At 36.5% G+C, this 144,179-nt stretch overlaps 4 protein-coding genes and 3 long non-coding RNA genes across 11 annotated transcripts; 3 read left to right on the top strand and 4 right to left on the bottom strand.

Annotated features, from left to right (window-relative positions):
• Positions 1 to 20,891: 20,891 nt before the first annotated feature.
• Positions 20,892 to 47,087, bottom strand: LOC126808913 (alpha-1,6-mannosyl-glycoprotein 2-beta-N-acetylglucosaminyltransferase). Of its 2 annotated transcripts, XM_050533978.2 has the most exons (3): positions 46,548 to 47,087; positions 30,165 to 31,391; positions 20,892 to 22,641 (listed from the first exon to the last, which is right to left on the bottom strand). In XM_050533978.2, exon 3 carries the CDS (start codon positions 22,637 to 22,639, stop codon positions 21,320 to 21,322), a length of 1,320 nt encoding a protein of 439 aa, XP_050389935.1. In that variant the 5' UTR covers positions 22,640 to 22,641; positions 30,165 to 31,391; positions 46,548 to 47,087; the 3' UTR covers positions 20,892 to 21,319. The 2 variants fall into 2 exon arrangements, with proteins under 2 accessions (XP_050389935.1, XP_050389936.1); XM_050533979.2 differs by lacking the exons at positions 30,165 to 31,391; positions 46,548 to 47,087 and adding an exon at positions 24,205 to 24,402.
• LOC126808897 (golgin subfamily A member 6-like protein 1) lies at positions 42,185 to 59,853 on the top strand. The gene is made up of 5 exons (XM_050533950.2): positions 42,185 to 42,392; positions 56,306 to 56,337; positions 56,992 to 57,256; positions 57,481 to 57,509; positions 58,006 to 59,853. The coding sequence occupies exons 2-5, from the start codon at positions 56,310 to 56,312 to the stop codon at positions 59,529 to 59,531; spliced, it is 1,848 nt and encodes a 615-aa protein (XP_050389907.1). The 5' UTR covers positions 42,185 to 42,392; positions 56,306 to 56,309; the 3' UTR covers positions 59,532 to 59,853.
• A 12,033-nt stretch (positions 59,854 to 71,886) lies between these two features.
• LOC126808900 (GTPase IMAP family member 4) lies at positions 71,887 to 85,845 on the bottom strand. 2 transcript variants are annotated; one of them, XM_050533959.1, is made up of 6 exons: positions 85,776 to 85,845; positions 82,782 to 82,937; positions 78,065 to 78,096; positions 77,111 to 77,354; positions 76,324 to 76,352; positions 71,887 to 73,401 (listed from the first exon to the last, which is right to left on the bottom strand). In XM_050533959.1, exons 3-6 carry the CDS (start codon positions 78,090 to 78,092, stop codon positions 72,065 to 72,067), a joined length of 1,638 nt encoding a protein of 545 aa, XP_050389916.1. In that variant the 5' UTR covers positions 78,093 to 78,096; positions 82,782 to 82,937; positions 85,776 to 85,845; the 3' UTR covers positions 71,887 to 72,064. The 2 variants fall into 2 exon arrangements, with proteins under 2 accessions (XP_050389916.1, XP_055956723.1); XM_056100748.1 differs by lacking the exon at positions 85,776 to 85,845 and adding an exon at positions 85,453 to 85,571.
• Positions 82,383 to 129,128, top strand: LOC126808898 (GTPase IMAP family member 7). Of its 3 annotated transcripts, none has more exons than XM_050533953.2 (5): positions 82,383 to 82,510; positions 85,586 to 85,643; positions 123,942 to 124,209; positions 125,165 to 125,193; positions 125,867 to 129,128. In XM_050533953.2, exons 2-5 carry the CDS (start codon positions 85,625 to 85,627, stop codon positions 127,129 to 127,131), a joined length of 1,581 nt encoding a protein of 526 aa, XP_050389910.1. In that variant the 5' UTR covers positions 82,383 to 82,510; positions 85,586 to 85,624; the 3' UTR covers positions 127,132 to 129,128. The 3 variants fall into 3 exon arrangements, with proteins under 3 accessions (XP_050389910.1, XP_050389908.2, XP_055956722.1); XM_050533951.2 differs by lacking the exon at positions 82,383 to 82,510 and adding an exon at positions 85,057 to 85,153; XM_056100747.1 differs by lacking the exons at positions 82,383 to 82,510; positions 85,586 to 85,643 and adding an exon at positions 122,980 to 123,104.
• On the bottom strand, positions 91,567 to 95,609 carry LOC126808923 (uncharacterized). Its single transcript, XR_007674823.2, has 4 exons — positions 95,497 to 95,609; positions 94,916 to 95,007; positions 92,848 to 92,935; positions 91,567 to 92,010 (listed from the first exon to the last, which is right to left on the bottom strand). It is a non-coding gene; the product is annotated as an uncharacterized LOC126808923 (long non-coding RNA).
• Positions 117,227 to 119,144, top strand: LOC126825002 (uncharacterized). The gene is made up of 3 exons (XR_007681739.2): positions 117,227 to 117,353; positions 117,744 to 117,800; positions 118,872 to 119,144. It is a non-coding gene; the product is annotated as an uncharacterized LOC126825002 (long non-coding RNA).
• Positions 121,044 to 122,935, bottom strand: LOC126808930 (uncharacterized). Its single transcript, XR_007674831.2, has 3 exons — positions 122,801 to 122,935; positions 122,136 to 122,257; positions 121,044 to 121,496 (listed from the first exon to the last, which is right to left on the bottom strand). It is a non-coding gene; the product is annotated as an uncharacterized LOC126808930 (long non-coding RNA).
• Positions 129,129 to 144,179: the final 15,051 nt, after the last annotated feature.

Genomic DNA, 144,179 nt, shown 5'->3' with positions numbered 1-144,179 from the left:
TGTTTTTAAAAGCCTGAATCACGCACTATTGGGTGAACATAAATTGCAGGGGGTGCAGGAGTCTGGTAATAATGAGTAACAATACTCATGCGACACACTGACTTCTGCGCCACTTTTGCTAACATGTTGGCGTCAAATAAAAAAATAATACACTTTTTATTGTTGTGGGGTGTACGCGTAAATGTGGAAAATGTTATTTACGTGTTTGGACACTTGTGTACATGTCAAATGCAAGTCCAAGATATAAGCTATTTTTGCCCAGGAATAGAGCTGTATTTTTGCGCCACAATTTCTCGGTCGTACACACCCGATAATTTAAACAAAGGTCTGATTACTTACATGTAAAGGACTATTGTGGAATGGCGTCAAAACGGCGGCAGTGCTTTTTATGTTAGTTTGTTCAACGTTATTTCAAGTAATATAGGAGAAGGAAAATATGCTGTGCGGAAGGGGAGGGGTCAGTCTCAGCGCCCCCACCCCTTCTCTCTCGACACGCGCCTGTTAAACGTATGACGTAAATCAAGTAATTCAATTTGTATGAATTGGGTTTTGTGACGGTAACAATAAGTATACTAATGTCTAAACACAACAACCACAATATACATATAGACTCGAGTAGAAAAAGGGGGGGGGGGAATAGTTTATTGTGAGAAATAGTATAAATTAGATGTAGAAAACAAAATTCCAAGATTGAGAGAGACAGAGAGAGAAATGGGTTTTAACGTCCATGTCATTTCCGGACTAACCCATGGTTCAGTTTTACTTCAATAATTATTTTGCGCGTAGCGGTCTTTAGCAGTAGCGTGAAAATGGAGGACACGGAGGAAACCCACGACGTTTGACAGCGAAGATTGTGAGATTGTGAATTATCGGTGGATCAAAAATGATTATTATTATTTATAAGCGGGATGAAATAGAATAAAATAGGATTTAATCGCCTTCGTTTGCGCACCATGAATACGGTCGTTTGCGTTGCCGTATGCTATTAGGTACATCATTACATCAACAGCACCGTTTAGGTGAACGCCGGGTATTTGCCAGATCGTCCGCCCTGCACCAATGACAAGGTCAAACCACGCTGCAAAATCCCGACCAACACCGGGATCAAACTTCAGGTCATCACGATAAGATTACTGTTTATTACCAAGTGTTGTTTAGACTAAGATTCTCTAATGTTTGTCAAACTTTATTTATTTTCTTAATTAAGACCAGTCGAAAGGTCACTGAGCAATAAACAACCAACACACGTCTGAGTCCTTACATTGCGGGTACTATTACTAAATGGTAGACTGAGCTACCGCATTTCGTGGTTTCTCTCCTAAATTTGTACGTGAGAAGGAAACGGGGCGGGGTCGCCTGCCTAACCTTGTGGGGTCTATCCGGTTTCTTCCCACTGCTAAAGACCCTACCATGTAAATTCTCTAAGATATTGCTGTAAACTCTATAATGGACTTTATGCATAAATGGATTGTCGGGTGATAATTCCGTTAAAGATGCATAATGTAAGAGCTAAATCTACTTTGTGCCGATCTTTCTTCTGACTTCAAATGTTACATACATTATTAATTGACATTTATTCACATGACAAGGTCAAAATCAAGTCTCTAGATCATCGGATGGCTGAGATTTTGATTATATTTATACAATATCTGCTATATAAACGTTAAAATGGACAATCGAGACTACAAACATTTCATAACTTCGCTCAGAATAAAGTAATTTGTCTAAATGTTGGATATGGTCATGGGGTTTAACGTCCATTCGACACAAACTATGTCATTTCGGGACTAACATATGGTTCAATTTTACTTCAATAATTCGCTTGCGCGTAGGGGTCTTTAGCTGTGGAAGAAAATCTGCGAACCCGGAGAAAACCCACAAGGTTTGACAGATGACCCACTTCCTTGTCACGTTCAAGCAAGGAATCGAATCCACACCACTGAATAACAGAATTTATGATCTAACCATTCGACCACCCAACCCACCAAATCACTTTTTAAGCATACTCTTCAAAAAAAGTAGGGGATATTGAAATGCAAATACCTATGCAGGTTCCGATATGATACATGCTTTGAGAGTATGTTCACAGATGAAGAACTTGTCTGCCCAACAGAACCACTGAGCTGCACATGCGACACGCAATAGCGCCATACACGTGGGAGGGGTTCATTGTCAAATTTGACACTTCAAGGAGGAGTTGATGAAAACTGCCGCGTGCTGGTTTTTCTATCCATGTTTGCTTTCCTATCGGTTCTTGCATAAAATTTAGCGCATCTTTGCTTTAGTGTGTTACGTTTAATTTGATGGGGAGACGTGTTCGTCAACGTCAACGGACAACACTGCAAGAATTGACCGTGGCCCTGCAAGAGGAGTGGGTCAGATTGCCCCAAATCGTGATTGGACGGTTGATTAGTAGCATGCCACGACGAATTGCTGAATGTCTGAGGATTGGTGGAGCAACTACTCATTTTAAGACAAAAATCAAAAACATCCATTTTCACTTTTGACGGTGTATCTCTTTGCGAGTGAAATGGGGCCGTCAGATAAGTCGCCCATATGAACTGTTTATGTTCATGTGTAGGCAATTGGCATGTTATTAACATACACTGGCTACCTCTATTAAAAACAGCAGTGCATTCCCGCAGTTTTGTATTGTTTCTGAATATCCCCTACTTTTTTTGAAGAGTATTTAATCTTTATATATAATCTTCATATAATTTTCGAATGCGGAAGTATCGTTTCGTTTGAAGCATCACTACCAAGAAGCCGAACATCAAATAATCGGACGGTTTTTCGTTAAAATATTTTTTTCAATATATTTGCGAGTTTGACAATATCTCGAATATGGAAGAATTTGCCTATAAATCCCAATTTACTAAACTCGAGCATTGCCCAATCGTGTGTTTTATGTTCATTAACAAAATCTTGTCAAGGTATCCTGCTTTGGTAAGCACGCCATCTTCAAATTGTAAATAATACTGAGACGGATTTGCGGAATACGTCATCAAATTATATATGAATATATACCCTACTACAATACCGCCACAGCGTATTTAAAATTTTGTATAAATTATATATGATAATATACACTATTACAATATTCTATAATGAATACCCGGTGCACACTTTAAACACGGTCAGACGCTGGGCACGCAGCGCGACAATTAAGTTTCAGTGGGTCCTCAGATACCCGTGGGCCCTATGCCTATTGATATATCCGGCCAGGAGTGCTGGTGGTAAAATAGCTTCTCAGCAAAACGTTTTATTTCGACTATGTTAGCCCTCAGCTTAAATTTAAGTTGTGTTAATCATGATCTTAATTTGCCTTTGGTAGATACCAGAAATCATGGCATTGGAGATCTCATGCTGCTTAATTCTTGACCGCTATGGTTAGTTGCACAGACGAGAGGTCAGGTGAATCGATCTTATTTTGTCCCGTACGTGAACAATATAAGCCGAAATGGCAATCGGTGATAAACTGGGTTAGGGTTAAGACAGATCTTAGAACATGGGCGTGACCATTGGATTTTTGCATTAACGACTCGGGTGTTGAGGGGCCATTAACAGTCCTCTTTGTATTATTGGACTACCAACAGTCCACAATCCTGAAATCATAACTCTGTTAGTTTCGATTTCTTCTTTTTACAGTTCTGGTTTGCTACAGTATGATACTGATTAGTGTAGTCCGGCGGGTTTTACAATTGGTAACGGAATCTCATTCAAGGGACGTAACTTCTGTTCACATCGATTTACTTTTTCAACGGAAGTAACCCCTGTTCATACAACTTTACTTATATAAGATTTGTTTTGTAACTGCATTTGTAAAATGAAATGAAATGGGGTTTAACGTCCTACTGTTCTGCTCCTAGCCTGGGCTAATGAAGACGGACATATGCCATACAGTGTGCTATGAGGGAAATTTTGCCCGGGCAGCGGCGCTACGGCCTACTCTTACATCGAATTCCAACTGCCAAGGGATCTTTTACGTGCACGCCAATGTGTACACGGGACCTCGGGTTTTCGTCCCATCCGAACGACTAGACAGCTGTCCTTGTCAGGCCCTCCGTCCAATCTGAACGACAGACTCACTCTACCTGCAGAGAAGTGACTCTGACACAGTGAATAGCCGTATTCTCGGGGTGAAAATCTTGTCACCTTCGCTCCCGCTAAACCGGTCTACAAATCGGACTATCAATAATTGTGCAATCGATATGTCAACAAAGTTCTCAAAAAAATCTGCCAATTTAATAGTTCAAGCTCGAAATAGGCTATAAATCGATGACTTATTTCTTTATAGTGCGGAGCCATATTTGCGTAGATGTGAGTTGGATCCTGCGCATCTATTTAAAATTTGGCCAATCAGCGGTCTCGCTTGCGGGGTTGCGGTCAAAAATTCTGGGGTCAATTGCCAGGTCATAACATTTGTAAACAAAGCCATGCGAACGATTTACCTTGCAAATCGCTCGCGGTTGGGACGAACAGAGATCAAATGAACCCCAAAAACGTCCCATACGTGTAGAGAAGTGGTGTATGAGAGCCACAAAAGGTATTTTGATCACACTGACATAAAATGTGGCAGTCAGTCAGGTTTTTTCGACACTGATTAAGGATATTGGACCGGTCTATTTCACTAGAAAAATGCCTTAATATCAAGGGAGATTACAGAGAATGCCACAAGGTCACTGCCTCTATAAGTGTAATTCTAATAAAATCATTCATTTTACATAACAAAATACTTAAAACCTGTCTAGCCTGCTGTCTTGATAATGACCATGGATAGGCTAGTGTATATAGCTAAGATTAAGAATGAAAAAACATATTTTGAAATAAAGGTTGAAAACTTAAAAAGTTGCAGAAATATTAAGAAGAAATGCTTAAATAATTTGAACTAGCTCAGAATTTTCAGGGAAAAGCCCATATGGAGAAAATAGAATTTTACGTCTACAATGTATAAGCTTACAATAGATATATGAATTCAAAATGGGGTTTGTCTGCAATTGCGAATGAACCAGATGCCCCCCCCCCCATCAATATGGGGCTCACCTAGGACATAGTTTACATGTAATCATCGATAAAAGTGCCAAACACACTTTCAATGTTGGAATCTTGCTTCTGATCATAAATATTCTGATTTTTTTAAAACAATTATAACAGATACTGTACATGTAGTCGATCAAATCCAAAACTAATTACCTTTGATTTGAAAAATATTTTTGATCACCTAAAATATATAAAATAGACACAGTTTTAGTTTTTAAATTTGTTGAAGTACTAGGCCTAGTAGTAGGGGTTATGGACATAAAGGCCCTAAACCAAAATGGCTCAAGTATTTGGTCATAACGGTCAAACATTTTGGTCAAAACTACATAACAGTCAAAACTACATAACGGTCAAAACATTAGGGACATAATGGCCAAAAAGAACATTTGAATTTTGATATATTATGTATCAAATGATATTTATTAATATAAATACCAATATTTCTTAATAGATAATATTTTCATAAACATTTCTTTAATACATAAATTTAAATACACTGTATAACTATAACATACATAATTTACAAAGACATCTATTTAATATGGAGGGTGGGTGGCATATGGTTTAACATGTACACATGAAATCATAAGGTCTGTCATTGCGTCAATGACTTAATTTCAATTCTCTGCTTGTACGTGACAAGGGCTAGGGTCACTTGTTCAACCTTGTGAGTTTTCTCCGAGTCCCCCAGTTTCCTTCCTCTGCTACAGACCCTTACATGCAAGCAAATTATTTAAATAAAAAGGAACCGTGTCGACTGGACATTAATGTTCAGCTCATGTTACTTTATCAGTGGGGTGTGAAAGACTTAATTAGGGATTATCAAAAACTTTGATAAATTAGTATTCCCCTCTTTCCTTTGAATCACAGCAATGCAATGTTCTGGGTTGACTTGGATGGTTATATTCAATTCGTTCATTCACAAATTTTTCTGGACTTATGGTCTAGCCTATATATGATGCACCTTTATTTATTACATTTATTTGTTACTTCTACTAGTTGGGATAGAAGTGGTCATATCTTGTTGAAGGTTTGGTGAAACCGTGTTTAAAATATTATGTTATGAGTGAATTGCTATTTTTGTCGAATGATTAATATACTAATAGTAAGTTGTTAAATAATGTTTGGTAAAATATATTATGACCACATCACAGTAATACTAATACTAATAGTCTGTATGTATGTCGTGACAGTTTAGTTTCGGTTGGACTGAATGTAGACGCTGCCTTATCACTGAGTCACTCTCTTTCTTTCTCGCATCATTTAACTGTTTTGTTCTTAAAACATCTATAAAACGTTGGATGAAATCCAAAACCACTGCCGACTGTATCTTCAATATAATATCCTTCGTAATAAAATATCCATTTGTATCGAAAAATGCTGCAATGGATTGGTCATTTCCATCCAATTGAAACCAGTCTATAGCTACCTCACGACATTTATCTCACCTTGTGTTTGTAAAGGGTTCTGCACTTCCATTATTAACACTGTCTAAGTGAACAATACAAGTTAATTGAGCCTTTGTCGCCATTTCGTGTAGCTTCTACATGTACAACTGCAATGTGCTCCTCGTGAATCATGCCATTTTGTGTTTACCAACAACACACGCGAATGTAGACAATAACGTGATTGGTCGATTGTGGAAAAAACGATCACGTGACGCGGCGAACAACGCTGAATTCTGTCCAGTGACCTCGCGCACTATGAATTTTACTATCAATAAATAGTCCGGATTTCAACGAAGAATATCACCGAATATCAGCAAACGAATATCTCTATATGAACTATACACTGACAAAATTTCTTCTAGACCGGATTTGTAGGAACGAAAATATTTTTGCAACGACAATTTGTGCCCATGGAATGCGGCCTAATATGACGTTAACTAAACCTCACAGGTCATGAGGTCACATCAACAAACAAATGTAAACACCATCATTATGATCATTATCAACATTACAAGACACAATGTTACATTGTAAACAATAGCCTTCTTGCAGCCCTTAGGACTGTATAATCCGTACAGAACGTCTTATCGCTTCTTCCAATGATTTTTCACAAAAATAACATCATCTACAACTCTAGATTTGACGTCGGCATATTGACACTATTTTGTGCTTCGGTCGTGTCTATTTCAGATATACACAATTCTGTTAATGTTTTTAGCGTGGGGATTGACTAAAAGTTAATTTATTTCAGTTCTAAACAAAAATTTAAAACTTTAACGCAATTTTTAAAAAATAGCAAAATTCTAGCTGGGATTACTGAGCAAAATGGCCATTCACTGTATACGTGCGAAAAAAAAAGCCAGCTACCTTTTAATTTTCGAACGTTAGTTATGTACAGCATTTGTTTTTTGTTTCAATTAAGAATCAATGGCAATGTGATGGGTCCATGTGACTATTTCTGAAAGATAAATTAACATCTAAGCATCTTTTTATGGCGACTAGTTTTGCTCAACATTTAAATTTTAAGTTTAATTATAGTTACGATACGCCATTGGCACTTGTCGCTTAAACATAAAATTTAAAATATCCAGGCTAATATGTACTGGGGTTGATTGTTCAACATTTAATTAAGAAAATGAAAATGAAAATACCAACGCTAAATAATGTCTCAACTTGGAATCAATCGGATTTAAAGCGTGTCTATCATATAGTTTGAAGGAATGAATGTGTTACACAACTGTTTATCATCTGCAAAACCATGATAGCTAATACCATGTTTATGAATACTTTTACCAAGTGGAAGTACTGTAATAATATTGATAGAATTTTTGCTCTTGAAATAAGATGCCTTTATATTTCATTAATTAATATCTTTGGCAAGTTAGTAATTTCAAACATATTCACATATATAGTGTGCACTAAATCAACTTAGTCTGTAATTGACAGTTGACACATAAAAAAGAGTTATTTATCGAAAACATATGTCACTCATTTACCACCAGAATTACACGTGAGTGGAATTATTCCAATTGCATCATTTAGCTTAAAGTAACCAATCATTTTGTTAATTACACAAGTTCAGGGCCATGATCACGCGTTATTGTGCATGATATTCATTTACCTTTAAAAGAAACCGGGGAACCCTGTAAGTCAGACTTGCATTAGATTCCAGAGATCGAGGGTACATCTGAGTTCCTAGACAGCCGAGAGGCTGGATAGGGTGGAGAAGTGGTTTTAGCTATATAGTATTGTAATTTGTGCTATTCTTGTATACCTGTATTCAGTTATATGCTATATAAAATGTAGAAGCGAACTATGCATTATTATTCCTGGTAAGACAAACGTCTTAAGAAACTGGAAGAAGTAAATACACAACGTGAAGCAGAAGTAAAGACAGCTAGAGACAAATTCTAGACGATCACAAGGCTACAGAAATATGTAGTAAGAAAAGATGCATGGGTCGTACGTAGGATGTGGCGACCGGTTTCCCATAGACGCTCTCCACGTCAGACAAAGGACCCATGGTGCTACATATTCTATTTGGTTGCCGTGACAGTTTCGACCTTTAGGGTAAGCAGAAAATTTGGAAGAAGATTACAAGAAAAGAGAGTAAGCATCACATATTTTCCACATCTAACCAGTGACCGCATAGCACTGCATAGTCTTACATATTCGATTTGATGCCGTAACACAGTTTCGACCTTTGGGGTAAGAAGTCACTTTAGAAGAAGAATACATATTTGAAGACGTTAAGAAGAAGATTCTGGTGGAAAAAATCTGGTGAAGATATTCGAAAAATTGGGTAAATACATTTTGTTTGGTAGATTAAATGTGTTAAATTTGTTTAAAGACCAAATAATATTAATTTAAAGTTAAAATCTGATAAGAAACTAAATATTTAAAATTTAACTGTATAGAGAATAAATAAGAGTCATTCATAAGTTTAGATTGATAGGTTTATTAAACAATATAATATCACTGGTTAGGTGTGTATATTGCCAGGTTAACATGATCTGTAGTAAAATTAAAGTTAAAGAGAACTGCCGTAACGCAGTGTCGACCTTTGGGGTAAGAAGTCACTTTAGAAGAAGAATACATATTTGAAGACGTTAAGAAGAAGATTCTGGTGGAAAAAATCTGGTGAAGATATTCGAAAAATTGGGTAAATACATTTTGTTTGGTAGATTAAATGTGTTAAATTTGTTTAAAGACCAAATAATATTAATTTAAAGTTAAAATCTGATAAGGAACTAAATATTTAAAATTTAACTGTATAGAGAATAAATTAGAGTCATTCATAAGTTTAGATTGATAGGTTTATTAAACAATATAATATCACTGGTTAGGTGTGTATATTGCCAGGTTAACATGACCTGTAGTAAAATTAAAGTTAAAGAGAAAGTTTAGGGAGTAGGTTTTTAAAAAAAATGTTTTGATATAACTAAGGAATAATAAGGAAACGGAATAGGGAATAAAGTAAGGAACTAATGTTGTCTCCGGATCGCAGTGAGAAAGACGGCAGAGCTAAGGATGAAGTTTGTGAGTGATTAACTCTAGTTTCCTAGTTGGCCGTGGTTTCTACTGTGATTCGTTAATTTGTGTTTTTGTGTTGTTTCGTATATGTGTGTTCAGCTATATAATTTTGAGGTCGTTAGTCCAGGCCATAGAGTTGTTGTAATTTAACTTTTGATTAAAAAGTTAGGTTACGAAAGAAAAAATCCCATATGGTTAAAATCTAGGGATGTTGGTAATAGTTTTTCTGGGGAGAAAAAACTAAAATTATTGGCTCGTTGAATTGTGAGATTATCGCAAAGTCATTAATACGAGTTTTATAGGAGGTTAAAGATAAGAATACGACACCTTTTTAGAAAAGTGGAGGTATACGGTAGATTTTGTCCATATATAATTTTATGTAAATAAATTTTTGATTTACAAACGCAATGATTAAGAATGTGTAATTTGACATTAGGTTAGATTATTATAAACAATAGGTTCTAAAAGTCACGTTATGCATATATAGGATATAGTAAACTGTATGTGTATAGACTAATGTTCCTGTGGATGAAAGTGCACTCATTCACTTGGGACATGGTTATAAATTAAATGAAATGGGGTTTTGCATGTAGGATGGAATGGAGTGTCATTCATATACTGATCATATTTGATTGACAGTTCTATTCTAGGTAAAATTATTTGGCGTTTTTGTGAGTCGATTAGATTAGGTTTTGATTTGCTAGTACGATTTGGTATGATTTCGATTTGATTAGCTATGGTCCACAAATGTGAAATTTGATAATTACGATTAGGTACGGACACCGATCAGAAAAAAAAATGTCTCTGCTAATTATTGATGACTTGTTAAAGACAAATGAAGGTTATCTACGCAAAAAAGGAAAAATGGTTGCCGTTAGAAACAATCTCCTATGTCCAACAAGTTCAAGTATTTTTTTGAAAACTGAAGTGACAAAACATGTAAAAAGTTTACTGAGAAAACCTAGGATCGAGGAATATATTGAAAAAAATGTAAATGAATAAAATTGCTTAGAGGTGATCTAACATTCTTGTGGACTATAAAGTTAACATTAAACACGTCAAATGCGTTTTAAAAAAACATTTTTTATGGAGAAAAACAACAATAAGCATTAAAAATTACTTACGACGTCGAACATTCCGCCATTTTGAAAATGTCAAATCTAATCGCTTAAACACCTCCTGGGACGATTAGGTCGATTTGCCTAATCAGTTGAGTTAAATCGTCTCACAAATGTAACGATTAGCATAATCAACTTGGTTCACAAATGCGTATAATAGCTAATCGGTCTAATCTAATCGGTTCACAAAAGCGCCTATAGTCTGGTATTGTCAGCTTGTGTCAGTGTCAGTCTGATAGGAAATGTTTGTGTAATAATGGTTAGTGTTTATAAAAAACGAAATACTAAATTCTAAATGATTAGGTCAAAAAGGTCACATTACTGACGGTGAAATATAAAATAACAATGTAGGAATTCTAAAACAGAAACGGAAATTATAAAATTGTATATCGAGATAAGGTCAAGAGGTCAAAGTTAGTTTAAAGATTCATAATTAAAGGGACACATCAAAGTTTGTTAATACTAAAATAAAGTTTAATTTTAATTAAGAGTAAGATTTACAAATAATTTTTCAAAATAATAATGTTAGACTAATATCAAAATAAAGTTTTAATAATTTAGGAATAGTTAGTTCTTGGTCTGATGGCAATGACATGTTTGATTGACTGATAAAATTGTACAACCTAATCATACTTAGAATAAAAAAAGAAAGTTTCAATTTGATACTATGGTAGCTGAAACAGACCAATACAAATCCAAGAAGAAGAAATGGTTTACCAGTTTACCAAATTGAGATTTCCTGAGACAGAATTTAAAGTGAAACCTGAACTTTATAAATGTTACGTGATGTGTTATAGTGTTTTGAAATTAGGACACTTGAAGATTTAAAAAAGACAATTTGTGTTTTCTGTGTTTGGGATTAGTAAATTTTCGTAGGACCTTGAAGTACATATGAACTTTTTGGAGAACTTTTGCATGCAACTTTTGACTTTTGATTTTTGATTATTTGTGTTTTTATTTCATAGTTTTGTTATATAGTATAGTATCATTGATATTTGCCTGTTGCATGAATAATTATAGGGTTTAGCACATAGAAGTTTTTAAGAGTCACCTACCTGTTCATTTAGCATAAATCTTGCAAGTGGGGGAGGTGATATATGTTGATTTTCTAGATTTCTGCTACATTTATGAATAGTTATATAATTCTACAGATGTTGGTATGGTTATTGTAAAGGATTCAAGGGATCTTTTACCCAATACCGAGCAAAAAGTCTTAAAGGAAGGGACGAATGTAATAATATTGCTAGAATTTTTGCTCTTGAAATAAGATGCCTTTATATTTCATTAATTAATATCTTTGGCAAGTTAGTAATTTCAAACATATTCACATATATAGTGTGCACTAAATCAACTTAGTCTGTAATTGACAGTTGACACATAAAAAAGAGTTATTTATCGAAAACATATGTCACTCATTTACCACCAGAATTACACGTGAGTGGAAATATTCTAATTGCATCATTTAGCTTAAAGTAACCAATCATTTTGTTAATTACACAAGTTCAGGGCCATGATCATGCGTTATTGTGCATGATATTCATTTACCTTTAAAAGAAACCGGGGAACCATGTAAGTCAGACTTGCATTAGATTCCAGAGATCGAGGGTACATCTGAGTTCCTAGACAGCCGAGAGGCTGGATATGGTGGAGAAGTGGTTTTAGCTATATAGTATTGTAATTTGTGCTATTCTTGTATACCTGTATTCAGTTATATGCTATATAAAATGTAGAAGCGAACTATGCATTATTATTCCTGGTAAGACAAACGTCTTAAGAAACTGGAAGAAGTAAATACACAACGTGAAGCAGAAGTAAAGACAGCTAGATACAAATTCTAGACGATCACAAGGCTACAGAAATATGTAGTAAGAAAAGATGCATGGGTCGTACGTAGGATGTGGCGACCGGTTTCCCATAGACGCTCTCCACGTCAGACAAAGGACCCATGGTGCTACAGTACATACATGTAAGAAAAGGTGATAATCAGTGGTCATTCGAAAACAATCGACAGTGAACAAACACACCTTTCGAATAATGGCATACTTAACATTTCTATATAATATCCGGAAACATCATACGAATATGTTAAAGATAGTTTTGTTTTAAGTAATAATTATCATTCAAAATCTTGTATCAATGGAAAGATGATAAAAACGTGTTTGTAGCACAAGTAAATACTGTCAGAAACATTGGTATACTGTTTGATAAGCTTAGAGGCTCATGTGAATAAAATGTGTTAAGTATGTTATTACCATTTACGTAATATTAAAATTCAAGATAAAAAGCACGGCATCCATACCAGATTTTGCGAAGGGTGTAGAATTTATATATTCCCGGGATTAATTCTGGGAGTTATGAAACCAATAACAAGATGTTCCCTACTTATTGCAAGTGGGGTGATCCTTTATTATAAATTATCCAGAAACTATACCTGCGTGCTATATTTCCTAAGATGTATCCATTCGAATGTAGCGGGGTATAATTTGCTACTTTTCAGTTTGTCCGTTTGGTTGTTTGGTCTTTTATTTAATTAATGAGATTTCGAGTTTTATTTTTCATAGTTAAAAAAGTAAAAAAATAGATGTTATGGGTTGTGGTGTATATACGTTTCTATTGTAGTTATACTTTTGAAGTTTTGGTCTTGGTTTTGTGAGAACTAGGATTTGATTCTTATCTTTGGTGGAATTTGTTCTTTGTGTCCTTAGTTTAAAATATTGAGGAGTTACTTTTGTTCTAGATGGTTTTGTTGTACATTTCACCTGGAGGTTGTTTATCAGGTGATATGATTTGTTGTATTCTGATTGGTTATTTGGGTGGCGCATTTTATTAAAAGATATGAATCAGTATTTTCTCTCACTGTTCTTTTTTTTCTTGGATGACTGGTTCGTTCCTGATTCGATTGAATTTCAGGTCTCCGAGCATGTAACTTTGGAAAATATGAAGCAAATATACCATTCAGCACTACGCAGCTACAGGGTAAACAACTCAACATGGGAAATCACAAAGTCTCACAGAGATACCTGAATATATACACCACAACCATCAAGACTTCAAATTTTGAAAACTGTCCATATAATTAAACTTTTATTTTTCAAATATCCGCCATTTTTTTCAAGGGACTACTTTCAGACTTTTTGTATGGAGTACCACCATAAACATCATTTGGATTAAATGTTTCGGGTCTGTATGGAATATTGTATATACAATTTCCTTGAAACTGCTTTTGTTTTTCAGCAATTTTTATAATGAATACACATTGTTATCATTTGTATTACTTCTTAATTCACCCCTTTAAACTTTGTGCCAGGGAGCATAAAGATGCACTGACAATTAAAGATTGAACATTGTTACCAAGTTTTATAGTAAAATAATTTGTTATAAATTTTATTCACACCCAACACATTGTTTAACCTTCAGGTTTTACACCAATAGTCCACTATTGAATGTGGAAAGGTCCAGCTGAATGATTGATTGGAAAATATGTGTTTCAAATGGTACTCCATAGAAATGAATTTGCCCCACAAAAATTATATCTAGGTAACAAATTCTATATCAGACCCTCAAAATGATTATTATTCTAACATAAATTAATAATCTATCCAAAATTAGAAACAAACCTTTTTGCTAACATTTACCAACACTTGACAACGGCAGCCATGATAGCTTAGATTTTGACAGTTCTGTTTTCATCAATTTACAGAACGGTCCATATGAATAATGTTGATATTAAAAGATGTGACAGTTCTTGCAAATGAAGCGCAATAGTCTATAATATTACAATTTACCACCTGATGTTATGATAATTGTGATAGTATTAGTCAAAAAGTATTTACTGCATTTTTATTTACCTTTGTGTCGAATTACCGCTCAAAGGAAGTGTTGCTCGCATCAATGAGTTCATGCATGACTTATTTTTTTAAATATTATCAAATCCCGTAAATGACACCTCATTTGTATTTTGATACGAGTTAATCGTATTCCGCAGTTGTTTAAATTAAAAAATTAAAAATGTGTATTTAAAATTAACACTTTGCTCATTGATATTAGAATAAGGTCAAGGACATACCAGATATTCGGACACGAAAGCTACCTACGAAACATTGTTTACATTTATACAACGGCGAAATGTGTTATTACTAAAGGGAATACGACATAATTGTATGTATGGTGATGTAAACGAAACCTTTGCATATCTATACAATGTTCCGCTAAGCGTCGACTACTGTACTACATAGATCAGAGTATAAATAGAGAGATAATAGCTGTCCCAAAGTTTTATCGTTTTGTCTGTAGGTGTAACCGCGATTGTGCAAAAAAGTGACGAAACTGAAATTTTCGTTTACGTGATAACACGCGAATGTACGAATTAAAGGGGTATTGACGGTGAAATAGTGTATTGTGAGTAATAGTTTATTTTGGACGTTTGTATCCAAGGGTCACTATTAAGTGTTGGGAAATAATATCTTCATCTTTGTTGGTGTTGAGACTACTAAGCAACAAGATGGTGTCACTTTACCTTGCCCTTAATGTGCCTTTCTAAATTTAAATTTGATGTCCCATTTGTGAAATAAAGTTCGGAAGTATGTTTATTGAAGAAAAGTTTCATGGAATAATTAGAGTAGTAAGTAAATAATGACAGACTATTTTAATCAATCCGAATGATTAAATGCAATAGCTGATTAAGTTATGTACAGATTTGAGATGTACATTAACATTTTGAATTTGGGTTTGAATAAGTGAACACAAACCTGAAGATACATAATTAAGAACAAATTCGGGATCACGTTCCTTCTTGTATGATAACATTTACACATAACTTTTATATAGGGACTGATAGCGATCGATAACATTAAGAACCAGCGGCTGCCAGGCAGGATACGCCCACAGTTTCGAGAGATGGATATAATAGAGAACAAGCTAAAAAGAAAGTGATTTTTCCTACAGTCAAGGGTCATAATTCAGGAAATTACAATTCGATATGCGCAAATATCGACAGGAGCCGTTATCGTTGTGTTATAAACTTACATTTCAAGTTTCAACAAAATCGGATAAAAATTGTGACCACAATAGGGTCCACAACCTTGATATACCATATTTTTACGCTATTTGAGAACGAACGGTGGCCATTTTGTCTGTCAATTCTGGGCCGATTTTCACGAATTCGAACTCAGCCGTCCTTAGGGTGTAACGGTGATATAATAATACGTTTTTCTTTAAATCGGATAAAAATGATGACCTCTATAGGGTCCACAAGCTAAAAACGCGATTTTTCGTACACTCAGGGGCCATAATTCAGGAAGTTACGGTCCGATATGCGCGAATATCGAAAGGAACCGAGATCTTTGGGTTACCTACATTTCAAGTTTCAACAAAATCGGATAAAAATTGTGACCTCTATAGTGTCAACAAGCTAAAACATGATTTATCGTACAAACAGGGGCCCTAATCCATGAAGTTTCGATCCGATACATGCCAATATCGAAAGAATCCGAGATCTTTGGGAGATAAACCTATGTTTCATGTTTTGTCAAAATCGGATAAGAATTGTGACCCGTAGAGTGTCCACAAACAAATTGTGGACGTCCGGACGGACAGGGGCGACAACAATATACGTCCACATGAAAATGTGGGCGTATAAAAACACAGCTCATCGTGACCAACGCCCTCTGAATCATCATGTCTGTATATCTTCTTTCGTAACATATGTCGTCTATTGTAACACCCTTAAATCATATACATTTATATGTACGGTATAATATCTGTCTTGGCAGATATATTTATCATGTTAGCTATTATACGACAGACATACAGGTTTTCCTAAAGATAAATAGGTTAAATATTAAGGTATTCAGCGCAGGTGTACTCACTTTATCCAACAAAGCATATAACCCAAATCTATTGATAATAAATAATACATAATACATGTTCAGTAGCGCTTTACAATAATTGCAACAAGTCGAATAAAATATAAAATGACAATATGAAGTATAAAGTGACTGCCAAATAAAATATAAAGTGACTGCCAAATAAAATATAAAGTTACAAACAAATAGAATGACAAATAAAATAATAAAAAATGAACATGTAAATATTATATCAGCTAGCTAATTAAAAGCTCTTTTAAAAAGATGGGTCTTAAGCAGACGTTTAAAATGGGGTAGGGACTGACAACTGCACATAGTGTGTGAGAGTTTATTCCAGAGTTTGGAAGAGGCGACTGAAAAGGCTTTCTCACCGTAAGATTCCAAATTAGCTTTTTTCTCAACAAGTAGATATTCATCAGAAGCAGAACGTAAACAACGACTAGGTTTAAAAAATTGTAAAATATCTGAAAAATAGGAAGGGCCAATATTATTTAAACATTTAAAAGTTAAAAGTAAAATCTTATATTCTATTCTATATACAACCGGTAACCAATGTAATTTGAAGAGGACAGGTTGTGGCAGTATTGGTTCTTTAATCAAGTTCTGGATGACAAGACTAGTTTAACATATAATATTACTTTTATTCTCTGCTTCTTCTAACATTATGTACAAATCTTAAGACTCCGTAATTAACTTGTATTGAGGGAGCCATGGCCCTAGCTCGGCTAGGCACGAGTGTGCCAACTCCCAACTAACTTACATTACATGGCCGTTGTCCGGTCTTAACACCAGACCTGCGTGGCCTGTCCTGGCCGGACCTGTCTGTCTATTTGTTTCTTAATCTAGGTTTATAAACCCTTCCAAACAAAGGATCTTATTAGGCATCTGGCTAATGTATCATATCAAGTTTAACATTCGATACATGCTAATCAGACAAAGAAAGTTTAAATAAAACATGTCAGCAAGTTAACGTTTACATAATCGTTACATAATCAGATAGATCAAGAACCCCAGGCATGTCGATAACGAACAGGTGTCAAGTTGGCAGGAAGCGTCTTTAACATCAGATAATCTGATTATGTAACAAGGTGTAATGACGTGGTCACGATAGGAAGTGAATGATATTAGTCTAGCAGCAGAGTTTTTGAAGCTTATCAAGATGTTTAGCTGGAGTACCATAGAGAAACGAGTTAAAACAATCAATACGATATGTAACAAGAGAATTAACTAAGGTTTTGGTAGCATCAGGAGACATATATTTCTTAATTTTACATATATTACATAGATTTAAATAACCAGTTTTACAGATATTATTCATTTGAGATTTCATGGATAATTGACAATGAAAAATAACACCAATATTTCTATCAGATTTAGATGGATTAATGTTAGAATTACCAACTTGAACAGACACGTCATTTAATTTGTTTATGTTAACATTTGATCCAAGCAACAAGTATTCTGTTTTATCGTCATTAAGCTTTAAAAAGTTTTTACTCATCCAGGTTTTAATATCCAATATACAAGATTCAATATTCTGTTTAGATTGATCGAAATGGCTTTCTGTTGGCTTAAAAGAAATATGCAATTGCGTGTCGTCGGCATAGAGATGAAAACAAAGCCCATAATGCCTAACAATGTCACTAAGTGGTTTGGTATAAAGGCTAAAAAGAATGGGACCAAGGGCTGAGTCTTGGGGTACTCCAGATGATAGTCTGTACTCTGTAGCGACGAATACACTCCATTTACATTCACTGTCTGTGATCTGTCGGTGATGTAGGATTTCAGGAGTGCTAAAGCGTCATCAGAGATTCCAAATATAAATTCTAAATGGTTTAAATGGATATTATGGTCAACAGTGTCAAATGCTGCGGATAAATCCAACAAAATTAGCAAGGCACATTCGCGGTTGTCCAGACACAGTTGAATATCGTTGTGCACTCGAACCAAAACAGTCACTGTACTGTGGAACTTTCTGTAGGCACTCTGAAATTGTTCCATGGTGTTATTATCGCAGATATGATTTGTGAGTTGAGTGGCAATTACTCTCTCCAAGGTTTTGGACAGGAAACTTAGATTGGATACTGGACGATAGTTTTTTTCAAGGTTGGGATCTAAATTTGATTTTTTAAGAAGGGGAAATACAATTGCAGATTTAAATGTGTTTGGGACTGTTTTTTCCTCAATGGCACTGTTAATTATGTTTATCATAGCTGGTAGAATCGTTTTTAAGCATTTCTTCAGAAAAGTGGCTGGAATTGGATTCAAACTGCATGATTTAGAAGTTGATTGGTTCACAATCTGTGATAGTTCTGATTCAGAAACAAGCGAAAATTTGGTTAAAATTGCTGGTGTTGACAAAACAAGATGATCATAATTTAAACAAGTGTTTGGATTATCGCTTTCAGCTAACAATCCATTTCTAATCTTAACAATTTTCTGTGAGAAAAGACCTGGAAGCTGCCCAGGAGATGAAGTGGCTGGGAACTTATTTTGGTCATGGTCAGGATTTAACAATATTTTGGTAATTTGAAATAATTCCTTTTGTTTATTTTGACTTTCTTCTATTTTATTTGAATAGTATGTTTTTTTGGCTTTAGAGATGATTTTATTCACTGTAGTTTTGTTGGATTGATATATTTGTTTGTGCACTGTTAGTTTTGATTTTCTCCAGATACGTTCAGATGTGTTTCTTATTGGCGTGGCTTCCAGGATCTCATTATTAAACCAATTAGTTTAAATGAAATGAAATGGGGTTTAACGTCCTACTGTTCTGCTCCTATACTGGGCTAATGAAGACGGGCATACGCCATACAGTGTGCTATGAGGGAAATTTTGCCCGGGCAGCGGCACTATCGCCTACTCTTATGTCGAATTCCAACTGCCAGGGGATCTTTTACGTGCATTCCAATTTATATATATATATACACGGGACTTCGTTTTTTCGTATCATCCGAAGTACTAGACAGCTGTCGTTGTCAGGCCCTCCGTCCTGCATCACTGACAAGGGGGAACCACGCCGAAAAATCTGGATGAACTTTCTCGGCCAATGCAGGGATCGAACACCCGACCTCCAGGCTAGCGAGCCAGCGTCTTACCCACTTAGCCACGTGATCCCCGATCTTAGTTTAAACACCTTGGTCGTGTTTAAAATGGAAAAATATTGCTCAGCTTTCAAATTAACATTATTTAAGTAATTAATATCAGAAAATCCGTTTCGTTCTAATTCCTGACATGAACCGTCTTCTTGTAAATTGTTCAATTTTCGATATGTTACAGGTTTTGTTGCACATTTTGGTTTTGGAATAGTGAACAGGAAAATGATCAGATATTAAATAATCTTCAACTTTGATATTATCCAATTGTATTGAACTATCTTCTCTTGTGATAACCAAATCCAATATGTGGCCTTTTCTATGGGTTGATGCAGTAATATGCTGTAAAAGGGAATGACTGTTTAATAAGTCTGTAAATTGACGTGTCGATGCGTTGGAGTGCTGATCAATGTGACAATTAAAGTCACCGAGTATCACTAGCTCGCTATTGGCTATTGATAACTGGCTTAAAAAATTAGAAAATTCTTCACAGAAATTTGGGATGGACTTAGTTGGAGAGCGATAAAGGGCTACATCTAGTAATTGGAAACTGTCAAACTTCGCACTTTTAGGATTTAATATTTTAATAGTGGATTTACAGATTATAGCCACACACCCGCCTCTCCTTTTCCTCGTCACATGGTTGATTGTATAGCCTTGTGGAACAAGTTCACCTATAGTTCCAGATCTCTGGAATCTAATGCAAGTCTGACTTACAGGGTTCCCCGGTTTCTCTTATAACCATATGAATATCACGCACAATCAAGTGTGATCATGGCCCTGAACTTGTGTAATTAACGATATGATTGGTTACTTTAAGCTAAATGATGCAATTAGAATAATTCCACTCACGTGTAATCCTGGTGGTAAATGAGTGACATATGTTTTCGATAAATAACTCTTTTTTATGTGTCAACTGTCAATTACAGACTAAGTTGATTTAGTGCACACTATATATGTGAATATGTTTGAAATTACTAACTTGCCAAAGATATTAATTAATGAAATATAAAGGCATCTTATTTCAAGAGCAAAAATTCTAGCAATATTATTACAAACAGTAATTTAAATATCTTTATAGAAATACAATATAATACATTTATACAATTTAATATATACATATACAAAAAAATAGGTTAAAGTTGACTGCTCTTGGGTAATAAATAGACAAAAAAAATAATAATAAAATATGGACTACAGAACTACATTTGTATATATTTGTAAGTACTTTCGGTAATGCTTTTCAGACAAATAATATATACAATGGAAAGTACTTACAAATATATACAAATAATAATAATAATCGTTTTCTATAGCGCTGAACATTCAGTCAGTCTTTAGTCCATATTTTATTTAATTATTTTTTTGTATATATATATATACACACATGTAATTTATGCTCTTATAGCTTTCATATCAGCGATTACAAAAAGCAACACGCCGGATCACATTTTTTATGTAGATGACATGACGATGAGTTGGTGGTAATGAATACATATGTGACTCTCCGCGGCACATTCAAGATGGTGGAGGGCCTGGTGGTTCCATTGCACGTAAAAGAACCCATGAAACATTGGAATCCCAAAATAAGAGTAGGCCGGGAAACAATACTTAAGGCACGGTGCATGTCAGTCTTCAAAAGCCCTGGTGGAGCACAAATGTAGAACGCGAAAACCTATTTTATTTCATTTATTGCATTTTGTTCTTCAGAAGTTTACAATTTAACTGTTGTTAAACAATGTCAAACATAAATTGTGATCTCTTGGATCAGCCCAGCCCCCATTCCCCACCTGATGGTACATCCTTCGCGGAAATGGGTTATCATTAATGAAGATCATTTTTGGGGGAAACATGTACAGGTGATGTCGTTTTAAATAATTCGTGATATTCGATAAAATATCATCAGAAGAGCAAAGATTTTGTCTGTGGAACCCGTTACATTTACCGACGTGAAACACACGACTTCCGATTGGCCTTAAAACAAATAATCCATTCAAACAAGTGTCTATCAATTTCTGAAGACTCCAATCCCAGTTATAATCGTCAAATGTGCAGAATATTTTTCTACAATTGGATATCTTTTGCCACAGATCTTTATTAAAGGTCATACCCCTCCCTATTCCAGTGTGCCAATAATCGGACGTAAACCTGTCTCCGCCACGGAAATATTCATTGTCATTATAATCTTCATAATTTCCCATTATCAATATTTTATTTATGTTTAAGCCGCCACTGACTTTTTCATGTTGGTTCATCATTCGTATGACAGCCAATATATCTGGACCTAGATAATAATCATCTTCAATTCTAAGCACTAAACCCTTGAAATCCTTTAACCTGTGTATCTTGTTAAATACAAAGTTAAGTTTCCAAACCCAGTGATGTTTTGTTTGTGTAAACTTTGCTTCTCTATAATGCCCGTACTGGTCTGGATGATCGGCATTGGTACATCCCATTTTTTTCGCCTTTTCAATTCCTATGTCGCGTGGACAGTCACTCGCTGAATCTGCTGGAAATTTATTTTTCATTATTTGTTCAGCATATGGAAAAAAAATTTGCATAACGGAACAAAAATCAATGCTTTCAATAACGTTATTGATCTTAGGCAAAAAGAGATCATGGCTGAAAACGACCAAACATTTTTCTATGTCCTTGACATTTTTCAAAGAATCTACTAACATTTTCAATTCTTTTTCCCGGTCATGAACTTGCACTAAAATAACAATTCCAGAATCCGATAAATCCAAGTTATAGTTTGAGTTTCTTATTTTCTGATCCTTGTTGAAATCATCGAAGAGTTTTTGTAAATCGTGTGTGTCATTTAAATCATATTTCCTGCTACTGCGTTCTGGACTTCTGTGTTGACTACTAGCCGTATCGCGTTTCGTCAATTCGTTGTCTACACTTACTTCGAACTGATTATAAAAGTATCTAAAGGTAAACATAATGCCGATTGCTGACACAAACATAAGGAAACGCCTTTTAGAAAACCGCAACATTTTCGGAAGATGATTCCAACAAATGCCACACACTAGAACCATTTCTGAAATAACAAAAATAATATTTTAAAATAATAATGGCAACGCCCATTTACCTATTCTTATTAATAGTTGGCACCCTCGTACTTTCGATAAACTCATTGTGTTATGATAAACCAAATGTTTAAATATTGTTAACATGGGAAGGTCATTATATTGACCTCTACTCCAAATCTTCCAAAATCTGTAGATACGCAGGCGCTGCGATAATAATTATATGTACATTTATATCGCTTAAGATTTTAGAAGCACTGGCGTTATAGCTAAAATGTTCCTGGGTAGGGACCCATGATTCGGGTTGCAGAATATGTAACAGTCGTCTGGAGATATCAGGCTATGACTATTGCAATAGTCTAGTCTTGACAAAACCGGATAGAGAAGTTATAAACGTATATTCGTCTCTTGTATAGTAACCGCATGTACTTCAGCATGGGTTTGAAAATGCCAGAAACGGTACCATTTGTTTACTATTGTAGTCACAACCGGTGGAGGAAATAATATAACAACTATTCATCTCATCAGATGGTCGCCCATTTTTTTTATGATCCTTCGGTATCGTACTACTCACTGCTGTGAAAAGTTTCATGCTTTACTCAAGAAGTGAGCGATTCCATTGGGAATCAATTCTTCGCCGGTCTACTATTACTTTTAAAGCCAATGAAATAGAAATAGGTGGTAAATCTACTTTTGTTATGTTAACAATTTATATGGTCTTGAAAAGCACACAATGCATAGAAAATGACACATTACGTAATTTGACGTAAGGTTCATCATTGTCGATTACACGAAATTGTTGAAGGCATAGAAAATATTTTGACTTAATGTGGAACAATACGAATTTATTATTCTTTGCAGACTGTTATTCAAACCATGCCTTGATTAAACATCTGGGGCAGCAAAACAATCAGACAGCGCTGTTCGCAATCTGATTAAAACACAGATCCTATTTCGTTTCGTTTTTATAGTTCAAAATTTCGGTTTACTTGTCTTTACTACACTAGGATCTGGACTGGAAGAGTTGTTATCATTGGCGTGTTCTGAATGGTGTGAGAGATTAGCCAATGAAACGGTCTTTTACACCGAGATTTAGGCGTGTTTTGCAAGGAACTGTGGGTAATCCACTAGTAACATCAATCAAATGTCTGGCCTCATAGGGTCAAAAGCCTCTCGTGTGACCTCTGACGTGACCTATCGCAACAACCGGTCAGTGAAGGCCATCGAAAGAATAAAAAAACGAAACGAAATATAGATTTGTATTTTAATCAGATTGGCGCTGTTCGAAATAAAGTATTGCTAGCAGGGGTTAGACAAAGCGAAGCACAGTATCAGGTGTTCCAGAGCGAGCCAAAACTGGACCATGTTGAATATTAATTTATCGTTGAGTGTTAATCTCTGTAAGATAGTTTCTTGATGATGGAAATTATATTCACTGGAAAACAGGACAGGACACACTTTGAGTATAATAGGTCGATCATCGGGAAATGTATACAAAATTCTGTACCATACATGATCATACTGGTACGTTGCAGGCTATGGTAAGATGTAAACTACATAGGTAGATGTCTCACCTTCGTTGACGAATCCATCCTGCCTGCTTCGCTCTCTCCGTCTATGAATTGAGATTTCATATCTTACGAACTATTCTATATTGTCAACTCCATAGATGTATAGGTGTATGATATGAAATATGTTATGAACAAGTACCATATCCTACGGACGAATTCATTTTATGCACAGTTTAGTTCAGGTTACTAAATACATGTTGGGTAAGGTATATCATAAAATGTTTCCGTGTGGTTGTTAAGCCGTATATCTGTATTGTGCAATATTTTACATTTGCCAATAGTGTTAATCAATCACAGCTATTCTTGCCTGTCACTGCACATTTGGGAATTCTCACCATTATGGGTAATGCGCATTGTATGGTGTCCCCTTGTCAGAGTTGCAGAATGTAAGGTCTGGCAAGGGCAGCGTCTAGTTGATCGGACCGGATGAAAAATCGTTGTCGTGCACGTAAAAGACCCCTTGTCCGGGCAACATTCCACGCATAGCACACACTATGGTGTATGTCCATATTCATTAGACCAAAGGCTGACCGTTACCCCATTTCATTTCATTTACGACGTCTTTTCATAATCTGCACACATTAAATATGAGTATGTTCGGGAGTCTGTTGATATTTACACTTGTCATTTAAACAAACAGGGTCACCCGTTATCGCGAAAGACATTCATAATAGCTTTGTATGGCGAGCGTGTTGTTGCTGCAGGCTTTCATATTCTAAATTTAAAATCGTGAATATTTCTTTTGAAATAAATTAATCATTAGGCGAATATTGTGCCTCGTGGCATGTTAACATGGGTATTTTAACTAGTTGTCTGGCATTGATTATTGATTTATCCAGGATCGATACAGAAAAAAAAACGTGTTTGAATGGTATTATGTAATTGAACTGGAAATGAAATGGGGTAACGTCCTACTGTTCTGCTACGACTGGGTTAATGAAGACGGGTATACGCCATGCAGTGTGCTATGAGGGAAGTTTTTCCCGGGTAGTGGCACTATAATGGCCTTCATTTATATCGAATTCCAATTGCCAAGGGATCCTTTACGTGCACGCCAATATATACACGGGGCCTCGGCTTTTTCATACCACCCGAACGACTAGACAGTCTTCCTTACCAAGGCCTTCGCCCTGCACCACTGACAAGGGGAAACCACGTCCGAAAATCCCGATGAACTTTCTTGGCCAATGCAGGGATCGAACCCTCGACCTCCAGGATAGCGAGCGTCATACCCACTTAGCCACCGTGGCTCCTCGTAATATGAAAGCGCGTACCTTAAATAGGATGTCATAATAATAATAAAAGTAATGCATTCTTCGTTACGAAGTTCAGTTAGTTGAATATATACAACTGGCGGTAGTTTTTACTTTGATGTCCATAGCAGTTATATCTCATAACAACCTGTCATGACATCATCATAGGTTGATACATTCGTTCATATCAACCGCTGATGACGTCATGACAGGTTGATATTTCATATCAACCGCTAATGACGTCATCTCAGGTCAATATATTCGGCTCATATCAACCGCTGATGACGTAGATGATCGAAATAATACAAAAAAAAACCCACAGAAATAATTTTTTATTCTTTTGACAATTAAATTTTTTATGGTACAGTTTCTAACATTCAGGACCGAAATAGACTGCGTACTTATCGACATACATGTATTTAGTTCGGTTATCCATGTCTAAGACATCTTTCAGAATTTTCTTTTCGTCCACATTGCGATTATTTCTCCACACACTACAAGACTTGAAAGTATTTATCGCCCAAGAGTTCCTTTATAAAGTATTTTTGGGTACAGCCCACTTAAAACAGTCGGTCAAATCCTTCTCTGAACATACCGAAAACCTTCAATCATGGTTCACTGTCAGAATTCTTGGAAAAGAGTGCCTTTTGGTCCAAATTTTCTGCAAGCTTTGGATAGATCCTCGTCGATATTTGCATTCACATCTATTCCATCGTCAATATGTTGGCTAAAAAGGATTGATTATTCGTCTGACTTCATATATACTATCCTTTTTGTTTTTGCTTTCAATTCAATAGTCCAAAATGGCGACGTATAAACAAAAACATGCACGTAATTACTTCGGTAATTTTCGCTATTTGGCGGAAACTATCGAGCAATTATCCAATCGTTGTTGCCTTTTAATGGAAGAGCCCATTAAATTTAAGGGTGAAATGGCGTTATATATGTCGGATATAAACCTACTCTCCCTCGGATTGATATGGTAGAGAACGCTTGGGCTTCGCCCGCGCGTTCTCTACCATATCAACCTCGGGTAGGTTAATATCCTATACATATATATGACCTACTGTAAGTTCAAGGGATTATCTTCAAGTATTCATACTGTAGATCAATATCATGTAAGATAAAAAAGGGTCATATAATAATACAAGGCAAACACATAATATCTGTACGCATAATGTAGATATTTAGTGAAAAGAATGTAAGATAACTAATAATAATACTACAGGACGAATAATGTAGACTGTAACATAGTAAGTTCATAATACTACACTTCTACTAACAGGGATACGCATCCGGTATAACAGGTTTATTATCAGGAACATAATTTCCCGACTGGAATTACTAAAATTAATCTGTGTATCCACTGAAACATTTAAGGCCCATAACTACCCGGTCTGCCACTGACAATTTCAATACGTGGCTAAAATTGTTGCAACTTGCGAACACACATCAGAGAAAATTGATACCAGTCACAAGCCAAAAAGTAAGAAGGGTTGACCGAAGATACATCTACGTACATTGAAGGCGCTTGGTTTGTAGTATCACTGGATCTGATTGGAACAAGAGAAGGGCGGCAGGAGAAAGGGGGGCCACAACGTTGTCATTGGGGCAATGGGAATACGGTGACATTGACGCGAGAATTTCTATGAGTATTTGAGGAAACCCTTCCGAAATTCCAGGACACTTTTTTCAGAAGAGAGGGCGCTTTTGCGGAAGGGAGGGCACATAGCCTCACATATCCCTATACCCTGGTAGGAAATGTCATTGGATTCGCGGGTTATCAACCATTTCCATTTTCCTTTGTTTCTGCATTCATGGGCGTAGGGTACGCGTTTGCCTACCCGTTCAACACCTATCTGGCCTATCCCTGTCCGTCTCCTGTTTTGCTATGATTCTAAGGGTCTTACATACATAAATCAAATCGTATAAAAAAATCCGTATCCCTTTTTTAGTCAAAGATCCTATAGATACCTGTCCGGTATTGCATATCAAAACGTGTAGTCCTGGCGGTTAAACTATAATCTCTATTATGTAATATTTTCATTTGATAGAATTAACCATTAAACATTAAATTATTTATATAGCGCCTAAATACCAAATGAATAGTTCCGAAGTGTAATTAGAACAAATACCTTTTGAGTCTGTTTGAATATGTCAATTGATTCAGAGTTCTCCAGGTTGCTATTAGATGAGATTAAATTCCATAATTTAGGTGCAGAGAATTGGAAGGATCGTCTATTCATTTGAAGGTTGGATTTTGGGATGACGAGGTTTTTATATATTCTGGGGCCAAACCATGTAATGCTTTGTAAGTCAATAGAATAATTTTATATTTAATTCGGGAACTGATTGACAGCCAGTGGAGTTCACACAAAACGGGAGTGATGTGTCTCGTTTCTTGGTGCCAGTGATGAACCTTGTGGCAGCGTTTGGGCCATGTGGGAGCCTATGGATTTGATGGTCAGGAATTCCGTATAATACTGCAGTATGATAGTCAAGTTTAGATATTACAAGAGACTGGACAAGAAGTTTGAGATTATCCAAAGAGAGATATTGTTTGTTTTTACTCAGTTGGTGTATTTTATAAAATGTTCTTTACTTTAACAGATGGCCCAATCGGGCCACCACCAACTGTTATGTTGCGCTCTCTGATTTGTTGGAGCTTCTGTCTTGTACCTGCGAACATCACTTCTGTTTTATCAGGATTAAGCATAAGGAAATGGAATGTCATCCAGTTGTGGATTTCCTTTAAACAGCGCTCGATTGTTGTCATATATGCCTGATTAGTGGTGTTAATGTGGCCTGTTTAAGTTCATCTGAGGATATACCAGTTTGAAAGGAGGAGTTAATGATTGCTAACAGAGAAATGAAATGAAATGAAATGGGGTTTAACGTCCTACTGTTCTGCTCCTATACTGGGCTAATGAAGACGGGCATACGCCATACAGTGTGCTATGAGGGAAATTTTGCCCGGCACTATCGCCTACTATTATATCGAATTCCAACTGCCAAGAGATCTTTTACGAGCATTCCAATGTATACACGGGACCTCGGTTTTTCGTCTCATCCGAAAGACTAGACAGCTGTCCTTGTCAGGCCCTCCGTTCTGCATCACTGACAAGGGGAAACCACGTCGGAAAATCCAGATGAACTTTCTCGGCCAATGCAGGGATCGAACACCCGACCTCCAGGCTAGTAAGCCAACGTCTTAACCACCTAGCCACCGTGGCTCCCTTGCTAACAGAGGATGAATAAACACATTGATAAGGTTCTTTAGTAACCATGTAGGCAATGGATCTGGGTTACAAGATTTGTTTTTTGTTTTCTTGATGATGTTACGGGGTTTAGGTTCTGAATGGTAGGTGAAGGTGCAGAAAGTGGCAGACGAAACGTCTTTGTGAGGTGAGGATGGTGTTGTTTATGATGTTCGAGTTGTTATTATATCTTATCGTATTTTCGATATTTTGTCATGAAAATATTGTTCAAAGATCTCGGCAAATGGCGCCGGTGAGTCATGTTCAAGTAGGATTTTTTTCGAGTTTGCAAATTAAAATATAGAGGAAAGGAGCAGAGTATTATGCAGCTTGCACTTTCAGTCCAATTGAATCAAATGTTACTCCCGACATTACTCCCTCTCTCTCTTTCTTATTTCACACATCGACAGTGCTCACCATTAAGAAGTTATACAGTCATATTACTTGCTATCAAGTTTTACGATTTTCTAAAATGACCGTTACCGTTACTACCACCCGGTTTTTCACCAACCTTCCATATATCTGTCCTTTTATTATATAACTTTTATATATACACTTCACCATCCGGTTTTTCACCAACCTTGTAATACAATTTCATTTGGGATCTAAATTTCAATATTGTATTCTGAATTCATATTTTATTTGTAACTCATTTTGGTCATATATTAATTGACAGATTAATTGTAAGATTCAATCTATATCAGGTGTGGGGTGTTGATATAGTATTATGTAAGATGTAATGGATTGGACAAACATGTATACTCGGAGTGTCTATATGATATAAGATTTAGGCTTAACACGTATTGACACCTTTTGTCTTGAGCTAAGATGTGTGAATCTTAATAATTACTTTTCATTGTTCTGATTACTAATGCTATTAACTATGGCGTGCCTAGCTGACGCAACAGATATTGCTCCACGATATAAAAAGCCTAGTTGAGAATTAGGAAGAGAGGCAGACCTGGAGAGAGACCCGTAGAGACTTAGAGGTCTTCCGGACCTCGGGAGAGGGTCTGCCCTCGACCCCAGAGAAGTTAGGTTTTCTGGGACCTAGTAGGAGCAGCTATAGATAGACGTTACTATACCCAACCAAATGACGTTCATATGTAGAATTGTACCTGTAAATATGTTATCCAGTATTAAAATATCTTTTTAATAAATAAGAGTTATGTATTCTATCACATACTCATTAAGTGGTGCCGTGATCCACGAACCTATGGTTATATTACAGCCTTCCATATATCTGTCCTTTTATATAACTTTTATATACACTTCACCACACAATGACTGACCCATATAAAATAGACTTTGATTTAAAATATTATTAATAGTTTTTGAGTCCATTATCGTCTATTATGTTATATATGCGAAGCTTATATTTATGTTCATTTATATACATAGTTGAATTAAATAAATCTGATATTTACTATAATAATTCATCTTATATACGTACCGGTGCCTGGTTCTTATATATTCCCTATATATCTACCGTTATAGGTATGCACATATTAAACAATCAGTAGGCAGGTGTACTTGTTGTTAACTGTGTAAACTAAGTTGTACCGGGTCATATTCATTCCTTTCTTGTCATCTCAGGTATATTATTATACGCCCACATTTCAGTGTGTGTGTGTGTGTGTGTAATATGCTGTCTCTCTCGGTCGAGTCTATCGTTTTTAACTGAATTGCTTTTTTAAAGATTGGGTGTGAAGCATTGGGGTCCTAAGAAGATTGATGCTATCGATATTCAGTGTCATGTGTCCAATCAGTTATGCCCCTTTTTCTGAAAACTTTGTTAAAGCAATATTGGCTACAGTTTTATTATAGCTTTTTCAAGTTTGGTGTGAAGGAAACCCTACCGATTTACAGCATTCGTCGATTTTTTGTTTAAATTTGGAAATGCAATAAAATGAAGTTGAACGTCATTCCTTTCTACACCAACTGGTGTGAAGCATGGGAAAACCCTGTGACCTTCCATGTGGGATCGCAGAGGAAAGGGTAAACCCTGATGATATTCAGCATCCCAGAATTATAATGCACTTGTGAACCCTATTGATTCTCATCGTTCTGTGACCTTCTGTGTGGACCCGTAGCGGAGAGACTGAATCCTGTTGACTTATAATAAGTCGAATTCCAACTTCTAAGGGATCTTTACGTGCACGCTAATGTGTACACTAATCTGTTTTCGTCCCATCCGAACGACTAGACAGCTGTGCATGTCATGTTCTCAGTCCTGCACCACTGACAAGATGAACCATGTCGGAAAATCCCGATGACCCAGAAAATTCATCGGGGGGTCTTCATTGTCAGTGATGCAGGACGGATCGCGTTACAATGAGCGACCTATAGTCGGTCGGATGGGACAAAACACTGAGGTAACGTGTACACATAGGCGTGCACGTAAAATAACACTTAATAGTTGGAATTCGAAATAAGAGTATAGTGCTGCTGCCCGGGCAAAATCATATCACACTGCATGACGTATGCCTGCCTTGATTTCAAATCACAATATCGTCTAATTTATATTGATCGCTTTTAAGCCCAAACACACAATCTAATATTTTCTATGCCTTTCCACGCTCTCTTCATAGTACCCTGCATGACACATGTCCGTCTTCATTATTCCAGAACAAGCAGAACAGCAGGACGTTAAACCTCATTTCATTTTTGGAATAACAGGCTGTAAAATAAATAAATCAATCAATCAATAAAAAAAATATTGATCCCTGTTTAGACCATACATTTGTTTTATTATATATAACAAAGAAAGGTTTACAATATGAAATAAACAACATCGGTTTCCATTTTATTTGTTTTAAAAGTTATAGTAGAGGAGCGACTAAGAAGTAATTCCCAACAGAATCACTCACGCTTTGAGTAAAGCATGAAATTGTGCATAGCAGTAAGTAGTACGATACATGTACCGAAGTATCATAAAAACTTTGGGCGACCATCGTATTAGATGAATTCTTGGGGTGGAGGGATATGCTCTTTGCCTCTGAGTTCTGCAGAACGTGTAGGCACAGTGTTTGTCGTGTTGATAGGATAACGTCTCTCCAAATCCAGCGCCGCGCATCAATCATGAGTTATTGCTACTAACCAAGTCGAATCCTTATAAACCCCTCTACACGGCTCGAGTAATTTCCAATTCGGTTTTTCATAACACAATGACTTTATCGAAAGTACGAGGGTGTTAACTGTACATGATTTATTGAGCATTTTATTGTCCTCCGCCTTTCGCAGAAAGCTGGGCACTATTAAATGGGTATGTTCGTCCATATGTCTGACACAATAACTTTCCTTGTAATTGGGGTAGAACGTCCAAACTTTGTGTAGTTGTTTATCAGGGGACTGTCATGACTGGGTGCAATGATTAATATATTCCGCGAAAGCTAAGCAGAGCTAAGCAATTCATTGGTCGATACTTTCGGAAAAGATAACTTTGATTATAACTGGTTGAAATAATTATTCGATAATGGTTAAATGATCATTATTAATATTATCATAAAATATTCACTTGTTTGAAATTTATTGTTTTTATTTTTTTTCAGAAGTGATTCTAGTGTGTGACATTTTTTGAAATAATTATCCAAAAACGCTGCGGGGTTCTCAAAGGCGTTTACTTTTTTGTGTCAACAATACGGATTATTTGTACCTGTGGACTCTTTTATGAACAGTTCAAAATAAGTGTAGAAAATGAATTAATAAAACTCGATACGGCTAGTAATCTACCCAAACGTCCGAAGAGGGTATGGGCCTGCCGCTACAAGGGTCCTCCCTACTAAACAAACTATACATTTTTGGAAAGCTTATAACACCAGGAACATGAATCGTTTGCAATAACTCGATTTAGGACCAGATGAAAATTGATAATTGTCAAATGTCTGCAATTGATAACAGTATTTCAGGTACGGGGTGACTGCTGGTGCTGTATGATGCACAAGACCATGCGTGAGCAGACAAGCCCAATATTTATTTGTTAATGGGGTCCAAGGACCTGCAAGGGTTGGTAAGCGGGGGATTACCCAGACATTATGCGCGGAGCGCCTAGTCTGATGAACAAAGACTATGCGTGAGCACACACGCCCAATTTTATATTGTTAGTGGGGTCCCAGGGGCCTTCGAGGGTTGGTGAGTGGTTGTTTACCCAGAAATTATGGGCGGGGCGCCTAGTCTGATGAGCAAACAGATATGTTTGACATTGGTTGAGCAACGTGGTTATGAAGTGATGGGGACCAGAATCTGTCCGTAGTTTTGTAAATTGCATTGCAGTAATTTTTTACTAAAATATAAACCCACACCCAAATACCCTTTCAATTAGACCCCACATTATTTTTACTACAGGTAGCTGTAAAACTCTAGTTCAGATATTTAAGGCCAAATTACAAACATTTAAACTGAAACCGTATCTATAATTGTGTAATTTGCTAACAAATATAGATATAAGACAAAACTAATTATTTATTCGTCGTTATCATCACCGCTGTCAATACATGTACAAACATGTGGTACGGGATGGAAGGACAATGTCCAGTCGTTCAGATGGGGGGGGGGGGGGGTGAAACAAAAGTTTAAACAATATCTGATTCAGCAAACTGAATCGGTTTGAACAACAAGTAAGGGGCTAGAGCGGTGGGGGTGGGCCTATTTGCCTGAAAATTTTCTTTTGTCACTCGAATTTTCTGAATGAATCAATCATTAACTAAAATCAATTTTCTACAAAGCTATGATGGTTGTTTATTTTTAATTAGTTACGCAATTCTATTTCCATCATATATATGGTCGTATTCTCCATTCTCTGGTGTTTGTGCCCAAATTTGTGTTGGGGGGGGGGGGCATATAAGTTCTCCCAAAACAGTATTTCTACTAATATATCTGTAAACCTTTACTTCAGATTAGATTTGAGGCTAAATTCCTAACAAATATCTGAATTGAAACATAGCATCTATAAATATGTAATTTTCTCATTAAAATAGATATATGGCAAAACCTAAATAATATTGTAAGGGAGTGGCCCGGACCAGGATGAAAGCCCCTTAAGTGAGCCAGCGCCTTACTGAGTCACCGCGGCTCTCTTGCACACTGATGACACTTGCATGGAAAGCAGGAATACTAGCTGTGCACGTACAATACGTTCAATGTATGCTTATCGTCTTTAAACTCCATTTGAATTATTTTCTCTTCATTACAATGTTGTCACTCTCATTAAGTATTATTTAGTTTTGGCCATATCTATTTTAAGTGAGAAAACTAAATATCTGTAGATGCTATATGTTCAGTTAAATATCTGTTAGAACTTTAGCCTCAAATCCTATCTGAAAAAAGGTTGAACTTATATAAGGCGTCGATCAAGTGGCCAAGTGGGTAAGACGCTGGCTCGCTAGCCTGGAGGTTGAAGTGTTCGATCCCTGCATTGGCCGAGAAAGTTCATACAGATTTTCCGGCGTGGTTCCCCCTTGTCAGTGATGCAGGACGGAGACAGCTGTCTAGTCCTTCGGATGAGACGAAAAACCGAGGTCCCGTGTATACATTGGAATGCTCGTAAAAGATCTCTTGGCAGTTGGAATTCGATATAAGAGTAGGCGATAGCGCCGCTGCCCGAGCAAAATTTCTCTCATAGCACAGTGTATGGCGTATGCCCGTCTTCATTAGCCCAGCATAGGAGCATAACAGTAGGGCGTTAAACCCCAATTCATTTCATTTCATTTATATAAGGCCTTGTCTGTAGTTAAATCCTATTCAGTTTATCGAAAAAAAATCTTTAAACAAAATACTGTTATTGATATTTTCCATAAAGGGAGATAACTCCTTTTACCGTAAATGGAGACACGCCACCATTAAATTTCGCCATCGTCTATTTATAGCAATTCTCTCTGTCTCTTTTCTCTCCTTTTGCATGCCCATTTTTGTTGATTTTTTGGTCTAGAATGGATGAAGAGGGCTTGAATTAACATTTTCTGCCAGGTTTTGGTAATATTCATGATTTTGAGGCGGAAGGATAACGGGATTATCAGGTTGTCTACGGTGATATGTACGGCAACTAGTTACATGTTTTTAGTATGCTTCTTCAAGTTTGTGTATCTCAAAATTTTGGTGGTCAACCTCATACAAATTTTAGTGCAAATACATGACCATTTGTTCCTCTGTCTGTAGTGAAAAGCATTCAGTCGAACGAAAATTTTGGGAAAAGTTGGAGGTGGGCAAAGAGGCCAGAATTAACATTGAAGTCAATGGGGAAATTAATGGTGGTCTGCCTCCAAATGGATTTGCAATAGCAGATTCCTTGCATAGGATAAAGGTATCTGGTGTTTTCGTCAATATTTAATTTTACGTCAACTTCACAATTGTTAGTATAAATATAACATATACTTGACAATTATCACAATTTTCATCTGGCCATAAGTCCAGTTATTGCAAACATTTTGCTTGGAATTCTCTGGGTTTGTGTTCCTGGTGTTAAAAGCTTTCCACAAATGTAAAACTTGTTTAGTAGGGAGGACCTTTTGGCTGCAGGCCTAGTACCAAGAAGTATGATTTAAATGTAAAGGATTTAGAATATACGAAAACTATAACTCGGATGTATCCGATACTGGTTATTTTAGTGCAAGTTCATGACCGAGAAAAAGAACTGAAAATTTTAGTAGATTCTTTGAAAAATATCAAGACCATAGAAGAATGTTTGGTTGTTCTTCAGCCATGATCTCTTTTTGCCTAAGATTAATAACGTTATTGAAAGCATAGATTTTTGTTCCGTTATGCAAATTGTTTTTCCATATGCTCAACAAAAATAATAGAGTATGAAACGTTATCCATTAAGAATTGCGGCCTGTAGACGACACACAAAGAAAATGGGGACTGGGCATGCACCAAAATCCTTAGGGTATAAGGAATATTTATGCAAAGTCTCAAGATGATCCGTTAAGAAAGGCGAACTGTACATGAAAAACGGGTGTGCCTCTGCCCCTGGGGAGGGAGGGGGGCATACTTCAAAACCAACAGGGGCCAGCATTTGGATATAAGGTATAAGTATGCAAAGTTTCAAAACAATCCATTAAGAATTGCGCCCTGCAGGCGACCCACACAGACAGGTGCGATTGCAATAGACGTCCACATTATGAATGTAGACGTATAAAGACAGTGAGGCTTACGTCCCCCGCTGAAATCCCAAAAATAAATAGATGACACATATTAATTAATAGCACATTTATTTTTTTCAAAAGTATAAAGCAATCAAACTGGTTGTCAACTATACACTGAGTTTCCCCACTCTCTATCCGATAGAATCCAAGTTATCTTGTCACAAAGCATCGACCAATGAAATTGCTTAGCTCTGCTTAGCTTTAGCTCAAAATGTTAATCATTGAACTCAGTCAAGACATTCATCTAATGAACATCTACAGCAAGTTTAAACATTCTACCTCAGTTAAAAGCAGAGTTGTTATATGTTCTAAAGTCTTGAAAAATCAAATTGCTTATCACTCCTTAGCCGAAGCAGAAAATTCTCATCATCGAACTTAATCAAAGTAATTATATAATTAATCTATACTCGGGGTTTCATCCCTCTCACTTAATTAAAATCAAAGTTGTCGTGCCCCAAAGCATCAACCAATCAGATTGCTTATCTCTGCTTACCGTTAGCAGACAGTGTTTATCATTGAACGCCTACATCAGGTTTTAACATTTTACCTCAATTAGAAGGAGAGTTATTGTAATCCAAAGTCTCGACTGGTCAAATTGCTTATTACTCTGCTTACCCTGAGCAGAAAATGGTATTGATGTGATAAAACTATACATCAAGTGTCCTCGGTCTCACTTAATTAGAACTAAAGTGATCGTGTCCCAAAGCATCTACAAGCAAGCGTACTACTTGGGGTGTCACTTTAGCATCCACATATGATTAGCCACATGAGCAAGTTGATCGGTTGTAATGTTCTCAATTTAGTGTCCTTAACCCAGCAATATAGTTCCGAATCAAATTCCGGCGGATTGCGATCTTCCAGTGAACGCCACACAATAACATGGCGGTGACATTTTTTTACGTTCCCTGCAAATTAAAACCGCTAGCTAGACACTATCCTAACCCTCGGATTCTTAAAACACAATCCAGATTGTTAAGGAAGCAGCGAATAATTATAATTAAACAGGTCGTTAATCGAGATTCAAAACTGAATGTTTTTCAAGTATCTTTAATGCAGATATTTTACGATTTAATTGCGAACTAGGGAATTTAGAAGTTGCAGGAAACCGGAGAACCCCGTGAAAACGCAAAAGGTTGGACGGGTGATCCTACACTGTCACGTACAAGCGCACTGGATCTCAACACAAGGACTTCTGTAAAATTTATTCTACATGCAAACTTGTGTTGTTTTGCATAATTGCATGAACACAAACTTGAGTAGATTTATAAAAACTTGTGTTTTTTCCCATATAATTAACACAAGTAATGTGTATTGCCAATAAATATTTTGTGTTTTTAATACATAATGACGGACAAGGAAAAAATAAAAGCGTTCCGGTAATTCAGCAATCGAATGAACCCGTCTAATGTTTTTGAAATCGTGCTTAATTACCATTAGTTGTTCGGCTCTACGCCGTTGTTCAAATACTATAATTACTAGGAAACCCATTGACTCGGGCCAGCAGGTAACTACTACTACCTTGGTGCTTGAACGTCTGCTTCCACTAAAGTGGAGGGGGGGGGGGGGGGTGGATGGCTGAATGGTTAGCGTGCGCGCGCTGTATCATAAAGTCTGTCATTGAGTCAACTGGCGTGGTTTCGATTCTCCGGTTGTACGTGACAAGGAGTAGGGTCGCCTGTCCAACCTCGTGGGTTTTCTCCGGGTCCTCCGGTTTCCTCCCACTGCTAAAGACCCCTACGCGCAAGCGAATTATTGAAATAAATTGAACCATATGTTAGTCCCGAAATGACCTAGTTTGTGTCGAGTGGACGTTAAATCCCATTTCTCTCTCTCTCTCCACTAAAGTGATATGGCAGGCAAGCCAAACAGCAAGAATCTGTCTAGAATTTATACGCAGGATAGATGGAAGTCATCCTTTTTTCATAGACATTATTGCAAAAATATATATCAACCCAGACATGGACTAGATAATAACTTCTTCACCTAAATTCTGGTTGTTTTTAAAAAATAACAAACAAAAACAAATAAGCAGATATTTTCCCCACAAAATCTAATATTATTTCACGGATTCAGCCACAGCTAATACAATTTTATTAATGATAGTACTAGGATCTGTTTGTGGAAGTTTCTCTATAGTTTTGTTATTTTTATTTTCAATGATGTGATGTGAATCTTCCCACTTCAAAAGATTTAAGCAATTATTGAGAATTTACCAAATACTCCACAAAGAAAAACTGCCCATATTGTCCGTCAGTTTTGGTCCAATTTTTAGGAAATTCATACTCCACCGTCATTAGGGTGTAACGGTGATATATACAAAAGCTTTTTTTTTTTTTTTTTAAAAATCGGATACAAATTGGGAACTCTAGAGGCACCACAAGGCAAAAACGCAATTTCTCGTACCATCAGCGGCCATAATTCAGGAAGTTACGTACCGATATGCGCGAATATCGAAAAGATCCAAGATCTTTGGGTTATAAACTTACATTTCAAGTTTCAACAAAATCGGATAAAAATTGTGACCTCTATAGGGTCCACAACCTTGATATATCATATTACACTATTTGCGTACGAGGGGCGTTCATTTTGTCCGGCAGTTTTTGTCCGACTTTCAAGAACTTTGAACTCAACCATCCTTAGGGTGCAACGGTGATATATTCAAACGTTTATTTTCAAATCGGATAAAAGTTGTGACCTCTAGAGGGACAACAAGCTAAAGCAGCGGCTGCCAGGCAGGATACGCCCACATTTTCGAGGGATGAATAGAGAATAAGCTAAAAAGAAAGTGATTTTTCGTACAACCAGGGGCCATAATTCAGGAAGTTACTGTCCGATATGCGTGAATATTGACAGGAACTGAGATCTTTGGGTTATAAACTTACATTTCAAGATTCAACAAAATCGGATAGAAATTGTGACCTCTATAGGGTCCACAACCTTGATATACCATATTTTTACGTCATTTGAGAACGAGGGGCGGCCATTTTGTCTGTCAGTTTTGGGCCGATTTTCACGAAATTCGAACTCAGCCGTCCTTAGGGTGTAACGGTGATATAATAATACGTTTTATTAAATCGGATAAAAATTATGACCTCTATAGAGTCCACAAGCTAAAAACGCAATTTTTCGTACAATCAGGGGCCATAATTCAGGAAGTTACAGTCCGATATGCGCAAATATTGCAAGGAAAAACGATCTTTGGGTTATAAACTTACATTTTAAGTTTCAACAAAATCGGATAAAAATTGTGACCTCTATAGTGTCCACAACCTTGATATACCATAGTTTTACGCTATTTGAGAACGAACGGCGGCCATTTTGTCTGTCAGTTTGGGGCCGATTTTCACAAAATTCGAACTCAGCCGTCCTTAGGGTTTAACGGTGATATAATAATACGGTTTTCTTTTAAATCGGATAAAAATTATGACCACCATAGGGTCCACAAGCTAAAAACGCGATTTTTCGTACAATCAGGGGCCATAATTCAGGAAGTTACGTTCCGATATACGCGAATATCGAAAGGAACCAAGATCTTTGGGTTATAATCAAACATGTCAAGTTTAAACTAAATCGGATACAAATTGTGACCTCTACAGTGTTCACAAGCTAAAAACATGATTTTTCGTACAATCAGGGGCCATAATCCATGAAATTACAGTCCGATACATGCCAATATCGAAAGGAACCGAGATCTTAGGGTGATAAACCTATATTTCAAGTTTCGTTGAAATCGGATAAAAATTGTGACCTGTAGACTGTTCACAAACAATTGTGGACGGACGTCCGGACGGACGGACGGACGGACAGGGGTGACGACAATATACGTCCACATGAAAATGTGGGCGTATAAAAAGCGATTTTTCGAACAATAAGGGCCATCCACGAAGTTCCGATCCGATATGCGCGAATGTCGAAAGGAACCACGATCTTTGGGTTAAAAACAAGCATTTCCAGTTTCATCAAAATCGGATGACAACTGTGACCTCTAGAGTGTCCGCAAGCTTCAAACCTGATTTCTCGCACAATCAGGGGTCATAATCCATGACGTTATGGCACGATACATGCCAATATCGAAAGGAACCGAGATCTTTGGGGATAGACCTATATCTCAAGTTACGTCAAAATCGGATAAAACTTGTGACCGGTAGAGTGTCCGCAAATCAATTATGGACGGAATTCGCACAGGGGCGACGACAATATACGTTCACATGTGGGTGTATAAAAAAAGAACAAAATGGAAGAAGAGTGGGCTGAAAAAGTGATGTTTAGAGCAGCTTGTAGATTTCTGAGAGCAAGTGATTGTTGCTATGGTGTTTTGGAATCTAAAATTCAGTTTAGTATAGTAAAACTCTACACGTATGTGCACAGACAATCTTAGTTATGGCTAGATAGATATGACTATCTCATCTGTGACAAAGCAGACCAACACATCAGACATACAATGTAATTAAACATACATTATGCAAAAGCTAAATCTGCCTATTGCAGGTCTTTCTTTAGGCCCGAAATGTTATCTAAATTTTAATTAGACATTAATTAGCTTATGCAGATAATAATCAACTCTTGGTGTTAACGCTAGTCTGTGACATTTATTGGATTATGATCCGATTCGCTGCTTAACCTTCATTCATGATTTAATCATGGAAATGGATAATCGAAACTATGTTTTTATCGTACCGACCTATAGTAATGATGATCCACACTAGGCCAAAATTTCAATCGCTTAATTCTCGGTTCATAATGGATCAATTTGACTGAAATTGTCAGCAAATTACCTTCACGTTATTTAGTTTTTAACTATTATAGTTAGAACTGGCAGCTCTTTATCTAATCTCCCATAATTTATCTTTATGTAAATGAAAACTGTCCTGTCAATATAAGTCAACGAATACATAGTCTATTTTTGTTTCAGTTACCCACCTCCAAAGATCAAGACAGTCGGATATGGCTATTGATATTGCCTAAACATTTTCTCATAGACCTTGCCAATCGTGCAAAGGCGATGCAAGTACCATTCGTGTTTGTTTTTTGGACCAGGACCTGGCTCTATACACTTGAAAATGCAGATGAACTTTCTCGACCAACATACGGATCAAACAAGGACCTCCATGTAAGTGAGTCCATGCCTTAAACTCACTGAACCACTATGACCCCCCCTTGCTTATGATATGTATATAAAGATTTTGTAGACATTATTTTATTTGTCATTTTCTCTGATATTTTTTATTTCATATACTGTTTTAATATGCAATAGTGCATATTTCTTTGGTTAGCTGTTCTGTGTATGCTAGTTACATCTACAGGCCTCACAAATCACTTGTAATATGACTTTAAATCCTGTAAATATTTTGTAAATGTCTCTTATTTTCCATTTGTTTGAAGCGCTTTCCATGTTTTGAAATTATTTCAATTTAATGCATAATTAATCTTATTAGTGCTTGTTTTGGACATTATTAAATTTAAACTATATCTTGTTGGGGGGGGGGGGGCTATTATATTCTCAGTGCTTGTTTTACTGAGGGTTTTTTTGTTTTTGTTTTTTGCTATTTTTTATTTCGGAGAGGGGATTTTGTTATTATATAACAAAATTTTATTGGAATTAACTTTGTTTATTAACATTCCAAATATCTATTTAGTATTGAATTGACGGTATTAATTTAATTTGGCCTGTCATTTAATGAATAACTAATAATTTAACCAAAAATTTATTATTATGTCATTTATCAAACATTACAGTTTAAACATAACAAAGGGGGGGGGGGGGGGTGCTGCATTGGACAGGTTGCTATACTTGATACAAATTGGGAAAGTTTTTGTTGGTGGTTATACACAAATTTGTATGAAACAACACAAGTTTCAAGTTTCATAAATTTCAACACAAGTTTCATATATTTTAACACAAGTGGCCACAGATCACTAAAGATTTCCCCATTGACTTTAATGTTAATTCTTGTATCTTAGACCGGCTCTAATTTTTTCCCAAATTTTCGATGGGTAGAACGCTTTCTACCACAGATGGAGCAACATGTAGCAACCACTTGCCCAAAAGCACGTATGAGGTTCTTTATGTAAAACTTGCAATTTTCGACCCTACATTTCAACCTAACCAACCTCTTAACTCTTGTATCCTTCCGCATCTAATTTATGAATATTCACCAAAACCTGCCAGAAAATGTATTTTCAAACCCTTCTCTTCGATTCTACACCAAAAAGTCAACAAAAATCGCCATGGAAAAGGAAAAGGGAGTGGAAGACTAAAAATAGCTTTGGCCCTTGTTTCGTGACGGCGTATGTGTAAGTGATGTGTAGATTTTCACACAAGTTTTAACACAAGTTTAATCGATACCACGCCACTTGACTTAATAACAGACATTGTGATTTCAAGCGCATACCTTAAAACACCTAGCAAAATACGACATTTGAAATCGAAACTACCTGTCACCACAAGTAGGTTTTTCTCGGAAAACCTTTGTGTTGCACGCCATACAGTATTACCTCCCATTGCCTGGATTATTGATATTTTCACTTTAGTAAAGTAAGAGGTGAGTACAACATTATTTACAATGACTTAATATCAGTCCAGAAGAAAGAAAACGTAATATGTAACCACGTCAGTCAATGCATTTTGGTTAAGATAAATATGTAATGTGCATATAGTGGAAAATATAATTTGGCTTTTCTTGCGTGCATGTCTTTCTATCAGCTATGTGTGCAGCGATGAGCATGCCTCAACTCGTAACTAGGGTGTCAAACGCATTTCGATTCAGGGGCCACATAACTAAACTTTTACATCAAGTGGGCCGGACATATACAAAAATATCATGATAAAGATAATTTTATTGATTTTAAATTGAGTAAAATCGTTACATATGATACACAACGTTCTCTTGTACTACATACAACTTAGATATCTAGGACATGCAGTACAGAAGTCGGAGGTTTGCTAAAACAAGAAATCAATAATAAATTAATAAATGATGTCTAAGAATTATCGACGCGTCGGTTTGTTCACATTTGTGCAAAGGGCCACATTGAAACCCTTTTGGATCGGATTTGGCCCGCGGGCCGCATGTTTAGCACAGTTAGCCTAACAAGAAAGCCATGCATGACGAATAAACTAATCGTGATTGTTCTGCACCTTGATTTCTTCATGCAGCGTTGGGGTGGGTAAATTTTATGTTTTTTCTGCACAGATGGGTGTTTGTCAGGTTACAGGTTATCTAGGTGTTTTAAATAATGGTGACATTATAGCCTTTACTTTGCATATGAGTTTGTGAGAGGAAATTAGAAATTAGCGGTACCTGTCTTCTGCACTGTATCAACATACTGGGGGTATATTTTATTTGTCTGTCAAATCAAATCAAACAAACTTACCGGATCCAACAAATCCGTGTCTTTGCCCTTTAAGATGGATTACGTTTATTGTTAAGCTCTGATAACGTTCTAACAGGTAGCTGATCACGATTCAAACCGCAAATTATCATATTTTATCATTCTGATCATGTGTTAATTGATACCCTTGAAGTTTGTGCAATACTATTGTGGTTGATGCAGTAACCAATAATCAATAGGGGAACTATAGTATTAGTATAATAACAGATCAGAAAAACTTATCTGAACATATAAAGTAAATAACATCTAATAGCACATAATTGTAGAGGGAAACCACTGTATTATTAACTTTTAATCACAATAGTAGCCTATAGTATGCCTTCTGTTAGTTCTGTGTTTATAAATTAATATTGTTTTAACTATTAAATTGCTGAGTACAGTTAGTGTTTTCCTTATCCTTATTGGCTCTCATCTATAAAGTAAATGAATATGCGGTTTCCCCTACAAATATGTGCTTTTAGATGTTATTTACTTTATATGTTTAGATAAGTTTTTTCTGATCTGTTATTATACTAATATTATGATTAAGCAGTTCCCCTATTGATTATTGGTTAATTAGAAGTAATTTATTTTGTATATGTTTTTATAGGTTTCCTTTTGATCTGTAACGCTACTCATGATTAGTGGTTTCCCCTAATGGGTATATTGGCTATAATTAGTTGTTACATCTTTGGTCTGTGGTTTTACTTAATATATTTAAATGGTTTCCCTATTGATTCTGGTTAATTAGCTGTTATTTGTTTTTGTATATGATTTCATAAGGTTTTATTTCTTTGGTCCGTGGTTTAAGATTTGTTTGCTCAGTATTAGGTAAAAGGTCCCCTGAATCCATTACAATAACCATACCAACATCTGTAGAATTATATAAGTATTCATACATGTAGCAGAAATCTCGAAAATCGATATATAAATCACTCCCCCCTTTGTAAGGAAGGATTTATGCGAAATGAAGAGGCAGGAGGCTAAATTTCCATGACTAGACCCTATAAATTCATTCAACATGCACATATATATAATTACTATATGATTAACATACAATAGTAGGCCTACATATGATCACAATCTGCGTCAATCTGTTCCAAGAATTTAAGTATCAATGAAAACACAAATAAACCAAAATCAAGTCAAATATCGCATGCAAAAGCGCTCCAAAAGTTCATCACTGTACTTCAAAGTCCTATGAAAATTCACTTACGCCTAAACACAGAAAACACAAATTGTCTTTATTTTAAATTTTCATGAGTCCTTATTTCAAAACACTATAACACATCACATAATATTTATAAAGTTCAGGTTTCACTTTAAATTCTAAGGAAATCCCAATTTGGTAAACCATTTCCTCTTCTTGGATTTCCACTGGTCTGTTTCAGCTACCATAGTCTCAAGTTGAAAACTTTCTTGTTTTTCTTCGAATTATGATTGGTTTATACAATTTTATCCGTCAATCAAACATGTCATTGCCATTTGACCAAGAAATATCTATTCCTAATTTTTTAAACTTTATTTTTGATATTAGTCTAACATTACTATTCCTAATTTTTTAAACTTTATTTTTGATATTAGTCTAACATTACTATTCCTAAAACATATTAGTAACTCTTACTTTTAAATTATAATTAAACCCCATTTAATTATTAAATAAACTTCGATGTGTCTCTTTAATTATATATCTTCAAATTAACTTTGACCGCTTGACCTTAACTCAGTAATGGACAATTTTATAATTGCGTTTTCGTTTTAGAATTATTTTATACTTCACCATCACAGTTATGTGACCTTTTTGACCTAATCCTTTACAAATTTGTATTTCGTTTTTTTATAAACACTATCCAACATTACATAAACATTTCCTATCTGAATGACACTGGCACAAGCGGAGCTCAAACGTATAACAATACCAGGCTATAATTTATTTAGAATACAACTATGTCGAAGGAAATGGTTGCGCACCGATTCCCCCTAAACACCAGTCCATATTTATATAAACATGACATACCTAGCTTTTAATTACACATACATTAACGCATCACGTGACTTTCACACACGTCAATACCTATTGTTTTAAATAATCAGACAAAAGAATATAAAGTGACATGTCAAATTACACATTCTTAATCACCTCGCGTGAACAATTTAAAGCAAAATTGAATTTTAAAATGACATAAAATAGCATTTAACAAATATATATAGGCTACTCTTCATAAAAAGCAGGGGCTATTGGTCTGCAAATACCTATGCAGATTGTGATATGATAAAATGGACACTTGACATGCTTGGAGAGTATGTTATCAGATGAAGATCTTATCGCCCCAACAGACACCACTGAGCTGCATGTGCGACACGCAATAGTGCTATACACGTGGGAGGGGTTCATTGTCAAATTTGACACTTCAAGGAAGGGTTGATGAAAACTGCCGCTTGCTGGTTTATCCTATCCATGTTTGCTTTCCTATTGGTTCTTGCATAAGGTGTACTGTTTAGCGTATCTTTGCTTTAGTGTGTTACGTTTAATTTGATCGGGAGACGTGTTCGTCAACGTTAACCGACAACACTGTAAGAATTGGTCGTGGCACGGTTGATTAGGAGCATGCCTCGACGAATTGCTGAATGTCTGAGGATTGGTGGAGCAATTACTCACTATTAAGACAAAAACTCGTACTAATGACTTTGCGATAATCTCATATTTTAACGAGCCGTTAAATATACACACATCCCTAGATTTAACATAACCCAACTTTTTATTCAAAAGTTAAATTATCATAAATTTGAAACCTGGACTAAGGGTCTCAAAACCATATTAGCTATACTTAGCTAAACCACTTATATGGACGACACAAAAACACAAATATAAGCTCTATTTAGCTAACCACATATATCGAAACAACGAAATAACTGATTCAGTGAAAAAAAAAACCAAACTATGAGTTAACCACGCATACTCCCATTTTGATCTAAGCCATTCCACTGAACCCGGAGACTAACATTAATTCCATATTTTATTCCCTATTCCGCTTCTTTATCATTATTCCGTAATTATACCATTAAATCCCTTTTAAACTACTCCCTAGACCCACTTTAATGTCAATTTTACTACAGGTCATGTTAACCTGATAATACGCATACCTACATGTAAATAGTGATATAATATTGCTTAATAACCCTGTCAAAACTCAACTTATGAATGGCTAGATTTTATTCTCTATACAGTTGCATTTTAAACACTATTTTTTTTTAAATCTTATATTACTGTTATCTGGTCTATAAACAAATTTAACATACTCAATTACCAGAAAAAATGTATTTACCTAATTTTAAGAATATTTCCACCAAACTTTTTTCTTCCACCAGATTTCTGTTTGTTTTTCCACAAATTTGTTTTTCCACCAGATTTCTTTCTGCCATTTGTTTCCTGATGCTGGTTGGTACGGATTTTCTTCTTCCAGGGTACTCGATTTCGTAGTCATGTGCACCAAATAGGATATGTAGCACCATGGGTCTTTCAGACGTGGAGAGCGGGCCAGTAATTTCGGTCGCCACATCCTACGTATGACCCATGCATCTTTTCTTATTACATATCTAAGAAGCCTTGTGATTGTCTAGAATTTGTCTCTGTTTGTCTTTCCTTACATTTCACATTGTGTTATACTTCTTACTGTTTTCTCAGTTAAGACGTTTGCCTCACCAGGAATAACAATGTAACAGTTCGTTTTTACATTTTATATATCATAGCCGGATACATGAATACAAGCATAGTATAGGTTACAATACTAAAGTCATTCTCTCAAACCCCATGGGCGAGTCTGCTGATAGAAATGTCTACATCTTTTCCCTTCCAGAATCTGTCTGCTGTCTGGCGAATTCTCACAAGTATGATAGTTTTGTAGCTTTGGGTTTTGGACCTTCAATTATCTAATTGTTCAAATATGACATAAATAAGTATAGAGATTGGTTAAACAAGCCAAATGATGCAATCGTAAATTTTCTATCACGTGCAATACATGATGTTCTTATTCCCACAGAACCAGCTAATGTTTACCAAATTATAACTCTTTTCATGTAACCATCTGTCACTAATTCGCTAACTTGATTTAAGTACAAATATGTGAATCTAGTAACTTGCCAGAGATATTAATTAATACAATATAATGCTATCCTTAATTTAAAGTGCAAAAATTCTACAAAAGTCTTACAATTGCTAAATGCCGCTCAAATTAAAACAACATACATGACTATTGGGAAGTGGCACTGTTTGTTCGCGTTCTTCTTAATAGTTCTCTGATACCTGGCTTCGACTGGTCAGAAAACTTTGATGAAACCTAAAAAACATGATCATTTTGGCATTGCCTTGTCAGTGATTTTGAAAGGTTATTGAGCTACCGGCATTTTAATATCGAAGTCCAGGCCCATTTGGACCCAAATCGCCAAATTTGAAAGGACAATTATATCTATAGCAACGTTACGCCGAGCAAAACGAAATTAGGACTATCGGCTGTTGAACAGAAGCCAAACCTTATAAACCAAATTACGGGAAAATCGATTGATTAATGTTTTCATTGTTGGTGTAATTCCACTTTGAACGACCTGATAGCTTACGACAAAGTCGTATATAGATAAAGTTGCGACTGTGAAGCCAGAAATTTCATATGACGTCATGAAAATATGACGTCACGTGTACAAAGACGCTTTCTTAGGTTCCAAGTATTTGTACCTACTCACTATCTATTTTATGTCTTAGACTGTTGTGTCGAAGTTGGCTGCCCCCGACAGGGATGCAGATAGATATGTCATAGAATTCCGCGAAAAAGAGATAAAACATACATTTTTTAAACAAAAAGTATAGCTGATCAAACTAATATTATTATTATTATACAACAAAAAGCGCACATTATAGTTATAATTATAATATAGTCTAATTCATTAAAAAAAAATGAAATGAAAGATACACCAAATAAAAGCGCTATTAAATATATTTAACTTGCACACGCTTTTATAAATCAAATTTTTTGTGCAGACGGGTGAAGTGAAACATTAAAATTTAAATAGTAATTTGGAAGATAGAACCTTTTTGCCTTCCAGCAGGCAAATTAAATGCCTGAAATTCCGTGATTTTTTGGTCAGGAGCCATTCCGGATTCGGTCATCGATCATTAATTGTATCATCAATTTTTCGAAAATAGAACTTTCTTTAAATTGACTAATGGATAAAACATTTAAAATCAGTGTAAGTTAAAATCAGTGTATGTAATTTAAATAAAAGGTGTCTAGCGTGACATGTGTTTGTGGCATATGTTTCATCACTGACATGTGATACGAAATATCGCTCTCCGAAACTTTCTTGGTTTTTTTTGCAATTTATTTGGGGTAAGACGTTACCACTCCCCGCCCATGTGTAAATAATAATATTAATCTAATATATAAACCGCACAAATGTAACAGATACAAATAATGTACATGTTATTCCTCAGGTAGACAGACATTGAAGGGGCCCAGTGAAGGAGACGCAGTTGCTTTAGAGTTTGTCAGATTCCTTTGGGTATATGCGCCCCATTTCCAATGAAATAATCATGTTGTTCTGATGTTCAACTAGTATCAATTATATATCGTGCCTAAGATTTGTTACAAATCGCCTCGAGCATGTTCCACACATCTCGACATTTATCAGCTTTTTGTTCAATCTATAAAAGTCTACATTCCTATACAATGTTTTGTTTAGTCAAGTGAAACAAGAAAATGCATAGGCTAAATTGAACAATAGAACAAGTACACCTTAATGTCGACAAATATGTAAAACTATAAAATAAGATATTTCTATGATTCAACTGAAAGGTGATGTATATTTAGAATAGATATATAATATCTACATTCGAGTTAAACAAACCGCATCTATTCATTTTAAGTCGAGCTGAATAAAGTACGCGATTTATAACTTCTATGGGTGGTTAACAGTGTATAACTAAAAACTATGATTACACCAAGTCTATTGCATCTAGATGTTTAAAGCGCGTTAACATTATATTCATTTAAGAGCAACTATGTCATTTCGGGATTAATATACCACATATTACAAGTCATACCCAACGGAAAGAAATGACGATTAATGAAAATTCCATCATACGATATCATCCTATCGTGGAAGTGGACGTAAAACTCTAGAAACGAACGAACAGATAAGAACATGGCGTCACCGTTTGACAAGATTTGTGGAATATGTCTAGCGTCGTTTTTGTTACAAATGGCGCTGAAATGCAAACGGAACACGATTCGTGAACCAATGGTAAAAGGTAAATTTTGTCTTAAATTTTGTATATCAGAAGCCCACCTTTTCCCGGTAAGATCACAACATCAATGTTGATTTAAATTGACAAATAATTCGTGTTTTCAATGTCGAAGTTGGAGACTTAACTACTTTAATTAGAACCAAAGTTATCGTGTCCCAAAGCATCAACCAATTAAATTGCTTACCTCTGCCTACCCTAAGCAGAAAAGACTCATCTTCGAACTACATCAAGGCATTCGCCTAATGCACGAACATTCTACCGCAACTCGAAGGTGAGTTATTGTGTTCAAAAGTCTCGACCAATCAAACTATTTATCGCTCTGCTTACCCTGAGCAGGAAATGTCATTATCGAACTTAGTCATGGTATTTATAATGTAATGAAACTATACACCAAGTTTCATCATTCTGACTTAATTAGTACTAAAGTTATCATGTACCAAAGCATCAACCAACTAAAGATACATTATGGGAGATTAAATAACGAGTTGGCAGTTCTCACGTAAAGGCAATTTGCTGAAAAGTTCATTTAAATGATCCACTATGAACCGATAATTAAGCGATTGAAATTTCCGACTTGCCTCGATCATCCACACTAAAGTCAGTACGATAAACAGCATAGTCTCGATTATCCAACTATTCATTAAATCGTGAAGGAAAGTTATGCAGTAAATCGGCTCATAATCCACTAAAGATCGCAGGCTAGCGATGCCACCAAGAGTTGATTATAGTCTGTATAGGTTAATTGATGTCTAATTAATAATTTAGATAACATTTCAGGCCTAAAGAAAGAACTGCAATAGACAGTTTTAGCTCTTGCATAATGTATGTTTAAATTGCTAATCTCTGCTTGGCCTAAGCAGAGAATGCTCATCTTCGAACGCCATCAAGGCATTAACCTAATAAACACCTACACCAAGTTTGAACCGCCAAGCTCAATTAGAAGGAAAATGCGGGGGACAACAATTAAAAGATTGGTGTATATTATCGTCAACCTAGCCCACCCATTCAATTAACGTGAAAGTTGGAAATTTCGAATGATTCTCGTCAAACGTGCTTGGATTGTTCTATCACTGAATAATCCCAAATTTAGTGATTATGCAGAATTCATATATCCCGATGAGCTCAAAATTAAAAAAAACCACTACTGACAATTACGCTTCCTACTTGGATGTGCGTCTCGATTTTGACAATTGCCACAAACTGAGTGTTAAATTGTACGATAAACGTGATGACTTTGTCTTTCCGATTGTTAACTTTCCCTTCATTAGTAGTAATATTCTAATATCACCAGCTTATGGAGTGTTTGTGTCTCAGCTTATTCGTCACGCGAGATCTTGTTCCTTTTATTCTGATTTTTTTAAGAAGAAGATCGAGGTATTTGTCATCTAAGCTTCAACTATAGGGATACTTGCCCACTAAACTTACAAAAACCTTTAAAAAGTTTTAAGGCCGTCATATTGACTTGATTGGTAAATAACATGTCTCTTTCGGCTATTATTCTAGATATATTTAATTGACGCGTATACTATCTCCCTGATTGTGTCTACTACATCGTTAACACTGTTCACGTGCATTTTGCATACGGATAGTCCATTGGCCAATCACGCTATATTACCGAGATTTCGTCTGATGGTTTGGATGCAGCTATGACGGGTGTGGCACCAGGCAGGATAAGCTTACTTGTCCGGACACCTGTTACCACTGTTTGTCGTGTATTTTGTACACAGTGAACAGTCCAATTGATGGTTACACTATTTTGCGTATACCGTTTTTTTTAGGACTTCGAATTTTGTCAAATGGTTTGGATTGTTCGTACTTGGTTTTGTTTTATTGATAAAGACGAGGGAATCCTCGTTATATGTCGACAAAAATACACCATTAAAGTAGCTAAGTCTCTAACTCAATATGATCCAAAGTCTTCGAGATTGAAAAAAAGAATTATTTGTGTTTCAGGCCAATTTTTAACGAGGGAGTCGAAGAACGAGGCTAGACATATTTCACCAAGTCATGTCAAATGGTGATGGCATATTCATATCTGGAGAGCATGCGCAATACATACTATTGGTGTAGACTGGAATAACCAGACGCTAGAGGTTGTCATTCGATCGAGACTTCTGGCGTATTTCGCCGAACATAACTGATTTGAAATTAGAGTAAAAACGGAAACGATTGAATGTAAATCAGTTTATATACATTCATATTATATTATTATTTATATGCGTTTGTGTCAATTTCTAGGTCCCAAATATTAGCGATTTAACTCCTTTAAGTAACCGGTATTCCATATAGTTGAGTCATGTCTTATTCATCCTCATTCAGTTACGTAATGCCGCTTATATAATTTGAACAATTCAAGATTGTATGTTTAGAATAATAACCGCTACGGTTATAGCAATCTCTCATTCAAAGTTATTTTGAATATGAACATATGGGCTATAATAAAACAGGGGCGTGTTTGAACAAGTGATCAGTGTAAAATAATGTTAAGGACGTGTGTCTACAAGTTCGTTAAATTAATATGCAATTCATCCTATTATATTGGTTAGATAATATCTCCGCATATTTGAAATGAAATGATATGGGGTTTAACGTCCAGCTTTTCTTCGCCGACTGGGATAATGAAGACCGGCATACGTCATACAGTTTGCGATAAGGGAAATTTTGGATGTACGTCGACGCAAGGACTACTCTTATTTCGAATTCGAACTGTCAGTGGTTCATTTACGTACACACCAATGTGTACACGGGACCTCGGTTTGTCGCTCCGCTGTAGACTGGCCATTACGAGACCCTCGGCCCTGCACTACAGATAAGGAGGGGGTGGGTGGCGACTGTCCTGGACTACACCGGAATTGAAAATGAGACCTCCAGGTTAGCGAGTCAACGGCTTCCCCCTCAAAATAGATAATATTATACGATTGATCGTTGTTAATGCCTGATTAAATGCTAACAAGATGACTAGTCATCGCCATCCCGGGCCCTTGAACTTGTTTGTAAGGGATAAGGAAAATCGACTGCTTGGAATATCAATGGGACTAGTCAGAAAATCCATACTCTGATCACAGTAGCTCGACAAGGTACATTCGCTCCTCCCTCTAAGGTTTGCACAACAACCTTTGCCCACCCCAATCAGATGATGTATGGTAAACATTAAAGATACATTATGGGAGATTAGATAAAGAGCTGACAGTTCTCACTATAATAGTTAAAAACTTGATAATGTAAAGGGAATTTGCTGAAAATTTCAGTCAAATTGATCCACTTTGAACCGAGTATTTAGCGATTGAATTTTGGGCCTGGCCTCGATCATCATTACTAAAGCTGGTACGATAAAAAACATAGTTTAGATTATCCATTTTTTGATTTAATCGTAAGCAGCAGTCCGGGTTCTAATCCAGTACATATCGCAGGCTAGCGATGCCATCGAGCGTTGATTATGGTCTGGATAAGTTAATTAATGTCAAATTAACAATTTAGATAACATTTTAGGCCTAAAGAAAGGCCTACAATAGGCAGATTTAGCTCTTGCATAATGTATGTTTAAGCTTATACACCAGAAAATATAATACTGTAATGTGCAGAGTTTCAAAACGATTCCTTGAACGGATAATGAAATATGTTCCGGAAATGAAATCGGGACGGAAGGACGGTCATCAGAAAATAAAATAATAGGTTGTTGAATGTAAAAGTGTTATAAAGGTATCTTGATATGCTCTAGAATAATAATTACATACCAAAAACTAATTCAAATGTGTAGTAAAAATCATTCAACAGAGAATTTTTATTAAATCCGACAAATTTCTAATTAGCAAAAGACACAACTACTGTAATAGGATGATGTGTGTGCAAAGTTTCAAAAAGATATTTTGAACGATTTATGAGAAACGCTCCGGGAACAAAATTGTACATAAAAATTAAGTCAAATTTGTTTCCAAACTTATTAAATCCGAGGAATTCCAAATTAGCAAAAGGCACAAGTACTTTAATAGATTGTTTGTTCAATGTTTCATGGAGATATCATGAATGGTTTATGAGATATGCTCCGGAAAAAAAACTGGACACCAAAAACTATGCAGGGAAACACAAAAACTATTAAATCTCCGATATTCTAAATTAGCAAAAGGCCTAACTACTATAATAGGTTAATGTTTGTACAAAGTTTCATGAAGATATCTTTAATGGTTTATGAGATATGCTCCAGAAACAAAATTGAACACCAAAATCTAAGTCAAATTTATTTCCAGGGAAACACAAAACATAAACCCAAGAAATTCCTATATAGCAAAGGCATAACTACTATAATGGGTAAATGTTTGTACAAAGTTTCATAAAGATAATTATCTTGAATGGTTTATGAGATATGCTCCGGAAACAAAAATGTACAACAACGACTAAGTCAAATTTGTTTCCATGGAATCACAAACAATATAAATCCCAGAAATTCCTAAATAGCAAAAGGCACAACTAAGGTAATGGGTTGATGTGTGTACAAAGTTTCAAAAAGATATCTTGAGCGGTTTAGCAGATATGCTCCGGAAACAAAATTATACACCAAAAACTAAGTCAAATTTGTTTCCATTGAAACATAAAATATAAATCCGAGCAATTCGTAAATAGCAAAAGGCACAACTACTGTAATAGGTTGATGTGTGTACAATATCCTTCTAACTTTATTCGGCGCGGGATAATAACGTTGTGGATAAAGCATTATAAATGTTCTGTATTTCGCAGAGGTGGGAGACAGTTGTTTGTCTCAATTATGTTTGTACAATAATTGATCTAGTGCACGTTTCTGTGCAGTTATAATACCAAAGTTAAATCTACACTTCGCATTATTATTAGATCCGTTAACATTCTTGATAAACTAGATTTGGCCCTATTATATACCAGTGTATAACATATGTAGACTTACAACCCACTACAAAATAATTAACCTTTACCGTTAAACTCCCCAGCTTAACTCTCAACGATGAATTGATACTGAACGTTTTCTTGATCAAAAGATTAGTCCTATGGGGCGCGATGTGTTTTTTGTCTGTGGAATACATGGAACCAGTTCTTATTTCGTCTTGATCACCAAGTTATCTAAGTCGTAAATTCACAAACACACTTGAATATGACAAATTTAAGGTCGTCTGCTTAACAGCCTGCGTTTTCCGTGGGCTTTCGGGACTTTTAAAGACGACTGGAAGCAACCAACATATTGCAATAAACATGTTACTCCCCGGTCCGAGCTACCCCTATACCCCAAATTTCAGACTCGGGGCAGATGTAGCCGCCAACCCCGAACAGACAGACTTCGCTCGGGGGTCATAACTCCGAAACCGGAAGTGGTAGACTAACGCCATCTGGCCTATGTTACTCCCCGGTCCGAGCTACCCCTATACGCCAAATTTCAGACTCGGGGCATACCTAGTGTAGCCGCCAACCCCGGACAGACAGACAGACAGACAGACAAACGACAGTCACAAATATATATATAGATAGATTTTATCGACTTTCAACAACGATGTCGTCCATTCTAGTTTTATAAACAATATTTTTATTCAATATATACCTGAATTTTGACTGGGGAGCAGGCTATGCCTAACCCCATTCGATACCTTAATAATAATAGCATCTACATTTATGGTAGGGGTTCCATATTTGACTAATTTCATTCAAATTATTTAATCTAGTTAGGTCATAAAATGAAATCGGACATTTATTTCTAGCAATATTGTCATATTCGTCTTGTCTGTTCCATCGTATACTTATCAGAAGCTAGAATTATGCCCAAAACCATCCGAATAATATCAACATGATATAATTATTATTAATTTATGGCTTTTGACTTTTACACTGAAAACTAATGTTTACAATTGTGGTTGTGGCTCGTTTTATTGCCGGGGTGATGTTAGCCCAGGGTGTCATTCTTATGTAGGAATAAGTCATAATTTGTAGCGATTTTGTTTTCTTGAACAGGAACCGATGGCTCTTCAGAAAGTTCGGAGGAAGAACGAGACAATGTCTTAGGCGAAAGTATTGAAGTTACGAAATAAAAATAAAATCTGATAAAAAGTCGAGATCAAGAAAAACAAAACCCCAAGAAAATAAGAAAAGTAAATAACCGTGTATTTGGCACAGAAATTTGGGTTTTGAGACTAGTTTCTACCGGCCGAAAATAGATTTAAAATATCATAAAAGATTTATTCAGGCTATGTCACGATTCTAATCTATGTCATTCTCCTGATTAAATGACGGTAAATTTAATCAAAAATTTTTCCTACAAAAAAAAGAATTTCGAGAAGAAATCAATACGTTTTTTTTATTATAATATATGTTCCCATTTCCCTTATGTAATAATGTTGACAACCATTACATTTTCGAGGTAGTCAGTGTCAAAATTGATGTTGTTTACGCTCAATATAAAATTTGAATAATACAAATTATATTTATTTTCATGTATGGCATTATATGGTCTCAACATTTACATCAAAGATCGGGGAATTTAAATACTTAAAAGCCGACCATTGTGATGTATGAAATGACTTTGCTTTAGTTAGGAATCGTTTCAGATTAGATGGCTATCTTATTAATTTAATGAATTGAAAGTTATGAATTACGTTCTTAGGTTGTTGTTTGATGTCAAGATATATTTTGACCGTTTCGATTTACGTCCGCTTTTATCGTCTACAGTGGATGCCGAGTAGACTCAACGCTCACATTATTGTAGTTTGTAATTGATTGAGAGTTCCTCAAATATCGTCCAGAGACTTTAAATATTTTTATATTTTGTTGTTACAGTTATATGGTAGATATGGCGAATTCTAACAAAGGTAAGAAAAACTATTATTGCTATAAGACAAGTTATCTAATAGTATTTCGCAGTAACAGATTGGTCTAAATTGCTCTAATGGGTATTGCTTACTGGAAAGGTAATTCCATCAGGATTCCTAATCCACCATTATTTTATCATACGGGCGTGTTTAAAATAGTGATGACATAGTCTTTCCTTTGAATTTGAGCTTGTAGCAAGACCTAAATTTGAGACGATCCCTCATTTGGAAATTAGCACAACTTGTCTTCTGTACCGTTTTAATAAATTTGGAATATCCGCTGTTGCAGCCAAACCATATAAACCAAATAACCCAGAAATCAAAGGGGTATGGGTTATGTTTTCCAATTTTTGGGGCAATTTCACTTGGAATAATTTGATAACTTGCGGTATCGGGAACTAGAATTAAATGTATGTCCTAATACACCATACGAAATATCAACACGATATACACTGTATTATTTTTAATGCATATTTTTTAAACACAAATGATTGACCCCATAGACCGCTATAGACTTTAACACAAGCCCTGTTTACACCTGCGACTGTGGTTGACTTATTGCGATCGAATCCGAAGATGTTAACACTGGGTGTTATTCTTTTTTAAGATGAAAGAATTAAGTCATAACGTGATCTATTTTGTATTCTTGAACAGGCACCGGTGGCTCATCAGCATCTCAAAGAGTAAACGAACAGCTGCATCTTTTAGAGAGCTCGCGTCGATTAACAGCGGAGGAAGTTCAAGAGCTACAACAACAAGAAATGGTCATCAGACAAGAGAACCTAACTGTTTCAACTGCAAGAAAAATATACAACCAAGTGAACATCTTCGGCGAAAGTATGGAGGATAAAATTAAGAGATCAAGACGAGAGCTGAAAGAGAGACGAGCCCAAGAAAAAAGAACAAAAAAATTAGAAAAGTAAGTAATAGGATATTTAAGAATAAGATACTTTTTCTATGGTTAGGTTTGTGGCGTTTCTCTACACGTCGAAATGGACATTGCGTACTCTTTTCAGTCTCAAGTACATGTCCCATGATAACAAGGTATAAACGGTGTGTATCAATTTTCCTACACATGTAATGAGATAATTAGTGACTTTTAAAAGGTGTTTTTAAATAGTGATATGTACCATTTTATTACAGAATTGGTAAAAATATGCTGGGTCTTAATGGTAAGTGTTATTCGATTTGAGTTATAATATGTCTATTTCATTTATTTGCGGTTGATATAATATCGATTGGCTACCCTGCACAAATGTCAAAACCGGATCTACGTTATCTGGTACGGAATCAATTTCTTACAGAAACGATTTCGTCCTCGCGCTTAAAACATACATTTTGGTCAATATATGCCGTTGTGCCTGTTTCAGAATCCCGCACTGACAAGCACACGGCGGGATGGAATTGGGTGGGGGAGCTACCTTAGCCCATTTGGAAAGTAGATCGCGGTTGATGCCCCGCCCCACCACCACCACCACCACATTAAGCCTGATTAGAGTCCCTTTACTACTAAACCCTATTCAAGTTAGTCTTGACTAATTGCATTTAGTATTAAATTAGCCTACTATGTTAAAATTGTTTTTTATGTGGCAGAGCGTGGCCCAGATTAATAAGATGTTGTTACGCCCCTTTACAACTAAGTCATTGTTTTTACCTGCTTGATTTTAGGTGATGTACGAGTAGTTTTGGTTGGAAAAACAGGAATAGGAAAAAGCCACCTTGGTAGTAATCTTTTAAAGACAAATGTGTTCAAGTATCTTATGAGCTTAATGTCAGTTACTAAACAATGCAAGTTTGGAGATAGGTGCTTAGATGATGCAACTACCTTATTAGTCGTGGACACGCCGGGACTGTTCGACACGAGAGAACCTAACGAACAAACCAGTAAGGAAATTGTAAGAAGCATTGCCCTTACAGCCCCTGGTCCCCATATTTATATCTTTGTCATCTCCGTGGGGAGATTTACACCAGAGGAAGCCGATACTGTGAATATCTTACAAGAGATGTTTGGCGAACAGGTTATAAAACACGTCATCATCGTTTTTACCCGCAAAGATGATTTGGATGGTTATGATTCACCCAAAGATTTCATTTTAAATTCACCACCCGTCTTGCAGAATCTTCTCGAACGGTGCGGTTACAGGTTCGCATTCATCAATAACAAGGCACATAAAGATGAAATACAAGAAGATGTGGATTTTATTTTGGATTTAATCTATAAAACTATTGGTGAAAACAACGGAGCTTACTATACGAACGACTCGTATGAAAAAGCTGATGAAGTCCTAGAGGTAAGACGAAAAGAAATTCGAAGTGAAAAGGAACGAAGGCAAAACGAACTCAAAGAAGAAAGAGACCAAATTTTCAATCAAGCAACGAATGAGAACTTTGGAGGAACGGACGGAAATAAACTTTTGAAGGACACCCAAGAAGCTGAAAACATGCTTGAAGAGAAACGCCGACGGATACAGGAAATTGAAGAACAGAACAGATTGCTAACTCAAAAGATGGAAGAAGAGGCAGAGCGTCTTTCGGCTCTGCAAGAACAAAAGAAAAAGATTCGAGAACATAAGGAACTGCAGCAAAAGGAGATCGAAAAGGAAGAGAACAAACTTCGGGAACTGGACCAAGAACAGAAACGATTACGGGAAGAGGACAAATTAAGGCGACAGGAGATACAAAAAGCCGAAGAGGAAAAATTAAAACAACTCGAGGAAGACAGAAAAAGACGTGATGATATTAGAAAAGCCGAACAACAGAAGGAAGAGGATAGGTTAAAATCGCTGGAAGAAGAAAGAATAAAATTTTACGAGGAAGAGGCAGCCAAGAAACGGTCATCACAAATAGAGGAAGAACGACTTAGGGACCTGGAAGAAAAGCAGAAACGGCTGCGAGAAGAGGATGCGATAAGACGAAAAGAAATGGAAGCTGAAGCCGAACGACTGAAGAAACTTGAAGAAATGAAACGGCAGATCGTCCATGAAGACCGGGATTCCTCACTCTCTAAAACGCTACTAAAGTTAACTGAAATTAATGAGAAATTGGTGGACAATGCCAAAATAAATCCAAACAGAGAAGTCATAAAAGAAGTTGAGAATAATGACTCGCTAGTAACGGCTATAGGTTCTGCTGTGTATGATTATGGGTCATCAGCTGTGGCAGCTACTGTGGGGTGGCTAAAGAGCTGGTGGTAAAACCCAAAAGAAATTGACCGTTTTCTGAAATATCTCTTGATACATATTATATAGTTACACTTTAATTTACGTAATTGGTATTATTAGATATAACTTTAGGTCATATAGCGTTATTCTATAAAACCTTAAGTCAACTGGTTTTATTAGTTATAGCTTTGATCAAAGCCAAGTTGAAGGTCGTCTGAAAAAACAATGATGACAATAACATTCTTACAGAACATACTGATGATGGCGAACTTTCTGAATCTTTCTCAATACATTTCTCTGATACAATTTGTAAAATTAAAAGAAATTATGTCTAATATAACAATCCACCATCTAAGATCTTCGAAGAAACTAACTTTGTCTATTTTTGAAAACGTTACGACTGACGATATCAGGAAAACGACCATGTTTACTTCATCTGCGTCTAGCTCATTAGATTCATTACCCACTTACCTTGTCAGACATGATCAGCTGTGTCTTGCTGCTCTAACCCGTGATATCAACTTAGTCGTTTACAACAATTGTTGCATTATTAAGAAGATATTTTAATATACTCTTCAAAAAAAAGTAGGGGATATTCAGAAACAATACAAAGCTGCGGAAATGTACTGCTGTTTTTATTAGAGGTGACCAGTGTATGTTAATAACAAGCCAATTGCCTACACTTGAACATAAACAGTTCATATGGGCAGCTTATTTGACGGACCCATTTCACTCGCAAAGAGATACACTGTCAAAAGTGAAAATGGACGTTTTTGATTTTTGTCTTAATAATGAGTAATTGCTCCACCAATCCTCAGACATTCAGCAATTCGTCGTGGCATGCTCCTAATCAACCGTCCAATCACGATTTGGATCAATCTTACACACTCCTCTTGCAGTGCCACGGCCAATTCTTGCAGTGTTGTCGGTTGACGTTCACGTCGACAAACACGTCTCCTAATCAAATTAAACGTAACACACTAAGTAAATATACGCTAAACAGTAAATCTTATGCAAGAACCAATAGGAAAGCAAACATGGATAGATAAACCAGCAAGCGGCAGTTTTCATCAACCCTTCCATGACGTGTCAAATTTGACAATGAACCCTTCCCACGTGTATTGCGTGTCGTACATGCAGCTCAGTGGTTCTGTTGAGGCGATAAGTTCTTCATCTGTGAACATACTTTCATGTCATTAATATTCTGATTTTGTAGAATATGTTCGTAAATAATTTTTCTTGATTGTTCTTGTTCTGCGTATATTTTATTTATCCAAAAGACACTTTTGCTCTTTAACATTTCCTTAAAATTTACCATATACCCCCCCCCCCCCCCCCTTTCGAAGTTTTATCTTTGTTATATTTGTGATGAGTGTCGTTCGCGAGGTTGAGTATACTTACTTTTTTTCCGAAACAAGATTCGACATATCGTTAGTTAAAAGTTGCATACTGTTTCCTAACAACGCGGACGATGTATTCAAGGTGATATATCAAATTTAAATGATTCGATACTTACACGATATATTTGGTGCTTTCTTTTTAGAGCTAGATTTAGGTACACGAAATAATTTACTTTTTATAGCTAAAATGAAAATTATTCGATACTTAGACTGTCAACATTCAACTTTGAACAAACATACGTGATTTTCATTTATAATGTCAACTCTGCCCATCGTGCAGTGTGGGCCCATACTAATCTCAGACAACAATAGCCCGCCGTCAAAATATATCCTTTGTATGGTATTTTAAGCCCCGCCGCCCCGACCGAGTCTTTCGAATAATAACCAAAAACAATTCTCGAGGTGAAAGGTACGTTGATTTGCTACGGATATTGCGTTTTCTCCAGATTGTTAGTCCAGGCCCCTGCGTATAAGAGAATAACTGAAATGCCTCAGGTTAGGGACGCTTTCCATGCGCGCGTTTCTATGTGTACAGAAAAACAGTTGAAAAGTTTAGGGAATCCCATATAATCTTAATGACTCATAAGTGGGGATGTCTCTTAACAACATAGTTTGCGTTCAGTCGTCACCTTTTTATAATAATTTCATGTCCAACAAATCTGCCATTTGGAGAAAAAAGGACAGCGAAAAATATGCTTATCGAGTTTACATGGAAACGGTCCCGTTACATTTGCATAAGGTCGACTTTCACTGGCGGAAACGCATAGATGGAAAGTCTAGAAATAGCCTAGTTTATGTTGAAAGGACGTTAGACTCAACTTCTAAACATTTTACGGTAGCCACAGTGGCTCAGTGAGTAAGACATTGGCTCCCTAACCTGGAGGTCCCATGTTCGATCCCTACCTTAGCCGAAAAAGTTCATCGGGATTTTCCGGCATGGTTCCATTGTCAGTAGTGCATGATAGAGGGCCTTGCAAAGGTCAACTTATAATCGGTCGGATTGGACGAACATTGGTGTGCACGTAAAACATTCCTTGGCAGTTGGAATTCAATATGAGAGTAGACCGTAGCGCCGCTGTCCGGGCAACATTTCATTTATAGCATACCAATAGGTGTTTAAGCCCACCTAGGGCCTTGTTTGTTTTTTTATACCAACAAATCTGTCTCTACTATGTCAACAGCCATGTAATCTACAACAATACGTGGGTCATTGAGGTATTATGTCATTGCAGTTTAGCTGGTTATTCATGCATAAAATTTCCTTGAATTACATCTTCACTGTTAATATAGGGTATCCTATAGCTTGTTTAACAAGTAGATCGGCGTGGCTTATTCCCGGAGAATGTAGATTAATAAAAACATGTTACTCCACTTGTTAGGCTGATATTCCTGGAGAATGTGGGAGAATGGTGAATGGCGTTGTACACATTGCCGCCTGGGGTTTAAAAGAAACTAGGTCATTTGATATTCGGTCTGATGTAATGGTCATGAGAATAATATTTTCTCACATTTGGTACAAATAGACCCTACTCTGGTTACCCACGAAAACAGGGAGAAAGGTATTTTTAGTCTTTCTCTCCCTTTCCCTTTTCCCTTTTTGCATAGTGATCTATGTTGACTTTTTGGTGTAGAATTGAAGAAAAGTGTTTGAAAATACATTTTCTGTCAGGTTTTCGTGAATATTGATGATTTTGAGGCGGAAGGATACGAGAGTTAAGGAATTTGTTATTTTGGAATGTAGAGCGTAAAATTGTGTATCTTAAGTTTTCCATGATGAATCTCTTGGCTGCTTTTGAGAAGATGTTGCCACCCCACATCGGGTGTAAAAATATTTATGTATTAATATATCACCGTTGGTTAAGATTTTCATAGTAGGACATGCTTTCATATGTTCAGTAAATCATTCCAGTCTTTTATTACGGACGGTAGAAAGGAGTTTTTTTTATAAATGTAGTATTAGCCTTGAGTTATTTTATTCACCATTTTGTAACGCAGGATTAGTTTATAGCGATATCGTATAATTTCGAGCGAAGTGAACCCAGATTCTGTATACAATGGATTGTGAGATGCACCTCTCACTAATCCAGTGATTGTTTAAGTTTTCAAATACAGTACTTTCGTGTTTAGTACAGTTATTCCAGATCACGCCACCGTAGTCGAATAACGGTAGTACAAATGCTTTGTTTATTGTTTCAAGGGACCTTCTGCTTAGACGATACTTTTAACTCCTGAAACAATCTATAAATTTACAAACTTTGATTACGGTATAGTTAATATGACCAGTCCAATTACAATTACCACTAAAACCCCTAGATGCTTGTGTTATATGCTATCAGTGCTGTTCCAACAAAGGAAAGATTTGTTTTCTCGAGAAAGTAATAGTCGTTGTTTTGTGTGGATTAAAGTTAATAGTCCATACATTAGTAATCTATGTTTTGTACATTAAAACTTTGGTGAGAATAACTCCTGTTAATCTCATTAATGTATAATATATTGATAAACAGGCGAACGGACGTATAAAAACTGAGATTCTGAGACTAATCTGCGGAAAAAGAGGTGGGATGGGAATAATCCCAGAATTTACTTAAGCTCCGATATTTATCGTAAATAACAGCGAGTGAAGATAATAAGTGCTTTGTCTTTTATTTGCTACTAGCAGGATACCCGGCTTCGCTCGGGGGTCATAACTCTGAAATCGGAAGTGGTAGACTAGCGCCACTTGGCCTATGTTACTCCCGGGTCCGAGCTACCCCTATACCCCAAATTTCAGACTCGGGGCAGACCTAGTGTAGCCGCCAACCCCGAACAGACCGGCTTCGCTCGGGGGTCATAACTCCGAAACCGGAAGTGGTAGACTAACGCCACCTGGCCTATGTTATTCCCCGGTCCGAGCTACCCCTATACCCCAAATTTCAGACTCGAGGCAGACCTAGTGTAGCCGCCAACCCCGAACAGACAGACAGACAGACAGACAAACGACAGTCACAAATATATATATAGATGAATTCTCTCTCGGCTTTGCAATTTTCCGCGAATTCCAGGTCACGCGAATAACACTACTTCTTGAAATATGTTTTTTACATCTTGGAGTATTTCCTCGCGAATACTATGAGAACTATTTGAAGCAAACGTTTGATAGATTATTTAGTTTAAATGTGTTTGTCATCAAAATATACCACCCAATCACCCAGTTTGTACATGATAAAGCATCTTTAACATGTTTTGACGTTTTTAAAAAAATGTCTCCGATTTGCTACTGTATATTATGCCCAAGGGCGTGGATTTGTCATAACTTTTTTTGTGTGTGTGTGTGGGGGGGGGGGGGAGGCGGACGAAACCTGGAACATTTCATTACCAAACGCAATAAATAATTACCAACAGTTGGATGTTATTTTGGAGTTAATGGGTGCTATTGGACAGTTATTGGGCAGTTATTGGGTGTTATTTGGTAATTCGACGTGCCGCTGTACCAGTGTTATTTCGATGAAGGCTGTAACTAGGGGTAATATGATGACATTATGGAAAAATTGACTACCTACATCAAAGCTGTACAAATATTAATTGTTCATGAAGTTAAGTGAATCGTCCAAAGACGTTCATTCTACGACCAGGACTGTTCTCTTTGAATATCTTGACGACATGAAGGGATCATTAATTATGCACCGCACACGCCATCAAGTGGTTCAGTCGGTTTTGCGTCATGGAGTTGCGCAGCCAAGTTTTGATACGGCGCAGAGTGTTGAAGGATCGCTCGGCTGAGCAGGAACTAGCAGGAATCAGCAGTGAGACGGAGAAGAGCTTTGACAGAAGGGAATATCTGCCTCACTTCAGGTGATTATACTGAGGAACGCTTCGTGCACATGTGAAATAGATTTGGCCGAAAACTGGCGCTTGAAGAATGACAATTCGTGTTCCAAGTCCCGATTCAGTTCCAGCTACACAGAAACAATAAGCTCACCATCATGTGGATATAAACCTGGCTTATCAAATTCATGGGGGGGGGGGGCAGAGACCTAGTCGCCCCCTCACCCCTGTTCCGATTCTAAGGGGGGGGGGGGACGTCCCCCCTCCACCCTAAATCGACGCCCATGGTTATGTCGGACGGGTTTTATTTTACTTTGAATTTTAAAATCTATTTATATTTTTACTAGCAGGATACCCGGCTTCGCTCGGGGGTCATAACTCCGAAACCGGAAGTGGTAGACTAACGCCACCTGGCCTATGTTACTCCCCGGTCCGAGCTACCCCTATACCCCAAATTTCAGAATCGGGGCAGACCTAGTGTAGCCGCCAACCCCGAACAGATCCGGCTTCGCTCGGGGGTCATAACTCCGAAACCGGAAGTGGTAGACTAACGCCACCTGACCTATGTTACTCCCCGGTCCGAGCTACCCCTATACCCCATATTTCAGACTCGGGGCAGACCTAGTGTAGCCGCCAACCCATACCCGGCTTCGCTCGGGGGTCATAACTCCGAAACCGGAAGTGGTAGACTAACGCCACCTGGCCTATGTTACTCCCCGGTCCGCGCTACCCATATACCCAAAATTTCAGACTCGGGGCAGACCTAGTTTAGCCGCCAACCCCGAACAGACCGGCTTCGCTCGGGGGGTCATAACTCCGAAACCGGAAGTGGTAGACTAACGCCACCTAGCCTATGTTACTCCCCGGTCCGAGCTACCCCTATACCCCAAATTTCAGACTCGGGGCAGACCTAGTGTAGCCGCCAACCCCGAACAGACAGACAGACAGACAAACGACAGTCACAAATATATATATAGATAGATTGTTGTAAAAGCGCGAACATAAAATACTGTCTGTCAATGTATATCTTATTGGTGTAATTTTATTCAATGCCGTCATAGGAACAATTACCCACTATTAAATACAACGTGGATTATAGTCTCTGTAATGCAGTTATTATCTAGCCTTATAATAATAGTTTGGCGAGGGCGCAGAGGTTCACAAAAGACTTCTCGTTGTAAAGCTACTATACTATTCAAAAAAAGTAGGGGATATTTGATTTTTAAGTGTTATTAAAGTCACCTAATGAAACTGACGAAGAAACAAATGACAAAATGAAATGAAGTTCACATTCATCGATTTATTCCAAATGATCGTTAGACTAAGTAAGGCACAGACTGACCATTATAAGGGTAAAATGATACCCGGGGTCAAACAGCAAAGTTACCACAGCATCACAACCAAGTCAGTAACGGGTAAATCCTCCTCTGTTTGCCAAACAAGCATTGATCCGACGTGGCATACTCCTAATGAGACGTCTAAGGTCATTTTGGTCCAGATTGTCCCATTCCTGTTGCAACGCAGTAGCAAGTTCTTGGACATTGGCAGGACGTTGTTGACGTTGACGTAACCTCTGTCCAAGCATTCCCAGACATGCTCGATGGGGGAGAGGTCGGGACTCAGTGCTGGCCAAGGTAATGTGGTGATGTTCTGTTGTTGGAGGTAACCTGTAACGATCCTGGCCCTGTGACATCTTGCGTTGTCATCCTGGAAGATGAAACGGCGGCTATGACGTCGTGCGAACGGCACAACATGGACTGCCAAGATGTTGTCCCGGTAGTACTGGCCTGTAACACGCCCTGCAACAACATGTAAAGCGGTTATTCCAGCAACAGTGATGCCTCCCCACACCATAACAGAACCACCCCCAAATCGATCATGTCTGATGACGTTAACGTCTTGGAAGCGCTCGTTTTGACGACGCCACACCCTCCTACGTCTGTCCAAAAAATCAACAGTGAACCTTGAATCATCTGAAAACATCACATTGCTCCAGCGTCGATTATCCCAGTGTTGACGATCCCTACACCAACGACGTCTTGTCTGAATGTGATGATCTCTCAAACAAGGGATCACGCGAGGACCTCGGGCGCGAAGGTGACCCCTATGCAGTCGATTCCGAATCGTCTGGCCACTCACTCTCACACCAGTGTCTGTTTGAAGACGAGCGCTGATCTGATTTGCTGTGATGACACGATTTCTCAAGGCCAAGGTACGGATAAATCGATCCTGGGCTTGAGTTGTCGCCCTTGGTCGACCTGAGCGTGGTCTGTCCTGTACAGATTGTGTATCACGGTATTTGGACCATAGCCTGCTTATGACAGACTGAGAAACATTCATCGTCCGCGCCACAACCGCCTGTGTTGTGCCGATCTGTAGCATGCCAAGGGCACGTAACCTTTCATTTTGGGTAAGCCGACGCATATCAAAATTTGTTTTCTGGTCACTAAAACAATTAAACTGATGTTTCCACCCTGGAATTCAATGCCACAATGACTGTAACATTCAAAGTCAGAGTCGTGTAAATCTTGGGTTGGACCCCCATGATGATCCCAAGCATCACCTGCATTCCATGCGGTAGCTATTGGTGCGTTTGGGCGTCACATGTAACTGGAAATGTTTTTTCTGTTAGGTTCTATAGTGACTTTTTTCGTAGTCATTTGCATATTTTAGTATTATGCCCCCAAAATCAAATATCCCCTACTTTTTTTGAATAGTATATTATTACCTGTAAGATCTCGCGTCATGGCATTTTATTTAATGTTAACTATTTATTGTTAACAGTACGGTGGCTAAGCGGGTAAGGCGCTGGCTCGCTAGCCTGGAGGTCGCGTGACCGAGAAAGTGCATCGGGATTTTCCGACGTGGTTTCCCCTTGTCTGTGGTGCAGGACGGAGGGCCTGGCATGGACAACTGTCTAGTCGTTCGGATGGGACGAAAAACCGATGTACCATGTACACATTGACGTGCACATAAAAGACCCCTTGACAGTTGGAATTCGATATAAGAGTAGGCCGTAGTGCCGCTGCCCGGGCAAAATTTCCCTCATAACACACTGTATGGCGTATGCCCGTGTTCATTAGCCCAGCCGGAACAGAACAGTAAACTCCATTTCATTTCATTTCATTGGGGGGGGGAGAGAGAGAGAGAGAGAGAGAGAGAGAGAGAGAGAGGGAGAGAGAGAGAGATGGGTTTAACGTCCACTCGACACAAACTAGGTCATTTCGGGACTAACATATGGTTTAATTTTATTTCAATAATTCGCTTGCGCGTAGGGGTCTTTAGCAGTGGGAGGAAACCAGAGGACCCGGAGAAAACCCACGAGGTTGGATCATTGGGGAGGGGAAAACAGGCTGTCATCTAATATCAAGCAAAGTAAGATTGGTCTCTTTATTATCTATCACGAATTTTCTTTCATATCCGGGTTCAAATCTCTTTTTATTTCTGTTTAAAAATTTGGCAACATCCCATATAATGTTGTGTTAACTATTAATTAATGGTTTTCGTTTATGTGTGTATTTGTATATTTTGACATATAATTTATTTGAAAAACCAAAACAAAAGTGGGAAGATTCGACAATGCATGTTTTATGTAAACTGGACACTTGTAAAAATTTGCAGTTTGTAGGCGAGAGTTTATAATTCTACAAAAGCCCGTGTTAATACAAAGGAAAAAATAATTTGCCAGGAAACGAGACATAATTCTCACAGCAGCTAAGTCATTTTGGATGTCCACAAAGGTGGTCGCAAATTTATTGTTTTGCAGGTAATGCACAAATTTAATAGATTTTTATTGTACAAGCAAGTACCGGTAATCAGAGTGAAATCAATAGATTTCTGTGTCTTACGAACACAAACAGTTTGTACAAATTTTAAATATATCAGATAATAACAATAGTAGCAGGAAGATTTATCCAAAATCGTCGCAAATCAATAGGATTCATTGTCGGATGTCAACGCAGTCATATTGTTTGCCTACAAGGTTTATACAAGCGGTTGCCATGCAAGATACGCCCACATTTTGCAAGAGATGGACAGAGAACAAGTTGAAAAAAAAAAAAATGATTTTTCGTACAATCAAGGGCCATAATTCATCCGAAGTTACGATCCAATATGCATGAATATTGAAAGGAACCAAGATCTATGGGTTATAAACATGTATTTCAAGTTTCATCAAAATCGGATCAACTTTGTGTCCTCTCTCTAGAGGGTCCACAACCTTGATATACCATATATTTACAATATTTGCATACGAGGGGCAGCCATTTTGTCCGGCAGTTTTAGTCCGATTTGTACGAAATTTAGACTCAACCATCATAAGGGTGTAACAGTGATATATTCAAACGTTTTTTAAATCGGATAAAAATTGGGACATCTAGAGGGACCTCAAGCTAAAAACGCAATTTTTCGTACAATCAGGGGCCATAATTCAGGAAGTAACAATCCGATATGCACGAATATCGAAAGCAACCAAGATCTTTGGGTTATAAACATGCATTTCAAGTTTCATCAAAATCGGATTAAAATTTTGACCTCTACAGGGTCCACAACATTGATATACCATATTTTTACGCTATTTGACTACGATGCGTGGCCATTTTGTCTGTCAGTTTTGGTTCGATTTTTACGAAATTTGAACTCAACCATCCTTAGGGTATAACGGTGATATGTTCAAACTTTTTTTTTTAAATCGGATAAGAATTATGACCGCTATAGGGTCCACAAGCTAAAAACGCGATTTGTCGTACAATCAGGGGCCATAATTCAGGAAGTTATGGTCCGATATGCGCGAATATCGACAGGAACTGAGATCTTTGGGTTATAAACATATATTACAAGTTTAAACCAAATCGGATAAAAATTGTGACCTCTACAGTGTTCACAAGCTAAAAAGGTAAATTATTGGTACAATCACGGGCCATAATCCATGAGGTTACAGTCTAATACATGCCAATATCGAAAGGAACCGAGATCTTAGGGTGATAAACCTATATTTCAAGTTTCGTTGAAATCGGATAAAAATTGTGACCTCTAGAGTGTTCACAAACAATTGTGGACGGACGGACGGACAGGGGCGACGACAATATACGTCCACATAAAAATGAATTTAAAAATTGTGTCTAAATTGACCATGAGCAGTCGATATGTGAGTAATTATTGGAAATATATCTTTCCAACAAAATATAATATTATATATAATATATATTTGCGCGTATTCACTGCGTCTGTGTATATTAAACTGAGGCATAGCTTATTCCCTGGTGCGTTTTATTTGCTTTTCGGTATATTGAACTGAGGCTTCATATCCTATTCATCTTAGGAAACATCTGGTTGAATTAAAGAATATATTATTTTTTTTGTAAAAGATACATTATGGATGATTAGATAAAGTACTACCAGTCCTCACTATAATAGTTAAAAACTAGAGAATGTAAAGGAAATATGCCGAAAATTTCAGTCAAAATGCTTCCCTCTAAGCCGAGAAAACCTTATTTTAAAATCACTGTAGCCTTGGTTGTCATCGTTACCGCTGTCACGGTAATTAAAAAAGTCTCGATTATCCATTTTCGCGGATAATCATCAATGGGCATTGAACGGCAATCGGATACAAATCCAATGGAAATCTGACATAAGATGTCATCGAGAATTGATTATGGTCTTTTTATGTGCATAAATGTTTAATTAATAGGTTATATAACATTTCATACCTACAAAAAGACCTGCAGTAGGGAGATTTAGCTATTAGCTATTACATAATTCATGTTTTTGTTGGCTTCTAATGTTTGAATAAAACAAAAATAAATGATATAAACGTTGGTAAATTACAACGGGATAAAAACTGCTTGGGAAAATATATCCAACATGATGATATGTGAATAAAAGTAAAATGGAATGGAAATTAATGTCGCGTGAGCACCATTCCAGAAAACTAAATGTTTCTAAAGTCAAAATAAAAGCTTGTCATACTTCAAAAACATAGTTAAACTATTCATTAAATTTCGAATTATATTATCATTATTATAAATGCCAAATGAACATGTAATCAAGGTAATATCAAATTCATTGTTTAATTGTATCATAAGGTCTGTCATGGAGTCGACTGGAGTGGTATCGATTCCTCGATTGTACGTGACCAGGAGTAGGATCGCCTGTTTAACCTCGTGGATTTTCTCCGTGCCCATGTTAGTCCCGAAATGACCTAGTTTGTGTCGAGTGGACGTTAACCCCCTCCACCCCTCTCCGACGTGGTTTCCCCTTTTCAGTGGTGCAGGACAGACGGCTGACAAGGGCAGTTGTCTAGTCGTTCGGATGGAACGAACAACTGAGGTCCCGTGTACAAATTGGCGTGCACTTAAAATATCCCTTGGCAGTTGGAATTCGACATAAGAATAGGCCATAGTGCCGCTGCCCGGGCAAAATTTCCCTCATAACACACTGTATGGCGTATGCTCGTCTTCATAGGATATCAGAAGGCCATCTTTTCCCGGTAAGATCAAAACATCGTGGATGATGTTGAGAGACTTAGCTACTTTAGAAACAAGGGTGTCGGGAAACGTGAGATAAACGGGGAACGACAAGTCATAGAGCTCATGACCCCAATGCTTCATATTGACTTTGAATTACATACTTTGAAAATTGTTGCCTCTCTCGCGACTGAAGGAAAGGTGCTAAATGAAAATTATGTTGTAGTATTGGATAGTATCTGATGATATTGGGTGGTATTGGGTAGTATTGGGTAATTCGTCCCGCCGGTTTAAGATATAATTTAATCTAATATTTCAGGTAACAGCCTCCTTGGGTCAAGCATTCCGTCTTATCTTAAGCAAGAACCCGAATGGCATCAACTGACTGCAAAAGCAATAGATCAGGTGAAACCGCAAGATCGAATACAATATTCAAGTGTCTTTGGTCGAATCATACACCTGCCTAGTCTTATAGACACCTGTGTCATGTATATACAGAATTGTCGTCATTTAAAATTAGAATATTAAATAACGTGCCTATTACTTCTAGTCGAATGTAATGCGTCCGTCGCCGAACATCAGTAGTATCTTTCAACTGAAGCTAAATTGCATTCGATCAATAGCAGTTTGATTTGCAAATTATCACATTTAATTAGGTACACATAAAATAACGACAGACTTTACAGCAATATGTCGCTCGTAGATGAAATACTCTTCGAATTTATTAACATACATTTTTTATTCGCTTAAATAAAACAAACCATTTAAAATTACTGATACAATATCAGGAGTTGTAGGTCGGAAAATATGATTTAGGGTTATAACTAAAAACAGTAGCGAAGGTTAAGTATCAAGCAAATGCCTAAAAAAAAGCAAAACGATTTGAACTCCCTTCACCTCACTTTGACCACCAGCTCTTCAACCACCCCACAGCAGCTGACCCCACCCCCACAGCAGTTGACACAGCAGCTGCGCCGACACCCAAAACAGATGCTGCAGCAGCTGACCCAACTTGAATCACCGCAGAACCTATGACCTCTAGTAATTTGTCGTCTGTTTCAGCGTCTTTCTTGGCCTTTCTGTTTGGGTTTATTTGGGCGTTTTCTACCATCTTCTCGTTAATTTCAGTTAACTTTTGTAATGTTTTCCTGAGAGAGGAATCCTCGTCTTCATCGACTATCTTCTGAGTCTGTTCTGCAAGTCTATTTAGCCGCTCTTGTTCTCTTTGCATTTCTTGTCGTCTTATCAAGTCCTCTTCTACCAGCCGTCTCTGCTTTTCTTCCAGGTCTCTAAGTCGATTTTCTTCAAGTTGTAATGCCTGCCGTTTAGCTGCCTCTTCTTCACGAAATTTTATTTTATCTTCTAGAATAGACTGACGCCTTTTTTCTTCTTGCAACTTTAGAGTTAGCAATTTGTTTTTTTCTTCAATTTCTTCTATCTGTCGGCGTTTCTCTTCAAGCATGTTTTCAGCTTCTCGTGTGTCCTTCAAAAGTTGCATTCCATCTGTGCTGTAAAAGTCTTTTTTCTCTGCTTCTTTGAAAATCTGGTCTCTTTGTTGACGGAGTTCTGTTTGCTTACGTTCCCTTTCACTTCGAATTTCTTTTCGCCTTACCTCTAGAACTGCATCAGCTTTTTTATACATGTCGTTCGTGTAGTACGCTCCGTTGTTTTCGCCAATAGTTTTGTAGATAATATCCAATATAACGTCAACATCTTCTCGTAGTTCATCTTGATCTGCCTTATTATTGATGAACGCGAACCTGTAACCGCACTGTTCCAGTAGATTCTGCAAGACGGGTGGCGATTTTAAAATGAACTGTTTGCGTGAATTATTATCAGCCAATTCATCTTTGCGAGTAAACACGACGATGACGTGTTTTATGACCTCTTTACCAAACATTTCCTGCAAGATATTCACAGTATCGGCTTCTTCTGGTGTAAATCGTCCCACGGAGAGGACAAAGATATAAATATGCGGACCAGGAGCTGCAAGGGCAATGCTTCTTACAATTTCCCTACTCGTTTGTTCATTAGGATCTCTCGTGTCGAACAGTCCTGGGGTATCCACGACCAATAAGGTAGTTGTATCGTCTAATCGTCTTTCTTCAAACTTGCATTGTTTAGTAACCGACATAAAGCTCATAATAAACTTGAACACCTTCGTTTTTAAAAGATTACTACCAAGGTGGCTTTTTCCTATCCCTGTTTTTCCAACCAGTGCTACTCGTACATCACCTGAAATCAACCAAGTAAGTACATGTAAACGTACGAAACGAGTCGGACCATTAACCACCGTCATTACCACACACTCACACCCTGAACAATTCAATTTGCGAATATTTAGTAAAAAAACCAAAAAAACATGGCTGCGCTGAATATATTATCCGTTATGTCTTTGGGTTACGGGATAGTCAACCGTATTTAACCAGTACAGAAATATGAGTTTTGCAACAACTGTCAATAACAGTTACGTGAATGTCGGAAATTCTTTATTGTAATCAACAAAAATATTTCATAGACATATTTATATTCAATACCCACCGATTGTTTTTCGGTTACTACTTGTCCTTTGATCACAAATGGACATACGTTTGATTTTAGCCCCTACATCCGGTATTACAGTTAACACAACATTTACTCGGTACGCAGTAGGCATCAGTACCTAATACCATAGTCAGTTCAGACGGCTACTATTATACACCTTCCTGGACCAGATTAAGATAGTCACACACAGCCTGGAAATACATCCGCACATCAGCTTTGTCTCAGCAGCAGATTATCGGAAAGGAAGACAGGGTTTTGACCAAATTTAATAAGTTTCACAAATAATTATCCCGCGCCGAACGATATTGAAATTGGCTCCGTCCGTACCGATTTCTTTTCCGGAGCATATCACATATAAAACGTTCAAGATATCTTTATGAAACTTTGTAGACACATCAACCTAGTACAGTCGTTGTGCCTTTTGCCTTTTAGGAAATGAAATGAAATGGGGTTTAACGTCTTACTGTTTTGCTCCGAGCTGGACAGTGTGCTGTGAGGGAAATTTTGCCCGGACAGCGGCACTATGGCCTACTTTTATATTGAATTTCAACTGTCAAGGGATCTTTTACGTGCACGCAAATGTGTACACGGGACCTCGGTTTTTCGTCCCATCCGAACGACAAGACAGCTGTCCTTGTCAGACACTCCGTCCTGCATCACTGACAAGGGGAAACCAAGTCAGAAAATCCCGATGAACTTTCTCGGCCAATGCAGGGATTGATCACGCGACCTCCAGGTTAGCGAGCCTGCGTATTACCCTATTAGCATCGTGGCTCCCCAGGGGAAAACAATTCATATACACATTCCTTAGATCAAAAAACTAAATCCGAAACCTAATGGGAATCAGATCTGGGAATAATAGTTAATCTACAGAAATGGGATCGTATTAAAAACCAACATTTGCATTTACTATTGATACTGGGCTGAAATGGTTTCAAATTTCAACTCAATAGTAGAATAAATGGTACTAATCTTTAGCTAAATTGGAATTATTAAATCAGACCATGTACATTAATTTTTAGCGAGAGAGAGAGAGAGAGAGAGAGAGAGATAGGGGAGGGTTAACGTCCACTTGACACAAACTAGGTCATTTCGGGACTAACATATGGTTCAATTTTATTTCTCGGTCAATGCAGGGATCGAAAACCCGACCTCCAGGCTAGGGAGCCAGCGTCTTACCCTCTTAGCCACCGTGACCCCCTTGTCATTTAGGAATTTCTTGGATGTATATTTTTTGTGTTTCCAAGGAGACAAATTTGACATTCGATTAATTTAATCACTTATGTCTTTTGACATCCGATTAATTTAATCACTTATCTTTTGGTGTACAATTTTGTTTCCGAAGTATAATATAAATCGTTCAAGATAACTTTTTGTAACTTTGCACACACACACCAACCGATTACAGTAGTTGCGCCTTTCGCTATTTCAGGGCTTCTTGGATTTATATTTTTTGTTTCCATGGAAGCAAATTTGGATCATAAACTATTCTAGATAACTGTATGACAGTTTGTACAAATATAAGCCTCTGATAGTAATTGTGTTCGCTAATTAGAAATTACTCGGATTTAATAATTTTTGTGGAAACAAATTTCTCTGTTGAATAATTTTTTGAATGTTTACTACATATTTGACATAGTGTTTCGCAAATAATTATTATTATAGAGCATATGTCATAAACTGTTCAAAATACCTTTATGACACTTTTACATTCATCACCATATTTTATTTTCCGATGTCGTTTCCGGGGAATGTTTCATTATCCGTTTAAGGAATTTTTTTGAAACTTTGTACAAACATCAACCTATTATACTATTTTATTTTCTGATGTATAGGGGGATGTGGGATGGGTGGCCAAATGGTTAGCACGTGCGCGCTGTATCATAAGGTCTGTCATTAAGTCAACCGGTGTGGTTTCGATTCCCCGGTTGAACGTGACAAGGAGTAGGGTCTCCTGCTCCTCCGGTTCCTTCCAATTGCTAAAGACTCCTACGGGCAAGTGAATTATTGAAATAAAGTTGAATCATGTGTTAGTCCCGAAATGACCTAATTTGTGTCGAATGGACGTTAAACCCCATTTCTCTTGCTCTCTTCTGATGTATAAGCTTATATTGTTTAACATACAGAAGCTGATTGAGGTGGGCAAAGGTTGTTGTGCAAACCTTACAGGGAGTAGCGGCTCTGCCTTGTCAAGCTACTGTGATCAGAATATGAATCTTCTGACTAGTCCCATTGACATTCCAAGAAGTTGTTTTCCCTTATGACTTCCCAAAAATGCAGGGCCCCGGGATGGTGATGATTAGTCATCTTGTTGATATTTGAAACATAAAATCAGCCGGGTCCATCCTGGCCTCAGAGTAGTGAATATAAATAGGGTTCATCATGTTAAGTTTGCAAAAATGATGCGCTAACAAAGAATTCGGAAAAGGTGGTGGGGGATTATCCCTGAACAATAGGTCGCAAAGTGCTGAAAATTCTAGTGGGATTGTCCCCTTACGATGTCATTGGTTCAAGGTCAATTTAACACTGAAACCTATATCGCGTTTACCAGCAACTTGTTGACGGACGGACTTAAATGGTACTTAAATGTAGGCGTGAGGCAATGATACATACCATTAGGGCCGAGAATAGTGTTACCATGTCTGTAATAAATAGTACAGATCGGTATTTATATATACGATTTTGAAAATGACAAAACTGATTTCCATATAATAGAAAACTTGTCAATGTTTTGCTATAATGGTTTCTAATTTTCTTTTCTTTCGTACAAGGTGTTTAAAATAAAACAGAATTTCCTAAATAAACCTCTATGTTATCATAATGCTTTCTGGAAGATAATGTCCTACTGTCTGGAAAGTCGTACGAAATATGTGTTTTCGTCGAGTCTGAACTATCTACGTAAAAAAATAAGCATTGTTATTAAACATGAGCTATTATAATGAAGTGTGCTCAGATTTGCGTCAATACCAAAGGACTTTACGACGAAGGGGAAACCACGTAGGAAAATAGCGAAAAACATATTATCGGTCAACACTGCGATCCAACACGGAACCTGAGCCCCCACGGCACTCATGTTATTAAAAGTAGAATGCAATCCATTTTACGATTGACCTGAGCCCCCACGGCACTCATGTTATTAAAAGTAGAATGCAATCCATTTTACGATTAAATATTCCTATGCATCAAATACGTCTCTTGATCTATATGACTCTTGGGTACAAACATTGACATCGGGAAATACAATGTAAGTGATTTACGTCAGTTATAGGTACATATCATTTCAATATCTATTGAAACGGACTGAGTACTTTAAGAGCTATTCAATTATGTTTACGATCACGCCACTATTCTCATAGAAAACATAATATGTTATATTAATATCAAAAAGCCTATTACTTACATTTGTAGTTCTTTTGTTCTTCTTTTTTGGGCTAGACTCTCTTTCAGCTCTCTATCTAATCTCTTAATTTTTTCCTCAATACTTTCTCCCAAGACTTTGTTGAACAGTTTTCGTGCAGTTGAAACATGCTCTCCTCTGATGTCCTTTTCTTGTTGTTGAAGCTCTTGGACATCCTCCTCCGGTATACGTCGTAAACTTTCTAACAGATCCAGTTGCCTTTGAACTCCTTCAGAAATGGAAGTGCCTATCGAAGTAGATACATTTGTATGACATATTCATCTTCGACATATGATTATTGAATTACAACACCCAGCTCCAGTCAACATCTTTTACATACAGTGACTTTATTACACCTACCAACACCTAGCCCCAGTCAATATATGGTTACTGTATTACACCTACAAACACCTAGCCCCAGTCAACATATGGTTACTGTATTACACCTACAAACACCTAGCCCCAGTCAACATATGGTTACTGTATTACACCTAGCCCCAGTCAACATATGGTTACTGTATTACACCTACAAACACCTAGCCCCAGTCAATATATGTTTACTGTATTACACCTACAAACACCTAGCCCCAGTCAACATATGGTTACTGTATTACACCTACAAACACCTAGCCCCAGTCAACATATGGTTACTGTATTACACCTACAAACACTTAGCCCCAGTCAACATCTTTAAACAATTTTTAAGTTTCTTAATTGCTCACCAGTGTTCAAAATATCACGTTGGTATAATTTGTGTGGTTTACTACAGAGTTTTAATTCTATTCGACAGATTGATCAGTGATACAAAAGAAGAAATTAATCTGTGATACAAAAGAATAAATTATTTCTGACCAAAATGTTTGAAATACATATTCACGATAGGTTATTGTAAAGCAACGAAAATGGGCGGTCTTTGTTATAGATGAAAATGGTTCCATATCAGTTAATTTTTCTTACCTTTCAGCTGCATCGCCATGTCTACCATATAACTATAAAAGTAACAAATATGAACATATAAACGATACGTTATTATAAAGTAGATCCGTTTACTTAAACAGAACGCAGATGCATTGCATAAGATCATGTATTACATTTAAATGTTGGATGTCACAAAAATGTCTTAAATTAAGTGATAGAAAAGTGGAATATATTGTTATTAGCGCCAGCATTCAATTAACCATAGTTAATGACAACACTTTAACTGTGTAATATCAAAAGCAATAATTGATTGTACCACATGCTCAATGTTTGTCAGACTACATAGTTCATCTATTTAGATGCACCTACATGTTTAGTCAGTTCATTTAGTACTTCAAGGTTTGATAATTGTAACTCTCTGTTCATACGCCTTCCACTTTTAATCCCGGCAGACCGCGGTGGCGTCCTTACTGCGCTCCTGCGACCGCACGGCGACCAGAAACTGCACAAGGTCGCCAGCAAACGTGAATACAACGCAAGAAAATGGCCCCCAAAAATTACAAACTTGAAAATAGCCGCGTTCCAACAGCTTACTAGGTCAGATCGCAGAATATACTCAAAACAAACGCCGTGACTCGGCAATCATTTGCGACCATGGAGACCATATCACGATATCTGGCGTTTCCAACACGCTTTTACGACGCCTATGGCGATCTTGAGACCATATTTCGTCGTCGCAACAGCGCAGTACGGATATCACCCCGGTCTGACGTTGGGATATACTGATGTGTTTGTTTTTAGCTACGATTGAGTGCTTTCAGTTTCACCTGGCAAATTCAGTGGGGTTTTTTATTAATACATAAACACCTTAAAAATAATATAATTGTATACTATTATGACTAATTAAACTCACAGAGGCCAGTGTAGTGACACAACTATCGCCTAACTCCAAATATTCGCGTTTAAATTAACGAAGCATCGTATTTATCTTTGAAAACGCCACCGAAATCCTTTTCTTCTGGTTCCCTACATCTAACCTCGGCTATATGACGGTAAGTGCTATCATGGACTGTAAATGCTGATATGTAGCTACACCCATACATTGTGATGTGCCTACCGGTTTACTTATTATCAAAACTTAGAAAGAAATTCTCAAAATGGCGTCGTTCGAAGAGTGGGTGGAGCTTTCAATGCAGGGTTATTGGGACCCGGAGTTAACCGAAGTGAGCCGAATGGCCCCTTTTAATAACAAGCAGCGTTTCAAAATTTCTTCCTAATGACGGCTTACAACGCCTCGATTGAAAATACGGTGATTTGTACCCATATCAGGTAGGATTACATGGTTAATGATAGTTGGATTTGGCAGAAATGTTATAAATAACAATAATCAATCGTTGTTTTGATGAAAAATGTTGATAATTGCGCATAATGAAGCCCGATGTTATTCACGTCGGGTTTGCCAGGTAAAACTATATAGCACCATCTCTGATCTCGAAAAACAGAGGGTTGAGAGATGCTGTTTATTATCTAGTAGCATACAAACTACATTACAGACCATTTATGGAGAAAACAAGGAGGTGAATCGCCCCAAAAAGGGTTTTTTGATGGGTTCTGTTAGGGTTGGGTGTAGCCTAGGGTACAGAATGACACCCTAAATGCTTATTCATTTTCCTTTGAAAGGTAAAACTTCAGACAAACAGTCGTCACTGACACCTTTCCTTAGACGAAAATTTTCGTCATCGTTCAAACATTTCTTTCATACAGAAAGCAAAAATCAAATCTTTCTAAACATTTTTTAGTCCACCACTACGTTCAGAGATGAGAGATTTTAACGTTCATTTGACAAAACTAGGTTATTTCGGGACTAACATGGTTCAATTTTATTTCAATAAAATAAAACCAAGTACGAACAATCCAAACCATAAGAATTCGAAGTCCTAAAAAAACGTTATAGGCAAAATAGTGTATTCAAGCAAAATAGTATAATCAGCAAATGGACTGCTCCTCGTGTACAAAATACACGACAAACAGTGGTAACAGGTGTCCGGAAGAGTAAGCTCACCCTGCCTGGCGCCACACCCGCCATAGCTGCATCCAAACTATTAGGCGAAATGTCGGTAAAATAGCGTGATTGGCCAATGAACTATCGGTATGCAAAATGCACGCGATGAACTGTGTTAACGATGTAGTAGACATTATCAGGGAGATAGTAATAGTATACGTGTCAATTAAATATATCTAGAATAATAGCCGAGAGAGACACGTTATATTTATCAATCAAATCAATATGACGGCCATAAAACTTTTTAAAGGTTTTAATAAGTTTAGTGCGCAAGTATCCTTGTAGTTGAAGCTTAGATGACAAATGCCTCAATCTACTTAAAAAGTCAGAATAAAAGGAACAAGCTCTCGCGTAACGAATTAGCTGAGACACAAACACTCGATAAGCTGGTGATATTGGAATGTTACTACTAATAAATGGAAAGTTAAAAATCGGAAAGTCAAAGTCATCACGTTTATCGTACAATTTAACACTCAGTTTATGGCAATTGTCAAAATCGAGACGCAGATCCAAGTAGGAAGCGTAATTGTCACTGTCAGTGTGTTTTTAATTTCGAGCTCATCAGGATATATGAATTCTACATAATCACTAAATTTAGGATCATTAAGTGATAAAACGTCATCGATATATCGATAAGTGAAATTAAAAAGTCTGACTGATCGTTTATTAGTTTTTACGAGCGTCTGTATGTAATCGGCTTCGTACGAATAGAGAAACAGATCAGCAAGCAAAGGTGCACAGTTGGTGACCATGGGGATACCTACCACTTGCTGATATATTTCCCCTCCAAATTCAACAAAAATATTATCAATTAAAAAATCCAACATCTGAATTATCTTGATGGCCGTGAATTTGTTTTTGGAATCACTGTGATTCTTAACGAAATATGTGGAATTGTAATTTACAACTTAATATTGATATCTAGCTGTACCTGATTTAGACGAAAAGACACTGTGAATAATGTCTTTCAACCGGGCTTTTAATTTACTATGGGGAATTTTAGTGTACAAAGTAGAAAAGTCAAACGTTTGAATAGATGAGACTGAAGCAAGGGATCTAGATTGCAAACCATCAAGTAATTCTTTGGAATTTTTCAATATCCACATTTGATTTAGCAGTGGGAGGAAACCGAAGGACCCGGAGAAAATTCACAAGGTTGGATAGGCGACCAACCTTCTTTATCACATATAAGCCGGGATTCGAAACTACGTCACTGGAATTAATGTTAAACCACCTAACCCGGCCAATGAGACCTCACTCTTATATACAACTGGCGGAGATGTCTAGATGTCAGCCTAATACTTCACATTTTCTTATTAAAATCTAGGATTTGTGGTGTTTGTTTCTTATTTATAACTCATGCTGTCAACTCTGTTTCGGGATATTGATGTAAAGGTCAAGACAGCTTGCTTCAGCACAATGATTGTACCCCCCCCCCCCCAAAAAAAAAACGCCAAAAAACACAAGGGGTAAACTTATTTTTAGTCTTTTTCTCCCTTTCCGTTTTCCCCCTTTTTGCATGTCAATCTTTGTGGACTTTTTTTTATTTAGAATCATCGAAAAGTGTTTGTATATACATTTTCTGTCAAGTTTTGGTGAATATGTGGGATTTTGAGTCGGAAAGATAAGAGAGTTAAGAGGTTGATTAGGTTGAAGTGTACGGCAAGTTTACATGTAGGCTAATTCCAGTTTGGATCTCTCAAGATTTCTAATGGCGAACCTCATACCTACTTTTCAGCAAAAGGTTGCCAAATGTTGCTCCGTGTAGAAAGCGTTCAACCCAACATTTTGGACAAAGGTTACAGCCGGTAAAAGAGACGAGAATCAACATTAAAGTCAATGGGGAAATTAACGGTGATCTGTGTCCAAAGTGGTCGTATCCTGCAGAACGATCCCTGTAGCTAATAAATCTAGCAATTACATGTGTACGACCTATTTTATTAACGACCTTGCCTCCAATTTTGATCATTTAAGATGTGTTTATTAATAATATCCAGTATAAGTAAATTTTGACTTATTTTTGGTTTTGGTTGTATTAAGTTGACAATCCGAGTCATTATCACTTCTTTTGATCATAAGTTAAGTGGTGTGGCAAGGTGTAGGGTCACCTGTCTTACCTCGTTGGTTTTCTTAAATCCACTACGCGCAAGCGAATTACTGAAAAAAATTACAAAATATGTTTGTCCTGAAATGACCTTGTTAATGTTGAGTGGACGTTAAACCCTAACGTTAAAGTGTCTCGTTCTATAGTTTATCACGTGACGTGTATCAGGTCACTATGCACTGTAGAAGTGTCTGATATAATGACGTATAGTTTTATTCTTTCACTTATGTGACATTAGTTTGACAATGAATATTTTCTGCTTAGGTTATACAGAGTGATAAATAATTGGATTACCACTAGCTTTTTAAAAAAATACTGTGTAAGTAATTAATTTATTTTAGGATTGATCGAGGGCGGTGACATATACCTCATTGCCAATCTTCATTAGTCCAGTTGCAGCAGAACTGTAGGACGTTAAACCCCATTTCATTTTATACCTCACTGTTGGCTTGTGTATCCCTGATTAATTTGGCCTGATGTTCGTTAAAATACATTGTCGTTCACATATGTAAACTGGGCAATATCAATTGATATTTATCAGTGTCGTTAAAATATCGATTTACACACACCATAGAAAGTAATTTACCCACCTTTATGCTTCAAACGATGAAATGTCGATCTAGCCTAAGTACGTTTTACTGAAGAACGCTTTCACTGAAAAACTTCCTTGCTTTGGTAACGATTGGTTTCACTGAAAAACTTCCTTGCTTTGGTAACGATTGGTTTCGGTGTCTCTGTGCATATAGCTGAAAACAAAACGCAACAAAAGTCTCATAATGTTAGGCTGTATTACAGCATTATATGCAATAGTACACATGCCGTTTTCAAAACAATAGAATATATTTGGTTATCCAATTGTGGGTATTTGCAGCTTGGTAAATATTTACCAAATTTGTACACGGCAATGGGTTATAGCGGTATTGTTTTGTCGTTTTATACGCTTACATTTTCACGTGGACGTATATTGTTGTCGTCCATGTCCGCCCGTCCACTATTTGTTTGTTGACAGTCTACAGTTCACAATTTTTATCCGATTTTGACGAAACTTGAAATTTAGATATATCTTCGATAGATCTCGGTTCCATTCGATATTGGCATGTATCGGCTCGTAACTTCATGGATTATGGCCCCTGATTGTACAAAGAATCACTCTTTTACCTTGTGGACAATCGAAAAGTCACACTTTTTATCCGATTTCGAAAACCGTTCCACATGTCACCGTTATACTATAGTGATTATTGGGTTAGAATTCCGTGAAAATACGACGACAACTGCCCTACAAAATCGCCGCTCCTTGTACGCAAATAGTGTAAAAGTATTAATCCCAAGTTCGTCGACCTCTAGGGGTCACAATTTGTATCCGATTTTGATAAAACGTAACGTGTATGTTTATATCTCAAAGACATCGGTTTCTGTACCAAAAATCTCGTTTTAATCCCATGGAATCTCTAGCTGTCACAATTTTTATCCGATTTATAAAGACTCTCGAATTTCGTGAAAATCGGATCTAAACTGCCTGACAAAATGGCCGCTCCATGTACGCAATCAGTGTAAAAGCGTGTTTGAACATGCAGTGACCCTGGGTATGTTCCAATTAAATAGTATACAAATAAAACCGGATCGTTCAGATTTTGACGTTTTGACCAGCAGTTGATGAGTTGTACAATGGCTTTAAAAGTCACATGAACAATGGCAGTTTTATTATTTTGACAATCATATTAGCATAGGTTTACATTGAATATACAAATGCTACGGAGGATAATCAATGGGTTTTTTTGGGTTTTTTTTTTTTAAATAAAACAAACACAAAAAACAACATTTGGCGAATTGAATTACCCCGGCTGAATTTATGGAATAAAATTGTCCTTTGATACTCTGTAAAATCACACATCGGACCGGCATCAATCTTTAAATTATACAAGATTTAATTGCGACTCTTGAGTTAAAATATCGACATGCAGGCGGGTGTCCCTGGGATTTGGAGGCCCCCTCCGAGTCCAATAGAGTAGGTTAAACACTGGTTAAACACTACCCGAGAACTCTCACCACATCTACGATTGCTCCTTCAAAACATAGCAATCCAAAGTGCACTGTGTTAACATTGTAATTCACCATTCCCTGGGAATAAAAAGTTAACGTTACAACCTGGACTGTAGTTTAATCGACATTCTAGTTTAACAAGGTATTTAGAAAATTATGTTAGCTGTGAAGACGTCATTTGTCGAAAATCAATTGTAGATCAGTTGATATATACCACAGTTGATATAAACGATCAAACTGCATGTGAATGTTGCACTACCTCACTTCTGTTCTAATTGCAGAATTATACTCGATGTTAGACGTTAAGTCGCTGTCAATGTAAACAACTTTCGCCAGGCAACCTTATAACTACACAAATCTAAAATCTATCTATAAATATGCGTTCGTGGAAACAGGGAAGTTCGTGGAAACACGGCGTTGTTTCGTTGTGCAAGCTTAAATGAAATGAAATGGGGTTTAACGTCCTACTGTTCTGCTCCTAACCTGGGCTAATGAAGACGGGCATACGCCATACAGTGTGCTATCAGGGAAATTTTGCCCGGGCAGCGGCGCTACGGCCTGCTCTTATATCGAGTTCCAACTGCAAAGGGATCTTTTACGTGCACGCCAATGTGTACACGGAACCTCGGTTTTTCGTACCATCCGAACGACTAGACAGCTGTCCTTGTCAGGCCCTGCATCCTGCATCACTGACAAGGGGAAACCACGCTGGAAAATCCGAATGAACTTTCTCGGCCAATGCAGGGATTGAACACGTGACCTCCAGGCTAGCGAGCCAGCGTCTTACCCACTTAGCCACGTGATCCCCGTTATGCAAGCTAAGCCGTGCCTTGACTGCCAGTCCGACGATTTTATTGGCTCGTTTGTCATATTTAGTTTTTCCTTCAAAATTAACCGATTTTCTAGTAACAGTTTTATTCATGTAAGTACATCTTTATTTTACGATAAGCCAAAAATATATAGCCAACCTTGACTCCATTTCCAAATAAATAAACTATTATACTACTATATAATTGTCATCAACGGCAAATTAGGGTATATTATATATCTATTGAAACCTGCCTAAAAACATAGTTTACAAAGTATTATGTTATTTGTCGACAAGTTTATTCCATTTGAAAATTAATTAATTATAGTACTATACAAAGGGCATCAGCAGAAAAAAATGATATACATGTCTTTTGAAAACTGATTATTAATTTATGATATTAAACGGCTCACTCATTAGCAGTTTTACAAAATCACCGTTAAGTTGATAATTATCCGAGATTTGTTATCGTATGATTCGATAAACTTTAAACCATTTTCATTCATGAGTCATACAGAGATTTACCGGAGCATTTTCCCCTTTCAGCTGTTAAGTAGAACAGCGGAGGACCTGGATCAGAAAGAAATGGCGTCATCAAAAAAAGGTAAGCAATATATTGTCGAATCTTAGCTTTGTCAAAACTACCCTGATATAAATGAATTAAAATGAAATATGGTTTAACGCCCTGCTGTTATATGCTTCGTATTGGCTGCTGTATTATACATCTCTAATTTACCTGCTTGCTGATTTCCAGAATCTGTCAATAAGTCGTTGTATCTACTGTGTTACTAGGCGGGTCTAATAATTTATTACCCTCAAAACCGGTTATGCGAGTTTCTATTTTCGGAATATGCTGATAACTATGCAAGTTATAAATAGCAGGTAATTAAAAGCTGCACATAATACATATATCCGGGGGCCGCGATGGCCCAGCGAGTACGACACTGGCTCGCTCCAGGAGGTTTTGAGTTCGCTACGTCAAATTGATTTATTAACAAAAAAGAGATCAAGTTCATATAAAACCCGAATTAGTATATTTATATCTCAGCTTCTGAACCAGTTTGAAACGCCCTCTTGGTGTCAAAACATACATTTGAAGGGTCATGGCATACACTTATACCATTTAGAAAAAAATCAGATTGCTGTTATTAACACAAAAAAACGAAACGTTTATATATTGAAATTCCCCAAATTCAATACACTGAAAAAAAACTTGTGTTGAAACAACACAAACTTGTGTTGGTTTCAACACAAGTAAGGTGTCTCTATTTAACAACACAAACTTGTGTTGAAACAACACAAAACTTGTGTTAAATGTTGAAACAACACAAAACTTGTGTTAAAATGTATCAAACAACACAAAACTTGTGTTGAACCTTGTGTAAAATCTACACAATACTTGTGTTGAAACTTGTGTTGAAATTTCTGAAACTTGTGTTGAAATTTCTGAAACTTGTGTTAAAATTTCTGAAACTTGTGTGGTTTCATACAAACTTGTGTATAACCATCAACAAAAACTTGTGTTGTATTTTTCCCCAATTTAAATCCAGTATAGCAACCTTTCTATGCAGGACCCCTCTCTTTGCTCTGTTAGACCTGTAAAGTTTGATAAAAGAAGGAAACAAAAAAAAAGTTTGTAAGATTATTATTTATTCATAAAATCATAGGAAAAAGTAAATTAATACATCAAAATAGATATTTGAAATGTTAACAGAAAAACAGAGAATTCTAATACTAATTATATTGTGTTATATATAATGACCCCCCCCCCCCCACTTTACCCATCACAAAATATAAAATAGCTATTTAAATTGTTCTTTACCCCAAAACAAGAACTGAGAATATAAAGATATGTACACAGTATCCCTACCCCATACCCCAAAATATATAATTCAAATTAGGGTTGGGCGATAATGAAAAAATAATATTGTGATAATAATTTATCTAATATCACGATAAACGATATTATCGTGATAATTTTTACGTGTCTATAGAAGTCTAATTTTGAATACTTGTGACGGTCTTGACCCCTGTCTTGTGTGCATACTGTATCAAATACTAATAAAGAAAAAGATATGTTGTATTTATTATTTTATTAATATCAACCCTAACAATCCCCTGTAAATAACAAGAACAATAAATTAACAAAAACAAAACAAAACACTTTGGCACTTCCGGTACTACCAGTACTAGTCATATTATGAGTTTGGAATTTTTGGCAAGTGGGAAACATTAAGGGCTTTGTTTATAGTTGTGGATTAAATTATTTGAAATTCTTTGTCACTTTGTCACAGAAAAACAAAATAAAAAGTTAGGTTTTAAAATTAAACCACACTTCATAGAATACACTGCTGTATAAACTGTAAAACAATTCAGGATTTGAGTTTGACTATACAACACGTTATGTAGTAGTTATTAGCACACTTTCCGAGGTGTATCGGTGAATATCAGGACAGTTTTGGTCGAGAGGCCCAGCTGAGGCGGCTCCCGACCAAAACTGTCCTGATATTCACCGATACACCGAGGAAAGGTGCTAATAAGTTACTTACATCACATTTCTATCGAGTATTGTGAAGCAAAATGTGAAAAATAGTATTTATTATCGAGTCGTTTCAACCGAAAAGTGACAAATACTTTCTGTTCTTTCATTATTTATCCCTTTCTGAGCCTCACGTTACATTTCATGGTAAAATGATTTCGCAGTGGAGAGACGACCTGAGTAGTATTTACACGTGCGTCTTGCTATGATACTCTGAGCGTAAAACAATCACGTGTTTGTTTAGACCACATCGTCAAAACAATGTCTATGGCGAAGAGGACTGCGATATTATTAAATGTAGTGTAAAGGAAACGTGGGTCATTCCTGGTGAAAGTATGCATCGGCGGATGGTTCTTCCGTTGAAATTTATTTGTAATAAAGTTTATGACTTTCTAGGCGGTTTTTTTTTCATCCTGCTTATTTTCAATGCCTGTGAAGTGTCCAGCAAGAGAACTGCGCCTTCTATCATCACAATTAATTAAAATAATTATTCAATATTCTAATTTATATATTTTGCATATTAATATAAATCAAACCAAATTATGAAATAGATGCCAATTGGTATGTATAATAATTGATTTGTGTAATATGTTGTTATGTTAATTTAATGTCATTGTATATGTTTTTGAACTGCCATGTAGTTCCCCCCATTTTGTTTTGTTACTATGATTTTGACTAGTTGTTTCATGTACATTAGTTAGAGCCTCGTTATCAATTGCGATCTGGGCCGGACTAAACGTCCGCTACTGATTGCTTGATAGAAATCTAAAACGGTATAAAAGTATCCGTGTATCAGAAATGATCAGTTAGGCTTGGGCGATAATGAAAAATAAATATCGTGATAATAATTTATCTAATATCACGATAAACGATATTATCGTGATAATTTTTACGTGTGTCTATAGAAGTCTAATTTTGAATTCTTGTGACGGTCTTGACCCCTGTCTTGTGTGCATACTGTATCAAATACTAATAAAGAAAAAGGTATGTTGTATTTATCAGGGTATGAAATAAGCCTCTTATATGGTAACCTCAAAATAGGTTACGCTAATCTGCATCAAATTTGAACTGGTAACCTATAGGTTACGATGCCATATTTGTTTAGAGCCACCCTCGAATTAGCCTAGGGGGATTTTGGGCCAATTAAAAGATTAGCCAGCTACCCCTAAGCTTATTAAATCAGCAGGGCCCATATCCCTAAGCGAATTAGTGGATTATTGTTAATACTAAAACTCTCTACAAAATTGCAAATAACTAAATAAAAAATTTTTTTATACAAAAATGTACAGATTGTCGTGTTCTTTCCAATGATATAAAATTCAATTGTACAAACTAACAATTACCGGTATATTACTATAAATAATATTGAAAAGTCAGTTCCACTAAAATTATGACTTTTCTCTGTCATAATAAACGTGAACATGTATCTCCTAAGATTTTATTTAAAAAAAAAGAACAGTGTTCAAAGTAAATATAAATATATAACTTTTAGAAAGAAATATCGCCCCAAATGACCGTCACTTCATCGCTATGTGACATTTCTGCCTTTGTTGGATATATGGTTGGAATTGTCGTCTTCTTTGCTTCATAGCATCGAAAATAAAAATATATAGTTGCAATGTAATATTCCTCTATGTAGCTTGTATTAAATCCTAAAAGTTTTGATTCAATTTAGCTTTCCAAACTCTAGAATTATTATCCGTAAGTTTTGTGGTATCGTCTGTCTGGAAACGTATCCAAGATATGGCGGCCGACACGCTTGATCTCGGCTGCTTCGCATCATTCATAACGTCCCCCAAAAATAACAAATAGTTGATTTCTTCGACATTATCATGTTCTACGATATGCCTGGCAGTAAATCATAAAAAATCTTATTCCATTTCACTTTCCATGTCATAAAATTATTAGCCGTGAGTGACAACGTGAAAATATTGGAATAATGCCAAAGTCATTGACACGGTGTGAATTTTCACCTCTGACCTATTACGTAAATACCGGAAGATCCATTGTTGAAAAGTATGTTTTTTATTTGATAATTTGCGAATATAACATTCCTTTTCATTGGGTGTTTTATTTTTATTACTCAATCACCATTAATTTAAGAAATAAAAACAATAGAAATCAGTTGATTGATCTGGCGCTTTCGTTCGCTAAAGAGGCAAATGAGTATGTCGTTGCCAGGTATGATGGGTCCGCGAGTTGATTTGCTACCGCCAAAATGACAGGTGCGAACTTAACGATCTTTCAGACATTTATTTATAATTGTAAAATGTTTTAATGTAGTAGTGGAGGGAATATTTTAACTGAAACCTTTAGTTTATAAATTATAGCTCGGTGGTCGAGAACGGAAGTCCATTCGCGTGTTTCCAGGTCATGGTAACCGATGCGTAACCTGAACGACCGTTCGCGTGTTATTTCGTACCCTGTTTATTATTTTATTAATATCAACCTTGGCAATCCCGTATAAATAAAAGCTTTTGTACTGACTTGGGTGTCGTGTTCGCAAATGATGATATAGGTTGGTTGTGTTGCCACCTTTAGCCATTACTGGATTTGTGCAAACTTTGCAGAATATTGTGGCCTGGTCTACGTCGTTTGGCTTAAACCCAAAGAAAGTCCAAACGGGACTGGAGGAATTTTTTTTAGGCAGCAAATCGTCGCTTGTTGTCACTTTTTTACTGTTGCTAGACGCCATGATGGATATTTACCCTTGACCCGCCGGTACTTAATATGCTATATTTTATACTTGTAGACGAATTTAATTCTATCAATAGAATGACATACTAGTTAGTCGAAGCAGAATGTTAAGTTTTAATATAACGATAATATGTAACCAGAACTAGCAGGGTTCTAAAATCTACTTGTCTGAAAATCAGAACAGTGACAGTTGCGACTGGGGTAAATACTCTCCAACCTTGACCTTGCCAAACACATTTTCCTCGCTAACTAGTCCAAGCGACGATGTATTATCATCAATATTGGGACATGATAATTATCATAATCGCGATAATTTTTTTAAGTCACGATAAACCGGTTTTTCGATATTTTTAAGTAAGTCCGATATGATAAAATCGCCGATGATTTTATCACGGTATACCGAAATACCGGTATATCGCCCAACCCTAATTCAAATATATCTAAATTTAATAACATCCAAACCAAGCACTAATAAGATTAATTATGCACTAAATTGAAACAATTTCAAAAACTAAAAAGTGCTACAAAATCACACTACAAGTGATTTGTGAGGCATCTAGAAATAACTAGCATACACAGAAAACTAACAAAAGAAAAATGCACTATTTTGCAGGAGTAATAAAATGATGTAGAGCCTTTTCCTCATTACAAAAAAACCCCAAACAAAATGAATATTTTATAAATAAAAGAAGCAAAGCATCAAGATTACAGAATTGAAATAAAAAAATATCATATGTACAAAAAATTTATATACAATCACAAGTCATAAGCCACAGTGGTTCAGTGAGTATAAGGCGTTGGCCGAGAAATTTCAACTGGATTTTCCGGCATAGTTCCCACTTTTCAGTAGTGTTGGATATGGCAAGGGATAATTGGGTACAAGCCTGGAATCAAAAGAGAGAGAGAGAGAAATGGGGTTTAACGTCCACTCGACACAAACTAGGTCATTTCGGGACTAACATATGGTTTAATTTTATTTCAATAATTCGCTTGCGCGTAGGGGTCTTGAGCAGTGGGAGAAAACCGGAGGTCCCGGAGAAAACCCACAAGATTGCACAGGCGACCCTACTCCTTGTCTACAACCGGGGATTCGAAACCATGCCAGTTGACTCAATGACAGGCCGTATGATACAGCACGCACGTGCTAACCATTCGGCCACCACCCACCCCCCAGAATCGAAACCAACCCAACTGCGTTCACTTTGAAGAACCCTTGAAAATTGAATTATTTGACTCAATGACAGACCTTCTGATCAAATGTGTGCGTGTTAACCATTCGCCCCCCCCCCCCCTGAGTTCCCTTTAAAGAACCCTTGACAGTTGAAATATTTGATATAAGGGTAGGGTAGAATCACTCTAAGAACACAGAAAAGCAGGATATTAAACCGTATTTCATTTCATAAGCAAGGGAAAGTCACCTTAATGTAGGTCAAGGTTTTTTGTAATTCTGGGTGTATTTGATCTACATTTGGTTTCTAGTAATGCCTATTAAATACTTTATGATTTCCGACCAAATTCTAAATGATTTATATGTCACTTTACTTGCTATATTATACATACATATTTGAAGAGAATTAAAATCTAATTGTGTTTTGGAAGAAAATTTAACATTAATAACAAAAAATAAATATTTAAAATTTGGGTCAAATGCATTCTTTCCCAGAAGTATAAAATAAATTGATGCTTGGGTTCTCTTGTTATCATGCATCAAATACTCTTTCAAGGGTGTTCCAGCCTAAAAAATAAAAAGTAGGCAATAAGAATACAATGTTTAAATAAACAATTTATTTTGCCACATCGAGACTGAGTCTCTATTTGGTTTCAACTTTGCGTAACGCTTATTGTGTCTTGTCCACTTAAAGACCCAGGCAGATTATTATGCTCAAATCAAATGGATAAAAGAGAGAAAAATAAAATGAAATGGGGTTTAACTTCCTACTGTTCAACTCCTATACTCGGCTAATGAAGACGGGCATATGCCACACAGTGTGCTATGAGGGAAATTTTGCCCGGGCAGCAGTACTATCGTCTACTCTTATATCGAATTCCAACTGCCAGGGGATCTTTTACGTGCATTCCAATATTCGTCTCATCCGAAGGACTAGACAGCTGTCCTTGTCAGGCTAAGTCAGAAAAAAGTCTTGAGATTTGGGACTGAAGTCTCATAATAGGTCAACTATTCACCCGGTTCATACATGTATTGTCTGCAAATCTAGATTCCCTACTACATCATGGCAGCACCTATTTACTTGGCAATGTCTAATTATTTTTGGACCCATTCTTATTTTATTTCCATTGACAACAAATTGGATATTACCCTTTAAAATCTATTGAAATCTATTTGAAAAGTAAAATATTGTCCATCATTATTTTACTGCTATTTACTGTAAAAATACACATAGGCCCTATCACAACTTGAAGGAAATCAATGGATGTGATTGGCAAAAATCAAGCATGCCAAGTACTTAAAATAGCAGAGTCCTAGGCATTGCCCCAAGAAGAATAACTAGATTACCAAGCAAGTGTATAAAACTACTTCCTGATTAAAAATACAAATATGTATGTTACTTACATTTTGCCTGATTATCAAGCTCTGTGAGAAAAGTTTCCACAATATGAATAGCCATTTCCAACTGTTTTTATCTTTCTGATGTAGTTAACTGAGAAAAAAACATACATGTATTAGATGACTTAAATTGACTCAACAGTTAAAAGATGAAAGTTTTAATTTACAGTATATATTTTACACAAATTTCTGGAGAGAATTAAAATATAATTGTGTTTGAGAGGGATATTTAACATTAAAAACAAAAATAAAATATTTAAATAACAGGCCAAATGCAACAGATAACTTATTAGCTTTTACAATCACTACATTCTTTTTCAAAATTATAAGGAGATCACGTGGCTACGACGCTGGCTCGCTAGCCTGGAGGTCGGGTGTTCAATCTCTGAATTGGCTGAGAAAGTTCATCCAGATTTTCCGACGTGTCTTCCCCTTGTCAGTGATACAGGACGGAGGACCTGACAAGGACAACTGTCTAGTCGTTCGGATGGGACGAAAAACCGAGGTCCTGTGTACACATTGGCGTGCACGTAAAAGATCCCTTGGCAGTTTGAATTCGATATAAGAGTAGGCTGTAGTGCCGCTGCCCGGGCAAAATTTCCCTCATAGCACACTGTATGGTGTATGCCCGTCTTCATTAGCCCAGTTTATGAGCTGGGATGTAGGATGTTAAACCCCATTTCATTTCATTTTCAAAATTATAAAATAATTTGATGGCTTAATATTCAAGTATTATGACCAGGTAGAATTAGAGCATAGTTAATTTGAGGCCCCAGCCATTATAGATTAGCCAGAATCCTAATTAAAATAAACTCTGTAATTATATTAGAGAGACATTGTTTCATAAATTATTATCTATTGTAAAGTTAATCCAGTAAGGTATTAAGGATTATAAAGTTAGGGTAACTAAGAAACAAAGCTAAGGTATAAAAGTCCTGAAAATTGTATATATTAGAAAAAGGCGAGTTAACCACAGGCAGGCAGCGGGACATACTGAAGGGCAGGTCTCTGATATAGTGACAAGTTATTTCTTAGATGCTGTTCCTTATTACGTTACCTAGCCTGTGGGTCAGTATTATATGTATATATTATCATTGTCAGATATTGTTACAGAATATAAGATTATACTAAGAGAAGTGAGTTATTGAATTATTGTATGTTCAATTGTACACCTCCAACTAGATGAACATACAACCCATCGTCGAAGGTTGGACTATAAGTAGGTCCATAAACCCCGGATGATAGTATATGGTTGAGTTGGCAATAAATATACTTTCTACGGTTCAGAATTATTAAATAAACAACTTATTTTTCCACACGTTGAGTCTCTATTTTGTTTCAACTTTGCATAATACTTCTTGTGCCTTTTCAAGTTACAGACCCAGTTAGATTATTATGCCTCAATGGGTCAGGAGCCAGAACAAAAGTCTTGAAAAAAAGACAATAATGAAAAAATAATCATTTGATTTACCAATTATCTCCACTTAGGCAATTGTGAATACAGTATTGCAAACAGTATTACAATATGATATTAATTATATTTTACAAATTCATGCATTTGAATGCTTCATAATAATGATTATGAAAGGGTGTAACATTGCATCCATCTTATAGTTTTGAAGTAATATATCAAAACTGTATATCAACCAAACAAGCCTGCTGAGTTTCATGTTGATCGTATTTGAAATGGCATAGCGCTAGACTATGCCCCAAAAAGAACTAGATTACCAAGTGTATAGAGAGAGAGAGAAATGGGGTTCAACGTCCACTCGACACAAACTAGGTCATTTCGGGACTAACATATGGTTTAATTTTATTTCATTAATTCGCTTGCGCGTAGTGGTCTTTTGCAGTGGGAGGAAACCGGAGGACCTGGAGAAAACCCACGAGGTTGAACAGGCGACCCTACTCCTTGTCACGTACAACCGGGGATTCGAAACCACGTCAGTTGACTCAATGACAGGCCGTATGATATAGCACGCACATGCTAACCATTCGGCCATCCACCCCCCCCCCCCCACCAAGTGTATAGAACCAGTTAATGATTCAAAAAGCAAATATGCATGGTACTTACATAGCCTTTGTCTGATAAGCAACATCTGTGAGAAAACGCTTCCACAATATCAATAGCCCTTTCCAACTGTCTTGATCTTCCGAGGTGGGTAACTGAAAAAAAATATGCAATGTATTAGTTGGCTTAAATTGACTAGACAGTTTTGATTAAGTAAAAAAATGTTAGTAGGCCATAGTGTCGTTGCCCGGACAAACATTTTCTCTTAGCACACTGCATTAGACCAGTCAGAGCTGAACAGTAGGACGTTGTCTTTAAACCCCATTTCATTTCAGGTAATCTAGTATTTTTCTAGTAAGATTGAAGTCTCTCTACTTTCTTTATATGTAAATATCATATTTGAAATAAGCCATACTTTTATTCAATATGGGGTGGGGCTGGGGGGAATGGTCTAGTAGTTAATGCATGCACATGAAATCACAGGGTCTGTCATTGTGTTAAGTGGCATGGTTTCGATTTCAAGGAGTAGAGTCGCCTGTCCAATCTCTTGAGTTTTTTCTCTGGGTCATTCGATTTCCTCCGTTTGCTAAATAGTAAAATACCCATACCCGCAAACGAATTATTCATATTAAATTTAACCTTACCTGTCCTTTTTCCCGAAACGACCTAGCGTCTGTAGGCTAAGTAGAATGGAACAGTGTGCAGGGAAAGGGTGGAAACGGAAGTAAGCTAATCGTCGTCGTAGTTGATTACCGGTATGCATATAGGCATAGCTTAGACTACTTGATTCTTCAAATACAAGTACATGTAAGGCCTTGTTTTATGTCATTTTTCTATCTCTCTGTTGCATGTAAGAGTCATATAAATACTTTACTTAATTGGGATTGTATGTTCACATACACTAATCATTGTAGGACATTGGTAAAAAAAAAAAAAAAGAAAATATAAAAATTAGCCTAAATGAAATTGTTACCAGTTTTTCTTCAATTCAATGCCAATGGAGTCCTTGAACGGTAAATTCTCAATAATTGCTGTAAGGTGGAAAGAGTCATATCATCACTGACTGGAAAAAATAATGAAACTATAGAGAAACTAGAGAGACTGATTCTAGTTCCATTATTTATTATTTATTAACTGTGACTGAATCAGGAAAATAGGGGCCTAATAATATTACACAGAGTCAGAGGTTGAACGGAGAATTGGGGAAAATATCTGCTTATTTGATTTAAGGTTGTTTTTTTTAAACATAAATTAGATTACAATTCAACTAACACAAAAGTGTAAAAAGATTTTTTCTAGTCTGTGCCCGCGTTTATGTCTACTCTTGGCAAAATCTTTATAATATAAAAAATCATGAAACAAGAATCAAAATGGCCGCCAATCCAATCCAACCTCCCAAGATATAATTTCAAAACAGATTCTTACCTGCTGGTTCAAGTCGAGCCGTTTCTGGTTTAATCATAATGTGATTCTGTAATGTAAGTATTTGAACAACATCGTAGCCTTTATTATGTTTACATGGTTTCCAAAAAAGTGGGTTAAATGTGGATCGCTGGTATTTATAGGATTTGTCCTCTCATGGTCCCAATGCTACACGCCAATTTAAAAAAACTGTAGCCTCATCACATTCACAAGCTTTTTTGAAAAAGAAGGTTATCTTCAAATCGCTGCATATCGTTGAGGCTTGTGATTTCATGAATCCAATGCTTCACACAAAATCTGAAAAGGATCTGTTAAAAACTGTAACCCCTATCAAATTCAAAGTTTTTGGCTAAGGGGCATAACTCCGAACTCGAAAGCCAAATCTTCAGCAAAGAGGGGTTAATTCTGCCACGGGAAATGTTGGCGTATAAAACTGATTTGAATATAAACACATTTAAATTTCATTAAAATCGGATAACTGTGAGCAGTAGTGTTGTCCACAAACAAATTTCACCTGGACGGACAGGGGCAGCGACATGAAAATAAATATTCATAGACTCAAGGGCAGGTGTTTTGTAATTTGGATAGCGCCAGGCTATAATCCCTTACAGTTTACACATTTCATGTGTTTTCTTGCATCTTTAACACACCATATTCAACCCACATTCAATGTCGCTATTAATCGCCTCCACACCTTATTCGGCCACATTCATAGGTGCTGGTATTCTGATTTGATTAACCTGAAACTAAAACAAAAAAAATGTTCAGTTAAAGATCCATTCAGAAAAAAGTAATTATAGGGTGATTATTTCGAATAAAATATGATAAGTTTGGATATGGAAAAGTAGAGACACCCAATCTTACTAGAAAATACTAGATTCCTGTGGATAGAGAGAGAAATGGGGTTTAACGTCTACTTGATACAAACTAGATCATTTCGGGACTAATATATGGTTCCATTTTATTTCAATAGTTTGATAGCGCGTATTAGCAGTGGGAGGAAATCGGAGAAAACCCATGAGATTGGACAGTTGACCCTACTCCTCATCACATACAACCAAGAAATCAAAACCATGCCAGTGAACTCAATGACAGACCTTATGAGCTAACCATTTGGCCATCCAACCCCCCAGATTCCCATGGAAACACTAAAAGACACAGTGAAAACAAGCAGATGCCATGCAAGATACACCAACATTTTGTAAGAGGTGGACAGAGAACAAGTCAAAAAAGAAATTTAAGTTTCATCAAAATTAGATAACAATTGTGATCTCTAGAATGTGATTTGTACAATCAGGCGCCATAATCCATACGTTTTGGTCTGATATGCGAGAATATTCTAATGAACCGAGATCTTTGGGATATAAACATACATTTTAAGTTTTATCATAAAGGGTTACTCTAAAGGATCCACAAGCTAAAAATGCAATCTTTCAAACGATCAGGGGCCATAATTAGGGGTGATGATTTTCCGTGATCGCGGAAATCGCGGAATTGTCCACTAAAAACGGAATTTGAAATCTCACACGGAAAAGGACAGAAAAACCGATATTTGCTGATACTAAACACAAACTCAAAACAATTTTGCAGTTATCCAAGTATTTCATCTCTTTATTCATAAAAATCGGAAATATTGAATGATATTGCGTGGTTTTGTTACTGTCTATTTTAGTATTTAGCTACTTTCATTTCATCATTCAGGAATCATAATTTTACTTGAAACGAAAACCCGTCTTTCATGTATCCATGTATACAATTACTCTGTAGCTGAACTTGAATTAAACATTGTAATGTATATATATATGTCTTAAAAAAAACTTTTGTCACTTCATAAAAGTAAAAATCGTTTCATTTACTTCTTATTTTACTGCCGAGCTCGTGACTCGTGTTTATCCGCATTAACCACGTGACATCACAAATATGCTGTAGCCTTGTGAATCCAGCCCTTATTCTCGAAAAACGGTAGTAACTACGAAGATGTCTGGATAAATCGCAACTACAACTAGCAGCTGAGAAAAATGGCTTCGTCTGCTAAAAAGTTGAAACGAGCTCACAAGATGTAATTTTCTGTTATTTAATTCGGGAAACAGGTTTAAACAAGTCATTCACAATTCAACATTTGTTATCATTGGTTTAAAATGATCCGTTTTGTATTAAAAGGCATTTTAAGATGTTTTATTCATTTATTCATAAAATAACATTTTACCTCGAAAAAGGGAATATGGTCAGCTCTGAAACGGAAAATAACGGAATTCAAAATAATTAAAACGGATTTTGCTATTTTCTGAAACGGAAAATCATCACCCCTACATAATCTATTAGTTATGGTCTGATATGCATGAATATTGAAAGGAAATGTGATCTTTGGGATACAATTTGATTAAAATACAGATCAATACTCTACACTACATGAAGATCTGACCGGTTGTGTGGAAGGTCGCATCAGAGGTGATACAAGCGGCTTTTGACCCTATGATGTCAGACATTTGATTAACGAAAAGAAATGAAATGGGGTCTAGCATCCTACTGTTTTGCTCCTAAACTGGGCTAATGAAGACGGGCCTACGCCATACAGTGTGCTATGAGGGAAATTTTGCCCGGGCAGCGGTACTACGGCCTACTCTTATATCGAATTCCAACTGCCAAGGGATCTTTTACGTGCACGCCAATTTGTACACTGGACCTCGGTTTTGCGCCCCATTCGAACGACTAGACAGCTGTCCTTGTCAGGCCCTCCATCCTGCATCACTGACAAAGGAAAACCACGCCGGAAAATCTGGATGAACTTTCTCGACCAATGCAGGGATCGAACACCCGACCTCCAGGCTAGCCAGCCAGCATCTTACCCACTTAGCCACGTGATCTCCCATTTGATTAACCAATCAGCGTTTGATATTTCTAGTTGGTTACCCACAGCTCTGTGCACCACAACCAAAAACTTGCCGTAACTGACCTTTCATTGGCTTATCCCTCACAACATCCAGAATGTGGGTTATATTACAACTTTTTCAGTGTATTAAAGACAAGTAAACAAAATTTTGAACTATAAAAACGAAAAGAAATAGGATCTGTGTTTTAATCAGCTTGTTTTGGATATAAACATACATTTCAAGTTTCATCCAAATCGGATAAAAAGTGTGACCTTCCGTACAGGTAGCGTTTTTTTTTGTCTGGCAGTTTCGGTACGATCTTCACGAAATTTAAACTCATATCATCCTTATGATAGAACGGTGATATGTTTAGATGTTTTTTAATTAGATAAATATTTTGACCTCTAGATAGATCACAAGCTAAAAACGTGATTTTTCATACAATCATGGGCCAAAAGTTACCATCCTATCTGCATGAATATCGAAAGAAACTCAGATCTTTGGGTTATAAAATAAATTTCAAGTTTCATGGTATTTGAATATGAGCAGTGGTCAGTTTGTCAGGCAATTTCAGTCAGATTTTCACAAAATTTTTCATATCAGGGTGTAACAGTTTTTAAAATTGGATAAAATTTGTGACCTCTAGAGAACCACAAGCTAAAAAAAACGAGTTTTCGTACAATCAGGGGCCATAATTCAGGAAGTTACGGTCCGATATCCATGAATATCGAAAGGAACCGAGGTCTTTTGGTTATAAACTTACATTTCAAGTTTCAACAAAATCGGATTAAAATTGTGACCTCTATAGGGTCCACAACCTTGATATACCATATTTTTACGCTATTTGAGAACGAAGGACGGCCATTTTGTCTGTCAGTTTTGGGCCGATTTTAACAAAATTTGAACTCCGCCATCCTTAGGTTGTAACAGTGATATAATAATATGTTTTTTTAAATCGGACAAAAATTATGACATCTATAGGGTCCACAAGCTAAAAACGCGATTTTTTATACAATCAGGGGCCAAAAATCAGGAAGTTACAGTTCGATATGCGCCAATATCGAAAGGGACCGAGATCTTTGGGTTATAAACTTACATTTCAAGTTTCAACAAAATCGGATTAAAATTGAGACCTCTATAGGGTCCACAACCTTGATATACCATATTTTTACGCTATTTGAGAACGAAGGGCGGCGATTTTGTCTGTCAGTTTTGGGCCCATTTTCACAAAATTCGAACTCAGTCGTCCTTTGGGTGTAACGGTGATATAATAATATGTTGTTTTAAATCGGATAAAAATTATGACATCTATAGGGTCCACAAGCTAAAAACGTGATTTTTCGTACAATCAGGGGCCATAATTCAGGAAGTTACGGTCCGATATGCGCCAATATCGAAAGGAATCGAGATCTTTGGGTTTTAAAGTTACATTTCAAGTTTCAACAAAATTGGATAAAACTTTTGACCTCTATAGGGTCCACAACCTTGATATACCATATTTTTACGCTATTTGAGAACGAACGGCTGCCATTTTGTCTGTCAATTTTGGGCCGATTTTCACGAAATTCAAACTCAGCCATCCTTAGGTTGTAACGGTGATATAATAATACGTTCTTTTAAATTGGATAAAAATGATGACCTCTATAGGGTCCACAAGCTAAAAACGCAATTTTTCGTACAATCAGGGGCCATAATTCAGGAAGTTACGGTCTGATATGCGTGAATATCGAAAGGAACCGATATCTTTGGGTTATAAACTTACATTTCAAGTTTCAACCAAATCGGTTAAAAATTGTGACCGCTATAGGGTCCACAAGCTAAAAACGTGATTTTTCGTAAAAACAGGGGCCATAATCAATGAAGTTTTGATCCGATACATGCCAATATCGAAAGCAGCTGAGATCTTTTGGAGATAAACCTTTATTTCACGTTTCGTCAAAATTGGATAAGAATTGTGACCTGTAGAGGGTCCACAAACAAATTGTGGACGGATGGACGGACAGGGTCGACGACAATATATATGTCCACATGAAAATGTGGGCGTATAAAAATTGTGACCTGTAGAGTTGTCCACAAAAAATTGATATTCATAGGCTCAAGGACAGTTGTTTTGTAATTTGGATAGCGCCAGACTATAAACCCTTACAGTTTACACATTTCATGTGTTTTCTTCCATCTTGTAACACACCATTCAACCCACAGAGGTGACTAATACAAGTGGATATTCAATGTTGCTATCAATCACTACCACACCTTATTCGGCCACATTCATAGGTGATGGTATTCTGGTTTGATTAACCTAAAAATAAAACAACAAAAAAATGTTCAGGTAAAGATACATTCTGAAAAAAAGTAATTAAGGGGGTTATTTCCAATAAAAAAAAGTATTGCAAGTTTGGATATATGGGGTTTGTAACATCCACTCGATACAAACTAGGTCATTTTGGGAGTAACAACATATGGTTCTATTTTTATTTCAATAATTCGCTTGCGGTAAGGTCTTTAGTAGTGGAAGGACACTGTAGAAACTGGAGAAAAACAATGAGGTTTGATAGGAGCCCTTACTCAACATGTACAGTCGGGGAATTGAAACCACGTAATTACTTGCCTGAAGAAGTTAATGTCAAGTTTGGAATGTGTCGAGTTTGGAATGTGTCATGGTTTTTTTTCAAGCAACAATCCCAAGGATAATAATTTACATAATGAAATTGTGTTTAATGTCTACTTTTATGCTGAGCGGTACCTTTTGCTATAGGACATCTGGACGACTTAACCAAATTTAGGACGACTTAACTGTGGACAAGTTAGTGTATTGACATATTAACCCCCCACCCCCACCCCCCCAAAAAAAACCCGAAATCCTGTTTAAATCCAAGCTGAGTCCAAGCCATTCGTGGGTCTACAGAGTTGATATTATGCTTGTTGTGTAAATAAAGATCTAATTTATAATTTCTATGACATCTGAAGCCTAAATAAAGACTTGCAATAATCAGATTTAGCTCTTGCATAATGTATGTTTAATATTCATTCTTGTTTTACAGCCTATTTCACAAAATAATATATACTGAAATTAATAATTTTATAGGACATAATAAATTAAGGTTATGTAAGGTTTTTAAAAGAATAGGCCTACATGATTAACTGCAGTGAAAAAATACTGCTGGTTGTTTATGTTATCATGCCAGCCATGGACCTACGCTACATAGTTCAAATTAACCTGAACAAATAGTCAAATTATAATTGGGTGTTCTAAACAGAAAACCTAAGCTATCTCATAGCAGTGTATATTTTACTTAATCAATAGCCTATTCATTGAATGTTGAATCAATGAAATACTGAAATACTCAAATAGGTCCTTCCGTTCCAGTTCCACGAGTCATTCATCATATATTTTCCCCGCGATTTTCACCAATTTCGATATTTTATTACTGATAAATTGTAACTAAACATTAAAATGGTTAACTATAAAAAGAAACCGGCCATTCATTACAACAATTAAAACTTTGAAACATTTAATATATTAACTTACCTTAAATTGTTATCAGACTTATGACTGCGAATAACATGGCGCCGATAATATGAGACGAAGGCTACGATTGGATTAAATCTCATTTACGTCATTGTTGACCAATCCTTGAACGTTTAGGAACACCGCTTAACCATAGTGCGAATACGAACAAGTCAAATACACAAATTTAAAAATCATTTACTATCATAAACATAAATTCTTTTTTGTTTTGGTTATAGATTTATTTTCTAAACGTATGTTAAATTATGTTTCAAAGCATTTGTTTTCCAATATCTTAACAATTTTCATGACCTATAGGCTATAGACTATATAATAATATATTTTCTGAAATTTTCCTCGCAACGAATTGAACGATTATTATATCTCTGGCCAATCTGGGTCACAGCGATGAATGTCCTACTCCTAATCATAGAAATATATTTCTATGGTCCTAACCTAAGGAATGTTTGAAAATATAAATAATTATGCTAAAAAGTTTGTTTGTCGTGAAATAACTGTCTTTAAATTACATTTCTTGACTAATAAGCTACTAATTTTGGTCGTTGTTGAACCCCACGCAAAAAAAAAAAAAAAAAATAAATAGGTCAATGATAGGCTATTTGTCAATACCGGTACTACTACTAGTTACTACTTGATTATTGCCATTTTGATAATGTCTAATACTAATAGGCTAATTTAATTATAGCTAACAGGCCTACAATTAAAATTTTTTGGAATAATCTACCATTTAGTTTAAAATGTTGTACATCTCTATATTCTTTAAAAAAAAAAACAGCTTAAAAACACATTTTATTTAAACAGGCTTTAACTGACCCTGTCTGTGTATACAAGCTAATAGGCCTACATTTAAAAATTTATGGAATAATCTACCATTTAGTTTAAGATGTTGTTCATCTCTATTTTCTTTTATAAAAAAAAAACCGCTTAAAAACACATTTTATTTAAACAGGCTTTAACAAACCCTGTTAAGTTCACTGTTTAGATTTAGACTACCATAATCATGTTTTGTTTTTTTTATTGTCACTGCCCGTGAACACCTAATAAAGTAATATGAAAAGAAATAAATGAAATGGGGTTTAAGGTCCTACTATTCTGATCTGACTAGGCTAATGAAGACGGGCATACGCCATATGTACAGTGTGCTATGAGAGAAATTTGGTCCAGGCAGCAGCACTCCAACTGCCAAGGGATATTTTACGTGCAGACCCTCTGTCTTGCACCACTGGCAAGGGGTCTACAAATATGCTGTAATAATAATAATAATAATAATAACAAACAGAAATAAATGTCTCAATGTCAATATTTTTAGTAATTTGTTATGTGTTACATTTCAGCCAAAGTTAATTGTTAATTATTAAATTATTGTATCAAAACACTGTTTTTCAATTTCATAGCAATTTTTATGAATTATAATTTCTGAATGCAGGACGGAGGGCCTGGCAAGGACAGCTGTCTAGTCGTTCGGATGGGACCAAAAACCAAGGTTCTGGTTACATATTGGCGTGCACGTAAAAGATCCCTCATAGCACACTGTATGGCGTATGCCCGTCTTCATTAGCCCAGTTTAGGAGCATAACAGTAGGACGTAAAACCCCATTTCATTTCATTTCTGAAAACAGAGGTCCCGTGTACATATTGGCGTGCACGTAAAAGATCTCTTGGCAGTTGGAATTCGATATAAGAGTAGGCCGTAGCGCCGCTGCCCGGGCAAAATTTCCCTCATAGCACACTGTATGGCGTATGCCTGTCTTCATTAGCCCAGTTTTGGAGCAGAACAGTAGGATGTTAAACCCCATTTCATTTCTGAAATTTCGATGACAATGAAAATATGATATAGGCCTACTGTTTTTTTTTTCTTATCTGAACGGATTCTCCCAATTTTAATATAGGCTATAGGTCTACTTAATATATGGTTGGGTTATTATCAAAAGTTTACGTATTAGTGTATTTGAAGGTTAATTTATGGTATCAAAACCAAACATTGTCGACATATCAAAAAGAAACTTGGTCAAATACTGAAAGAACATTTTTTAATATATCAAAATTGAGTTTAACATCCTACTGTTCTGCTCTGAACTGGGCTAATGAAGACCGGCATAAGCCATACAGTGTGCTATGAGGGAAATTTTGCGTGGATAGTGGCACTACGGCCTCCTCTTATATCAAATTCCAACTGTCGAGGGATCTTTTACGTGACGCCAATGTGTACACGGGACCCCTGTTTTCGTCACATCCAAACAACTAGACAGCTGTCCTTGTCAGGCCCTCCGTCCTGCATCACTGACAAGGGGGAACCAAGCCGAAAAATCTGGATGAACTTTCTTGGCAAATGTAGGGATCGCGCACCCAACCTCCAGACTAGCGAGCCAGCGTCTCACCCCCTTAGCCACCGTGACCTCTGTCTGAAATTGAAACAATTCTGGTTCTTATATTGAAATGAAATGAAATGGGGTTTAACGCCCTACTGTTGTGCTCCGACTGGGCTAATGAAGACGGGCATCCACCATGCAGTGTGCTATGAGGGAAATTTTTCCCGGGCAGCAGTACTATGGTGCAGGCCAATGTGTACACAGGACCTCGGTTTTTCTTCCGATCCAAACGACTGGACAGCTGTCCTTGTCAGGCTCTCCGTCCTGTACCACTGACAAGAGGAAACCATGTTGGAAATTTCCGATAAACTTTCTCGGCCAATGCAGGGATCGAACATGCGACCACCAGGCTATCGAGCCAGTGTCTTACCCACTTAGCCAGTATGGCTCCATTCTTTTATTGAAAAAGATCAAAGAAAATTCTTGCTTGATATCAGGAGACAATGTGGCTCAGTGAGTGAGACGTTGCCACACTAACTAGGTGGTCCCGTGTTTAATCCTTGTCAGTGGTACAGGACATAGGGCCTGTCAAGGAGAGAGAGAAATGGAGTTTAATATCCACTCGACAGTACAAACTACGCCATAGCATGGCACATGGTTCAATTTTATTTTAAGTATTTGCCTTGCCTGTAGGGGACCTGGAGAAAATTTTTGTGTAGTCGTTCGGATGGCAAAAAAAAAATACTGACATCACACGGAGGGCCTGACAAGAAGCAATGTAATTGAGTGCACATAAAAGAACCCTTGGCAATTGGAATTCGATATGTCAGGGCAACATTTCCCTCATAGGAAACTGAATGGCATATTCTTGTCTTCATTCGCCCAGTCAGAGAAGAAGTGTAGGACGTTAAACCCATTTCATTTCATATCAGTTGCTAATACGCTGTGGCTTAAAGAGTAAGATCCAGGCTCACTGACCAGGCTCCCAGTTGCCCGAGACAGGTCATTAGGATTTTATGACAAGGTTTCTCTTTGTCAGCGGTGTAGGATGGAGTGCCTGTCAAGAATTTGTTTATATTTGGTGTAGTTTGGACCAAAGGCAAAATTGAGGTGCCATGTACACATTGGTGTGCACGTAAAAGAGCTCGAGGTCCTGTGTACTCATGTGTGTGCATGTAAAAGAACCCATGGCAGTTGTAATTTGATATGAGTAGGTCATACGATATATGTCAATGTAAAATTTCCCTCATATCACACTGCACATTCTGTGTTTGTATATAGTCCGCTCAACACAAACCAGGTCACTTCCAAGCTAACATTTGGTTCTATGCTTGTGTCTCTTTTTTCAGTGCAGGGGTTGGATGCATGGTCTAGTGGTTAACGTGTGCACATAAAATCACAAGGTCTGTCGTTGAGTCACGTGACATGGTTTCGATTCCATACTTAATTAAATCTGACAAGGAGTAGAGTCGCCTGTCCAACCTCGTGGGTTTTCTCTGGGCCCTCCGGTTTCCTTCACTGCTAAAGACCCTTAGACACAAGCAAATTATTGAACAGTAAACCCCATTAATCTCCCTCCTCTCTTTAGCGGTGGACACACTAGCCGAATCATTTGGCCGAATCAATCTGTGCCAAATCAAATCACAGCCGAATCCTTCACCCGATTCACCAGTCGATTGCATCACCTTGGTCTTAAAACAATCACATGACTTTTCGATATATAATTGGTGATTGGCTAATGAATTCTACAATCTTGTGATTGTTTCGGCGAAGCGGACAGACACACTAGGCGAATATAATTTGGCCGAATACTCAAAACGTGTGATTTGGGCGAATATTCGGCGGAATGACAGTGGACACTATAGGCGAATATCGATAGCACCGATTGATTCGACTAGTTTGTCCACCGCTTATTCAAAACAAAGGAATATGCACTAATTAACTCATTTGAACAACAATAAAATGTCAGCAGCATAAAATATTGTAAACATAGGATATGCAAATTTAATAGCTATCATTTTCACATGCAAAATTGTTTATATATTTTATGGCCAACTGGAATTTTTATTTGACAAAAATGTATGATGGAAAATTGAAACACATGTAAAAAATTTATTTCTCAGCAAACCATATAGCCTGCAATATAACTTACAAAATCTTACTTCGCTTTACATTAGTCCATTTTTTTGATGTTCTACTTTATTTTTTGTAAAGTAATTGATATCCAATTTGATAAGGGATTGGTTATTTTAATAAAAGTTTTTCTTATAAAATCTTCTCTGACTAACTAGTTAAACATCACAGCATAGGCTATAGTACAAAATTAAATGAGAGCAAACCCTTTTTTTTCAGTCAGATGTAAAACTATTGCCTATTCGTGGCTTTGGTCTTTTAAAATATCGTATTGAATGAAATGTTTAAAATGTGTACTGTACTGACTATACACATCAAATCTCATCCAAGGATTACCAAATATCCAGCACATTTTCTCTTACCCTGTAGCCTAGGCTATATGATGGTCTGTTGTTATTTTTAGGTACCTGAATGACCGAATCATTGATAGAAATTCCAAGTTTATTGAGATTCACATAAGACTCGTTGTTCACTTTTTGAAGGCGGTAGCCTAATGAAAGAAATGCCGACCATGTCCGTTATCTCTTTCGAGAAACCTCGCTAATCGCTATATTATACGACTCGTTAGTTACGATTACGTTTCTGCCATGGCGACAGTGAAATAATATAATGTCAAATAAGGCATGCTTGTATATATTACATTTCGCGTGAAGCCACATTAGGCTCTAATGAAATTCAACTATCAAAAAAACATTCAATTTTCGTCGGCCATTTTGTTTATACCAATGGCTGTTCCCTCATTTTTTAAAGACGGAACGAAACAGCAAATAACCACCAATTGGATTAATTATTATGTGTAATTACTGACTACAGGATTAAATTTCCCGCAACAGAAAGGGGGATACCGAAATAATAAACTGTGTATTTAGACTTCCTGGAGAGCGAACCCCGCTAATGACCTATTTTTCTACATTCACGTCAGTTGATTCAGCGTACCGTTAAAGCAAAGGCAGGGCTAAATGATTTTTCGACTCAGGAATAAAGTAAAATAAATAAAAGAATATAATTGTTTTTTTCCTAGTCGGCAAAATAAAGTGGACTAAAATACCGAGCAATATCATTTTGGTCTGTATAGTTGAAGCCACTCTGCGGTGGTGCGAAAGTATTTCGGTATCGATATGCCCATTATTCATTCCATCAATTTTTGGGGCACCCAAATTTCTTTAAACTGAGTAATGGCTATGGATTTAAAACAGTTCAGGCAGTATATATAACAAAACGGTGACTCCGAAACATTTTTTTAATTGAGCGGGCGGGGTGGGGGGGGGGCACTGTGCGCCACATTTTATTTCATTATTTGTTTCATTATTTTTTTCAAGATTTGGAATAGTCTTTCAAAAGTGCAGTTGTATATAGACTATGTTTCAGAAGTTTTAATGTCATCCAGTTATATATATGCTATCTTTCAGAAGTGTTAATGACACGCAGTTCTATATAGACTATCTTTTAGAAGTGACGATGAAATGATCGTTTTTTTAAACAGTCTTTCAGAAGTGACGATGAAATGATCATCTATATGCACTATCTCCGAGAAGTGTGAACGGCATGCAATTCTATATCGACTGTCTTTCAGAAGTGACGATAAAATGCTGTGAAAACAGACCATCTTTTGGAAGTGTCGATGAAATTAGCATTTCGATGGAGTTTTTATAACACTTGAAAGGAAGTGTCTTTGGAAATGTTTTTAAAGTGAACACGTCGCTTGAAGTGTTCCTAGAAGTGTGTTAGAAATGAACATTTCGACTGAGTTTTTTAAACACTTCAGGGGAAGCGTTTCTAGAAGTGTGTCAGAAATGAACACTTCGTCGGAAGTGTTCCTAGAAGTGTGTTAGAAATAAACACTTCATAGGAAGTGAACACTTCATTTCGGTACGGGAAGCAATCAAAACAATATCATCAAGATGATGTAAAAGTGTGAGAGGCACTTCAGTCTCCTAATGGCCTGTTCAACATATATGCGACGTTTAGCAATGACCTCTGTCGTTCTAACATCTGATACGCTCATCTGAGAGACTCCCCGTCTCCCAGGAGGCACCAACAGTTCAGCACGGAGAAGTGCAAGTTCCTCTCTTATTGGGAAACCCCTGTCAGCAAGTACAATATCGTAATCCTCAATCAAATCAAGGAACCCAGAATTTAGTGGGCCATACTTATCACTTGTACGCCCCCCCCCCCCCAAGTTTTTGATACAAAATTAATCATCCCTGCAGAAGTGATACTGATAAGAATTGTTGCAGTATGATGATGTTTGTAATCACTCCAAGTGAGAGTCTGTACCTGCAAATTGTTTGGTGTTTCTATAAAAACTTCTGTGCAGTCAATAATATGCCTAGCTCTGCAAAACTTTGGATTTCGGAAAGAGGGAGGGAGATTTTCTCTTACTACTTCTTTTGCAGGATTGAAAACTAGTGACCCTAAAAATTTTGATAAAAATTTGATCCATGTTGTGATAACATTTGATACTTGTGTACAAGAAATTCCAAATCTATCAGCTAAATCTTCATTTAGAACACCAAGGCGCAGTTTCATCATTGTCATGATGAACTCTATCCTATGTGTAAGAGTTCTTTTAACTCTGCTATCATACCTCTTATAGCGAATAGGGTTACACACCTTGCTAGGTCCCTTCCAGTACCTGATGTGCCTGAAATATTTGTTCATGCAAGACTTAATTTTCAAGAAACTTGCCAATGTTGGAATTTTACTTTTAATCTGATTTAAGGATAGACTGAATTTGAAATGGCTTTCTTAATAAATCAGTTACCGTACTCTTAGACTTTGAAAGTTCTTTTTCTAAGTATTTTACCCTGTTCCTTAGCCTTTTCAATTCAACAGATTCTGAAGACTCAGCAGAGGTTTGAATATTTGAAACTGAGTAGCTGTGATCAACATTATATGTAAGATCTAATGGTAAGGATTCAGAACAGTCATCTTTCTCAGAAGAAATGGCATGTTCTGTCATACGGTTTTCATTGATATTACAATTACTATTAATATTTTGCGACTTCCTGAAATTTTTTGGGGACATGATCAACATTTTCACGTGCTGTAGGAGGTGGACGAGCCTTAATTTCTCTACGAGACTCATATCCAAGATGTAGTGATGGATATGGGTTAGCAGCGGTTGGATTTCCATCAGCAAAGTGAACGGAACAAACTCGAGAATCAGACGTTGGAAGCCAGATTTTGTTCCCTTTCTTCCTGTTTACAATGGATGTCCACTTCTGTCTGCCCTCTGGATCTTTAAGTTCAGTTGGAAAAGTGAATAAGCAAAATGGGGGATCGCAAATACAAGAGCCTGTTCCTTTGTTACAGTTATGAATATCACAGTTTTGACATCGTGTATAGTTGATAATCAGTTTGATTGCTTGATGCTTGATAAATTAAAAAGTGTCATCGATTAATTTGGGATTTCGGCGGGGGACATCAGCCTCACTGTTGGCTTGTTTAAATTCAAAATATTTATCAGGTCTGGAACAAAGGATATTAAACAAAATATTTTTGTTTAAGAAATACATTTAATTGAAAAGCAAACTATGATTGACAAGACTACTTCCCCGGAAAGTATGTGGGGTTCGAGTTTCTCTCGATATTCGCGCATATCGGATCCTAACTTCCTGAATTATGGCCCCTGATTGTATGAAAAATCCCTTTTAATATGTCTATATTCATATTTTTGTATCTGTATTTTTGTCACCTACAGGCCACAATTCTTAGTGGATCATCTTGAAACTTTCCATACTTATGTCTTATACCCCAAGGATGATCCCTATTGTTTGTGGGTGCATGGCCGACCCCCGGGGGCAGAGCCAACTTCAATTTGCTTGTGTCTGTTTGCTGTCTAGAGGCCAGTGCATGTCGGATCCCCAGAAACATAGCCACGTCCAATTTGTGTGTCTGTGTTACCTAGAGGCAACAATTCTTAACAGATATTCTTGAAACTCTGTGTACCTATTCTTATACCCTTAGGATGAGCCACATCAATTTTTCTTCGTGTTACCCGAAGTCCGCAATTCTTAATGGATAGCCTGTGGTCCCTTTCGGTGTCACGATTTTTATCCAATTTAAAAAGGAAACATGTTCAAATATATCACCGTTACACCCTAATGATGGTTGTCTTAAAATTTCCTGAAAATCGAACCATAGGAAACATGTTCAAATATATTACCGTTACACCCTAATGATGGTTGACTTAAAATTTCCTGAAAATCGAACCATAACCATCCGAAAAAATTGCCTCTCCTAGTACGCCAATGATGTAATGTAATACAAAGGATGTGGGTCCCTCTATAGGTCACAATTTTTAACCGATTAAAATAAAACTTCATATGTATGTTTATAGCTCAAAGATCCTGGTTCCTGTCGATAGGTAACTTCCTGGATTACGACCCATTGATTGTACGAAAAATCACGTTTTCTGCTTGTTACCCCTCCAGAGGTCACAATTTTTATTTGATTTTAAAAACCGTTCAAATATCAACGTTACACCACAATTTCAATTTCGTGAAATTCAGACGGACATTGACAAAATGGTCACTCCCCTCTACGCAATACAATACCAAGGTTGTAGATCCTCTACACAATACAATACCAAGGTTGTAGATCCTCTAGAGGACACTATTTTTGTCCGATTTTGATGAAACTTAAAATACGTTTATATCCCCAAACTTTCGGTTCCTGTCGATATTGACGCATGTCGGCCCGTAACATCCTAGTTTATAGGGGGGGGGGGGGAGATACATGTTGGCCGTCATATATATTTAGAGGAAAAGGTGCCTTTTGTAGATGGTATTCCTTGACCACCAATATCAAAAACTGAGATATTGGTAGATAGAGGTTTTTGCATATCGAAAATCCTGTAGACCCAATGTGGCATAAATAAAATCATATGTAGAGGAGTTGGTGCCAATCAAAATTCAAACGCTAAGGTAGTAAGTAGGTAGCAGTTGTGGAAACTTTCGCACCTTTGTCCGAAACGTTCACATCTGAAACTATGTCAGTAAAATGAGTGCTATAAGTGCCTATAATATGTCACAAGTCCACCAATATTATATGATTGTTCGTTTATGAAGGCCACTAATATATAATACCTTCAGAACTTGTTCTTGGAAACAAGTAAGGTTGTTAACACCTTGACCGTGATAAATGATCTGTATTAGATATGTTCTCATTTAAAAGCATAGGGCGGACAAGGTCATTTGACAATGGAGCCGAACGTGACTAATCATTATGACTGCAAACTGATATGTCAACTGTTAAAATTATTTTGTATTTTTACCCTTTTTTAACCTGCAGAAATATTGTCATCGTAATAACTGTATTTTAACATTGCGTTTTATTTCAGTGTGCAATGTAACTTTACCTCTAGCTATCATACATCCAAGGTAAAATTACATGTATGTAAATGGAATAAATGTACATGTAAAATTACAATGAAGTTAATTTACATAAATTGGTACATACCATTAAACAAATGTGTATTTCGACCGAGTTTATATAATAATAACTCATAACTATTCTCCCGTCAAAAGGCAAAACCTAGTAACTCACTTTTTTCTTATTTTTTTTTTAGAAAAAACAGGAAAACGTAATGAATGAATATTAAACCCCAGCTCATTCATTGATTTCACTATTGAGTTACTAGGTTTTGCTGTGGTATTCTAGGCAAATGAAGGAAGTTGCTAGGTTGTGTCATGGGTGTAACTGCTTACAAAATCAAAAGATTGGAAGATTTAGTACAACAACAGGAAGCACATACCCTAGTAACTACAAATTTGGTCCTAACTCAATTTTGATAAAAAAGTGAGTTACTAGGTTTTGCCTTTTGACGGGAGCATTGTAGAGTTACATATTATGTAATTGTCAAGGTAAAATTACTAAAAGGTATGTGTTTGTCCCCGCTTGGTTAATTAGTCCTCAGTGTTAGAAAAAGTCTGTTAATTTTACATGAAAATTACTGGCAGCAAAAGTTGCCAGTAAAATTCCTGTAAATAAACATCCAGCGGTAATATTACAGAGTTTCTGTAATTTGACTTTGTGTTTAACTTTACCTGAAAACAGTAAACGGAAAATAACTATGATTGTAAATTCACCGCAACATCAACACAGTAAATGGATGGTTACAGTAAGTTTGTCTTTCAACTTCCAAATGTAAATGTTGAAAAACACTGACTGTAATTTCCGTTTACCGTTTTGTTTTTAGTTAAACAACAATTTGACAGTATTGAGTAATCATATTTTTTTTTAAAGTGAAAGAGAAATAAAATCTCAACTGAATAAGAGGCATTTAACACCCGGTTGTTGTAGCGTACCGAAAACATAGGACTAATCCTGTTTGGTAGACGAGATCAAATTGTCAGCCCAAAGGTAATCCAGGTTGAAACCGCCGCTCGTCAGTGATTGCGGCGGTTCCAGGTTTTCAGACGTAAGCTTGTGGTACTGTGTTGCGTCTCGACTATTTATTAGAGACTTTTTAGGGGTTCGTTCCAGCCTAGCACTTCAATCGGAAGAACTAACAAACTCGGGTGGAGACAAAAATAAGCATCTTTATTTGGATCAATTTATAATTTAGATACATCGCATTAAGGGGAGATAATTTGGGTGAGACCAACCCTGTGTATAAGTTTCCGGGTATGGAAATAGGAATTAGGTAAATAAATACATTTGCCCTGTCAGGCCAGTGGATATGACACTGACAGGAATATATTGGAAATTTAGTGACATAAGGAATTGGTAAGACTTGGGGGAATGGGTGAACCACAACTAATTCTAGGCCTATCTTGGATCAAGCCTGTCAAGGTTAAACCAACCTATGATGTCGCTTGTTTCGCTAACTGATTTGTGTCAATTCATCGGCCTAACAGGAATGTAATAAATATAATTATGTGAAAAGGACAAGTTGGATATCGGGCATTATATTGTGATACATGGTAATGTATGACATCGTTATATAAATGTGTTTCGGGCGTGAACTCTACAAGGGAGCTGGTCTCATTGTTTGACACTCAGTCGGAACGACGAGCGAAAGACTGGAATCGCCTGGACCGTAACAACTGTCTACTTGCAGGCATTGACACTTTGCTTTGGAGAAAGCCCAGCTAACACTGGCCAATCGGTTTAATTAAACTTCTTCAAGCGAACTTGATTACGAGATAATACAACCTACGGTCGGAAAGTCAAAGCATTTGTTTATCAGTTTATGAACATACTTACAATCTGATTAACGTACGATGAATAACAATGCACGTTATAGATCATATAAATTAAAAAACCCAAGAAGGTGACGAAAAGACCTCACACCCGAAGGAAAGGAAGGGCGGAAGAGTCCCTGCAATAGTGCAGGCAAGTTTGAATCTCAGTGGTGCAACCAGTTGAAAAAGGGTAAACGCCCGAAACGCGTCCTGGATTAAAAAAAACAGCGGCTGCCAGGCAGGACACGCCCACATTTTGCAAGAGATGGATAGAGAACAAGCTAAACAAAAAGCGATTTTTCGTACAATCAGGGGCCATAATTCAGGAAGTTACGATCCGATATGCGCAAATATCGCAAGGAACCAAGATCTTTGGGTTATAAACTTACATTTCAGGTTGATCAAAATCAGAAGAAAATTGTCACCTCTAGAGGATCCACAACCTTGATACACCATATTTTTACGGTATTTGAGTACGAGGGGCGGCCATTTTGTCTGTTAGTTTTGGTCCGATTTTTCCACGAAATTCGAACTCCACCATTCTTAGGGTGTAAAGGTGATATATTCAAACGTTTTTTTTTAAATCGAATAATAATTGTGACCTCTAGAGGGACCTCGAGCTAAAAACACGATTTGTCGTACAATCAGGGGCCATAATTCAGGAAGTTACAATCCGATATGCGCGAATATCGAAAAGAACCAAGATTGTTGGCTTATAAACTTATATTTCAAGTTTCATCAAAATCAGAAGAAAACTGTGACCTCTAGAGGGTCCACAACCTTGATATACCATAGTTTTTACGCTATTTGGGAACGAGGGACGGCTATCTTGTCTGTCAGTGTTGGTCCGATTTTCACGAAATTCGAATTCAACCATCCTTAGGGTGTAACGGTGATATATTCAAACGGTTTTTGAAAACGGATAAAAATTAATAACCTCTATAGGGTCCACAAGCTAAAAACGCGATTTTCCGTACACTCAGGGGCCATAATTCAGGAAGTTACGGTCCGATATGTGCGAATATCGCAAGGAACCGAGATCTTTGGGTTATAAACTTACATTTTAAGTGTCATCAAAATCAGAAGAAAATTGTGACCTCTAGAGAGTCCACAACATTGATATATCATATTTTTACGCTATATGAGTACGAGGGGCGGCCATTTTGTCTGTCAGTGTTGGTCCTATTTTTAAGAAATTCCACCTCAACCATCCTTAAGCTGTAACGGTGATATATTCAAACGGTTTTCTAAATCGGATAAAAATTATGACCTCTGTAGGGTCCACAAGCTAAAAACACGATTTTTCGTACAGTCAGGGGCCATAATTCAGGAAGTTACGGTCCAATATGTGCGAATATCGAAGGAACCGAGTTCATTTGGTTATAAACTTACATTTCAAGTTTCATCAATATACCATATTTTTACGCTATTTGAGAACGAAGGACGGCCATTCTGTCTGTCAGTTTTTGGGTCGATTTTCACGAAATTCGAACTCAACCCCTCCTCAGGGTGTAACGGTGATATATTCAAAGGTTTCTTTTTTTAAATCGCATAAAAATTATGACCGCTATAGGGTCATGCACAAGCTAAAAACGTGATTTTTCGTACAATCAGGGGCCATAATTCAGGAAGTTACGGTCCGACATGCGCGAATATTGACAGGGACCGAGATATTTGGGTTATAAACTTATATTTCAAGTTTCATCAAAATCAGAAGAAAATTGTGACCTCTATAGAGGATCCACAACCTTGATATACCATATTTTTACGCTATTTGAGAACGAGGGACCGCCAATTTGTCTGTCAGTAACGGTGATATACTAAAACGGTTTTTTTAAATCGGATAAAAATTGTGACTTCTATAGGGTCCACAAGCTAAAAACGCGTTTTTGCGTACAATCAGGGGCCATAATTCAGGAAGTCCATATTATGGTTAATAATTTGGAATGAATACTGTAAGTAGATAATTATTAGGAATGTTTTGTTGTTATGGAATGCTAAACTAAAATACGAGACACTAGATTTACCGATTACGCTAACTATCACTAAGTAAATTTACAAAATGATGTGAATAAACGTAAATCTGTAAAATTACCTTCTGGCTTTGCTATTTTCAGTTCAATATTGAAATATTATGTAAGTTTATGGCAAAAACAGAATGAAACTTGGTAAATATACATCATTTTGGTAAATATTCCGAACATTTTATGATAAAAAAATAATAATTAAACTGCTGTAATTTTACTTATATTTCTAATTATAACCTGAAAGTAAATTTACAAAATAATGTGAATAAACGTAAGATCTGTAAAATTACATGCTTGGTATTATCTATTTTCAATTCAATTTGGAAATATTACATAATATGTAAGAAAGTATTTTTACTGATTTTTAAGGTGTCGTTGATTTCATCACGGTTTATTGTAAAAAAAGACACGAAATTCGGCAAACATACACGAAACTCCGTAAAAATACACCAGACTTGGTAAAAGTACAATATTGTGAAAAATATACCTATAAGTAACCAACAAAAATTACTTTTACTATTGTAATTTACAGAAAGTTTTCCGGACCTTTCAGCCCAGCATATAAAACAACATTCGATAATGTAAAGAAATTGTTCTGCGTCTTACAATGGAAGCTGGCATGACACCGTCCAAGCAAAATGTATGGCATATGCCTGCCTTTATTAGCCAGTTCGATGCATTCAGATTTTGAATGCTCTATTTCTCTAAAATGGATCGACTAAACTGACTAATATTTGACAGTAAATTTACAATCTTCTGTGAAAATAACATTTCAAATGGCATTTCTGTTAATATACAACTCACATAAAGTAAACTGGCATATGGTTGTAATACTACATTAAAGCATAGAACTAGAATACTAACGGGAACGCCCACTCGGTGACGTATAACGGTGATGACATAATTATGTTGTACATCGCATGCGCGAAGTCAATAAGGCACAAGTAACTTCCGGCCGTATGTCAACATAGCAGAAGCGTACGACGTCCTGGAATTTCAAGAACTTGACGGTGTAATAGATGTAAGTTATTCATAATTTTAATGAGTTTTTTTTAAATTAGTTATATAACATACCATCGGGAGTATAAACCATTTATTTTCGGACATTAAATTATCCGAACACACGTTTGTGTATCATTTTCTACTACATATTATAAAATTATTATTAGGCCTAATAAATTATGATGACATTCACATTTTATTTAGGACTTGTTATTATTTTTATTTATTGTTTTGTGCATATTGTTGTTAACCTTTGGCATGTCCGTGCCAGTTTTGGCTGGTTTCCCAGTGCCCTTTTCTTGTTTATAACAAGGGGTTTTACATAGGCTAAGCCTGTTCCCCAATCCCATTCAGACATCCTGAAAAAAAATATTGTTTATAAAAAAAAAATGTGTATTCTTTACTACAGCTTTTCTTTGCTAAAGATTTGTTTGAGACATCTCAACCTGTCGTTCCAGTAGCATCCGTAAGTTTTCTACATATACAACATACATACATATAGTCACATAGTGTTCGTAGCAAATGGGCAAGTTTTGAAACTCATTATAGTCTCGACCATGTCTATATATTTTTTTTCTTCTCAAACGATCAAATTGCTTTGGAAATGAAATGAAATGGGATTTACGTCCTACTGTTCTGCTCCTATGCTGGGCTAATGAAGACGGGCATACGCCATAAGGTGTGATTTAAGGGAAATTTTGCCCGGGCAGCGGCACTATCACCTATCCTTATATCGAATTCCAACTGCCAAGGGATCTTTTACGTGCATTCCAATGTATACAGGTGACCTCGGGTTTTCGTATCATCCGAAGGATTAGACAGCTGTCCTTGTCAGGCCCTCCGTACTGCATCACTGACAAGGGGGAACCACGCCGGAAAATCTGGATGAACTTTCTCGGCAAATGCAGGGATCGAACACCCGACCTCCAGGCTAACAAGCCAGCGTCTTACCCACTTAGCCACTTGATCCCAAATTGCTTTGGAACAGTTTCTGTTATTTTGTATAATATTTACTTTAAAGGGACAATAACACTCTTGCTGGCTTGAAAGCTCCAGAAAATAAATAATATCTCTATCTAAGTACTAGATGTTTAAGTGTCCCACCTGTTGTGTAAATTATCCATTACATCCTATTTTACTTGTCCAGAGGGTTCGAAAATATTTTTAAATCGAAGTTTCATTTGAAAAGGTTTACGTTAGACGTTTCAAACCATTATGTTGAATTTTTTAAATAAGGTGTGTTAAGATGAAATTTGTATCATCAATTAATTGAAATATTCTAAAATAGTTAAATTTGTTGACCAGAATAAAGATTGGGACATATTATTCAGTTACAACAAGAGTGGTATTGAGCCTTTAAAGAACTGTATTAATTTGGTATCAAGCTCGTAATTAGATAAAATTGTGAGGGAAATTATAACCTCCAACCCTGTCTTTGGTTGTGTACAGATTTACACTGGTAATTTTAATTCATAGCTATTGATTTTGTTTGGTTTTTATTTATGTTGTTTTCATTGTTATTTATTTTCTTTTTAAGATTCAAACTAATCCAGTTAAATTTAATGGGAAAGTTCAAGTAGTGGTTATATGAAAAATGATCTGATGTTCACATGATCTCAAGGGTTTGCCGAACCTCAACCGAGTTTAACCCCAACAAGGAATATTATACATCAAAACTTGTCATCTGCCTGTGCATTTTCTAGTATAAGTTTATCATCATTTGGAACAAATGGTTAAATTACTATTCAAGATGACTAATTTAAAAAACAAGAACAACAATATGTGGTTGGAATGATCCAAGGCTCTGTTCAAAGATATTTTATTCACATGACAGTGATGCTTGTTAAATAAAACGTGTGAATTTAACAGATAATGACCATTGATAAACACTAAAGGCAAATAGAAATGCACAAAAAAATCCATAAGCTTATGATAATAATGATTAAACATACATTATGCAAGAGCTAAATCTGCCTATTGCAGGTTTTCTTTAGGCCTGAAATGTTTTCTAAATTATTAATTAGACATTAATTAACTTATCCAGGCCCTAATCAACTCTCGATGGCATCAGATTTCTCCAATATTAAATAGATTAGAACAGTTCAGCCATATTTTGATTTAAGCTAAAAATGGAAGAGTGAGACTACTTCGAACAACCAGTACGATGGTTGAAATTATTGCACACGTCTTGTCAAACCTTCAAAGGCCTTCAAAGGCTAATATCTTCGCTCGCAATAGAGTAATTTGAATGAAATTTTCAAATTATTCATTTTACATTATTTATCTTCGAACTATTATAGCAAGAATGGCTAGCTCTTTATCAAAATCTCACATAATGTATATTTAAGAATAATTTAATAAATTTATAAAGCTCACACATTACAAGTTGTGCACCTGTATAAAATTTGTATAAATTTTGTTATCATTGTTAATATTTTATACTGAGATGCAATAAAAATAATACATCACTTTTATAAATGGATGAATGTAAATCTTGTTTGAAATGAATCCAGGTTTAACGCCCTACTTAGTACTTTTCAGCTCAATTTTGTTTTAAAGATTTGCTTTAATCTTGCAATTAAGGATGTAACAACATCATATTACGATGATAACATGTGAGAATGTTTTGAAGATTGCATAAACGCACCCCGAACAATTCTCAATCAAAAAAATTAAACCCAACAGAATCAGTATGTTGATTTTTCTGGTGCACACGTGGGGTATATAATGCAGCTTTTAAAAAGCTAGGTTTTGTGCAACTGTGGAAGGTGCAAAGTTATGCCACGTCATCTCAGAGGTGCTATTTCATTGCGTCTCGATATATTTTGTTTACAATTATCAACCTGGCCCCAAGTTCACAAAGCATTCCCAGACTTAATAATTTGCTCAACTTTCAATCACTGTTTTTGAGAAATATCTTTGATCCAGAAATACAAAACTTTGCACATAGTTTCTTATTGATATATTTACATTAAAACAACAATAGTTAGTAAAGTGCTATATTTAAGTTAAAATAAGACAAACAATTTTGAGTAAAACCTTAACTTAAGACTGAGAATGCTTTGTGAACTTGGGGCCTTGTTTTCTTTTCATTACTTATTATTTACAATACAGTAATAACAAGAAATAAAAAATCTGTAGAACACTGCTGATTAAGTTCTAGATTTAATCCTAGATTCAATCACATTTATATTTTTATACTTCCAATATCGATATTAATTCCAATAGAGCCAGGTGATGTTTAGTTTAATTATACACTTTCTATTTTGTTGTATGAAATTATCTGTATAATCTGTGTTTTTGTTACTTTCATTGTGTGAAATGCTTGCAGCAAAGTGCTGTAAATAAAATACCTGACATCACCGATCACAGTTTAACTCTATAACTTCTCATTTCACCTCAAATCTATGTGGAGTGGAGTCAGTTGGAAGAAATAAATCAAAATGGAGTGAAATCTACATTTTAATCAAATTCGTACCACATGATTATATTCTACCACTTTTTGTTCGTTTATATGGCAACTATATATTATTGCTAAGCTATTTTTGAATTGTAAATTACATTTACAAGTATGTAAATATTGATTCTTTGAATTATATATTTTCAATCAAAATCTGAATATGCAATGTGCTATGTAGCCATATATGTGAAATAAACTATTATTATTGCTATTTACTTTCTCTGTAAATCTCTGTTAATCTGTCGACAACTTAAACAAATTTCGATTTGAGTGTCCTCAAGAAAACTATTACATACAGAAGCAAGTACACAGATTTCGTAATTTAAATGTTGACTTATTTGTGTTCATGAAAAGATCAACCTGTCTGATATATCTTACAGTTGTAGGCTGACATTGAGAATAAGACTGTAAATGTTTTGATGTTATGCCCCTACATATCTTCATATTCTCAACAGTTCTTATAAGTAAATCTATAGATGTAACTTTAATTTGAACAGGAAACAAAAATTCACAATTCAAGTCCTTGTCTATGGTTAAATGGTATGTTACACTTTTATCTTCAGTTTTAAACAGATAGATATAATCACTTGAAGACTGACATAGCCACAAAGCAGGCATTTGACATAAAAATGATTTCTGCAACATCTGAAAGGTTACTTCGTTCATATGTAAACATTGAGTTTCCTCGGTTTTCCTTGGACTCTGAATAAAATAGACAAATTCATAAAACTCAATTAAAACAAGAAGAATTGGATTCTCATACATGTATTCATAATTTTCTCGGTTTCTGAATAAAATCGAAAAAATTACAAAAGTAAATATAAAGAAGAATCGGATATTCATACAAGTATTTATAAATAAAATTATGGGAGATTACAGAAAGAGCTAGCAGTTCTCATCATAATAGTTAAAAACTAGATAATGTAAAGGGAATTTGCTGAAAATTTCAGTCAAATTGATCCACCCTGAACCGAGTATTTAGTGGTTGAATTTTGGGCCTAGCCTCGATCATCATTACTAAGGTCGGTACGATAAAAAAAAAACATGGTCTCGATTATCCATTTTTTGATTTAATCAGAAGTAGCAGACTGGGCTCTTATCCAGTATATATCACAGGCTAGCGATGCCATCGAGCGTTGATTATGGTCTGGATAAGTTAATTAATGTCTAATTAATAATTTAGATAACATTCCAGGCCTAAAGAAAGACCTGCAATTGACAGATTTAGCTCTTGCATAATGTCTGTTTAATATTGATGAATTAAATGTTCATATACTGATCTTTTATAAGGAAACATCGAATGTTCATAATTATAATTAAGTTAACAGAAATTTAAGTTACCGGTGACTTCCTTGGATTCAATTTCTTTGTTGTTAGGCTTTTCTGTAGAAGAATTAAGGTTGATAGTCTCCCTAACCCTTCTTTTAATCTTCGATATGTGGACCCAGAATTTTTGTAAACATCTGAAATATTCATAAAATCAAAATAAAAAGGTTCCTACATACAAAACAAAAGGTTCAGATATCATTTTTTTTTTCCATGCTTGTTGATTATTCATACCGGGAACAAGATTATTTCGGAATTTAAAAATAAAAGGATTTGACAGGTCAAGGTCAGTCATAAATAAATATACAATTTTAATTTTTATGGAGCTGCTCAGTTAAAACTTTGACGTTTAAAAAAAAAAAATAATTAGTAATTCATAAAATTAAAGTAAAAGAAGATTGTTGAGAGAGAATCGTCATGCTGTCACACTCATCGGATGTAGTAATCGTCAATTTCATAACAAATTGAAAGTAGACTAGGCCTAGCTACGGCACTAATGTAAACAAACCTATATGCATACAACTTTGATGAGAGAAGGGGTAAAATCTAACGGGCAAACATGGAAATACAGACATTCAGCTAGTATGGGTTTAACTTAACTTCATTGTTTCATTGTAGGTTGTCAGGGTGGACTGCCAACTAGAATCTACATAATTAATTTCTTTTGAGTTTTCACTTACTTTTTCAACGAAATAATCCGGCTCAACGTGTCTTGAACATATTGTCAAGGTCTTGTCATTTATCGGGTCTGATCTGGTAGACTGTATGATACGTAATGATTCTCTCTCCACTCTGTTGTTTTTGGGTAAGCGATGGAATGATCAACCCCGATTTCTTTTATTGCAGGCGGAACATCCGAACAAAACACAATTCGCGCCAGGCATTTTGTTAGTGCGAGCAAAAACCGGAAGTACGCTGTGCCCGATATCAGCGTCAGAAGCCCGCCGTCACATAAGGTAGTGACGTCACACGGTGGGCGTTCCCGTTAGTATTCTAGTTCTATGATTAAAGGAGCTAAGTCTCTAACTCAATATTATCCAAAATATTCAACATTGAAAACACGATTTATTTGTTAAATTAAATCAACATTCATGTTGTGATCTTACCGGAAAAAGATGGGCTTTTGATATCCAATATTTAAGACAAAATAAACATTTTACCATTAGTACACGAATCGTGTACCATAATGCGCTTCAGCCCCAGATGTATCAAGAGACTCGAGGGAAGAGGCTAGACACATTGCACCAAATCAAACGGCTAATGTAGACTGGAATAACCAGACGCTAGAAATTTGCACTCGCTTGAGACTGCTGGCTTATTTCGCCAAACATAACTGATTTGAAATTGGAGTAAAAACGGAAACCATTGAATGTAAATCAGTTTATATACATTCATATTACAGTATTATATGCGTTGCGACCAACTTTTGTCAATTTCTAGGTCCCAAATGTTAGCGATTTAGCTCCTTTAAGTCTGATGTAATCTTACATAAGCCTTGTATTCATATGCTCTTATATCGTTTTAATAGTAAGTTAACAATCCATGTGATTTAACAAATCCGACACTATTTTTTACTATACTTATAACTGTAAAGTGTGTTGTAGCCCAGTAGCTACTGTATTATTACTGCACTGTTATAATAAACTTTATTATTATATCATGGTGTACATACATCAATCTGAAATCTGTTCCTAAGCTGTAGGGTTACAGTATCTGGCGACAGTTGGTGGACTTCTACTGGTTATTTCTGACCCCACAAATTAAAGCTCAGTAAAATCAAACTTTCAAGATTTATTTCTGTTCTTCTTATTCTTAATAAAGGCAATGGTTCCCACAAGACTAATGATATGGCCAAACAAATAGAGCAGTTGGAGATTTCACGAAGACGAGCAGCCGAGGATGTTGATCAGAAAGAGGTGGAAGAAATGGTTGTCTACGAAAAACAAAAACCAGTATCGTTGCTGGGAAGGATTTTCAACAAAGTGACTCTGAGCGTATTTGAAGAAAGTAAATCCGATAGACGCAAACGATTAAGAAGAGAACTTAAAGAAAGTCGCGCACACGATAGGAGAATCGAGGACCTCAAAAAGTAAATATATGCCTCTACTTATAAAATCCCTTCTTAATCAATCAGATGTGTGCAGATAAAAAGTTCAATGTTACCCCCTGTTCGCACCCCATGATACAAGAATGGCTGCGCATTCACTTTCATTTGACCCCGATTATCTCGGAAAAAAACAACGGCGGACTGATTACCACTCGGCATCGTATTCTACGCAAAATGTTACTCTAGAAAAATTGGGTCTGGTTTTGTGACAATTTGATGGACACCACTCCGCACGGAGTCTCCAGACTTACAGGGATTCACCATGGTGTGTGCTATGGGGCAATCATGCCGGGAGAACTGCTCTACGGCCTACTCTAATCTCGAATTCCAACTGTCAATGATTCTTTTGCGCACACGCCAACATGCATCCCGGACTTTGTCCCATGCGGACGATTAGACACCGTTCGTGGTCGAGTCCTGCGTTCTATACCACTGACAATCCTGGGATCGAACCCCAGATCTATTAGTGAGTCTGGTCCTTACCCTCGTTACAACACCCATGGCCATTTGTAGAGTATTTGCTTAAAGGACACATATGTGATAGAATTATTAGTGGGCAGAAATTCGCCCATGTACCTGTTATCACCCGTCACTTCAATCAGTTATATAGAGGGATAACTCGTGTTTTCCTTTTGCGTTCGCCACTTCCGATTGCTGAAACATTGATTCCACAGCTATCGTAGCAATGACCTCTGTGATAAAATAATATTTGGAATGTGTTTAACCAGTTCTATCACATATATGATAATGACTGGCACCAATATTGTCCTTTAAACTATAGATCGTCTATTTTTAACCTCATCACTGCTATATTGTTTTGAGTCAAACTTCACCCAAATATATCATTCGTGTCGGAGGGTCATTAGATAAGGTGTCTAAAAAGTTTTTTTGAAAAACTCCTAGTCTTGTTTCAGAAGATTATTGTTATACATTTCAGACATGGTGTCAATCTACTTGGCCCTCACGGTATGTGATTATTATTTAAATCTTCTTTATATTTTAATCGACACAAAGCGTAGCCTTTTAATAGTAAGAACGTGTAGTACACAAAAGGCGTCAATGTGTTTGTGCTCAAAACCGCAACGTACTAAATTTATGAAATGAAGCCAGTTCTATGATAATGTTGGTTTTGATTGAGGAGTTTACAGACTAACACAGGGTATCTTGCTGTACGGGTGTGCGTTTGTTTTATTTGCAAAGGAAACATCTTGCTTGAACAGTATCCTAATAGTTATGTCGCAAAAAAGATAAACCTCTAATTACTACAGGTCGAATATACAGTGGTATGTTGGTGATTAAAAACTTACCCAGTTCTTAACAATAGTATTATGCCTTCTTTCTAACATGGGGCTTTTCATCGGCATGAAAAATGGAATGATACGTTCTACTGCTCTGCTCTGACCGGGAATATGAAGACGACAGTCCGGATAACACCTACTTGCACTGAGATTGATAGCGGACAGAAAGCTCTGTGGAAACGGGGTTTAATTTCAACCCCATTCCATTAAATTAAAGGCGCGTTTTAATGTTCTTTAGATCAATTGGGTTTCCGCACTGAGGGTACAGTTTATAATGTACGTGCCTGCAAGTCTCGTCATTTTGGGTCAACATTCATATTGCACTCTGTTCGCCATTTCAGGTGATGTCCGAATTGCCCTACTTGGTAAAACCGGTATAGGCAAAAGCCATTTGGGAAACAATCTGTTGAAAATGAAAATCTTCAAATCAAATGTAAGTTTTGCATCCGTCACAAAACAGTGCAAATTTGAGGAGAGGCAACTTGATAAAAATACCAGTCTTTTGGTTATTGACACACCTGGCTTGTTCGATACCAAGGAACCAAATGAGACAACTAGTAAAGAAATAGTACGAAGTATAGCACTTGCTGCCCCTGGTCCACATATCTATATATTTGTCATCGGGCTGGGAAGATTCACACCAGAAGAAGTCAATACTGTGAATATTCTCCAAGAAGTTTTTGGTGAACGAGTCCTAAAACATGTCATTGTTGTATTTACACGTAAGGACGATTTGGATGGGGCGCCACCGAATGAATTCATTGAAAATGCACCTTCTGAATTGCACGACCTAATAAAAAAATGTGGATATAGGTTCGCCTTCATCAATAACAAGGCAGATCCAGATACCTTACAAGAAGATGTTGACGTTATATTGGATTTGATCTTTAAAACTATTGGCGAAAATCAGGGAGCCTACTACACGAACGACATGTATGAGGAAGCTGAAAAAATTGTTGACGGAAAGAGAAAGGAAATACAAAATGAAAAGGAACGCCAACAAGAAAAACTTCTCCAAGAAAAGAATGAAATTCTTAATGCAGTGACAAAATCCTGTGGTGAGGAAATGGATAGACGATTAATTAAGGACACTCAAGACACAGAACAGAAACTGGAGAAGAAAAGGCGCGAGTTAGAAGAACTTGAAGAGCGTAGGCGCAATTTAGAAGAGAACACGAAAGAAGAAGTACGTCGACTCATGGCCTTTAACGAAGAACAAACACGAATTCGTGAACAAGAGGAAATAAGATTTCGAGAGATGCAAAAAGAAGATAGTAGGCTAAAAAAGCTAGAAGAGGAAAATAAACGTCTACAAGAAGAAGCGAGAAAAAGAAAACAGGAACTCGCAGAGGAAGAAGAACGGCGTAAGAAGCTAGAGGAAGAGTTGCAGAAAAAAGTTAAAGAGGACCAGAATTCGGCCTTTTCCAAAGGATTGAAAAAAATTGCTGATGTTGAAAACCGGATTTTGGAAAACACACAGATTAATTCCAACAGGCAGGCAAAGAAGCAGGTTGAATCCAATGACTCATTTCTTGGTAAAATAGGGTCCTCTATCCGTCAAGCTGGTGCAGGTGCTCTGGACTGGGTAAAGAGCTGGTGGAGCTAGAGTTTGATATTTGAAACGTTGAAAAGGGCATCCTGGGTTTGTTAGAACTAATTAGCTTAGAACTGCAATGCTAGAACTTTATAATCAGTTATTACAATAGCTCAACAATTATGATTTTGCCATGTTTAACATATTCGCACGTCCTCTTTCCCATTCAACCTGATACATTAATTAGTAAGTTCATTTATATAGCCAATATGTAGTTTATGCGGATTTAGTCGTCGCGCACGTCCGTCTTCAAGAATTGCTTTTTAACAGTTTCCGACAGAAAACGTTCTTTTTAACGGTATACAGGCTAGAGTTGTTGAAAGAATAATTTTGAAACATGCCATGATCATAAACTCCACGAGAAGATGATTCGCCTCAATTTCCAGTATTCGTTTGGAGTTACTGTCCTTGTCACCCAGACATCGCGATTGCTCTTAAAGCGATATTGGCTAGTGTTTCTGATGGACTTGTTTTTTTTTGTTGTGAAGCATTGGAATGAACCTAATGGGATTCCGTATTCCGTGACTTCTGGAGTTTCCTCAACTTTACTGAAAACATTGTTAATGTCATCGAACAGTTTTTAACATTTGGTGTGCTTCAAATTTGGTGTGTTTCAAATTTGGTGTGATGCATAGCACTCGGGGGGGGGGGGGGATTAACCATATCGAGATTCAATTTTGATTTGGGATCTAAGAGGATGAAGCTCGTATTGCATGACTTTGTCTTCCAGGGATATAGTATGTTTGCAAAATTCTTGTAAACGGAATAAAAATAGATATTTTGAATACGCTGTTGTCTATGGCTGTATGATATTTATGACTGCCGTGTTGGGGGGGGGGCGTATTTCCATGCTTGGCGTGACTATCTTTCTATCTTATGCAATTTTTCGTTTTAGAAAGATATAACATAGACAACAAGCAAAAGTAAAACAAAATTAGAAGACATACACAAACATGACGCATTTCCTACACAACATATAACATAAATTTAATTTTGATAATTATTTCGAAACATTAGAGCGTTTATAGAAGGTTGGTATATTGAGCTTATTCTGTACAATTTTTGTATTTTATTCCAAGTTTGGATTTAGGAACAGTACAAACTAATTTAACTGATTTCTATTTGATGAAGGTAAAGTTCTAGCTGGAAAATATTGTGATAATGAATCGGTCAAATAAGCTTGGACAGAATGTTCGTTGATATCGGTTTTTATCTTAAAAGTGATCTTGTGTTTATTAGGTAGCCAATCTAGATCTTTTAAAACAAGTGTAATATTTTCCAATAGTTTAGTACTGGTCACAATTCTGGCATCTTTATTCTGAATTGTTTGTAGTTGATCTAGTAGGTATTTTGGCAGATAGTATAATAAAGAGTAACAGTAATCAAAAGATGACATAACAAAAGAATTAATCAGTAATTCTGTGATCTATAAATGGTCGAATCTTTCCAATTTTCCACAGAAGGAAGTTTGCTCTTTTTGCTAATGCTGGACACTTGTATATTCGTATATGTCAATGTTTCTAACACAACAGTTGGTGGTATATTTATGTTTCTAATGGGTATATGATTTAAATTAATGTTGTTCGTGTAGCCAATTCTTGTGCTGTTATCGCTTTCTTATTTAAAGGATTTGTGTGATTAGCTCAAGTTAATATAGAAATTCTTTGATTTAAAATAATATAAACATTCTGTTAAAATGGCGTTTAAGTGAATAAAATGAACTTTAACGTCCTACTTTTCTGGACCAACTAAGTCAATGAAGACGGCGGATTCAGAAGGACTCGCACAAACCTGTCGAAGTAATACCTACAATTTATCTATATATCTAAGTTTATTCAAATTTCATGACCAAACACCTAAAATGAAATATCTTGTACATGATATAATACCCTGTGATTGGCATCGCAGATTTTAACTATAACAAAATGGCTAACCCCACATACTTTCCGGGGAAGTAGTCTTGTCAATCATGGTTTGCTTTTCAATTAAATGTATTTCTTAAACAAGAATATTTTGTTTAATATCCTTTGTTCCAGACCTGATAAATATTTTGAATTTAAACAAGCCAACAGTGAGGCTGATGTCCCTCGCCGAAATCCCAAATTAATCGATGACACTTTTTAATTTATTAAGCATCAAGCAATCAAACTGATTATCAACTATACACTCTCCACCACTCTCTATCAGATAAAATCAAAGTTGTCTTGTCCTAAAGCACTGACCAACGAAATTCTTAGCTCAGTCAAGACTTTACCTAATGAACATCTACATCAAGTTTATACATTCTACCTAAATTAAAAGCAGAATTGTTATGTTCCAAAGTCTTGACCAATCAAATTGCTTATCTCTCCTTAGCATAAGCAGAAAATTCTCATCATCGAACTTAGTCATGGTAATGCTATAATGAATCTATACTCAGAGTTTCATCACTTTCACTTAATTATAACCAAAGTTATCGTGCCCCAAATCATCAACCAATCAGATTGCTTATCTCTGCTTACTGTGAGCAGAAAATGTTTATCATCGAACTAGATCAAGGCATTCACCTTATGAACACTAAGTTTGAATATTCTTCTACCTCAATTAGAAGAAGAGTTACTGTGTTCCAAAGTCTCGGCCAATCAAATTGCTTATCGCTCTGCTTACCCTGAGCAGAAAGTGCTCCGTATCGAACTTAATCAAGGTATTGATGTGATAAAACTGTACACCAAGTGTCCTCACTCTCACTAAATTATAACTACAGTTATCGTGTCCCAAAGCATCAACCAATCAAATTGTTCACCTCTGCTTACCCTATAAGCAAAAAATTCTCATCTTCAAGGCATCATCGAACTTAGTCATGGTAATGATATAATGAATCTATACTCGAGTTTCATCACTCTCACTTAATTATAACCACAAAGTTATCATGCCCCAAAGCATCAAGCAATCAGATTGCTTATCTCTGCTTACTGTGAGCAGACACTGTTTATCATCGAACTAGATGAAGGCAAGTGTGAACATTCTAGCTCAATTAGAATGAGAGTTATTGTGTTCCCAAGTCTCAACCAATCAAATTGCTTATCACTCTGCTTACCCTGAGCTCATTATCGAACTTAGTCAAGATATTGATGTAAAAAACTATATACCAAATTTCATCACTCTCAGTTAGAATTAAAGCTATCGTGTCCCAAAGCATCAACCAATCAAATTGCTTATATCTGCTTACCCTGTGTAGAAAAATCTCATCTTCGAACACCACCAAGGCATTGACTTAATAAACACCTACATCAAGTTTGAACATTCTACCTCAATTAGAAGGAGAGTTATAAACACCTAGCTTACCCCGAGTAGAAAATGTTCATTATCGAACTTGTCAAGGTATTGATGAAATGAAACTATACACCAAGTTCCATCACTCTCACTTAATTAGAACTAAAATTATCGTATTCCAAAGCATCAACGAATCCCATTGCTTATCTCTGCTTACCCTAAGCAGGAAATGCTCATCTTGGAACTCCATCAAGGCACTGACCCAATAAACACCTACACCAAGTTTGAACATTTTTTAAGAGTAGGGAAAACAGTTTAGATCGATTAATCGAGTCAAATGCCCTGGAAAAATCGACCGTGTATGGAAGCGCCCCCTGGGTTTGGACATATATTTCTGTGCGAGTCCAAACAATGTGAAGATATGGTCCCCAGTTGAATAATCGTTTCTGTAGCCAGCTTGGGCCTCTTTGTATTTGTTTTCCGATTCACGCCATTTTTGAAGCCTGCTATTAAGAACAGCGCTATACAATTTACCGATACAATCAAGCAGTGAGATTCCTCTAATTGTTTGTATCGCTTGTTGAACCTTTTTTATGTAGTGGTGCGATAAGTGCCTTAGACCACGAGTCGGGAAAACATCCCTCATCAAAGACCTTATTGAATAATAAAGTAAAAGCCGCAATGAGGATATCAATGCCAACTTTGTAAAAATCAATACCGATTCCATCCGGACCGGGCGAGGTTCCTGGCTTCATGTTCTTGGCACATTGCTTGACTTCTAACTCAGAAATTGGTTTAAGAATGCAGTTATCTACTACATTTGTTTGAGTTTCAGAATTACGTCAGAGATCTGTGATTTGGGTCGGAAAAACTTTTCCAGAATTCATCTGCGTCATGAAGATTTCTTTGAAGCGGGTCACAAATTGTGTGTTCATACTCTATTTCTTACTTCTACAAAGATTTTTGAACTCATTTTTACATGTATTGTAAGCACTTAAGTGTGATGTACAGTTGCATTTTCTGAATTTATTTAATAAATCAAACCGATGTTTCTTACTAGTTTCACAGCTTTCATCAAATCAAGGTGGTTGTTTGAGACGTGATAGTCATGCATGACCCACAACGTTTGATAAAGTCTGTAATTTATCATATCAAAATGACACATTGCCGCGAGAGTGGGTTTAGAAGATAGAAAAAGGGCGAAACTACATGAGTTGACTCTGAACCAAGAACCGTTACAATATATACGTGATTTGTTAGAAATTAAATCGCCGAGTTTTAGCCAAAATTTTAATCTAGTTCGTAACTACTTATCTTTAAAAGTCCAACGAGTAAAGAAGAATTTTTTTACATGGCTTCATTGATAAATAAGTGAATGAATATTGTCACGTGAATGTCTATTTTGGGCGACTGTTTGCTGTCTACAGTGCACGAGCGAGCCCGTTGAAGCACGTTTTTCATAAACGCTGTTTTGATCCGCGTGACAACATGCTGCTAAAACAGGTCAGTTTATATAGTACAAATAATTGAGGCTGTGGGCCATTCTACCTATGACAGTCTCAAATACATAAAACACCTTTGCCGGAGGACCGATAGCTTTTGAGGCCCTGGACTTGAGCCTGTCAAGCCTATAGGTAAATCCGGCATTGGGTACTTAACAATCGAAACCATTTACGCTAAATCATGTCAAACTTCACACATTCATAACTTCGTTCAGAATAAAGTAATTTGGTTGCAATTTCGCCTTTCCTTTTTAATTACAGTATTAACTATTATATCAAGAACGGCCAGCTCTTTTTATAAATCTTCCATAAATGCATCCTTAATGAGAACTGTCCTAATCACTGGTTTTTAGTGTAAAATTTGATTTGTTGTCAAGTTCTGTCTTGTAGTTTCACATTGAAGTTTTCCGGGTAGTTTGTCTAAGTAAAAATATTTCCCCAGCTGTCTCTCTACTGCACCTTTTTTTTGCCTTCTGCCGTGCACGAAGGCTACACACTTTTTTACCACTACATTCTAAAATGGAAAATGAAATGAATGCATTGAACGGATATTAAAGAGTATATGATCCTGAGATAACACAATTCTGTAACTGCACTTAGAGCACAGAGGCTATCATTAAGGCTTATTGATACTAGTAGTCAACACAGGCTCTTCGGAGACTGGCGCTCTTTTTCCTGTACGGATATTTCACAATCAGAAGCAATATTAAAAATGGGGATTACTGCACAACTTCATGATTGAGATGTAAAAGCAACATATAAACATTTCCAATAATTTTGGGAGAAATTCCAAGTATGATTTATCTCCTCTGGACATTAAAGATTATATGGTTCCCAGATATCTGTAAGAACTTGAGTTAACTGCCCTTAGACCACGTTTACTTGTAGAGGGTATAGGCTCTTCAGAGATGGGGGGACTGGTTCGCCAGAGACTGCAGTTCTAGTTCCTGTAATGACATTTCACAATTAGAAAGGAAATGAAATGGGGTTTAAACATCCATGTTAGTGTGCTATAAGGGAAATTTTGCCAGGACAGCTGAGCCTTGACCTACTCTTATTTCAATTTCCAACTCGCAAGAGCTCTTTAATGTGCTGCCAATTATTTTTGTACTACCGAAAAGTTTAGACGCCTTTCCTTGCTAGTTTTCAGGGGGTTTGGCTCCACATCCCTTTGAAAACTTTCTTAGCTTCTGAGTTTTGTCACTGTCTAATTCTGGAAAAAATGTAATATAATTATTCGGATCTATGTTGCATTTTCCCCTCGAATGAATTAATAAGTCGATTTTCTTCGTATGTGATTTTCCCACTATTTCTATACGACTTAACCAGTCTACTCATTTCTTCTCAAAAGGTGACAAAGACACAAAAACATCTTATTAAACTTCACCACCTATCTTCATGCCTTTGAAATACTGATTCACTTCAATGCGTTCACATTCACCACCTCTTTGTTGATTAAATAAAATGATCTGAGCTAATACATTCGGCAATTTCTCTATGTGATGTGGAATTAGGCATCTTTGTCAATTCTTCATCCTTTTCATCTAAATATGAATTTAAATCTTTACTGTCTGGTGTAAGTGGTAATCTCATTGGGTTGTTAAACTGTCTCTTGTGTATAGTGTTTAAAGCTTTGTTGCTTATGGACACTTTCCATTCTAGTTCCATCAATGAACAGAAATTTAGAGTTGGCAAGGTTTTGATCATCATCAGAAACTATGATGAAAATAAAACTCTTATGGAACACCTTCCTGTGGTGGGTGAGAGATGACCTGTGGCTGGGCTGGTGAGAGGTGGCCTGTGATGACTTGTGGCTGGTGAAAGGTGGTCTGTGGCTGGATAGAGATGTCTTGTGGCTGGTCCGAGATGACTTGTGGTTTGTCAGAGGTTGGTCTGTGATGACTTGAGGCTGGAAAAGGGCAGCCTGGTGCTGGTCAGAGATGACTTGTGGCCGATTACATAATTCCAGTGCTTTCTGTAGATCATTTTCAAACTCATGTATTAGCTTTGGTCTCTTTTTCAGCTTTTCTATTCATAATATTAAGATACTGTCAGAAAATATTACGAAAAGATACTTTAAGAAAATATTGCGATAATCAAACAAAATATCAGAATTCATAATTAGTTAAAACAAATGCTGTTAATACTATTAAACATACGTAACAAGAAATCTGATTAAAACATGGATTCTATTTCGTTTCAAATATAATTTTAACATACAAATCTCTACTACGGTTGATCCATAACAAAGATTGACAGGCCTGGATAATCAAGATTATTTTCTACCAAACATTACAGAAAGCTAGTAAAACAAGAAATCTAATTTAGTAACTCGCGAGGTAGGTAACTCAACGATCGATTGTTTTGAATTGATTGTTTTGAGAAACTTGTAAAAGGAAAATACTACACCTATTCAGTTCTTGCCTAAGACGCGAACTTCAGAGATATTAATTGTACTAAACCAAAGGTTGCCGTTCCTAACAGTATAATAAAGCAAATAAAAAAAACACACAAAAAACACATACTTTTCTAAATCTGCTAACCAACAAACTACAGATACTAAATATTATTTTCAATGTTTATCTTCTAAAGAATAAATCCCATTTCTTCAATCTGACAACAATAAGTATTGCAATTACACAAATAGACATGAGGATTATCACAATTAAAAAGACACAAGTCAAGAATAAATCCGTTTCGATTTCTGACATCACGATATTGGTAATGAAACTCTTTAAGTCAACAGCAACAACAACAGTCCTCAGAAAGTGTAAAACCTGTGCATCGTGTTCCACGTGATTCCTGCTACACAAAAGTACAACCAACTACATTACTATTTTCTATTTAACATGCAAGCTAATGTCAAAGTAACTAAGTAAACACGTACGCATTCTGCATAAATTTTGACATTTTAGCCTAATTAAATTTGTTTGCTCACGCAATAACACAATTACGGAAGTCCTCGCATTGCGCATGTCTGCATTCGGGAAAGGTCGTCACCACATAGAAAGAAGTTCAACATTACACTTAAAAAAGACTTGTGTTGAAACAACACAAACTTGTGTTGTTTTCAACACAAGTTAGGTGTCACTATTTAACAACACAAACTTGTGTTGAAACAACACAAACTTGTGTTAAATGTTGAAACAACACAAGACTTGTGTTAAAATTTACCAAACAACACAAACTTGTGTTGAAACTTGTGTGAAAATCTACACAATACTTGTGTTGAAATTTCTGAAACTTGTGTCGAAATTTCTGAAACTTGTGTTGAAATTTCTGAAACTTGTGTTGAAATTTCTGAAACTTGTGTGGTTTCATAAAAACTTGTGTATAACCACCAACAAAAACTTGTGTTTTATTTTCCCTCAATTTAGCAATCGTTCCCATGCAGCCCCCACCCCCTTTGCTCTGTTTAACCTGTAAAGTTTGATAAATGAGGTAACAATAATTTTATTTGTTAAATTATCATTTATTCATAAAATGATAGGAAAAAGTAAATTAATACCACCAAATCAAAACTAAATAGACATCATTTGAAATGTTAACAGAAAAACAGAGATATAATTCTAATACTAATAAAATTTTTGTTATACTTTGCCCCCCTCATCACAAAATACAAAATAGCTATTTAATTTTTTCTTTACCCGAAAACAAGAACTGAGAAAAGAAAGATCCCTACCCCATACCCCAAAAATATATAATTCAAATATATCTAAATTTAATAACATCCAAACCAAGCCCTAATTAGATTAATTATGCACTAAATTGAAATACTTTCAGAAACTGAAAAGTGCTACAAAGTCATATTACAAGTGATTTGTGAGGCATCTAGAAACAACTAGCATACACAGAAAACTAACAAAAGAAAAATGCACTATTTTGCAGGAGTAATAAAATGATGTAGAACCTTTTCCTCATTAAAAAAAAACAACAAACAAAATGAATATTTTGTACATAAAAGGAGCAAAGCATCAAGATTACATGATTGAAAAATAAAAAAATATCAGAGAAAATCGCAAACATTAAATAATATGTACAAAATATATATAAATAATCACAAGTCAAAAGCAAGGAGGAGCCACTGTGGTTCAGTGAGTGCATTGGCCGAGAAATTTCAACTGGATTTTCCGACATAGTTCCCACACGTCAGTAGTGTAGGACATGGCAAGGGATAATTGGGTATAAGCCCAGAATTGAAACTACCCCCACTGCGTTTACTTTAAAGAACCCTTGACAATTGAATTATCTGACTCAATGACAGACCCTTCTGATCCAATGTGCGTGTGTTAACCATTCGGCCCTCCTGGGTTCCCTTTAAACAACCCTTGACAGTTGAAATATTTGATATAAGAGTAGGCTGTAGGGCAGAATCACCATAATAACACAGAAAAGTAGGATATTAAACCCTATTTCATTTCATAAGAAAGGGAAAGTCACCTTAATGTATGTCAAGTTTTTTTGTAATTCTGCGTATATTTGATCTACATTTGGTTTCTAGACTATGCCTATTAAATACTTTATGATTTCCGACCAAATTCTAAGTAATTTATATGTCACTTTACATTCTATATTATACATAAATTTCTGTAGAGAATTAAAATCTAATTGTGTTTGGGATGAATATTTAACAGTAAAAACAAAAAAAAAATATTCAAAAATTGGGTCAAATGCATTCTTTTCCAGAATTATAAAATAAATTGATGCTTGGGATCTCTTGTTGTTATCATACATCAAATAATCTTCCAGTCTAAAAAATAAAAAGTAGGCAATAAGAATACTTACTATTTATGGTTCACAATGTTTAAATAAACAATTTATTTTGCCACATCGAGACTGAGTCTCTATTTTGTTTCATCTTTGGGTAACACTTATTGTGTCTTGTCCAGTAACAGACCCAGGCAGATTATTATATTTTATTTCCATCGACAACAAATTGGATATTACCTATTAAAATCTATTTGAAAAGTAAAATATTGTCCATTTTTATACTGCTATTTACTGTAAAAATACACGTAGGGTCTATCACAACTTGAAGAAAATCAATGGATGTGATTGTCAAAAATCAAGAATGCCAAGACTTGAATAGGAGAGTCCTAGGCATTGCCCCAAGAAGAATAACTAGATTACCAATCAAGTGTATAGAACTAGTTGATGATTAAAAATACAAATATGTATGTTACTTACATTTTACCTGATTATCAAGCTCTGTGAGAAAAAGTTTCCATAATATGAATAGCCATTTCCAACTGTCTTGATCTTTCTGATGTAGTTAACTGAGAAAAAAAAACATACTATGTTTTAGTTGACTTAAATCGATTCAATATTTTAATAGACGAAAGTTTTAATTTAATTAAATTGTATTGTAATGTGTTGGTTTGCTTTGTCACAGATGAGATAAAATGAAATGAAATGGGGTTTGGCGTCCTACTGTTCAGCTTCGACTGGGCTAATGAGGTTGGGCATATGCCATACAGTGTGCCACGAGAGAAATTTTGCCGGGTACCGTGACCCTAAGGCCTACTCTTGTATCAAATTCTAACTGCCAGGGGCTCTTTTACATGCACGTCAATGTGTACACGGGACCACGTTTTTTTGTTCAATCTGAACGACTAGACAGCTGTCCTTGTAAGGCCCCCCCGTACTGCATCGTCTTACTGCAAACCCGCGACCTTAAAATATGCGAGCCAGTGTCTAACCCACTTGGCCACCGTGGTCCCCCACAGATGAGACAGTCATATCTACATGTATCTGGACATAAGTAAGATTCTGTCTGTGCACATACATGTACGTGTACAGTTTTACTATACTAAACTGAATTTTAAATTTCAAAACAATAAAATGAAATGGAAGTTTATGTCACATCAGCTCCAACCGGGATATATTGTGCCAAACAACAATCTTTTCTATTAGAATTGAACACTCACCCTCCAAAAACACCTATGAGAAAGCATAGGTGCTCAAATCACCATTTCTTCAGCTCTTTCTTTTTCCATATTTGGGTTTTTTGACTTATTTTATTATATGATCTTTGATTTGCTATGGCATCTAATATGGAAACAGAAAAATATGAATATGTGACATGTAATAAACTGTTTAAGATACCTTACCATATACAAACTGTGTGATATCTAAAACCATTTGAATCCCGAAGATCTTACCCAAGCCTTGAAAATCTGTTTTAATAACCCTTGTTTGTCATGTGACTGGACTGTCACAGTAATTAGAAGAGAGTCATGTGGCTTAGTGTGTAAGGCACTGGCTTGTACCCGGGAGGTTGCGGGTTCGCTCCCAGTGTTGACCGAGAAAGCTCATTTGAATTTTTCAGCATGGATTCCATACCTAGTCGTCATGGTGGCTAAGTGGGTAAGACGCTGGCTCGCTAGCCTGGAGGTCGGGTGTTCGATCCCTGCATTGGCCGAGAAAGTTCACCCAGATTTCCCGGCGTGGTTCCCCCTTGTCAGTGATGCAGGACGGAGGGCCTGACAAGGACAGCTGTCTAGTCATTCGGATGACATGTAAAAATGAGGTCCCGTGTACACGTTGGCGTGCACGTAAAAGATCCCTTGACAGTTGGAATTCGATACACCGCAGTGCCGCTGTCCGGGCAAAATTTCCCTCATAGCACACTGTGTGGTGTATGCCTGTCTTCATTAGCCCAGTTCGGAGCAAAACAGTAGGACGTTAAACCCCATTTCATTTCATTTCTAGTCGTTTCAATGGAACAAAAAACCTGAGGTCCCATTGGCGTGCATTTAAGCCGATAGTATGGTAGTTGGAATTTGTTGGCTGTAGCACCCGTGTCACAGTTCGACTGCTAGTTTGCGATACCCACTCGATATGAATGGGTGGTGATTGATAATTCGGCCAAATATATCAAACATGTTTGATTCGGGCGTATGTCAGTGGATAAACTAGGTGAAGTTTAGCGCCAATTGATTCAGCCAAATCCTTTGGCTAGTTTATCCAGCACTGACGATTTAAGTTTGTACTTTCTTTATATGCAAATATCACATTTGAAAGAGGCTGTAAGCCTACTTTCTTTATATGCAAATATCTTATTTGAAATAGGCCATTATTATGTGATTCCCCACTTGAATGTGACTAGGAATAGGGTCGCCTGTCCAGCCTTGTGGGTTTTCTCCGGGTCCTCCGGTTTCCTCCCTTTGCTAAATACCCCTAGGGTGTATTCGAAATAGTGTTCCGGTGCAGAGAACGGATGGAGAATGGGTTCTTGTCGGACTTGAGCAGTCTGGAATGCGTTCACGAACACATTCCCGTTCTCAAATCCCACACTACCTCATAGCTGGTGTGAGGGAGAACAACGACGTATCGATAACTGCTGAGAAAACAGCATCATGGGTGCATTTATTAATTTAAAAGTTTAATACCGTTCGAAAATTGGATGTAGTATGTGGCCAGTATAACATCAAGTAAGTTAGGTTGCCAGGCAACGAAACATATGCCCACAGCAGTTTAATCGTTTGCGCAGTCAACAGGGATTGTCGCATATTCCTTCTTTTGTAGGTAATGTGGGCATTTACAAGAAAATTTCATACAAGATTATAATTTTCGTCGTTTGTGGGTTTACAAAGGTCGACGCATCGATAACTGCTGAGAAAACAGCATCATGGGTGCATTTATTAATTTAGAAGTTTAATACCGTTCGAAAATTGGATGTAGTATGTGGCCAGTATAACATCAAGTAAGTTAGGTTGCCAGGCAACGAAACATATGCCCACAGCAGTTTAATCGTTTGCGCAGTCAACAGGGATTGTCGCATATTCATTCTTTTGTAGGTAATGTGGGCATTTACAAGAAAATTTCATACAAGATTATAATTTTCGTCGTTTGTGGGTTTACAAAGGTTCTACAAACTGAAACAAGGGCCTTAATTGTTGAAATTTGACAGATTTTTTTGTTTTGTGTTTTACTAATTTAAATAATGCATACAATTTTCATACAAATCGGATGATAATTTTGTTGTTCGTGCGTTCACAAGGTTCGAAAAAGTGAAACAAGGGCCACAACTCTAGACATAATTCACAGAAATCGTAGAAATTTAATAGACGTCTTCGTTTCACTAATTTAAAAGATTCAAATGAATTTCACAAAGTGAAACAAGGGCCATAACTCCAGAAGAAACTAACAGAAATTATTGAAATTAAATAGGATTCATCTCATTAAAATAAACAACATATCAATTTCAAAATAATCAGTTCTGTAGACGACGGACAAACCTACGGACGAGGGCGTATCAAAAGGTGATGTAATCGTCATCCAAAGAATTGAAAAGGAGTAAAACGGTGTCATAATTTATCAAAATTATGCTTAATAGCGAAGTAAATACTAAACAAGTTATCGTAACAGATTGTATAAATTTAATTCATCTTGTTACCATGGATACCGTTCTCTCATGTTCGAGACTCATGAAAGTGTTTTCATGTTGTTCAGCCGTTCTCGAACCTGCGCAAACACTGTTTCTAATACACTCCTACGGTACGCGCAAGCAAATCATTCAAATAAAATTGAACAATATTAGCCTCGAAATTACCTAGCGCCAGTAAGTATAAAGGATCTATCCGACAAACACTAACAACTCTAGGTTGATTACATGTCATTTGGGACTCACGACATTTGGGACTCCGGTATACGACGTTTGGGACTTTGGTATACGTCGTTTGGGACTCGGGTTAACGACGTTTGGGACTCGGGATAATTTATTAGAAATAGGCCAATTCAAACAAAACACGAAAGAAAATATTTATTAACATGAAACACGTGGTTAGTAAAAGGCTCAACCAAACGATAAAACATTAGTTGCACTTACGGTTCTTTGATAATCATCGTTTCTCATAAAAGTTTTATATTTATTTAAAACGAATAATATGCTGATGAATTTATTTGAAAATGACCTACACAAAAAACAAAATAAATATTTACACGACATGCAATCTTTTTTTACAAGCCCCTAGAAATTGTTAACGATAATCCGTGAGCTGCACGTTGACATGCTTGTCGTAGATGGCAATACCAATTGATAAATTAGTGCGTACAAGGCAAAGTTTTTTTGTGGAAAATATAAGAAATGGCAACGATCAAAGCGGGATAATTAAAGCTGATTAACTGATAATCCCAATGTTATTACAGTATGTTCAAAGAAACCTAACGGTTCTTTTGTGGATGAGGAAAAACTGAGTTGTCAATCATCGAGAATGGCGGCCGTGTGTTGATTGCAGTTATACCGTTTCACGAAAAAACATTAGCAGTGGTCGGTCAATCAAGCTCGTTTACTATTTATAACGCAAATTTTTCGTTTCGGTTAAAACAAAATATACGTCCATTTTAATTGGCCGAAGGATGTGTGACTAATAGAAATATGGCGGGCGGACAAACTGACCAAACAGTATATTTCGAGGTATTTGAGGTAAGCTAATTTAATATTATATCATAACTGCATGTGCATACTTGTGTTTCTGTGTGATTAAATATTCAACAAATCATTCTTAGGATACAGCCTCGACACCAGTCAGCCCTGAATTGCAATGTTTGTTTTGTGTTCTGGGCGCCATTTTGAAAAAAACTGACATGACCTATATAATACAAACCAGCGATAGTGCAGTCAATTTCCTTTAAAAGGGAATCCGAATTTGTTAATTTTCTGCAATATCACTTCGGTGGTAGCGGACGTTAAATAAAGCTATTTCACGTACAAAGACCTACAATAAAATCCAGGTGAATTGGGAAAAATATTCATGTATTTTTTTGATGAAGAGTAGCTATTTCAATTTGTAAATGCCCAGTCATCTTAGACAAATAATAATTCCAACTTCAAATCAGTTGTATTTATTCAAATCATACTATGAATAATTGTATTTTTCCACTTGCATAATAATAAAAACTTGACTTTTATTATTTTATTCCTTCAGGCCAAGAACATGGAAAATTGGTAATTGCCTTGTATCACTGCTAACTATAAGGCACAGGGAGCCTTGGGCAGAAATGATAATAATATGGTTCTCAGATATGTTACTGTGTACAGACTGAACAAAAAAAATATATACACTTGCTATTACATGTACATTATATCATTGGCAATAATAAGATCCAATTTTAGTTTTACGTTACACACTGTTAACCACCAATAGATGAAAATAAATCATAAAATGTATTCAGCTCGACGTAAGACTTAAATAAATAGATACAGTTGGTTTAACTTGAATAGAAGTTTTAGTTATCTATGCTGCATATATGCATATATCACCTTGCAGCTGAATCACATTACATATCTTTTTAGTTGATGTTCATATCGTCTTACGTATTTGTCAACATCAATGTGACCTTGTTCTATGTCACATTAGCCTATTCACACTTGTTACCACGAATTTACTCACCACACCCTCGCATAGTTATGAATTTATTGTTTCACTTGACTAAAGAAACATTTTGTAGGAATGTATGCTTTTATAGATTGGACACTTGTTTGCAATATCATTGTCGGTGGAAACTGGCACTATACCTAAAGAATGACTAAACAAATAGCGGAGACGGGGTTTCAGCCGGCTGATTTAAATTATTTCTTTAAATACAGTAAAGCTTGAAATATGTCAGTTTTCCCTCTTTAGAATGTTTTTGTAAATAAGTTTTTATTGTAGTTTCCGTGGCGTATTCCCAATAAGCGTTAGAAACAAAGATATACACCCTTAATCCCGGTACCGATAAATGTTGGGTTGTGTGGAACATGCTAACAAATCTCAGGTACGATATATGTTTGATTCTGGTTGAGAACAGCATGAGAGCAACATGATTGTTTTCATTGGAGATGAGACGCAAATATTCAAAGGGGTCAGACAAACTCTAAACCAACCGCGTTCCCTTCACTGAGTCCCCTCAAAGGAGGCCCTGTCTGTCTACCTGTGGAATAACATGCATTTGTATCTGTTAAATTTGTGTGGTAGACAGATTGATATTATTTATATAACGTCTTACCCCAAACAAATTGCAAAAGAAACCATGAAGTTTCTGAGAGCGATATTTCGTAATTAGTGTGCTTTAATGGTGGGAGAATAAATAATTAAATTTTTCAAACACAAACTGGTCATATATAAAATAGCATTTTCTGACAAGACCAGCGATAATCTCGTAAGATATGACTTTTACTATGTCTATTAAATGGTTTTCGACGTCTCTTCAAGGTCACCGTCTTGCGCCAAAGTCGTGAAACGCACCGTCGGGGGATTTGTTGGGGCCTGTCTCCCCCAGAAAAATTTCTAGAAATTTCAAGTCGGTCTTGCCTGGCCGTGAATACGGCAACCTGAAAGTGGTCGATTTTAATGTAGACATCTGAACTCCAATCAACAAATCAATCAACCAGGCTGTTGTCGTTGCATTCACATGACACCAGACGTGTCACCGATGAAACAAATATGCCTGAAACAAATGTCGCTGTTAGTGCGACCCATTTGTGACAATTTCAAGGTCCCAAATAATAGTCCTTTTTTACTAGTAATAGTAATTCAATCAGTAAGTGCTATTTACCTTATAATAGTCGTCTTGGCTTTTACCCGACATTACACAAAACACCAATGGTAACTGTCGGGTGGTCTCTCCAGTCTTCATGAAGGCGTGTATGGAAAACAGCTGAGACCATGGCTTGTTCACCACCCGAAAAGTTGCATCCATATACCAAGTTTTTGCGCGTGCGAGTAGTTGCATCTGTCTATCAGTACAAAAAATGTGATGGCGCCTTTCCCCAACTTTTACTCTTTTTTGATAAAATCCCGGTGCACTATGATCGATGAAATCTTCGTCAAGCTAAAACAAAAAATAAATAAAAAAGTACATTTAAGTACATGTTAATAAATAAATAAAATTGTACATTTAATTACATGTTAATAAATTCTTATATACATGGGTATTGAATTGCATGAGTACTTACGCTTGACGAAACGTCAGTGGGATCTTTTGGTCGCAGAGTCTGTCGGGTTCTTTATAGCGACCTTACAAGTGCTGCAATGGGTGGTCTGCTATGAATGGGTTCTTCTGCAGAACCGACACTGGATAAAACTCTCTCCGCTATTGAGGAACATGCCTTGGTAAAAACATTTCCTTTGGCTTCATGCTTTGCCTGTAATGATAAGATAAAACATATTAAACTACAAATATATTATTGGTTTATTTATATTTTATTTATTTATTTATATATTAAATTCATTTATTATTATAGAGTTAACTAGGTTAACTAGAGTTAATTATGCAGAATTAATATAACACAACATACACAGATGGCAATAGAATGAGGCAGTG

Source organism: Patella vulgata, chromosome 1, assembly GCF_932274485.2.
Source record: "Patella vulgata chromosome 1, xgPatVulg1.2, whole genome shotgun sequence".
NCBI lineage: Eukaryota > Metazoa > Mollusca > Gastropoda > Patellidae > Patella > Patella vulgata.
Note: the sequence above shows the minus strand (reverse complement) of the source record. Positions and strands in the feature narration are given on the sequence as shown.

Coding starts and splice junctions, on each gene's coding strand:
- LOC126808913 (XM_050533978.2), bottom strand. CDS start 22,639: ATGGTTCTAGTGTGTGGCATTTGTTGGAATCATCTTCCGAAAATGTTG.
- LOC126808897 (XM_050533950.2), top strand. CDS start 56,310: ATGGTAGATATGGCGAATTCTAACAAAG. Junction 56,338..56,991: donor TATGGCGAATTCTAACAAAG/GTAAGAAAAACT, acceptor ATTCTTGAACAG/GCACCGGTGGCTCATCAGCA. Junction 57,510..58,005: donor AAATATGCTGGGTCTTAATG/GTAAGTGTTATT, acceptor GCTTGATTTTAG/GTGATGTACGAGTAGTTTTG.
- LOC126808900 (XM_050533959.1), bottom strand. CDS start 78,092: ATGGTAGACATGGCGATGCAGCTGAAAG. Junction 77,355..78,064: donor CATGGCGATGCAGCTGAAAG/GTAAGAAAAATT, acceptor CTACTTCGATAG/GCACTTCCATTTCTGAAGGA. Junction 73,402..76,323: donor CACTATTCTCGGCCCTAATG/GTATGTATCATT, acceptor GGTTGATTTCAG/GTGATGTACGAGTAGCACTG.
- LOC126808898 (XM_050533953.2), top strand. Junction 124,210..125,164: donor AGAATCGAGGACCTCAAAAA/GTAAATATATGC, acceptor TATACATTTCAG/ACATGGTGTCAATCTACTTG. Junction 125,194..125,866: donor CAATCTACTTGGCCCTCACG/GTATGTGATTAT, acceptor TCGCCATTTCAG/GTGATGTCCGAATTGCCCTA.